This window comes from Salvia hispanica, chromosome 1 (assembly GCF_023119035.1).
Source record: "Salvia hispanica cultivar TCC Black 2014 chromosome 1, UniMelb_Shisp_WGS_1.0, whole genome shotgun sequence".
NCBI lineage: Eukaryota > Viridiplantae > Streptophyta > Magnoliopsida > Lamiales > Lamiaceae > Salvia > Salvia hispanica.
This window is the reverse complement of record NC_062965.1, coordinates 13,954,365-14,059,961: the sequence shown is the minus strand read 5'-3', so window position 1 is coordinate 14,059,961 and position 105,597 is coordinate 13,954,365. Positions and strand designations below refer to the sequence as shown.

The window sequence follows — 105,597 nt, the reverse complement described above, 5'->3', positions numbered from 1 at the left end:
GACTTGAACATAAGAGCATCAACAATGGGTACGACGAGACAAGACAGACAAGGGTTGCGGTGCAACTCGTTGTCGATATTCATGAATAATATTGAAGTAGTTAAATAATGGCTAAGGAATGAGGTTGCTAATGGCATCAACAAGTGCCAAGGTGGGTTCCATCCCATGGAACGCGTTGCAGAGACATTGCACGGGACATGTACTCCTCACGCCCCACCCTCTACAACCAATAACAAGCGAGTGTGATGCCCACTAGCCGAACATGCGAGTAGGAATCATTTTGCCCGATTTTAAAATTTTATTTGAATTTATATAAATAGAATTTTGATAATAAAAATTGAATTTTATTTATTTATATCTATATTTTAAATATTATTAATGCTTAGATTTCATAATAACCAATACTTAAAGTTGAATCCTTGAATTAGGAAAATATTATAACTTCACAATAGCTAAGTAAATTTTGAATTACTTGATGGAGTTCCTTTTATTGATAGTTTTTCCACTCCAACTTATTGCTCTCTATATTAATATGCTGGGTATAAAAATAAAATTAATGTTGATCAGTATAGTGAAAATTTAACTTTTGTGTATCCTAATCCAATTCATATATTTAAAACACATACTGAAAAATAAACAAATTAATCATTAATTTTTTAATAAATAGTGGTAACTAACACCACAGTACGTACTGATCAATAAATAACCAAATACTAATGCATAAGTGAGAGTGTCACAAACAATGGTTTCAGTGAGAGATTGATTCAATACCTCAAGCCTATGAGATGAGAGAGAGCCTCTTAATGCTTTGTGTGTCGACTACTGCAGCCCATAAATCCCCAACAATTGCTGATAGAGAGACAGAAAGAGAGGTTCAATTTGTGTCTTGAAAAAATTTCTGTTCAATTTTATAGGTCTTGACACGCAAGCCGCACGGGAGAGCACACATACATACATATATTTGTTAAGGAGATTTCATGCTCTTTCTGTCATACTAAAAATATCGATTTCTTGCTCTTTCAGTCATAACTTGCAAAAGGAAATTGCCTATGAATATATTATATCTATTTCCGGCAATCATTCCCTTTTTTCATCTCCTCTCACTCTCTCATTTCTTTCCTATTTCTCTCTAGCTTGCACATAATATACTAGTAGTAGTACTTTTTTGTCTTGGTGGAGGGAGGATTTTCTTTAAATTATCGATTGAAACTCTTGATATTTAAGGTTGTATTCGTTCAATTGTTAGATCAGAAGCCATGGTGGAGACACGGCGGAGCTGTTCTGGTTCCAAGCACACACTGACTGATCCCTCACCTGAAGCAAGCTTCTGACACTTGAAATGTATGCATGACGAAGCAATAAGGACATTCTTTGTGGTCTCGTTGTCAGCTAACGTGATATAGGAGCTCGTGCTTGACAGATAAAATGTAGTGCTGCCACAAGTCACCAACTAGGCACATGGGTGAGATATATTTCTCATATTTATTGATCCAGACACATACGTCGCACGGACACTACACGTGTACATATTTATAACAATGTAGCAATATTGAAAGCTTTAGCATATAGAGTGAGTTATAATAGAATTATACCCTAAATTAAGACTCTCCAAAAGCATTAACTCAAAGAAATCAAATGTATTACAAATACAACATTTCTCTTCTCTTCGCCTCGCCCACAAATCACATCTTTCTTCTATGTGCTCCTTGTAATGCTAACCTTAAAATTGTACCAATGACAAGGAAAAACCCCAACTTAGCTTCTCTTCTCTGTCTTTGGGGATGCACTGCACCACCTCAGGCAGCGCTATGAGCATTCAACGCCATAAGCTCGAGCTCCTCTATGGCGTTAACTGCAGCTTTTCTGGTCAAGGATGGTTTTATCAAAGTTGCTGCTTGCTTTAAGATTTTCTATATTGGTATATTATTGTATATACGTACCGTGTACGCGTGCTCATCCGTGCGAAGCACATAATCGTGCAAGTGAAATGCGAAGATAGTGCTAATGCGGGAGAGTACGTAAACCCTCCCTTGTACCAACATAGAAAAGTTTCCCCATTTTAAAAAATAAAGATGAGAAAAATATATCCCACATGTGCGTGAGTTGTGGCCGCATGACTTGTAACAGATGCTGTCAAAATCATACTTAAATATTCCCAAGTATGGAGATATATTACCTCTTGGACCTGACAACAAAACTCTGGAGCATATACTGTCGAGCTCGAGCTCCTTTATCGCGTTTGCATTACTTTAATATATTCGATTCAATCTGCGTGTCTTGCTTTATTAAAGTCAGTGTCATCCAATTGCGTTTGCATTACTCAATTCAATATTTCTCATCTTTACTTTTTTTAATTGAGAAAAAATTATACCTAGGGTTATGATAGCTAGTACAATGAAGAACCAGTATATATAATATCAATTTATTGGTCAGGGCATGCACGTTGCACGGATGCTACACGTGTACATATATAGAACAATATAGTAATATTGAAAGCATTAGCATGTAGAGTTATTTAAGATAGCATTATACCTCAAATTAAAGACTCTCCAAAAGCAGTAACTCAAAGAAACCAATGTATTACAAATCTGAAAGTTGCATTAATTGTGGGATATGTGAAGAAGCTAATAGATCTAGAGTTATATATGTCTGCTTAGTCGAAGCATGATTTCCTACATCTTACACAAATACTACAAATCTATTTGTCTGGTGAAGACACCTTACAAGAAGCTTGATTCCATGCTCTATCATCCATAATTCACAATTTTCTTGTCTATGCTCCTTATAATGCTAATCTTAAAAATTGTACCAATGACAAGACAAAACCCCAACTTAGCTTCTCTTCTCTATCTTTGGGGCTGCACTGCACCACCTCAGGCAGCGCTATGAGCATTCAACGCCACAAGCTCGAGCTCCTCTATTGCGTTAACTGCAGCTTCGCTAGTCAAGGATGGTCTTGTCAAAATTGCTGCTTGCTTTGAGATCAAGATATGCCACAAGGAGATGCTAGTCTGGAGTCCTTGCACGCCACACACGTTGCACGGACGCTACACATGTACATATTTATAATAACATATCAATATAGAAAAGCAGTAACATATAGAGAAAATTATGATAGTAATAGTCAGATCAGCACTACATTTTAGCTGTCAACGGTTTGACGTCACAAGCTCGAGTTCATCTATCGCGTTAACTGCAGCTTCACTAGCCAGGGATGGTCTTACAAAGTTGCTTTGAAATCAAAAATTATTTTTTATCCATTTTTATCTGGTTTGTAAGGTTTTTTCACTGGGTAGTAAGTGGTCAAGTATGGCCAATACGGCAATGCAGTGCTGATCATCTGCATCATTTCCGGCTTCTTTTCTTCCTCCTCCTTTTTAGGCTCTTCCTTTTTTTGCTTCTTCCTTGACTTCCTCCTTCTTAGCCTCTTTCTTCTTCCTTCTTTGGTTCCTCTTTCTGAGATTATGTGCGCCATGATACAGACTCACTCAACTGTTCCAATCACAGTTAAAATCTTTCCCCTTAGGTCGATGGAGATTTAATCCATTCCTACAAACCATCGCTTCAAGATTACGCGATAGCGATTTCCTACCCTCTAATTTTATGGAATTTCATAACATAAATGTACAAGTAGGTGTAGCGTCCGTGCAACGTGCGTGACCGGACCAATAAATAACCAAATCCTAATGCATAACTAGATCAAATTATCATGTTGGAGAAAACCTCACTCAGGAATTGTTGGGGAAATAATATTCTATTGCGTTAACTAACAGTGAGACTGTAACACCCCGCTTTTTCGAGCCCTAATTTTGATGACGTGGGAGACGTGAATTAAACGATGAATGAATTTATTGCATGAGTTTCTATGACCGAGTTGTGTCTAGGGCTGCGTTGGAGTTTGAAAAGTCAAACTTGTTGAATATATGACGTGGCATGTAAATTTTGAATTAAAGGAATTATGAGGTGAATTATTTGTTTAAGGGTGTGTGAGAATATTAGGGAAAATTTCCATAAATACTAGCCACCTAATTCTTGAGATTTTCGAACCCCTTCACTCTTTGAAGAGAGAATTCTATTTTTCCGGATTTAATTTAATTCTTGGGATATTTATCCAAATTAAATCCAAAACCCAATTATTCCTTATTTTGTTGAGAAAAATCGAGCCCCTTATTTCCTAGGTGATTTTCGAAAATCACCCATGTAGGGAAGGAAATATTATTTTGCTTGTTTAATTGATTCCTTATGGATTTCCTTCCATACCTAAAATCAAATATTCTAGTAAATCTTACCATACCTCAAAAAGATCTTGTCATATCTTATTTTAGTTAATATTCAAAATCCCTTCCTTATTTAAAAGGCTAAATACACGTCTATTTCAATCCCTAGTTGGGAGAATTCTTATTTTTATTTTGCTCCGTAATATTTTATTATACTCCGTAAAATATACCAAACGAAATCTTGGCTAATTAGAAGCCACAATTTTCGAAACCTACATGCCTTGAAACCCTAGATCTTATTTTTATTTCTTTTTCCCTACTCCACAATATTTTATTGTGTAGAATAAGATCTTTCCAAATATCCTATTTAATTACCTAAAGATCTTATTGAACTCTATAAATAAGGAGCCAAAAACCTAACCCTAGCCATCACATAATTTTCGCCCCCTACTCCATAATTTTCGCCTCTCTCTCTCTTCTCCACACTCTCTCAATTTTCTTCTACTTTTCTCCAATAATCCTCCATCCTTTGAGAAGAAATAGAGTTTGAGCCTCAAGATTTTTGAAGAACAAAGTCTTTACTTCGTTTCTACCGTTCGTTTTTCTCAAAAAGGTATCCTCATATTAATCTTCTTCTTTCTACTCGATTCCTCTTCTTTCTAACCGATTAATCGGTATTCTTGAACCCTCATGCATCTTGTTTGAGTGAAAGTGGGATAAAGGGGATATGGAAATATGTATGCATATGTGTGTGTTGCGTGTGTGTGTGCGTGTTGCGTGTGTGTTGTGTGTATGTTGGCAAAATACTCTTGTGTGACATATATTGATGTTAGATCTAGAGTTGAGATGTGAATGGAACTTATGTGATGAACATGGCCTTGATTGATGATGTTAAGATAAATCGATGGGAAAAGGGAAAGCGTTGAGACATGCATGAGTTAGGAGTTCGTGTTAAATCTGATTTGTGATATATGCCTATGTGATTAAAAGGTGAAACCTCGGTTGCGAAGCAGGATAACAAAGGAAAGAACATACGTGAAATCTAAGCAATCGAGGTGGGCTTTATTCTCAAACTCTTTTATGTTGCAAATTTATGAAAGTGGAGAGATAAGGGTGGTTTAACTGTTATGCCATGCCTATGTCTGTTTTGTTGTGATGATGTGTGCCTGATGCCTAGTTTGTGAGTACGCTCCATTAGGCTACAATGGCTATGGATACGTATAAACGAATTCGGGTCTGAGTACGGACCGCAAACCCTACCAGGCTGTGTACACGGTGGGATCGGGAGCCGTCCTTGCTAGTCGGCCGATCTCGTGGGCGAAAAGTGTGGCCACACTTTCGTCGCACTATGGAAAGATTGTGATTGTGATTGAGATTGTGATTGTGGATATTGATGAGAAAGCGGGGAGATGTTTGACTGGCCAGTCTAAGAAAATATTTGTGTGATACTCGTTGAATATTTATTTTGATAATTGTAAAACCTCGAGTTCACTATGGTTAGGGTGGCATAACTTATAAAATGTTTTGGCAACGAGCTCACTGAGTATTTCAAAATACTCAGCCCTGCATGTGTTTTCCTTATGTGCAGGTTGAATGGCGACGAGCGGTGGCGAGTGTTGAGCATGTTAACTAATTAAGATGGATGTTTTAAACTTCAAGCGTAGTTGTGTCTTCATACATAGCTGCACTTTCTCTTGGCCGTTTTCTGCTGAATTTTCTTTGAAACACTTTAGTATTTTTTGGATATTTTGCACTTGTTCCTTTCGTTTTAGAATATTGAGACATCTTTTGATATCATTGGGATTAATTGAACCCTTCAGTTTTGATCATACTTTATAGTATTTATCCTTCATTTATTTCTCTTGATTAAACCTTTGACTTGCGACTCTGATAGCTCGTTTAATACTTAGGTCAAGCCTCTTTAAATGAAACCCTAGCCTATGTTAAATTCTTTTAAGTCCGTTTTGGTAGCAGTCGCCGCATTTATTGTACCCTAGGAGGGCGGGCTGTTACAGAGACCACCAAGAATGTCCTTATTGCTTCATCATACATACATTCTAAGTGAGGGATCAGTCAGTGTGTGCTTGGAGCCAGAAGAGCTTCGCCGCGTCTCCACCATGGCTTCTGATATAAAATTGAACGAATCAAGAATATATACATATTCACAATTACTAAATATACTAATAATTTTTAATAAAAGTTTTATTTTTCAGTTATTCACAATTTACTAAGAATATATAAATATTCACAATTACTAAAATATAAAATAAAATAAAATAAACTTTTAAAATTTAATCCATATATAATGTTAAGTGAAGTGTAGAAATGATGCATGCAGTTGTAATTGTTAAGTTATGAAAGTATATAATTATGTGTAAAGCACATAATCGTGCAAGTGAAATGCGAAGATAGTGCTAACGTAGGAGAGCAAGCCCTCTCTTGTACCAACATAACTCCAGATATAATTTTTTCTCAATTTAAAAAAGTTAAAGATGAAAAATTTATATTCTACACATCGCCTTGACCCTAGTTGGTGAGTTGCGGCTGCACGACTTTTCATTCACTGTAAAAGTATCATAAGGCGTGAATCTCTAGAATGATTGAATTAATTAATAAATTGATTATGTGTATTTTCTAGGTGTGTTGTTGTTTGACAGTGAATGCTCAATCCGCTGCCCGAGATCATCTATCATTTTCTTTGTTTCTTAGGTTTATATTGTGGAAGACAAGGATGAACTGGAAGAATTTGGCACATCCCCCAAAGTGAATGTGTATTAATATTATAGTTGGGAGGATGGCTCGTCTTTGCCTCACCATTTTTACACTAGAAAACTTGAGGAGATAAAGAATCAGGTGTTTCAAGATCACGATTTAATTTGTAAATATTTATTCCATAAACACTACTTCTTAAACTTATATTATTTGTCATAACAAAGTATTCACATGAGCACCAAAAAGCAGCTTCAGAAGCTGCATATGGGGAGCATATGGTTATTTATTAATCACTACTTAATATATATGAAGTTATTTTATAGGTCTTGACTATCTACCTGTATATAGCAATGCTTTCAATATTTCTATATATATGTACACGTGTAGCATCCGTGCGATGTGTGTGCCACATGTAATTGATTGTTTCTAATTTTAAACTTATTTCAATTATTTTTTCTGAGTGAATGTTTGATTCAGTTACTATAAGAAACAAATTAAGTTAAATATTTGATAGCATATGCTTATTAGTAAATGAGTATATGACGTCGAAAACACTTTCTAACAAGGCTCACATCCGTTTATCCCCTCATCGATGTGAGCCTTGTTAGTGGCATGGCAGCTTGATAGTTCAGTGAAATAGGATTGCTTTTGTGAAGGTAGAATGTGCTTACGTTCTTTGACAAAACATTCCACCATTCAGCAAAAACCCTCCAAAGAAGAGAACCCAAAAGCCAGATGAGTGAGTAGATTTTTTCAACATGCTTAAGCAAGCTCTATTGGTTATTTTAACTTGGAAAGATGCTACCTATTTATTTTCCATACATATTACGGAGTATTTAATTATTATTGTGATTTGTAAGTGTATAGTAAATTATTTATAGGTTTTGAATATTGCAGTATGAATATTGGAGATGCAACTCATACAGCTGAGGATGTGATTGAGTCCTATATAATTGACATCATTCAGCAACTGATATTGGTGTTGATGAACAAATCAGTTGCATTCACTTCTATCAAGATCCGCGGACTTTGATTGACGAAATTGATTTGATCAAGAAAGAGGTGGATGGGATTACTCGTGAGAAGGTAGTTCACCATAGAAACTCAGGTTCTGATGATGCGGGTTTAAAATTCAATTCCACTGAGAATTACCATCTCATGGTAAAAAATATGTGTACAAACAAATAAAAAAAATAGGAGAGTTAATATGTCTGCCTTGTCCAAGCATGCTTTCCTACATCTTATACAAATACTACAAATCTATTTGTCCGGTGAAGACACCTTACAAGAAGCTTGATTCCATGCTCGGTCTTTGATTCGCTCATAAATCACAATTCGCTTCTCTAAGCACCTTATAATGTTAATCTTAAAATTGTGCCAATGACTAGAAAAACCCCAACTTAGCTTCTTTTCTCTAACTTTGAAGCTGCAGTTGCTCGGGCATGAGATTGACTAATCAACTCCTCAAGCCCATGAGATACAGAGACAGATGTAATTGGAATTTTTTCAATTGACAAGCAAATATACTAATCTACCAAATGTATTACAAATCACATTTTATAGGTCTTGACACAACAAGTTGCACGGACGAGCACGTGTACACACACACATATATATATATATATATATATATATATAGATATATATATATATATACTGATATAGCAAGTTATGCTGGCCTATTAATGCCATCACATTATGCAATTTCTTGGCTTCTTCCTTAGCTTCCTTCTTTGGTCCCTCCTTCTTCGGCTTCTCAGGGTCTTTGGCTTGCCCGACTGAGATTATGTGGCCACGGCTAGTTCCTTTTTTTGAAGTTCCTTATAGGAGAGTTATGTCTGCCTAGTCAATGCATGCTTACAAATACAAGTCTATTTGTCCACCTTACAAGAAGCTCGATTCCATGCTAATCTTAAAATTGTAACAATGACAAGAAAAACCTAACTTAGCTTCTCTTCTCTAACTTTGGGGCTGCATTGCACCTGCTCGGGCAGCTGTTTGAGCATTAAATATCACAAGCTCGAGCTCCTCTATCGCGTTAACTGCAGCTTTGCTGGTCAAGGATGGTCTTATCAAAGTTGTTGCTTGCTTTAAGATTTTCTATATATATTGGTATATTATTGTATATATGTACCGTGTACACGTGCTCGTCCGTGCGAAGCACATAATCGTGCAAGTGAAATGCGAAGATAGTGATAATGCAAGAGAGAAAACCCCTTTTTATCACACTTATAAAGCCAGAAGAGATCCGTCTCAGTGTGATAAAAAAAAGGGGTTTTCATTAATTTTCTTTGGTGAATATTCCTAATTATTTGGAAAAGGTGGTGAGGGATGAGAAATTGCTATTTTGTGAGAGATGAAAGCGGTGAGAATTTATGGTTAGGGGTTCTCCTTTTATAGACCTTCTAGCTAATTCAATTTTACAAATATACTTGGTTTTTTGAGAATTGGAGATATGGCTAAATTAAATATAATATGACGATATGGTGCTGAGATTTGACCAGTATCGATATGACGATATGGTGCTGAGATTTGACCAGTATCGATACTTTTTTGTTGCAGAATTTTGTCTGGATGACTTACTAAGATTGGCGATTGGCCATTGTAGTATCTTTACATGTCATGAGATAATAGTGGGACATCTTAATACATGTTTTTTTTCTTTTTTAAGTAAATTTATATTGATTTAAACGTTTTTTAAAATAAAAATATATATAATGCACTATATTACATTTTCATTTTTTGTAAACAACATTTATATATATATCATCATCAAACTATGGATACAACACCTTTAGGCTGTGCTTTCTTCTAAATAATAGGTTGTGGCGAGTCCACAAAAATTGTGTATGCGGGTTATTTTTCTTTCTTCATTATAGCCTCTTCTTTCTTGGGTTCTTCCTTAGCTTCCTCCTCCTTCGCCTCTTCCTTCTTTGGTTCCTCCTTCTGAGATTATTTGGGCCATGGATACAGGGTCAATTGATTCACAGTTAACTTCTGGTCGATGCAGATTTCATTCATTCCTACATATTATCAAAATAGAAATATATAAACAACTGTCACATATTTTAGTCTTGGTCACCTAAACTCTAAACCATCAAAGAGGAGGCTTCAAGATTACGCGATACCGATTTCCTACCCTCTGTTGTGTAGCGTCCGTGCGACGTGCGTGCCCCCCAGACCAATAAATTGACATTATATATAGTATAGTGATCAATAAATAACCAAATCCTAATCCATAACTAGATCAGATTATCATGTTGGAGAAAACATATTCTATCAAGTTACTTGACATTGAGACCACCAAGAATGTCCTTATTGCTTTGTCATACATACATTCTAGGTGAGGGATGATCTCAGTGTGTGGTTGGAGCCAGAAGAGCTTCGCCGCGTCTCCACTCATGGCTTCTGATCTAATAATTCAACGAACACAAACCTCAAAAATGAAGAATTTCAATCGAGAATTCAAGAAATCCTCCCTCCACCAAGACAAAAAATACTACTACATACTAGTATACATGAACTACGCCTAAAGTAACGTCATGTATTGAATAATCTTAGCATCATCTGTCATTAACGACCAATCTTGAGGAAATCCACTTCCCATTCACATACAAATGAAATTGCATAATGTGATGCCATAGCTTGCTATATATGTACACGTGCTGTGCTCGTCCGTGCGACTTGCTTGCGTGTCAGGTTCTATAAAATGGACATTAAGTGTTGCACAAATAATGTTGAATTCTTTCTAATTTTGAATTTATGTTATAATTTCATTGATCTTTGTTAGTAATTTATTAATGTAGTCGTATTTGATCGTCACTAGTTTGAATTATTTTCTGTGAAATTGCAATCCCATAACCAAATAGTTTTTTTAAAAAAATAAGGATCTGAAATCGGGAGATTTGAACCCGACGTGAATCGAACACGCAACCTTCTGATCTGGAGTCAGACGCGCTACCATTGCGCCACGGATCCTTGGTATGCATCTTCGACTCCTAGTTATTTATAACATATAGGTAACAAATTTCTCGCGAGTACTACTATTTGAGTAAGTATAATATTTTATGGGCACATAAACTGAAATCGACAATTAAGAGTTTTAACAAAGACTGAAAATACATGTTCATACATATCCATGTTGAATGAAATACAGATTCATTTTGAAATAATATACACTTCCATGTTGAACTAATATAGATCCACGCAAGATCGGACCTAGAAAAAAAAATCGATAGAAATTCTGTTCAAAATTTTATTACAAATTGTATTTGCTTTAGGTAAATTAGAATAATAAAAAAATGCTATTACATAACAATTTACATCAAATTTGATTGCATTTGACATCATAATAAAAATAAAAAAAATAAAAAAAATAACATGGTTGGGGCTTAAACCCCTATAACCCACTAGATAAAGTGGTTCGGTTTAAGCCCTCATACCCCCATTACTTCATTGTGCTGAAGCAAGGGAAGGTGCAATGTGTTTTTACCTAATATTTGAGAGGGGAAGAAAAAAGAGAAGAGTGGCGTGGAAAGGGTAGAGAGGGAAGGTCCAATGTTTACTTCTTTAACAATTTTATTAAAAAGAAATTAATATTTTAGTTGCCACGTCATTTTTGAAATTGAAATCCATTGGAAATCTAGAAAATTAAAAACTATGATTTTTTAATAAAATTTTGAAAGGTAAGACGAACAAAGAATTGCTACAAACTTTGTGGTCTTGGAGGCAATTATTTCTAAATTAAATGCTATGATGAAGTGTCTGTTGGAATTTGTAATAATGATAATGGTTGTTTTCAACCACCTATAATTATTGCGGACGAATATAACTTTAAACGATTAATACCCATATAATAATTTTGCACTAAAATTATAATGACACTTCTTTTCTTTAAATATCGGACTTTTATATTTTCGGCCAATTAATAAGATGCGGTCAAATAAATAAGAAACTTGATAAATGCTAAAAGTGAAAACATTTTTTCATTTCTTTATCTTCTAGTTTATAATACCTATGATTTTGAATATGCACATGTTTTGAACATATGAAAGGCGTGTAGCTAATATATTACTCCCTTGGTCTATCAAATATTATTCATATTTGTTATTTTGGTCTGTTCATATTTGTTTATTTGTTTTCCATTTTTATAAGTGGATATCACTAATTCGTTACACTTCCATTTTATTATAAAACTAATATATAAAATTCACATGTTTTCTTCACATTTCTTAAATTTTGCATCGAATCAAATATGGACAACATTTGGTGGACGGAGGGAGTATTTTATAAGCATAAATAATTTAAACTAGTCTTATGTAGTGCTCCAATCAAAACTAAAATTAAAGTCGACATCTCTTGTTAGACTTGCGTCGAATTTATCAATCCAAGTTTCTTTATATTCCTTCCGTCCCATAAAAATATGGACATTCGAAATAACACGAGAATTAATGCACAATGGATAGAGTAAGAGAGAAATGAGAAGGATGGTTAAAGTAGTGTAAATGGATAGTGGGACCCACATACACTATCATTAATGTTTAATGAGTTGTAATAATGAGTCATAATGGTATAAATTGTAAATAAATTAATGTATATTGAAATGAGTTAGGGACAACTTTCCATAAATGAAAATCGCTCATATTTTTATGGGACCGGTGGAAATGAAAAGTGTACATACTTTTATGGTATGGTGAGAGTAATAGACTGCATTTACGAAGATGAGTCTTGTCAAGAAAGAGACTAAATTTCATGGGAGTATTTCTTTGATGAGGCCATTTGATTCCTTTTCACACCACGCATTAACTTATTGTCTACATTTTTCTTTTGTTAGACTTAGCGTCAAATTTATCAATCCAAGTTTCTTTATATTCTCTTCGTCCCATAATAATATGGACGTTTAAAATTACACGTGAATTAATGCATAATGGGTAAAGTAAGAGAGAGATGAGAAGGATAAATAAAGTAGTGTAAACACATACACTATCATTAATGTTTAATGAGTTGTAATGATAGACCATAATGGTATAAATTGTAAATATATTAATGTATATTGGTAATGAGTTAAGGACAACTTTCCATAAATGGAAACGCTCATATTTTTATGGGACCGACGGAAATGAAAAGTGTACATACTTTTATGGAACGGGGGAGTAATAGACTGCATTTACAAAGATGAGTCTTGTCAAGAAGGAGACTAAATTTCATGGGAGTACTTCTTTGATGAGGCCATTGGATTCCTTTTCACACCATGCATTCACTGTCCAGCTAGTGAATATTGCCAATTTGGACTGATTTTATGTTCTATAGATGAGGATATTACTCGTTTATCTAGTCAAGAGCCAGATAGGTCTATATCTGAGAACAAGTCACCGTAAACCACTTTCCTGCATTCCTTTGGACTACCGATGTTGCTGGTGACTTGACGACTTTGTATCACTTGTCTTATTATCTTTATCTTAACATCGTATGATTTTGGTGTGCAGTTTGCCTGCTAATCGTTGGAAGAAAGCTTTGAATCTAGTTAAACACAACGATCATGCTGTTTTTGTCTATACATAATGATGATGATGATGATGTTTTTGTTTCGGTTGCCGGTGGCAATCACTTGCTTGGCAAGAAAAAAAGTAACATTATGTTACTCTCTTTACTAGTGGCTTCGTAATGAGAGATGTTGTCTCCAGCCACTGTTACAGTCGCAACCACCGGACTCGCCAGATTCGTGTGACAAGATAATTTTTAGAGTCATTATTATTTATGAGAGACTAGGGTTTTCGGTTATAAGTATATACCGATTTTCGGCAAAATTACCGAAGATTTTCGGCAAAAATCCATATTGTTACCATATCGAATACTCCAATGAAATTTAGTCTCCTTCTTGACAAGACTCATCTTCGTAAATGCAGTCTATTACTCACACCACGCATTCACTTATTGTCTACTCTTTTCTCTTGTTAGACTTGCGTTAAATTTATAAATCCAAGCTTCTTTATATTCCCTCCGTCCCATAGATGATGATGATAATGTTTTTGTTTCGATTGCCGGTGACAATCACAGCAAGAAAAAAGTAACCTTCTGTTGCTTTTTTACTAGTGGCTTCGTAATGAGAGATGTTGTCTCCAGCCATTGTTACAGTCGCAACGGAAAGAAACGTCTCTACTGCTACGGAATAGAGGGAGTAGTAATAATTTCTTGAGAGTGGTGTATGTGAAGATAAATTAATAAAAAACTGATTTTTGTTTAGCAAGTAATAGTTGAAATCATTTGACAAACAAGAAAAAATTATTTGTTTTATGCATAAAGTGATCTTATGAAAAGTATTTACTCTAATAATTAAATTGATGGTGTCAAAAGTAATTGTTATTAAAATAAATCATTTTAATGAATGTTCCAAATACCACTGTCACTTTATTAATGTTCAATATTTTGCTAGTTTTGTGAATAAGTTCTGGTAGTATTGATGTTATAAAGTAATGATTAAAGATCTTATTTTACAATGTATAAATGAATTTACGTAAACAAACATGAACCTCAATATTGTTCAATACTCTTTAACCTAATGGTAATTTCAGTGTTGATTTGTTTGTTGGTGAGTTTTGCTTCTGCTTACTTGTTTCTACAATGCGACAAATACATAGAGAACTAACTTATAGCACAAGTGAGCATATGTGACACAGGAAGGTTCTAAACTTAAAATCCTAATCTAAAGCGAATTTTATTTAGCAATTAGAAATTCAAATCCTAATTCATAGCGAATTTTATTTGGCAGCATTGGACAAGAGTAGTTGAATCCATTTTGAGAAGCTTGTGCCTAAATAGGATAAAGAATGCATGATCTTGTTTCATTTACATAATTGGATGATCAGCCCACCAAGAACAGTATAACAAACTGAATTGTTGAGTTCTATTGCACACTTGTATCAACATTGGTTGCTAAAATGTGGTCCAGTTTTAGGACTCTTGAAAATTAGTTATACGCATTCCATCTATTCACAAAATTGCAATTCCGTTCCTTATCTCTAACTCCGCAGCAGAAACCCTGCTAAAACCTCCATCAATGGCTTCCCCAATCCACTTCAATTTCTCATAGAAATCCAATTCCATCATCCATCCATCTAAACCAATGGATTTATCTTCATCTTTCACACCGCACACCAAAATAGACCTCTCTTTCTCCTCCTCACTCACTCTCTTCCCCTTCCAAACCCACTTCAAAATCCCCAAAACCCAACCTAATCTCCACATTTCAGCCGTCGCCTCCGCCGAGCTCCCTCAAAACAGCCCCCAACGCCTCCTCAAAGAGTTGGCCGAGCGCAAGAAAGTAGTCTCCCCCAAGAAAAGGGCGCCCCCAAAAAGATTCATCCTCAAACCGCCATTAGATGACAAGAGATTAGCCGAGAGATTCCTCAACAGCCCCCAATTATCGCTAAAGTCCTTCCCTTTGCTCAGCTCTTGCCTCCCTTCGCAGCGATTGAACAATGCCGACAGAACGTGGATGGACGAGTATTTGCTGGAGGCCAAGCAGGCGCTGGGTTATCCCTTGGAGCCCTCGGATAGCTACGGAGACGATAATCCGGCTAAGCAGTTTGATTCCTTGCTGTATTTGGCGTTTCAGCATCCGCACTGTGAGAGGACTAATGTGAGGCATGTGAGGTCGGGGCATTCGAGGTTGTTGTTTTTGGGACAGTATGTGCTGGAGCTGGCGCTGTGTGAGTTCTTCTTGCAGCGCTATCCGAGGGAGTCTCCGGGGCCGATGAGGGAGAGGGTGTATGCTTTGATTGGGAAGAGGTTTTTGCCTAAGTGGATTAAAGCTGCTAGCTTGCAGAATTTGGTTTTCCAGTATGATGATATGGACAGGCTCCTTCGCAAAGACCGGGAGCCTCCAGTGAAGTATGTCACTTTTCCTGGTTAAATTGTATGTTTTTGGGAAAGAATGAATGTGATTTGTTGATTGAGTTCTTCAAATAATAAGTTGTCAGTACTACATTTCTGTGATGGTTTTTAACTGAATAACGTGAGAGGGGAATGGATTGCTTTAAGTTGCTGCTGAGTGAATCATTAGTGTGCCGTCTGCATCTTGTGATCCCTTATAGAATTCGTAGAGTTGATGTTGGCAGCATTCTGTGCAATGCAATTGCTCATATTAAAAGGTTTAAGTTCATCATTGTTTATTTAGTATGCAAGGTTTCATTGCACTGATATCGTTAAGTGATCAAGTTGGTATTGTTCGATGAAGTCACGTTTGGTTTTCAATTCTAGGGAAAGAAACTCATACTATAGCCCTTTGCCCTATTGCTTGTAGTATAGAATTAGAAGTGGACAATCTAGTTGCTTGTGGTCTTGCTAAACTCTTTATTCACATTGTATCCTGCGTATGATTTTTCTTCTGCCTGAGTGTTCTGGTATTTTGTATTGGAACTATGATATTCTGCTTGCACTCTGATGTTCATGACCTTGACAATTTCAATAGTATCATCTCTCATTAATCAACTTCGTGTATTGTATAAAGTATGGACCTGTTATTGTAGTTTGTATTAAAGCACCGCTTCTTGTGAGTAGTAGGGTTATTAATTTAGTTAACTAGTTATTTTAAGTTCTGACGGGGTTGGTGATATTCGTTTGGTAGATCTGTGTTCTGGGCGTTGTTTGGAGCAATATATCTGTGTTTTGGAATGCCAGAAGTATATCGTGTTCTCTTTGAAGTGTTTGGGCTTGACCCGGAGGCTGAAGACTGCCAGCCTAAATTGAGGAGACAGCTTGAAGATATAGACTATGTATCTGTTGAGTTTGATAACCGAAAACTCAGTTGGCAAGATGTTGCTGCTTATAGGGTAATTGCTTCTTCCCTTCTTATTTGTTTAACTTTTTACTGATCTTCTAGTGAGGAACTATTAAGATTTTCATGAAGAATTACAATAATTGATTCTTCCTCTATCTTCAAAGAGAGTTCCACTACATTGTCCTGTGCAATTTTCCTGATCTATTCACACCATTACTTTACATACAACACTCCTACTTGCAAATGAAAAATGTCATTCCTATGAGACACGAACTACTCGATACTGTCAAAAGCAAAAAGTTTACATTCATGGCCTGTAGTCAATAGTGGGAAATGAGTTTTGAGTTCTGAAGGTATGATAGTAAGTGCCAGAAGTAAATGTCGATTTGATCGCAAATTTCATGTCATTTGACATTTCACCAATTACCATAACAAGATGTGTAAAATAAACAAATTACTTGAATATGTTGATTTTTTTTTATGTGGTTTAAATCTGGAGGTGGCATGACCATATCTACTATGGCAGGGCATGAGTTTAAGTTAGTTATTAACATCTTTGTTAATCATATATACCTTTTAATGCAACAACTATTTTCAGCCACCAGAAGATGCCCTTTTTGCTCATCCTAGGCTTTTCAGAGCATGCGTGCCACCTGGTATGCACCGATTCCGTGGAAACATATGGGATTTTGAATGTAGACCTCAAGTGATGAGAACACTTGGATATCCCTTGGCTATGGTGGATCGGATACCTGAGATAACAGAAGCAAGGAATATTGAGCTTGGCTTAGGATTGCAGGTATTTCTTACAACTTTGTTGTAGCATCGCTGCTCTCTGGACTGATTTTATGTGCAACTATCGATAAGGCGTGTGACGTTATTACAAAACACAAGCTCGGTTTGAAATGAATTACACCTAACATCATTGTACTTGAAATGCAACCCAGCTCTGTTTCATGCATCCATCAAAACACAAGTTTGAACACCCACGGTTCTGCTTTGAGCGCTTGGAATATGTTGGTCAGAAGATCCAGGTAACGCGAGTTTCAGAACTAAGACATGTTATCCCTTCCTCTGCCAATGTTGCTTCATTTTAACAAGATTTTCTGGCAGGATCTTGTGATGGCCGAGAGGTTGCTTATGAAGCATATCGATGCTCCGGGGAAATGGCTGCAGGAGAAGCACCGTTGTCTTCTGATGAACAAGTTCTGTGGAAAGTTCTTGAGGGAGAAGTATCTACACCGTTTCATCATCTACAGCGATCAGGTCCAGGACTCGTATGAGCACAACCGGAGGCTCAGAAATCCAGCTACAACCTCGGTTCAGCAAGCCATCCATGGGCTTGCATACGCTGTTTATGGGAAGCCAGACGTTAGACGACTCATGTTCGAGGTTTTCGACTTTGAGCAGATACAGCCAAAGGCCGTGTGAACAAGATGGACATGGTTTAAATCAGTAGTGATATGTATTCATTAGCAAAAATAGATCGTGTACAGATAACATTTTGACCATGTTATAGATGATGAATTATAATTTGCCACAACTATCTACACTTCGGAAAATTGAACAGATTTGAACAAAAAAATTTATCTAATCCATTTTTATACCTTCATAATTTTTGTCTTAATTCTCTAGATATAATTGATGATACTAATCAAACAACACATTAATGGCATTGCACTTTTGCTTTAATTGTTTGCTCAAATATACAAATGTGTCATAGAGCAACTACAAATGGTTCGAGAAAGATTTGTTTGGTGGAAATTTTGATATCGACTTTATATCCAACAAAATCATTGAAAACGATATTCAATGAGAGCAATGTATTTTAATTTTTAAATCGAACATATACTAACAATCAATGGTGTATTATTAAATGTACTTTTAAAGTACTTCCTTAGATCTGAAGTCTAACAGAATTAATGCTGATTAACATAAAGCGTTTATAAATAATTAAACTGATGCTAATGGATCCATCAATTTACATGCAATATACTTTTATTTCGAATATAATAATAAAGTAAATTGTGCTTATGTGTTGCTTAGTATACTAATTATGGTCCATTGTGGCCCACACTCCTCACGATATTGTAGGCCCATTATATAAACCAAAAACATTAAGAAGATCATCACATCTTACAATACAATTATTCGAATGCCCAAATTTCCAGCTGTAATATTGAACGCTCTTTGTTAGTCTATTTATATTTATTATTTTAACATCATGTTCTTTATATATCATGCACAACATGGACACTCGTTAAAATACTTCGAAGAGAAGTTTCGTTGAACAAGTATACATGCATAAAATGGACATTCATACCTCCACGTTGGATTATACTTTGATATGGCATTTTTTGGGAAAAATAGTTGGAAAAATTATTAATTTTGATCAAGTTCTGTTTAGTTGTAAAATTACTACGAAATTTAATATTTTGCTAAGTTTTTCCATGATAAAATATTCTAATTTTCTATTTTTATATTGTTGATTTGGTATATGTGTGTTTTTAAATTAATGACATGATTGAATTATTAATATGATTTTTTAAGAAAAATGATAAAATCCATGTATTTTACAGTTGATTTTCAAAGTTGTGGAAGAAATCAGAATTTGTTCAAAATTTAAGATTTTTCAAGTAAGTTTCCATTATTATTAGCGTACTATATTCTGTTAAAACTTCATACATATCCTCCTCTAATGCACATTTTTTCATCTTTTCTTACAAATCATCATTCAACTACGAACATAAGAGTCCAGTACGTCTTTTATATATACGTGCGTATTTTAATTTGAATATCTTTTTGTAAACAAACGAATAGAAACTTAAAAATCAGCTCACAATGAATTCGAATCCAAAACTCATAAATCACTCAACCCCTATGCCAAGTTACATGCATAATTTGATTCTCTTTAAATTTAACATTGGATCACGCTTGTGTCTCTATAATTTTCACCCATTTGTTGATTTATTCGCTTCGAAACATTCAACATGGTGACTAGACTAATTGGTGAGTATAATTTTTTTTTTCCATGAAGTTATAGCCGACCCCCCATGTGACATTTACTTATCCTTCACGTGCTGCCTTAAACTATCTTTCAATTTCACACTATAAACATGTGCGCTAAAAGAATGCTAGTGGCTCAAATTTCATTTCTTATTCACTCTAATTTTATATTGAGAATATTAAGCGTTCATAGAGAGAAAGATGCATGCAAGTAAGGATAATTCCTAGAGATTAAGCTCATTTCTTTATTTTATATTTGGGCCGCCTAGAAATTGGAACTGAATAAATTAAATTATTGGACTTGGTGTTCTTTCAATTACATGGCTACATTGGGAATTACTACTATTTAATTATCTATCCACATTTGGATAATCTGGCTACAATGAGTCAATGACTATATATGGGTTTGTATTAAATATAACTAGGTCTCTAGATTAAATTAAAAAATTGACGATTTAATTTAATTTCATAAATTGAACCTATATAATTTCCTTATTTGATTCTGTAAAATAAATTTCTAAATTATTATTATAGTAAAAAGAGGGGACCACATTCCGAAAATGAGGTAAGGAATTGGGTAGCAGTCATATTTCCAAGTGGGGTGGCAATGAACATATATAGACATATATAGAAAGTAGATATTCAATTTTTCCATATATAGATTCATCACCTTTCCACGTGGCTAATTCTCCTCAATTCAGTTTGGTATTTGTTTCCCGCATGATTCAATTCACTCATAATTTCATAATGCATTTCATTAGCATTCCACTTTATGAGGATAAGATCGACAACAAAAGGTCAGCTTTCAAAATTGATTAAGACAACACGTTAAGATGAGTGAGTTCATAATAAAAGTAAATTCTTAAGTGTAAAGCTAATTCCAAAAGAGACATAATACATAGTTTCAAAAAATTAAACCAAAGAAAGAAACAATCAGCCATCAATCATTATAACAGTAGGATTAATCATTGTTTGAAGAAGACTAAGTAGTACCAAAAGTACTAATTGTCCTAATCTCAACACTTGTTTATAATAGTATGTGTATATATAAATGTGAGAAAAAAATAAAAAAGAAAAGGAAAACCCTTTACTCACCAAAGCTCATCATACTTTAATGTACAATATTTCCTCATCCTTTAGTATATTATATTTATATAGTATTATTATAAATGCACCTAACTTCATATTTCATCACATCATATTACACGTCGCCCCTTAATTCAAGAACTATATAAAATGGAAGAAGGAAGTAGTACTAGGGAGGAAATTTAACTACTTTATATACGGAGGTGATAGTCCATTGAGTCAACGAGGTCTGACTCAGTATCCGTTGAGTAACTGCAAAGACCACAGATCGTCCACACTCCAGAGGTTTTCGTTTTGTTCGGTCGGAAAATGACCCTGTGGTGGTTCCACATTATTGCCATTAAAAGAAGGTGGCGAGTAGGATTCAACTGTATGGTCCGGAGGGCATGAGCTCGAGACATGGCTAGTGCTAGCTTGATCGTTGGAGTTCTCCGCGTGCTTGATATGCTTCTGAATTCGAGTCCTCCAATAATTCTTTATCTCGTTGTCCGTTCTTCCGGGTAAATGCTTTGCAATCTTTGACCACCTATATTCACAAAAATATTTAATCACTACCCAAATTAGCTACCACTTGATAATATCTCTTTGTTTTCAAGTATTGTACATAATGGAGTATATAAAGTACAAAGCCACGTGAAATATCACAAATAATTTACCGTGAAACTAGAGAAGTAAATAAGTACTACTAAGATTGGTCAAATTGATATCAATCGTGGGCCACTTTTGCTCTTTTTTTTCTACTTGCAATTTTCTTTTCTAAGATCACGCATATGTACGTGTATAGATATAGCTATATAGCCATAGAAACCATGCACAAAAAATATAGTTTTTCTTGTAATATCTTATGATATATGGTTTTTTTATAAAGTTGATGGGACAGCTACCACTTCCATAGATTACACCTTTGAACATTTTATTGTGTGAAAACATAGTAACACGTGTAAAACGAGCTAAAATAGTTTCCACCATGGGCCACTATATTCATAGGAAATATTTCAAAAAAATTGCATCAACACATGATTTTTTTTATCGGCAAGCCATGTTCTACGGTTGACATCAAAGTTTTTTGCCATTCCCTATATATTTAAAGCAATTGTTAAGGGAAGTCTCTCCAAATTGAAAAACATTTGTTAGGAAAAACTAATATATTCCACTACCAAGTATTAGGAGTGCATGAGTATTAACAACCCTCGCATGTGTATTAAAAATGTGTTTTATTTTTCAATTAGACAACAACGTAGAAAGTGTGGCATCTCATCTTTGATTCTCTCCCTCACAGGTTGGTAAATCTTTGCATTCACTCACCATCTCTAAATTGGAAACTTTTTACATAAAAAAGTATAATTCTTTAAAGCGGCTCGAAAATTCTTTTTTTTTTCCCTCAATGAAAAAACACTTTAAGAATTTCCCATTTTCCAATATTACAAAACCTCTCAATAAGCTTCGTTTATGGAAAATATTGCAAAACTTCTCATTCAGGGCTAAAAGACATCTCTCTCTCTCTCGGTTCACCTTATTATCAAATGGATATTAAAAAGTAGGAAGTACCCATTTCACCTAAGATGCAATTTTTACAATAAAAAGGTTAAAATGAAAAATAATATAAAATTTTTGAGGGGGGCTTTTGTTGAAAACGGGCAAAACATTATGGGCAGATGTCAATTTCAAGATAATAAATAAGCAAATGGGAGCATCTCATCCAATTGGTTGAAGGTGTAAACATGTGATTTATTAAAAATGGTTCTCCTATATATGAAAAAACTTCCATACCCCAATCTCTTTGGCTTCTCCTCTCACAACCTTCCTTTTTAGCACTAACTTACCAAATACTTATCTTCTTCTTTTTTTTTCAAATTAAGACACTATATAAAAAAAATAAAAGAATGATAACCAAGAAAATGAATTGCTAAAAATAACTAAAATAGATCATATTTAAACCTCTATAATTATCGGACTAACAAGGCTATTTAAACCTATTGGATAATAATTGTTCAAGAAAGGTATGGGTTAGATTGCCATAAACTACAAAATCGCATGTTTCTTAAAACAAATTTGCGGCTGAGTACTTAAATTCCTCACATTTAGAACTTGATGATTTCTTCCTCTCTCTCTCTAAAATCTAATCATAATAAGCCCAAATTGTAACACAATAAAGTGATAAAAAAAAGTAGACGGTTAATGATCAAATTCATACACGAAAAAACTAACAACCTACCATTTTTTTTCCATTTCAAATTTATAAACGATTATTAATTTATTTAAAAAAAATTAAAACACCGCCATTTTAAAATAAAAACCCTACCGGAAAAAGAAATAGGACATACCTATTTCCCCACTTAGCATGCAGCTCCATAATCAGAAGCTGCTCCTCCGGCGTTATGTTTCCACGTCGAACATCCGGCCTGAGGTAGTTAAGCCACCGCAGACGACAGCTTTTTCCAGTCCGCTTGAGCCCTTTAAATATAGCATAAAAAAATAAATCAAAGTATTTCCATCAAATATCAAAGTAAAAAAAAAAAAAAATCATTAGGGTTTTGTTGTATATAAATATGTGTGTGTGTGTTTAATTTACCTGCGGATCGAGCTAAAGAGTTCCAAACGCCTTCGCCATGATTCGCAATGTAGTTCATGAGAATGAGATCCTCTTCCATAGTCCATGGCCCTTTCCTCACTTCAACATCTATAGATTTGCATGCTTTCTTATCCATCTTTAGAGAGATATAGTGAGAAAAGAAGAAGAGAAGAAGGTATGGAGAGAGAGAGAGAGAGAGAAAGAGAAGGATTATGAATTGTAGAGAAGGATAAAATTAATAATAGAGGCGGTGCTCAATTTATAGATGGTGTTTAAGAAAAAAAAATCCAGTTAAATGAGCTATTAATTGACAACATAGTGGACATCTTTTAACCTAACTTTGTTTCACCATTCGTAATGCTAATTAGGGTCTAAAACATATTATAATAATGTATATTAATAGTAGATTAATTTCAAATTTTTTCTCATATTTCACACTTCTATATATTTTAAAAAATTTCACCTATTTTTTTTTCGTTTAATAAATATGTCTCCATATGTGTACGTTGAAATGTTCCTTTTTTATTATTTTCTTTCCAAATAGTAGTTAGTAGAAGCTTGCAACTGTGACAAGAAATGTACTCCATTAATTATAGTACTATTTTTGTGATCATCATGAGAAATATTACTGTTTTATTTTTGTTTGAGTAATAAAAATAAGGGTCTCACATAGTCACATATATAGATATGACTACATTGAGATGGTATCTAATTTAATCCCTATGGCATAACATGAGTGGTCGATTAAACTATGAGATCATTCATTATAGTGTGTGGGATCGGATTCCATTTAAGGATTCAATATTCATAATAACACATGATTGCATGTTATGAAATTTGATATTGTATGGTGTGATTTACATCATTGGTGAAATCTCATTTCTATATTAAAAAGTGAACACTACCCTCTCCAAAACTTTTTTACATGGTGCAATCAATTAAATGGTACGAGGATACGTTCTCGCATCTGCACGTGTGACAATTGACATATACAAATCAAATAATTTATTATATGCAAGTTAATGGGTTGAAGTCTAGCTACCAAGTAAAATATCTCGATCGAGCGTTCAATTATAGAACAAATGTAGCCCTTTCGAAAATACTATAAATACCCTTTCATTTCTAAATTTATGTTTATATCTTGTTTTATATATCATCCCTATTTTATGTTTTTTAAAGTTTTAAATACCATAGCAATTTATTGCAAACATGTGGCAATGGCACGTACAATAGTTTTGGCAGTATTGAAGAAGTCAATAATATTCTGGATAAGTTCAACTACTTCTTAGTAAAATTTTAACACTTGGTTAATTTAGACTTATTAATTGTGTTATATGGTTTGTCATTGTTTGCGCGCGCACCACCCGTATAATACATAAGAAATGATCAAATATGCCGGCACGGGCAGCACAGTTAATTCCGGAGGGATATGGTTGCAAGAAGAAATGATCAAATAAGAATTTTTCTCTTTTAAAAGTTAGAAGAAAAAAACTCTTTCAACCAGTAGCGGCTAAAAGAAAGTATTCTTCATTGTAGGATAAATGATGATCGTGTCATCAGTGTAGTATTTCTTACCCAATTTCTTGCAGAAATAAAACAGTAGTATTCACATTAACTGACATTAGTTTTGTATTGCACTGAAATTAAAGGGTGACATTGAGATAAATCTTTATTGCTAATTACATAAAGATGAGATATAAGAAATTATTATTTCTAATTAATACTCCATATAATATAACATTGAGAATACATATTTGTTTATTTTGTCAATATTTCAGTTACCGCATATTATTAATTTAATTCCTATATATTAATAGGCAATATGTTAATATGTGCATCAACATAAGGATTTTTTATTATTAGTCTAGTTTTCAATAAGTTTAATGACTTTATATTATTAATTTGATGACGATAACCTTGAAATAACACTAATGTTAGTACTAGTTTAGCATAGCACTAAAAGGGCTACATCGAGATTAGTCTTTATTGCTAATTAGAAAGACGAGATCTACGAAATTGCTCTTTCTTAATTACTCATATGGAGTGGAGTATAAAACTAGTATCGTCCCAAATATGTCTAATTTTATCAAACGGAGCTAGGGAGTATAATGGAGTAGAGTAGACACAATACTCTATTTTTTAACTTTAAAATAGAGAGCGTGCTATCTCTTTCTTGTCTAGTTATCATAAATGGCGGTTTAATGTTTATAGCTTAAATATTTCCTTGCATAATTTAGCTACTAGGAGTAGCTATATTAAAGTTAATTAAGTATTTTTCTATTAAATGATTTCTCATTATATTTAAAATATTAATTTAATTATATTAAAAAAATCTTATTACTTAAACAATGTGAGTAACATGGAATGGAGGCGGGTAGTATAACCAAAGATTATTAATTACTTGTATAAGAAATTTGGAAGGCTAAATTATGGATGTCAAATCAAATCGAGCGCACGATGATTTGACTAACTTATATGTATAATATAGCAACCTATCTTACCTTAATCCCACTTGCGACGCCATTCATATACAGTGATTTTCCACACATTAAGAAATTAAATAATTAATATAGTGGTCACTACTCACGAGAGGCTATCTGTTCACCCGGAATAGATCTCCTATTCCACGTTTCCTAATCCATTCATACTCCGCCTCTCACAATTTAATAAAATAAGAGTAAAACATGCAAGTGATAGTTAATTGATGGTGGTATTATTTTATTAAGTTGTGAGTGTGAAGTAGGAATGAATTAGGAAAGTTAGAGTAGGAGATCCGCACCGCCAATCACCTAGTATTTATTTTCCTATATATATATATCAATATCAATTCAAGTAGTATTTATTTTCCTATATATATATCAATATCAATTCAAGATGCATGATACAACGATTGGTAGCCCTATTAAAAGTATGCATATAAATGTTATATGTATACACTAATAATCATATTAATGGTATGCATTTAAATGTTATATGTATACTACTAAATACGAGGATGCGTTATATTGCTAATTTTTTAAGTTGTTAACTCTGCTAGCTCATCATCGCAATGTATTGAAAATGTCAATCCGAGATATTAAAATGGCAATAAAATTATATTGATATTCTAACAAAATTATTTGTTAATATTTTAATATCATCGTATTGACATTTTTAATACAATGTGTTGATAAGTTAACAGAATCAGCAACTTAAGAAAATTAGTAATCGCTCACCTCTCACTAAATATTGTGTCTAATACTTATTGTGCGTAACTGCGTATTACTTATTGTGCGTAACTGCGTATTATATTCTTGGATGGTAAAACTTTATTACTACTACAAATTAAGAGAAAAACTTATAAGAAAATTAGTAAATGATAAACATTAAAGCATACCTAATCGTGGCAAATCACTATTATAAATATATATACACGCTCTCTCACTCTGACCATATTTGGAATCAAAAGATTAATGCAAAGCCGCGTAATGAAAAAGCCACATAATTACTTAGAAATACAAGGAAAAAAAATAAATTGAGTGCACGCTGGAAAGACTTGAAAACAAGGAAAGCATAATTATCTTTCGACAACCATTTTAATTATCCCTAATTTATCAGTTAATATGTCCTATTTGTTTAAATCAATCATCAATCCAGTTCAATTGCTACAAATAATACAACGGTTACCTTAAATTGCATTTTCACACTATTTTTAGAATTAGGAGTAAAAGACTAAGTTAGTTTGTCCTTATTTCGGAAACAGTTTCTTTTGCGTCTTAAACTGTACAGCGCAAGTATTTGGGTAATTGAGTCTCGATTTTTTGTGTTCCTAAAAGATAGTAAGTTTTTTATAGTGATATTACTAACTGGCTAACTGCACTGTATTTTGTTCTTATATATATGTCTTTCATAAAACAACACTATATAAAATCATGTGTCGAAAAACAAATGTTTCATTTTTAATACGACAGAAGAAGTACTAAAAAAAGAAAATTGTTTTATTTTTCATTAATTATCTTTATTAGAAGTTAATTAAGTCACAAATAATTATTTTGTGATTAGTTCGTGTATTGCAGAGGTGTAACATTATGAATAAGTTTTCCCCATATATATTCTCGCTTGTAAAAGTGGGGATGCTCTGCATTTGTTGTTTAAAGTCAACTTACAAGTTTTATATACTCCTACTATTTAGATACAGTGTATTTTGACTATTTAAACAATTTAGTGATCTAATAAACTATAAACTCGATTTAATTTACACTATTACTCCCTCCGTCCATGAATAAGAGTCTCGTTTTTTTATCTTGGTCCTTCCACAAATAAGAGTCTCAGTTCATAATTACCATAAATGGTAAAGAGACCACACATTCAACTAACTCATTCCACTCACATATCATTTAAAATTAATATATACTAGTGGGACCCCTATTCTACTAACTTTCTTCCGCCTACTTTTCTGAACATTTCTTAAAACTCGCGCCATTAAAAATGGAACTCTTAATCATGACGGAGGGAATAGTAAAGAAAGTAAAGGACAAACAAGTTGTAGTAGCAAATTAATTTCACTCGAACTCGACAAATTGGTGGGCAAAGAGAGTTTTGACAACTGATTTGTATCTGTACAGGGAGAGTGATAGCCTGTTCAATATTTTCTTTTTGTGACGTGGATATGTCAACTAGTCGACAAATGCTGATTACGACTAATAAGCATTTGCCATATTTCTCAATTTAGAAAGTGGAAGCCAGTTAAATTAATGCGATGGGCCCACTGTACGGATATGGGTACAAAATTTTCTTAAGCGAAGTTGATATATAAATGTACACAGATTCTAAAACCATCTAGTACAAATAGTTTTGATATGCTAATTACTAATAGTCTCATGTAGTTTAAATTATGATAATTGATTTTAATGTTTGCATTCATACAAATGTTGATTTTATACAATAATGTAATACCCAATAATTTTTTAGAAATTACACCATTCACCAATGAACTTCATATTTTGTCATTTTACTATTTTTATATTGGATCACGCATTCTACTAACTTTATCTTAATCACACGTCCTTATAATATTAATATATAAATATATGATTCGCTTTCCACTAACTTGTTAATTTCAACCAACTTTGTATTACTCCATCTGTTCAAACTAAGTTGAGTCAAAACCTTTGGGCATAGAGATTAAGAAATTGTGTTGAAAAATAGAATAAATAAATAAAGTAGGAAAGATAAAGAGAGGGTAAAGTAGATGACTGAATAAAGTAAGAGTAATTGAATGTTTTATTTTTTGTTAAAAAAAAAATGACTCAACTTAGTTGAGATATCACAAAAAGGAATACGACTCAACTTAGTTGAGACGGATGGAGTATATTTCTAAAAATCTGTGTCTGATTAAATGTGCCCTTATATTTCTAAAGATCCGTGTCTAAAAATCCATACATACATTAATTACTGAATTCGTAATGTGTGTATACATGTCTCTAGTAATATTCAGCTCTTACTTAAAAAATGGATATGTATTTGTATTGTCTCCTATGGACCTTTGTTATCTTCTTTGATCTGCAATATTCCTAAATTAAGCATTATTGTATATGTACAAGCATTATGTTTTTTATTACTACTTTTTATATGTGAAGTAATGCTTCTTCAAAATAAAATAATTGGAGTGATGCTTAATTATTAGTTTGTACACAAGGAAATGTTAGTATATGATGCATTTCCTTATACATATATTTGTCATAGTCAAGTTAAGTTAGGCGTTTAAATCTTAAAATCAAAACTATCAACGCTTTCGAAAATATTTGTTTATTCCGATTCAATCAATAATGTCCAAGTAAAATTAAATCAATCTGTGAATGAGAGGGAAAGTATCTTTAATTCTTAGCTGTTTATTCAAAGATTTATAATAGAAAGTGAGAGAGTGTAGACAAGATTTCATGAATAGCATGTAGAAATTAGGTATTGAAAGCCACTTCTTATTCACACACACACACACACAAAGAGTCTTATGGAATGGAAAGACAGGAAGGGACAAATTCAAATGCTATAGATTATGATCTCTTGTCTACACATAAGCTATTAAGAAATTAATAAATCAAGGGCTTGGAATGATTGATTCCTAACATGCCATGGTCCCTAGCTCTTTAAATAATTCGCCAACCCTCTATATATTAATTAGTGTAGGCATGTATTAGTTACGTAGGATTATAAAACAAATTAAATAGGATTAATTATATGTATTAATCGTGTGAAAGCAAACTCACTCTATATGAAAGTTTGCTAGAAATGTTTCACGGTAAGAACCCTATTTTGAGAAAATTGAAAAGTTGATGATATTAGTGTGGATCGTACTGGCCACTAGATTTAATCTTGTACTTTTGTCCTCGGAATTAAGGCCCCTAATGAATATAAATTAAAGAAGATAATGTGCACTAACTCAAGGTTGATTATCTCTAATTTAAGCATGTAAATGGATTTATCGTGTGACTATATAGAAGTGAAGTTGATAGGGTTTATTTATATTTTTTATTTTTATAAAAAAGTGGGATTCATATATAGCATAATTGTTTACTATAATAATTTGTTATTACAAATGAAATGATGAACTTGTGATATAAGCAATACCTATTTAAGTTTTATCTATTATTACAAGGAGTATCTTTTAGGAACAAAAAAAATAGAGACCCAGTTATTTGGGTTGAATTCTTTTTGAAAAATACTCACTATTTAGGATCCAAAAGTAGGCGTCCATAAATTGAAGATAAATTATTTTGATTTTTTATTTTTTTAAATCACTCTTATTTGTGATCCCTAATTTTAGTCTAATCATGACACTAAAAAATAAGGATGTTTCTAGAAGTGTTTGTATTATATTTAAAAATATTTTTAGCCGTTTTCTAGTGAAATAGGATCTCCTCCTTGTCAATGTCACATAAAAAAGGATCCACATAATAATTAATAGACTTCAAAAGTCATTAAAGTTTGCCATAAAACAATGGAAAAAATCAAGCTCCAACAATGGTTTCCTAGACGTCGAAGTGTCAACAACAAGAACCACTTAATAATAATCAACTTAATCAATACAGCTTTTGTCCATAACTCATAGCTTTCCCAATAGAGGAAACCACTTTGATGACTAATCCATTCACAAATTTCTCAAAATGAAGAAAAAATCAAAAGAGATTATTAAATGGGCTTTTAGCATTTTCAATAAATCGAAAAGTGAAGATAAAGAGGCCCCAATAAACAAAAGTATTTTTATTTCTTAATTTAATTCCTGACCACAAGTCATTTTTATGGCCAATAGGATTACGTGGGCCTTGATTATGACAGGTAAATCACAGCCACAACTCTTTGGAAAACAAAAATAATTAATTATGGTTTTATGGAAGTTGTTTAACATTTAACTAATTATCACTATTTTGGTAAAGATCTTCACGAGGCTTTCGTTTCTAAATAGATTCTTGTTAGCTTATTAATGGGGTTTTGAGTGTGACCGATAACTGTTTTTTTTTGGGATTAATTCGTCTTCTTGTTTTTTTGTCGAATATCAGTGCTTATAATTAAGCTAATACGACAATAATTTCCAGCATTATCCACTCATTTCTTGTACACAAATATTTATTTCGGACCATCTAAGTATGGGTTAGTATTCATTGGTGTTCATATTTAGTAAAATATCCATATAATTCGAAAAGGAAATTATAACTAAAGAGGATGTGGTTGATAGTGCTTGATACGTGTAGTTAGTTTATTACTTATTCGAATTTCATCAACATTTACATAATTCATTAATTTGCTTATTCGGCTTGCAAGAATTTTAACAATATATTTTTGCATATTCTACTGAAGAAAAAATTGCGACTCAAGACATACCGATATTTTCAAGGTTCGATCGAGATATTTAGAAAGAATTGTGTAACTGAAAAAAAATCACCAAGAACTACGTAGATCTACCTTACTTTGATGTAAATGAGTTTCCTACTAGCCACAGTGTGCACAATCATGATTATAATGACTCTTCCCATTTAGAATGAAAACGTCAGTCATGAGCCCCTCATAGCTATTTGCCCATTGACGAGGAGGTTGCTGATACGCATTCTCCACGAAGTTCAATCAATTGAGATGGTGAGAAGAAAAAAATCAGACCACAAAATAACATAGCTAACTTGAATCTTCAATTTGTAAGAAGTTATGTATTGTTGATCTCATGGATGAGTTGTTTAAAGATTGAAAAGATGAAGACTATTACTTGGTACAAAGAAAGTAAGATTTTAAAGTTATTGTCATAATTACATATATATTTTATAAGTAAATTCCTGAACTAACATATAATTAGACATAAGAGAAGTATTTTTACTCTATTTTAATAACACTACATAAATAATAAGCAAAATATGTTTTGCATTATACTATTAAAATTGAAAATTCAACCAAACAATATTGTTTTAAACAAGATTCAATCTTAGCTTATCCTATAACTTACCAGCTTCACCATGAATGATTAGTTTATTCAATTAAACAATGTGCTCACCCCTCTTGCCACAAAACTCAAATTATCAATGGCCCACAGCAAGATGGATCCAACTGCTGGCCTTTTCATATCCAATTTTCTCTCTTGAAAATATATCCATAAGCAACCCACAATTCTTAACCCAACAACCTTTGCCTATCACCAAGCGGAAAACCTAACCTCTAAAGTTCATCCCACTCATCCTCTGAATTCGTGTTAAGGCATATTGAGCCCAGAAGAAATGATTGGGCTCTTTAATAATTGATTTAGCGGTTCGAAAGTAAAAACAAAATAAAACATACTCAACCTATTGGGCCTACAATCTGGACCTTGAAAAAATTACTACTTGGCTAGAAAAAAGGAAAATATTTGTGTTTTTTAAATAGCGATCCCCTTCCAAAGAATTTTAAAAAAATACTCCACTAATGATAATTGTTAGGATTCTTGTTAGGATTCAACTACTCACTCTAGCTTCTCCCATGCACCAGAGTCTTCCTTGGAAACTTTCCTAAGCACTCTGTCAGTAAGATTCAAGATCAAGGTGCTATATGCCTTGTATTGCATATCTTGCATCCTTGCCTTCTCCTTCTTATCTGTTCCAGACTTCTTCTCTTCATCTTCACTGGCACTTAGTATTTCCCATAGGCCTTGCTACATCAAGATGGCCTTCATCTTCAGCCTCCACAATCCAAAATCGTTTCGGCTAGTGAACTTCTCAACTTCAATCTTTGTTGTAGACATTTCCACAAACAACTGGTCTACTACTCGATGAGATCAGTTCCAACACAGAAAACACACCCTCAATTGCCCAAAATCGGCTGCAATCAAATCCAATCGCCCAAGATCAGCTGGGATCGACTTCCCACCGGACGGCGCCACTTGTTAGGATTCAACTACTGACTCTAAGCACTCAATCAAGCAAGAAATTAAAGCACACCGAGGGATGCCTACGTCCACAAAGAAGTATTATGGAGTTTATTGAACGAGTGTGAAAGAAGATGGTGTCACTCTACAAGAAGATGCATGCGCTCTCAACCTCTCTCTCTAAGCAAGAACTTTCCTATCTATCTTGAATGTGTGTTTGTGCATGTTACAACTCAAAGCAAAACCGAATCATCTACCTATATATGAGAAGTTACAACCGAGCTAAACATAACTCCCTTCTAGCTGTTATAATCAGTTATAACTAATTCTTCCAACGACTAGTTTTTTGGCCTTGAGGTCTAGCTCACTCCAAATTTCTCTTTCCCGAGCCAACTGCTCCCAGCCAGATGGGCATAACACAAAAATAATAATAGGTCGACCTAGCTAAAAAGTAAAATACACAAATGTATATTTCATCGAAAATGTTAAGTGTTATTTTCTGGGATCAAACTAAGAGCATCTCCAACCATTTCACTAAACTCAAACCTATTTTAGTGTAAATGTTACACTAAATATTGATTTTACTCCAACCATTTACACTAAACTCAAACCCAAAAGAATATTCCTCACCCACTAATTTTTTATACTTTTCAATCATGCCTATATAGTTTACCTAAATTACATAATAACCCATGAAACTTTGTCAACATCTTAAATTAAATTAAATAATACAAGATAAGATTTATTAAATGAAATCCATAGTATCATTTTAATTACTAATATTTAACTATTTTTTGTTATATTTAATAGCATATTTGGTTTGAATAATATTAATTAATTAATAAATAATTGGTTCCATATATTTAATTAGTAATGTACGTATAATATTTAACTACCTAATAAAATAATTGATTCCATAAATTTATATATAACATCAGTCATTTAATCTATCTAATAAGTATCTAAAAAGATTTGATTTTCTATTGAAACAAATTACGGCTCGTTAGTAAAATAACTAAAAATAAATTAATTATGTCGAATAATCTAATTCTAATATGGGCCAACCCACTATTTAATAACTAATCAAATATTAATAAGATAACATTAGGTTATTATTTCACATCTTCTTCTTCACGCCGCTGCATCGCCTCTGTAAGTTTTTCGATCTCTGTATTTTAATTTCTCTTCCTTCTCTTCTTCAATTTTGATAAATATGAATTGATTTGGATTTAAATGCAATAACTCAAACTATAAAAAGTGTTTTTGGTATACTTTTAGTGGAAACCTAAAGATAGGTATTTTTTCTTCAAAAACCTATTATAGGATTGGTTTTGCAGTACTGTTGGAGGTAATATTCTACTGCATTTTAGGTTTTGTAGTACTGTTGGAGATGATCTAACTACTCTTGTCCCATAATAGGAGTCACATTTAGTGTGAATAAGAATTTTAAAAAATGTAAAGAATAATAAGTAGGAAAAAGTTAGAGAAATTTGAGGTCCATTTTTTCTATCATTTTATAATAAAATATGAGTGATTGGGAGTTAATACTACTTATTATTTCTGTTAAAAATAAAATAAAAATAAAATATGATTCTAATTCTGCAAAACGGATAAAGTATATTTATTTTACTAATATGTTTATTAGCAGTAATCTTTTCGGCCACCTATAGGCTAAATACTTAAAAAAATAAAAATAAAAATGAGAGAAATAAAAAATGATAACTCGAAAAGTCAAAAATAAAAAAAGCGGAAACAAGTAGAGCTATAAAGTAACTTGTGTCCTCCATTTCTCGACTCACCTACGCTTCTGGTTTATCGGAGGCGTAGATCCCTCACGCGCACACACCTATTTGTAAATCACAAATCAAATCACCCAGAAGATATAGATAGAGAGAAAAAGGTGCGGTGAGGAGCAGAATCGCTTTTCTGCTTCGTTTATTCTGTAAAAAATAGCCCGCGGTAACGTTCTCTACTTTTGCCCTAAATTTAGCCTCTTAATTTTGATCATTTCAGCTGCGAATTTGCGTTTAATTAATATGTATATTTCGGTGGTTTGGAATTGCTTGTAATTTTGGTGGAATTGTACCACTAATTTGATTAGGGTTTCCTATCAAGATATTAGGGGTGAATTATGTAAATGTCTCGTTCCCACGCTGCGCCGTTTACCCTCTTGTTAATGCTAATTTGCTTTCGTAATGTTTGATGATGCCTGTTCATAGCTGTTATGGAAGTTCCATGTTGGTTTATGCTTTACTGAAATATGTATTTGGAAATGGACAAGTTTGAGACATTTGGCATGGTTTCAACACAAATCATGTATGGATTAGATCCTTTTTTTGAGTACCCACAGTATGGAGTTTTGTTTTGGTAGTATCTTGCAGTTTTGGTTTAATAATGAACCCTAACTAACATGTCTGATAAAGTTATTTTTTTTGTTTTTCTGATTTCTCTGCAATTTATGTTACAGATACTCCATAGGGAAGGTTTGTCATGGCAGCTGCTGCAGCTGGTATAAGATATGCACCTGAGGACCCCGGTCTACCAAAACCATGGAAGGGTCTGGTTGATGACAAGACTGGATATGTGTACTATTGGAATCCAGAGACCAATATAACTCAATATGAAAAACCTGTTGCCCCTGGTCACTCAAGCTATGCGCCAGCTCATAAATCTTTGATTTCATCAGTTCAGAAGTCCCCCCAAGGACATTATAATGCGAATGATAATGACGACAGATATTCCAAAGCTAGCAATGGATTGACAAAGGCTGTTGTACCAGTATCTTATCAGGTAGCCCAAGTGGTGTTCTTATAGATATATGCAGACTTGTTAATTCATGTGTATGGATTTGTTAAAACTTTGACTGGTTCTTTTATCTGTGTTTATTGGCATCTTAGCTATTTCGGTGATGAACAAACTAAGTTGTTACTTGCTAGATGTACTCAATTGGTATTTTTTCACTACTTTGTACAGGCTACCAGAAGCAGACCAGATTATTCACACAGTGATGTAGAGGTGAAAGCCAATGTTGGATATGGACCTCTTGCTCCCACTGGTGCAGAAAGTATTGTGTCCGCTGAAGCTTATCGGCGGCGTCATGAAATATCTGTGACAGTAAGTTTCTATTTCATTAGTGCAGCCATGCTATTCTTTTTCTGCATCAGTTATTTTCTCCAAATTCTTTAGAAGAAATAACATCATGCAGTTGGCTTTTTTGTCTGTCTGCTAAAGTTAAACATTCAATTTTGTAGAAGAGTAAAGGACTAAAAGGAAGAGTTGAAAAATTTGTAGAAAAGGAGTTTACAGTGATTAAGTCTGTGTGGTGTTAAAGTAAAAATTGAATGAGATATCTGAATGAAAATAAAGATATGTACTCTAGTCTTTGATATTTCAAAATATTATCAAAACATTTATGTCCCTGTTGTGGTATATTCAGTATTAATTGTTTTTTACCTATGTTTTTATTCCTTTGTTTGCTGTGTATGTGTTTCTGATCTTTTAGTTTCTATACTAATCTTTTGTTGATTCTAACTGGTTTCATTCTCTTCATAATTTGTCAAGGGAGACAATGTCCCTCCACCATTCACCTCGTTTGAAGCCACTGGATTTGCTTCAGAGATTCTTAGGGAGGTATCAATTATATTTAATGTGTTGAATGTAAAAGTGTTAAAGATCACCTTGAGTCTAAAGTTTGAGTGAATTAACTTTCTGCAACATTGAATTACTACTGGAGGCTCATTGTGGAGATTAAGAAACTTTTTGTCCCTCTCTACTTTTGTCTCAGGTGCGATATTTGCTCCAGGAGGAGTCAAATGTCGTACGCTGTGCGCCCCTGGGCTTGCATGTATTTGGAGCACCCTTATTGATGGACCAATCTATGTGAGGGGCTTTCCGAATCATCCAAGCTTGGCTGGGACTTCTATTGGTAGCAAATCTGTCTGCCCCTTGGTCTGATTAAAAGAAGAGGTGTCCTCCTAATTTACTTGCTTCTGCAAGCAGGCCTGACTTTAGGGCGGGATGATGCTTCTTATTTCCTTGGCCAATTGCTTAATTTGAAAAGAAACCCATCTGAAGCACCACATATGCTTATGAGGCTGCTGGTGTTTTGTTTCATTTTACAGGTGCAGCATGCTGGTTTTTCTGCTCCTACTCCAATACAGGCACAGTCATGGCCTATTGCTGTAAAAGGTCTTGATATTGTAGCAATCGCCAAGACAGGATCCGGGAAGACCTTGGGTTACCTGATTCCTGGATTTATTCATCTGAAACAAAGGCGTAATATCCCAAAATTAGGTCCAACAGTTTTGGTGTTGTCACCAACAAGGGAGTTGGCTACTCAGATTCAAGATGAAGCCGTCAAGTTTGGAAGGTCGTCTAGGATATCTTGCACGGTATAGTTTCAGCAGTGCCTCTCTTATAGCAGTCTCCATAGCCTATAACCTCTTTTCTGGATAACCTTGGAGTGAAAGTAGATTAATCTAATTGTGGTTATGTGGTGTTGGCTTTAAATGGACGCCATTTAAATGGTTTTGTTTCTGTGTTCCATTTCTTTTATGTCTCCCTTGTCATCTTTCTGATTTCAATTTTGATCTGTCTGCTGAAGTGTTTATATGGAGGTGCACCTAAGGGTCCGCAATTGAAAGACATAGACAGAGGTGTTGATGTGGTGGTGGCTACTCCTGGTCGATTGAATGACATTCTGGAGATGAGAAGGATAAGCCTCCATCAGGTCTCATATTTGGTTTTAGATGAGGCGGACAGGATGCTGGACATGGGTTTTGAACCTCAGATAAGAAAGATAGTGAAGGAGGTCCCTGCTCGTAGACAAACCTTGATGTACACAGCAACGTGGCCAAAGGAGGTGCGCAGAATTGCTGCTGAGTTACTAGTTAACCCTGTTCAGGTTAATATTGGAAATGTTAATGAGCTTGTTGCCAACAAGGCAATAACGCAGGTACATATAACATTGATCTCCTGGTTTTTCTTTTAGTACTGTCTCATTATCTCATGTGAAGACAGGAAATGCTTGTCAGCACTTGTCTGTTTTGACATTTATTAATGTAGAGCTTTGTATTTTTCACAGTATGTTGAAGTTTTGTCGCCAATGGACAAACGTAGGCGCCTGGAACAGATATTGAGATCTCAAGAACCTGGTTCTAAGATAATAATTTTCTGTTCTACAAAGAAAATGTGTGACCAGCTGGCAGGTAATCTGACCCGGCAATTTGGAGCAGCTGCTATTCATGGCGATAAGTCTCAGGGTGAGAGGGATTACGTGTTGAATCAGTTTCGAAATGGAAGATCCCCGGTGCTTGTGGCCACTGATGTAGCTGCCCGTGGTCTGGACATTAAGGATATAAGGTTGGTGTTTGAATTGACTTTATAATTTATGGAACGTGCGTGGTTCACCTCCGTTTGGATTAGTTATGCCTTGAGTGTTAATCAAATATTGTTTTCAGGAGGGCTTTTTTTGTGATCTAGCAATTGTCCTCTGCCTATCAATCTTACATAAATTAATGCAGCTATAATATGATTACTAGAAATTTGGTGTTAGCTGCAGCAGCTCTTGTTCTCTACAACTGCCCTTTGTGTGTCGTATAACCATCTATGCATCTTGGCTATTGCTAATATTTTATGGGAACAAAGCAACAATTTCTTTTGCAATAATATACATTTTAGTTTTACATGTATTTTTTTTGGTAATAATTTTACATGTATTTTGGCTGTTGTGATTGGTCTCATATGTTTATGTTGTCTGTCTCAGGGTGGTTTTAAACTACGACTTCCCTACAGGAGTAGAGGATTACGTTCACAGAATTGGAAGAACTGGCCGGGCTGGTGCCACTGGTGTGGCATACACTTTCTTTTGTGAGCAGGATGCAAAGCATGCTTCAGAGCTTATCAAACTCCTGGAAGGTGCTAGTCAGCATGTGCCCACCGAACTCCGTGACATGGCTTCACGTGGTGGTGGAATGGGGAGAGCAAGACGTCAGTGGGGATCAGGCCCTGGGGGGCGTGATGGAGGAGGTCGTGGTGGCGGACGTTTCAGTTCTTCTCAAACTGGAAGGGATGGCGGAAGAGGTGTTTGGGGAATGCCATCATCCACAGATAGGGCTGGTGGTCGTGATAGGTATATGATATTTCCTTAGTTATACCATATGGGTCGTTTATTCCCTTTGCTTTAATTTCTGTAGTCCTAAGATTGTATTTCTATACTTTCAGACATGTCTCTGGTTTCTCTAACGGATACGAGACAAATGGCACTGGAAGCTTCCATCAGAGGAGCTTCCACGAGAACGGGGTGACTGCTCCAAAGATTAGAGGTAGAAGTCGCAGTCGTAGCAGAAGCCCCATAAGGATTTCAGGATGGGGGGAAAGGCCTCGAAGCCGTAGTCGTAGCATGGAGAGATTTCCATCCAAGAGCACAAGGCCCTCTTCTTATGGAAACAAGGATTATAGATATTGAGTCATGAGAAATCACATTCATCTCCTAACGTTAACAGGATGCTACCCGTTGAGTAAACTCCAATCATCAAGAGCAAGAGGACGACGATAAGAAGGGCAAGGTACCCCGAGGTTAGAGGCACCTTAAAATGTCCGAATTCAAGGATCGATGTAGACAAGGTGCAGCTTTCATTCATGCCTTGAATGCCTTTGGTAGTTGTGTTGTCCCTTGAAATATGTCAAGTAAAGAGAACAATGTAGGGTGGCCAATTTTGCCATGGAATTTGTGTTGTGTACTGTTAAGTGTTGAACAGTTAGTATTTTTTTGGACTGCAAATCTAATGCAATGGATACGAATATTGGATATATTTCATATTGAAAGAAATTTTCTATGGAAATATACCTCCATATTTCTATTGCACTTGTAATTTTAAAAATCTATATCTATTTTGGTATGTCTGGTAATTAATTTTATCTTAAATCTGAATTTCAGAAAATAAATTATTCTCTCTGTATTAATCTGAGTATTACAAATAGAACAAAAAAAATATTTAAGTCATGTTACTGTACTAATTGGAGCATAAAAAAGATGAACACTTGAGTTACTGTATATGTGGAGGAGGGAAAAAAAGTTAAATACTAGTTTTAATTGATTTATGGGATAAAATTATGTACTTTACTTAAGGTAGAATGTAATTTTACTATATTAAATCTTTTAATGAAAAGTGTCTACACCATTTAAACTATTATTATTCCAAAGAAAAAAAAAATAATAAGAGCAATTTTAATATTTAACATTTTTTTCCATCATTTTTTATATATATAAAAGGTGAGATAGATGTGGATAAAAAATGTGACTCCCACTTTAACTAATAAATTCATTTTTAATTATACTTTCTCATTGTTTAAGAGAATAAAAATGAAAACACCCTAAGGTTAAAGACCAACTTGATAAATTTTCACAATCCGAGACAATTTTTAGAAGTTAAAAGGAAATTTTATTTAGAGGTATAGCAAGAGTTTGAGACGGAAATTAATTGAATTGATCAAGAAATTAAGATCGTGCTTAAGATGTAGTAATAATTATTAGGATATGATTTTAGATCTTGTAAATCCGTGTCTATGAAATTCAGATGCTCATTGACGTCGTGTTTATGTAAATATGGACTTGGTATTTTTGTATTTTAATTTCAATTATAAATAATATTAGAACTATTACATCAATGGACAATGAGTCATAGAATTCAATCCAAATTACTCTCTCCGTTCTTTAAAAATTGACCACATTTGACATTTTGGGATATCCCTTAAAAATATATCAATTCTGTTTAAGTAATCTTTTTTCACTCTAATAAGATGGTCTCATTCTTCACTAACGTTACTTCAATTACTTTTTCTTTTTATCTTTCTCTTACCAATAGTATACATTAAAATCCGTGTCGTTTAAAATATTGTCTATTTTTTAAGGAAGGAGGGAGTATATTTTATGACCCATTGTATCCTTATTATGAATATAAGTATGACTACTCGTTATTTTGCATAAAAGTATGAAAATAAATTAATTAGTTGACTGTGTTTATTGTTAGGTTAAATCCAGGGAGCTCCGACTCATTAGGGATTTAGGGTGTCAATCGCACCATGCTATCCGAATTACTATAATCTTGAGAAATATTTAGTGGCAAACAAATACAAATTTTTGAATGATGCTTGCGATCGTTTAGTTCGTCAAATTATTATATATATCATGAATACTCGTAGCAATTAACATATGTAGTATGGTGGGATAATTTCACTATATATGCATACAATAAGTTGAATCATGAATAACAAATAATTACTCAAATTAATCTTTCAATTAACAATTTTTGGAATCATAAATCACAAAGCAAATGGAGCACTAAAATTGAAATAGCTCAACTTCATAAAAAAATAATCTGTATGTCGTTTATGTATAGTAGTATAATATTTTTGTTATCTATGTAATCCTCAACAATTTTATGCTATTGTTAATGATGTTATCAAAACACAACATTCTTTACTAAAAAAACAAAAGCAACAACGATTTCGACAATTTTCCAATTTCAGAAATTTATAGAATACTTTTAATAAATAAAAATTTTCCTAGGAGAAAAGGGTCAAAGAAAAAAGATTAGATTTTAATGTCAATTATTACTATGATTAATGCTATCATTTGAAGAGTCAATAGCTCAATTTAAGCTCTCCCAATATAAATGCCGAATAATTATGTTAAGACATAAATAGAATTTATCTACCCATCAATTACAAATTAAATCTCCACCTCATCGTTTTAAGGACTTAATATAACTAATGTTGCAGTAAATAAAAATGGCCTTTCTTGTTTCATGGGAGTAATATAAAACAACTGTCACAATAATATACTTATATCAGTACATCTTAATGTAAAAAATAATACTAACATATATCTTCAAGTAACATTTTAATCTGGTACGTATAACAAATCTGTCAAATTATATATCACATGTAACAATATTCCAATTTGTGAGTTGCAACATAGAGAGTATTTTTTTCTTTTTAATTATCATTACCAAAAATCACAATAGCACTAACTTGCTTGCAATGATTCGATCACACAACCTATTGTTTAGAGAAAAACACAATTATACATAATTATTTGATAAACTTGCCACATAGAGAGTGCTTTTTCTTTAATTATACAGCCTAAAGGAGTTGTATCAATAATTTGATAATGATATATATGTGATTGTATAAAAAGGAAATGTAATATCAGTGCATTATATTTTATTTTATTTATTTTATTTTATTTAGACGTTTACACTCAATATATATTTACTTAAAAAAGAAAAAAAAATATTTATTTTAGATGTAAAGATACTGCAGTGGCCAATCGCCGGTCTTAGCCAAGTTTCGATACTAGTCAAATCTTAGTATCTTAATATCATTTTATACTCCCTCTGTCCCATTAGAAATGCAACGTTTTCTTTTTTGGGTTGTCCCATTAAAAATGAAATATTTCCTAAAATGAAAACATCACTCTTTCTACTTTTCCCTCTCTCTTACTTTACTCTCTCTTCATTAACGCAGAAAACAATACTGTATAAAATCCCGTGCCAAAAACCAAATGTTTCATATTTATTAGGATGAAGAGAGTATTTAATTTAGCCATATCTCCATTTCTCAAAAAATTGAATTAGCTAGAAGATCTATAAAAGGAGAACCCCTAACCATAAATTCTCACAGCTTTCATCTCTCACAAAATAGCAATTTCTCATCCCTCACCACCTTTTCCAATTAGGAATATTCACCAAAAAAATTAATGAAAACCCCTTTTTTATCACACTGATAAAGCCACATTCATCTCTCTTGCAATTTCCATGGACTTTGACACGATCAATGGAGTAAATTTTGCAATGTATTCAAATAAAAGCTTCGAAAACAATCCCTACATTCCACAAATGGATGAGGGCAGTAGCTTCACCACTGGTGGCGCTGCTTCCTCGTCTTCATCTTCTTCAAATCGATTCTTCACTAACAATACTCTCGATTACTTCCCGGTTGAGGGATCTAATTTCAACGCGCTTTGTAATTTCCCGACGTTTCAAGATCCCTTCGATCCCTTTCAAGCCTCTTTCATCAGATTGAACCAAGATTCTTCCAAGAATTCTTACATGCATGGTTCGTTTCAGACAGCGGTTGATCATCATCAGTGTCAAACAACCCACCATTTTGAAGAGTATTATTTGCAGAGCAAGAATTTTTTGGAGGAAGATGACGATCACAACAAAGGAGGGATTAATGTTGGAAAAAATCCAAATAAAAGAAAAAGAGTTGTAGATACAAAGTCAGAAATCATCAAAGGCCAATGGACTCCAGAAGAAGATGGGTAATTTTTTATTTTTTATTTTTGTAATTATATTCTTGATCTTTAATTTTGTTGATTTTTAATTTTTTATTTTAATTTTTGTAATTATATCCTTGATCTTTAATTTTGTTGATTTTTAATTTTTTTTGTAGGATGCTGGTGGAGTTGGTGGAGAAGCATGGTGTGAGAAAATGGTCTACAATTGCTCAATTGCTTCGTGGGAGAATTGGGAAGCAATGTAGGGAAAGATGGCACAACCATTTAAAACCTGATATTAAGGTTTTTCTTTGCTTCTATTTATGCATTATTTTCTTCCTTTTTAATTCATTTTGTGCCTTTTTTGTTTGATATTGTATTAGTATTACATACTAGGCTGATTAGGAATGAAAATGAGGTGGATTTGCATACCAAAATTGGTTTTCTAGGCGTGCTTAAAAAAATAAAAATAGAGTTGCAATTGACGCACTTGAGTTTTAAACAGAGTTGAAATTGACGCACTTGACCACAAATAGAGTTGAAATATGCGCACTTGAGTTTTCAGCATTTCCAAAGCGCAATGACGGCTTACCATAGTACTTTTTACATGACTTATATGTGTGCGTGTATACATATTTATATTTTGTTATGTAGGTTATCAGTGTTAATACTTAATAGTTTAAGAAGCATATGTTATGCAATTATATAAGGTGTGATATGTGCAAAAATAAAATGATTAGAATTGTATGTTAGATCTTGCAACTGACATTCTTGTAATTTTAGTTGAAGGAATGATTTTATAGGGTTGAATATGATATGTTTCATTTCAAATTCAAGATTCTTCTCTTAAGAGTGTACATTTAATATTTGAGTACATGTATTATTAGTGCATAAACATATACAGTATGTGATATTTTTATATGGAGTTATTTTTTAAGGAGTGTTGGTCACTAAATATACCTATACATATGAACATATATAGTTTAACTAAACCAACATTTTATGCTAAAAATCTCACGAATTAATTTAAATTTTGTTCTTTGGTCACATATATAGTTAAGACGAATATATGTGAAATTTTGAGAGTAACTACTTTGGTCGAATTTTTTTTTTGGTTGTTCATTTTTTTATTCTAATTATTTTTATATTTAATTTAATATTTTTATTGATACCTGGCCATAACATCACAATATTGCCACTATTTTGAATATGCACAATGCAACACTAACAAAGCACACTAATTTCCATCATATACACTACATGTACATGTTGCAGAAAGATCGATGGTCGGAGGAGGAAGACCAGGCTCTGATCGAAGCCCATCGAAAACTAGGTAATCGATGGGCAGAGATTGCACGGAGCTTGCCCGGGAGGAGTGAGAACACAATAAAAAACCATTGGAATGCAACAAAGAGGAGACAACTTTCCTCACGCACCAATGCTAACTCCACCTCAACCCCTCTCCAAAACTACATCCGAACCATCATTGTCGACGCCAAGGCCCCTTCCCCGGCCCCCACCCCAGCACCTGCCCATGACGACACCTTTTGCACGCATCAAATCGCGTCGTTGGAGACGCAGATGAACGTGCAATTTGACATCCAAAAGGAGATGGACTTCATGGAGATGCTCTCCTATGGCTATATTTGAGTTGAGGGCCTTTTTTTTAAAAAATAGAATTTATGTTGGGATTTAATTTGGTTTCTTGAATGATGAGGTGATTCATTGGTTTATAGTTTGTCAATATTTTGTTGGAATGTTATAGATTATTTATCTTATCATAATAATTGGGTCGAACACGATTGTACTTGTTGGTTTTAATATGAGTACATTTCCACTTCTATGTATTTTAATATATTGAATGAATGTTTACAAACATGATGTTATTTTATAGGCCATGGCAATTTACCAAATTATGTAGGTTCAAGTGGCAATTTACTAATACTAGTGTTAACCCACGTGCGATGTACGACAGAATATTTTTATGTTATACAATTTTAAATTGTTAATCGATTGATTAAAATAAGAAATAATATAACTATATAATATTTAAAAATGGAAAAATATGGAGTACTATATAATAATAATAATTCAATAAATATATGCTCCTCAATTTATTTTACACCTAAAGACATAAAATTAAACATATTTGAAATGGAATCAAGACAAACACAATTATTTGGACAACGATAAAGAGACTTTATCAAGTGTTGACATTTTTGAAAAATATGTTTAAAACAATCCTTCATATTTCTCTACTAAAAATAATGTAAATCACACTTTTAACAAAATAATAAATCGATAACTCATAATATTCAAAACGTCAAAATTATGACCATAAAAAATTTCAAATGATAAACTACACAAAAAACATTACATATTAATTGGTTGCATTAACACTATTATATTAATGAATAATGATAGCCCTTTTGAATATTGGAACGTTTATTTTTATTTATTGCACTTTTAAACGTGGTTTGTTGGAACATGAAACATCTATACTACTCCCTCCGTCACACTTTAAGAGTCCCGTTTGAGTTCGGCACGAGTATTAAGAAATATAAAGGAAAGTTGGTGAAAAAAGATAGTGAAATGTAGGTCCTACTTTTATATATTAGTTTTATAATAAAATGTGAGTTGGAAAAGGTGAGTGGAATGTGGGGCCTATTACCAATAATGGAGTATTCCAACCGGGACTCCTAAAGTGGGATACCCAAAAGTAGTAAACCGGGACTCCTAAAGTGGGACGGATGGAGTATTTTTTTATGCTACTTTGCAATTCTTAATACTGCAAATTTTCTTTTTGTAAAACTATACTTAATATAATATATTTTTACTCAGCATGATCACCTATAGATAAGATAATTACATTTTCTATATAAAATCAGTTGTACCCCTGAATAATTAAGTGCTAAATCCTAATTTCAACAATAGTATTATTAGTAAAGCAAAATTTGGTAGCAACCTATTTTATTTTGTTTGAACAACTAATTGTTTGATCAACTTGATTTTGATAGGTTTAATTATCTCATTGCAAATATACATATTATGCCCCACTTATTAATTCATCATAAGTGATAAAATATTATTTTTTGTGTGACACCACTTAATATAATTATAGGGCCAGTGACAATATAAATACACAAAAATAATAAATTGCGTAAAGATGAAGATAAATATTATGCATGTTTCAAGTTTAGAATGTTACAATTCATCCATCTCTAAGAATGGTTAGAAATATTAGGATAAAATTCTTGAACCATATACACGCGGTACTCTAACTATTGTAATAATAATAAAAAAAAAACAACCCACCGAACTATAAATCTAGTCGAGAAAAACCCTCTTTCCGTAAGACAAATTGTATCGTGGTTAGTGGTCTCGAATTGACGTATTATCCCCAAAGATGAAACGACTTCCTCCTAACGTATATAACATCAAACCCGCTAGACACCGATAAACTTGTTGGAGCTACAAAAATTGAGCAATACAATGTTCCTAAAATATACTCCCTCCGTCCCAGTTTTATAGTCACATTTTGCCATAAAAGTCCGTCCCACATTTATAGTCACATTTAGAATTTTCCATATTTGGACATTATTCACTAAAATTACACCCAAATGCCATTATCAACACAAAAATAAACCAAAACAAAAATAAAAAACCAAAAAGTCAAAAAGGGACCCACCTTCAACCAACTCACTTCATTTATTACACACTCCACCATCTCACTTCATTAATTACACACTCCACCAATTCCTTAAAACCCGTGCCATAACTAAATGTGACTATAAATCTGGGACGGAGGGAGTACAATAAAATGTTTAGAGCTTGAGAGAGAATGAAGAATGTTTTTGTTAGTGTGTAATACATCCACAACTCTATGCCTTTTATATAAACAAAATTAGAATATGAGAGATCATAAAATCAAAACATCATAAATTATAAAATTAAGAGAATAGAGGTTACAAATTTTGAAATGCTCCTTATCCTATTTAAAGATTTGTAACCGCCTACTCACAGTACTTTAAAAATTAGTCAAAGGGCCTATTAAAATATTTAAATAAATATTCATACTTATAAATGTTCAAATTCATGCCTAAAACTTAAAAATAAATTTGAGATGCATCATTGTTGACCATGTATTTGAAAATATGCATACTTAAATTATTAGATGCAAAATTCAGGTAATTTAGATGCAAAATTAAGGTGAGATGCATAATCAACTTACACGATGTAGCTAAATAAATGAGTATGAAGGTTAATTAATATTGATGGAAATGAAAGGTTAATTAATATTAGTCTGGTCATATTTATTCATTATGTAACTGCAGTTTAGGGTCTAAATTTAATATTTCAAAGAAAAAAATTATTCATGGCAGTTATTGCAAATATTTTAATTTATTAAACATTATGTTCAAAACATATAAATATTTCAAATTCTGCCCAAAACTAATTAATATTTCAAATTCTTTAATAGTTTTTATTTATTGCATTTACCTCCCTTTCACAAAATAATTATTAATTATATATGTATAGACATAGATTAAGGTTTTCTCTTTGTTTCTATCTTTGCATTATTTTCTTTTTCATTTAGGCCATTTTTCTGGTTTTTTTAAAAAAATATTATATTAGTATTACATTCTCCATATACTAGGCTGATTAGGGATGATGATGAAGACGAGGAGGTAATGATTTGCTTTCCAAAATCAGTTTCCAAAGGCGTGTTTTAAAAGATGAAGTACACCCTCCGTTCCATCAAAGATGACTCACTTTCTTTTTTGGTTTGTCCCAACAAAGATGATTCATTATCATAAATAGAAACACCTTTATTTTTACTTTATCCACTCTCTCTTACTTTACTCTCTTAACTTAATAGACAAACTAAAGTTGCATAAAATCTCGTGCCGCTCAAAGAATGAGTCATCTTCCTAGAGACGGAGGAATTACTAAAAAGACAGAGTTTGATATTGACGTATTCGAGTTTTCGGCAATTTTAAAAGTGCAATTCCGGTTTACCATGTTACTCAATATTTATGATGAATATATAACATTTTATATTTAGATAATTTACTTAGGGCATCCACAATGGGGCGCTCTGTAGTCCGCCTATGCACTGCCACATCAGCATTTTATTCTCCTACCCTTCCACCTGCAGTGGGACGTCCTAAAGTCCCCCCTAAGCATTTTATTTATTTGAATATTTAAAACACTACATAAATTGGAAAAAACAACTTCATTTCATTGAAAGTTCAAATTGCAGTACGAAAAAAAAACTACAAATTCTCAATGGCGGTTATGCTTCCAAACTTCTTCAATCATGTCGTTCATGAGCTGAGCATGGTCTTATTGGCTGCGCATTGAGGTCTGTCTAGATAGAACCTCATTGAAGCCCATCGGTAATCCTCGAACGTGAGGTGGGGTTGCCGTGCTGGAGCTAGATCCACCTTCATCATCGCCCCAATCAGTCACACTTCCACCTTCTTGTTTGACTATCATGTTATGCAAGATGATGCACGCATACATGACATCGGCGATGACTTCCTTGAACCAGAAACGCGTCGGACCTTTCACTATTTCCCACTGCGATTGTAGCACACCAAAAGCCCGCTCCATATCCTTCCGCGCACCCTTCTGCTTTGCCACAAATAACACGTTCCTGTCACCCACTGGGCAGCTGGACATCTTCACAAAAACGGACCACCTTGGGTATATGTCATTGGCCAAGTAGTACCCCATGTAATATTGACGTCTATTGGAGTGAACTTGATGGCCGGGCTGCGACCCCTGCATTGATCGGCGAAGAGGTTAGAGGAGTTAAGGACGTTGATCTCATTGTTCGACCCCGCTACACCGAAGTAAGCATGCTAGATCCAGAGCCGATAGTCAGCGACGACTTCGAGGATCATCGTCGGGTGGCTGTCCTTGTATCCACTAGTAAATTGGCTCTCCACGCCGTCGGGCAATTATTCCACTCCCAGTGCATAAAGTCGATGCTCCCTAGTATTCCTAGAAAGTCGTGGGTCGTCTCGTGCATATTCTTCAGGGCCTGACAATCCTCAGCAGTCGGCCTTTGCAAATATGTGTTGCTATAAGCCTCCACAACTCCCTAACAAAAATTCTTCAGGCAATTGCGGCCGGTTGTCTCCCCGACGTGAAGGTACTCGTCAAACATATCCGCCATGGTGTCGTAGGCCAACTGCCGGAGCGCAACCGTGCACTTATGCAACGGCGCAAGTCCCGGGTCTGCCGATGCCATCTTCCCGATATTGGAAGTATTCATCACGTGCCTCTTAACATGTGGACAATGCTGACAAAAAGATCTCACCGCATTCTAAAACGGCGGTGAAAAACCGTCGGGCCCACCGTGGTTGCTCGGAAAAATAGTCTGCGAGCTGACGTTGGTGAGCTACGTCGTGCTCCCGGCGGACAAACGTCCGACGACGAATCGGCCGAGGGATCTGCGCCGCCGCCGCCTGCTCGGCCGCTTCACGCTCACACACCATGTCCATCAAGCATTCCGCCGCAGCCTCATGAATGCAATCGAATAAGGCCCGAGTAATGCCTTCCGATGTACTCCAGTCGTTGCCGGGGTTCATTTTTCTAGTGAGAAAGTTGGAAAGTTTTGAGAGATGGGAGAGAATAAATTGGGAGATGGAATAAATTGGTATGAGAATTGAGTGTTTAAATAGAATAAAAATTCAAAAAAAATAAAATAAAAATTTGTACACGCGTTGCATCGTCCGCGTCACCCACAGTGGGGCGGACGATGCGACGTCGACGCGTATCGTCCGCGGACGATCTATCAAGCATGGATGATGGATTACCCATCGTCCGCATAGCTACAGTGGCAAATTAATACGGACTAGGATACAATTTCCTTGGGCGCAAGGTCCTTCATCAATTTGCATAAAAAATTATCTCCACTTGGCATTGAAGAAGTTGCAGAATCTGGAGAGAATCCCTTTTCACACATTTCTTCCATAAATGATCTTGCCTTGTCAACCTCATTTTGCTCTATCTATTTCACCTTGCATACAAAATCCATCAACAAGTGTATTATATGTGGCCACATCGGGACAAATGTTTTGTTGCGTCATAATATCTAATACATTTACAGCCTCTTCCATCTTCCCTGCCTTACAATATGCATTGATCAATATACTAAAAGTAATCGCATTAAAAGATATCTTGGAATTGATCATTTCGTACAACAACTCTCTAGGATCTTTATGTCTATCACTGTCACACAGTCCCTTAATCATGGTACTATATGTGACAAAATTAGGTAAAATACCCTTGCTGATCATCTTCCCAACGGTGAATTGTTGCCCAAAGGAAGTCTGAATAAATTCAGAGCTCATTGTTCCGGTCCACAACATGGCCTTGGTTGAACGAGCCTAGCCCGAATTCTTAAAAAACAAGGACCAAACGGCAAGAGGACACATGAATGTTTTCTGCTTAAAAAACAAGTTCCAAAACAAATCAACGGGTTGGTCTAGTTATGGTTGATGGAGAAATTTTCGAAAACAGAACTAAAGGGCCATGATTAGATGCAACGTATGAATAGATATGCATTGAGCAGTTGCACCATTGGACTAATAAGCGCTAAGGCCATACACAATAGGGTCGAGTTTAGATGCAGCTGGTGTGCGGCGCAGTTGCAGCAATGTTGCAGCTCCTGTGACGAGGCGGCCGCCAGATTATCGAACGCAGCCTAGGCTGAACACTGCCCCGAGCAGTCATTTCCCGGCCCTGTAGCAGGCATTGCTAATGTATCAGAAGAAAAATGAGGCCATGACTAAAAATGAGTCTTATAATGAATGAGACTAATTTAACATCAACAAGCGATTCAACATCAATCATAGCTAGTTTCCCATCTTTCGAAATAGAATGAGACACTGTGTGATCAATCTCCACAATCAAACCATCAAAGTACAATTTCAAGCATTTAATATGAATATATAAACAAAGAGATTCAACAGCCAAATTAGAACTTGTGCACTCTAAAGTATCTGTTAAAATAGTAATAAGGAGTGCCACCCAAACTAGATTAGCCTACACCTTCTTTGGTAAAAGTTTCAGAATCAAATCAAATAGAACACCATCATTATCTTCCCTTCGCAGAGGTTCACTCAACATCGAAATAGTGGGGTCACCAATTGTGCATCCCCCTCTTGCAATCATCTCTTTCAAGACAAGAATCGCATCGTCCAACTTATTCCATTTGAGAAGACCTTGAACAAAAACATTGTATGTCACACTATTGGGCAAGCACCCCTTGTTCACCATTTGCACCATCAAATCCTTAGCCTCTTCTATCTGCCCTCCTTTGCAAAGTGCACCAATAAGGCTTGTATATGTTATAACATCAGGCTGCAAATTTTGTGAAGGAAGCTCGTCAAACACATTTTTTGCTTGTCTGAGTTTACCATTTTTGCACAATCCTTCAATGAAGATGTTATAAGAAACTATATCTGGAATGATGCCTTTGTTTTCCATGGTATGCAACATGGAAAATGCTTCATCAATACGATGAGCACTGCACAAACCATGTAACAAGATCCTGTAAGTTATTACATCAGGATACAATTGTAGAGCTTCCATCTCTTTGAACAGCAAGCCCTCTTCGCACCGGCCTTCACCAAATAAGGCTTCTAGCATTATGCTATAAGAAACCACATCGCGCTCTAACCCTTTGGTACGAATCATGGTAAAAATACAACTTACTTCATCAATTTGTCCCAACTTGCAGTACCCGTTCATCAAACTACTGTAGCTTGTAACATCAGGCTTGATGCCGGATTTCACCGCTAGTTGGAAAATGTTTCTAGCTTTATCCATTTCTCCTTGCAAACAATATCCATTCATCAATGCATTGTATGTAACAATGTCAGGTTGAACATCAATTTGCCTCATCTTTAAAAGCATATGCTCGGCCTCTTCCATCCTTCCCTCTCGGCAAAGGGCATGTACAAAAATACTACAAGTAACCACATTTGGGAAGACCTTATGCGATATCATCTTCCTTAACATGTCCTCAGCCTCTTTTCCTCTACTATGATTGCATAACCCCTCAATTATTGAATTATAGGTCACAACTAGGGTGAAATCCCCTTCTCACCCAAGGTGGAGAAGAGTTGAAGAGCATCGTCGACCTTTCTATCTTTGCACAAGCCATCAATAACTATGCAATAAGCATAAACATTAGTTGTAGCTTCCCTTTTCCAATTGACTAAGCAATTCAAGTGCCTTAAGAGTGCCTCCAGCCTTGCATAACCCATTAAGCATAGTAGTGTACGTATATTCATTGGGATTGCACAGTTGCTCTGCAGACAACTTGTACATCAGCTTGGCTGCCTCTGGGATCCTTCGGACCAATAAAAGCCCTTTGATGAGAGTGGTAAAAGTGACCACATTAGGCTTGAAGCCACGCTTGAAGAAACTGCCTAAAATCGCAAACCCAAAATCAGGTCTTTTCAGTCGGCAGAAGCAATCGATCGCAATACTCAGGGTATAGTGATTTACAGGAGCACCCCTTTGAAGCATTTCGTCGAACAGGTGAAGTGCAAGTGAGTATTGCTTTATCTTGACCACGGCACTCAGTAACTTGGTGAAATCGATAACAGAAGGGTGCGGATTCATTCTCAACATATTCTGGAATTGATCGATGGCATCATCGGGCTCACGTATACAGTTGAAATCAAATCTGGGATAAGCAGAAAAGCATCGAATTTGTTGGCTTGGAATTGAGAAGTGAGTGATAATGTAGAAGTTTATATCAACAATTTGGCAGAAATCTTCTGAAGATTATCGTTGGTTTTGAAGACATAATTTAGAATTTCAGAATGTGGATTTGGTAAGTTATAGCTTTTATGGATTTTAATTTTCTGTTTTGGGGTAAATATAGTAATTTGTGGAGTCCTATTATATATAGTTATTTTAAATCATTAGGAAATATATTCATTGAAGGTAAATCATTCATTTTGAAGAATATAGTTGAGAGGCGCACTCAATTAGGCCAAATCAATCGGCCCAGATTTCAAACACATGGTCTTGAAGTTGAGCCTGTTCTTAATTTGTTAATTAGGATAAATTTTAATTTATTAAACAGTCCAATATAAATTTTTCGTATTAAAGAATTTAACAAATTTATTTATTGAAATTAGTGTTTTTTTTATAAAATCAGTAAATTTTGAATATGATAATAATTTTATAAAAACATGTTATTGCTAGAGATCCAAATTTCGTAGGAATTTGTAAATTAATTTTACCGCATGAACAAAATTTACATTTAATTGTATATTTGTGATGATAGAGAAAATAATCACTAGAGAGGTATTAATGGTAGAAGTAATTCAAAATAAAAGAAAGAGTTGTGGATAAATAGTTCTAACTCATCAAAGGCACATTTATACAGAAAAAATGGATTTTTTTCTATTTTTAATTATATTCTTGATATTTCACTTATGTTTTTTTTATTTTGTTTATTTTTATAGTGTTATTTTGTAGGCATGCTGTGAGAAATGTTCTAGATCTGCTTTCTTTATTCATTCACTTTTATATTTTATTTTGTGAGAGCACAATACGTGCTCAAAATAGCACATAATAGCACAATATTGATGCTACTTTGCACACAATATGCACAATGCATGTGTCATCATATTATCCTATATTTCCAATACTTTTCATCTGATTATTCACTACATGTATGATAACATAATTAAATTCCCAAGATTTGAAGAGCTTCCCATTTAACACTATAACAAAAGAAAATTTCAATGAATGGGACAAACTAGAATACACTCTGAAGTAAATTGCAAGTCCCAAAGGATTCGAGCGTATCATAAACTTTAAAAGTAACACATTTTATTCTAAACTCCACAATAATTCCTGGTTTAATTGGTTACTAAAATATGATATTGTTAATAATTAATTGCACCTATACATATATATTACTCCATAAAACAGATTAAACAAATATCATTAGGAAACAATATATATGTATATACCGCAATATTGCCACTTCTTTGCACACAATATGCACTATGGCACTATGCACTATGCACTATGCACTATGCACTATGCACACAATAGTATAAAATATTAGGGGTACATTGCAATAAAACCCCACATCTTATAGTATGTTATTTGCTAACTATGATCGAATTTGGATTGTGCGATTTCATGATCTAACTCATATAAAATGAGCACGTGACATCCTGTGTTTTCTAAAGTAATTACATTAATGTGTATATATAGCTTATTGACTATGTATTTATTGAGAAAAAAGTATTTTACACATATTAAAAAAGAAAAATCTGTATATTATCCAAACATAGATATATATAGTGTCGGTCACAAGGCAATGGAATCATGCTATTTTTTAATTTATTTTTCTTTTATAATATTGCTAAATTCATTCAAATTTGATGCAAATTATTACTTCATCCGTCTACCAATAAACGTCATATTTTGCCATTTTCATCCGTCCACCAACAATGTGATGGGGTTTGGTGCCCCTTGCACAGCGGAAGACTTGTACAAAACAAATAAATCAGATACAGATCTATTTGACCGATTATGCGATTAAACAATTCACATGTTAAACAGATAATTGCATGCTAGAACGCAAATAATTCATGCTTATAGAAAGTAAATCCTAAAACATGAATTCTACGGTTTAGAGTTACCGATTTGATTCTCCAAAGTACCGTCGATTGCTCGCGCCATCTCCACGTGATGATCTTCAATACTAGACCACAGATCTTCTCTCTGGTTCCCGAACTGTATCTCGATATCAGGGTGGGCTGATCTTATCAAAATACTAGGACTCGAATAAAGAAGACAGAAAATTCCTCACGGAGAAGAGCTGGAGAATTTTTGGACTCCTCGGGGGGCGAAAATTTCCTCTACTAATAATTGTGTAATTGTCTTTCCTTTATTCTCCTATTTATATTAAGTTCATATTGGACCCAGTCAGGGATCTATGGAAGGTTTTGGATATGGGCTCCTCCAATTAACTTTTTACTAATTAAATTGAACCCCAATTTAATATAAGTTTTTAATTGGAATATTACGAACAGCCACTACAGAAGTAATATTGCACTCCCCATCTAAATCCGAAATTACAAGTAATCCGGGTTTCCATTATTTATATTATTTATTTCCCGCGCTTAAGATATAAATGTCCATTAATTAATTAATGTCTCCTATGGACTTAATTAATTAATATATTATTAATTCAAAGAGTGGACTTAACAAGAAACACTTATTTATTATTCATAGAGTAGTAAAACTCCAACTGGCCAGTTTCCGACTAATAAAACCTTGTTCGAGCTCCTCTTGAGGACATTATCAAACGAGACTCACCTCGTGCGCGATTCAACATAATAGCAATCCTAGCACCGCTAGATATTAATCACCACTACCCAATATATCGGGATTATTGAGTTGCGAAAAACCCGCACCATTTGATAAGTCAAAGTAGTGCATAATCAATACCGTATACTCAATGCTAACGTACACTAACGGAACCAGGTGGGGTCGGGTAGGGTCGGCCGACCCCACAGCCGGTCAGTGAGTGCCTCTGAGATTCTCCCAAAATCAGCTGGCGAGCCATGGCTGCTCCGGCTCCGACCCCACGCTATGTCTTTTTTGTTGCCAAAGAAGAGAATTTGGAAGAGAATAGAGGGTAGAGATGGGGAAATAGGTTAACGGAAGATGAAAATTTCTTGAAAAATTTGGAGAATGAGATGAAGAGGGCGCTGCGGCGCTGTTGTTTACTGTATTTTAGAAAACCTAGGGAGCCTTTTTTGGGAGAGTATTGATAAATGTGTTTTATATTTTCTTATTTTTCTACTAATTTTTAGTATTTCTAATATTATAGTGTATGTGAATTGAAAATATGTACAGTAAAATATTAGAAAAAAGTTTTAATTAGTACTATGACTCATTATAGATTTTATTTTAAGTTATATTAATATTTGTAGTTAAATATAGCATTAATATTTGTCGAATCACAAATCAAATTAAATGATACAATATTACACTCACACTTTATTATAAAACTAATACTCCATTAAAAGTAAGACTATAAGACCCACCTTCCACTAACATTTATTCAATCATTTTTTTACTACATTTCTTAAAACTCGTGTCATGCCAAATGTGGACTTGTAATCGTGGACGGAGGGAGCATGTAACAACCCTAATTAATAATCTAATTTACCAAATATAATTTGCAATAAAATTTTGAACATAATTTTTATCAATTTTTTTTCTACGTCCACTCCTACCGACATGGATCTAAATTTGATCAACATGGATGTGTATATTGTATCAAAATGAATCAGTATATCATTTAACATGGACATGTTTATTGTTTCAAAATGAACCTATACATACATGGATATGTAATTTAAGATTCATATTGAATATTATACAAATCACGAATATTTTAATCGTAGCCATCAAACAGAACGGACGCTCAATTTTTCAGTTTTGGTTAAAATTTAAAGTGACGATTTCAGCTTAACGGGCGCAATTATACTAAAAAAAAGTACGAGTATGTTTTGCCTTTTTATGAGGCGTGAAATTAGTTTACCTGTATGTATGGTTTTAATAGGCAATTAATTTCACCGAGGATCCGTGGCGCAATGGTAGCGCGTCTGACTCCAGATCAGAAGGTTGCGTGTTCGATTCACGTCGGGTTCAAATCCCCCGATTTCAGGTCCTATATTTTTTCATACTGTTTTTTGAAAAAAACTATTTGGTTATGGGATTGCAATTTCACAGAAAATGATTCAAACTAATGAAGATTAAATACGACTACATTAATAAATTAACAAAGATGAATGAAATTACAAAATAAATTAAAAATTGGAAAGAATTCTGACCTTCACGGCAACATTATTTCTGCAACACTTAATGTCCATTTTATAGAACCTGACACGCAAGTCGCACGGACGAGCACAACACGTGTACATATATAGCAAGCTATGCCATCACATTGTGCAATTTCATTTATATGTGAATGGGAAGTGGATTTCCTAAAGATTGGTCGTTAATGACAGATGATGCTAAGATTTGTCAATACGTGACGTTACTTTAGGTGTAGTTCATGTATACTAGTATGTAGTAGTATTTTGTGTCTAGGTGGAGGGAGGATTTTCTTGAATTCTCTATTGAAATTCTTCATTTTTGAGGTTTGTGTTCGTTGAATTTTTAGATCAGAAGCCATGGTGGAGACGCGGCGAAGCTCTTCTGGCTCCAAGCACACACTGACTCATCCCTCACCTGAAGTAAGATTTCGTATGACAAAGCAATAAGGACACTCTTGGTGGTCTCACTGTCAGTTAACGCGATAAAGGAGCTCAAGCTCGACAGTAAGTGCTCAAGTGTTTTGTTGTCAGGTCCGGGAGGTAATATATATTTATACTCGGAATATTTAAGTATGATTTTGACAGCATCTGTTACAAGTCGTGCAGCCACAACTCACCAACTAGGCACATGTGGGAACTATGTTGGTACAAGGGAGGGTTTGCTCTCTTGCATTAGCACTATCTTCGCATTTATTCACTCGCACGATTATGTGCTTTGCACATACGAGCACGCATACTAGTACATATATATACCAATATAAAAAGTATTAACATATACAACTAGTTATGATAAATCTACCAAATGGATTACAACTCTTAAACTTAGCTTCAGCACAAGATAAGCTAAACTTTAAAATCTTAAAGCAAGCAGCAACTTTGATAAGACCATCCTTGACCAGCGAAGCTGCAGTTAACTGTCAAGACCTATAAAATATGATTCTTAATACATTTGGTAGATCTAGTATATTTGCTTGTCAATAGAAAAAATTCCAATTACATCTATGTCTATCATGTCATGGGCTTGAGGAGTTGAATACTCAATCTCATGCCCGAGCAACTGCAGCTTCAAAGTTAGAAAAAAGATGCTAAGTTGGGGTTTTTCTTGTCATTGGCACAATTTTAAGATTTACTCTATAAGGTGCTTAGAGAAGAGAATTGTGATTTATTAGCGAATCGAAGACCGAGCATGGAATCATGCTTCTTGTAAGGTGTCATCACCGGAGAAATAGATATATAGTATTTGTGTAAGATGTAGGAAAGCATGCTTGGACAAGGCAGACATATTAACTCTCCTATTTTTTTTATTTGTTTGTACACATATTTTTTACCATGAGATGGTAATTCTCAGTGGAATTGAATTTTAACCCCGCATCATCAGAACCTGAGTTTCTATGGTGAACTACCTTCTCACGAGTAATCCCATCCACCTCTTTCTTGATCAAATCAATTTCTTCAATCAAAGTCCGCGGATCTTGATAGAAGTGAATGCAACTGATTTGTTCATCAACACCAATATCAGTTGCTGAATGATGTCAATTATATAGGACTCAATCACATCCTCAGCTGTATGAGTTGCATCTCCAATATTCATATTGAAATATTCAAAACCTATAAATAATTTACTATACACTTACAAATCACAATAATAAATACTCCGTAATATGTGTGGAAAATAAATAGGTAGCATCTTTCCTAGTTAAAATAAACAATAGAGCTTGCTTAAGCATGTTGAAAAAATCTACTCACCCATCTGGCTTTTGGGTTCTCTTCTTTGGAGGGTTTTTGCTGAATGGTGGAATGTTTTGTCAAAGAACGTAAACACACTGTACCTTCACAAAGGCAATCCTATTTCACTGAACTATCAGGCTGCCATGCCACTAACAAGGCTCACATCGATGAGGGGATAAACGGATGCGAGCCTTGTTAGAAAGTGTTTTCGACGTCATATACTTATTTACTAATAAGCATATGCTATCAAATATTTAACTCAAAATTGTTTCGTATAGTAACTGAATCAAACATTAACTCAGAAAAAATAATTGAAATAAGTTTAAAATTAGAAACAATCAATTACACGTGACACACACATCGCACGGATGCTACACGTGTACATATACATAGAAATATTGAAAGCATTACTATATACAGGTAGGTAGTCAAGACTTAAAAAATAACATATATATTAAGTAGTGATTAATTAAAAACCATATGCTCCCCATATGCAGCTTCTGAAGCTGCTTTTTGGTGCTCATGAGAGTACTTTGTTATGATAAATAATAAAAGTATAAGAAGTAGTGTTTATTGAATAAATATTTACAAATTAAATCGTGACCTTGCAACAAGTGATTCTTTATCTCCTCAAGTTTTCTAGTGTAAAAAATGTGAGGCAAAGACGAGCCATCCTCCCAACTATAATATTAATAGACATTCACTTTGGGGGATGTGACAAATTCTTCCAGTTCATCCTTGTCTTCCACAGTATAAACCTAAGAAACAAAGAAAATGAAAGATGATCTCGGGCAGCGGTTTGAGCATTCACCGTCAAACAGCACCACACCTAGAAAATACGTAGAATCAATTTATTAATTAATTCAATCATTCTAGAGATTCGCGCCTTATGATACTTTTACAATGAATAAAAAGTCATTCAGCCGCAACTCACCAACTAAGGTCAAGGTGAGGTGTCTTCACCGAACAAATAGATTTGTAGTATCTGTGTAACATATAGGAAAGCATGCTTCAACTAGGCAGACATATTACTCTCCTATTAGCTTCTTCACATATCCCACAATTAATGCAACTTTCAGATTTGTAATACATTGGTTTCTTAGAGTTAATGCTTTTGGAGAGTCTTTTTAATTTGAGGTATAATGCTATCTTAAATAACTCTATATGCTAATGCTTTCAATATTGCTACATTGTTCTATATATTAACACGTGTAGCGTCCGTGCAACGTGCATGCCCTGACCAATAAATTGATATTATATATACCGGTTCTTCATTGTACTAGCTAGCATAACCCTAGGTATAATTTTTTCTCAATTAAAAAAAGTAAAGATGAGAAATATATGTCACCTATATGTGCCTAGTTGGTGAGTTGAGGCCGCACGACATGTTAGCTGTCAGTGGCTCTACCTTTGGGGCTGCACCTGCTCGGGCAGCGGCCTGAGCATTAACTGACAGTAAAATGACATTGTAACCTTTTTGGGAACACCTTTTAAGTGCTGGTTTTCATACCACAGGGAACATGATAAATGGTGCTTCCTATATTGATAAGGGAATAAACAAATATTGAATTGAGTAATGCAAACGCAATTGGATGAAAAGGACTTTAATAAAGTAAGACACACAGATTGAATCGAATATATTAAAGTAATGCAAACGCGATAAAGGAGCTCGAGCTCGACAGTAAATGCTCCAGAGTTTTGTTGTCAGGTCCAAGAAGTAATATATCTCCATACTTGGAATATTTAAGTATGATTTTGACAGCATCGGTTACAAGTCATGCGGCCAAAACTCACGCACATGTGGGATATATTTCTCAACTTTATTTTTCTTTAAATGGGGAAACTTTTCTATGTTGGTACAAGGGAGGGTTTGCTCTCCTGCATTAGCACTATCTTCGTATTTCACTTGCACGATTATGTGCTTCGCACGGACGAGCACGCTTACACGGTACATATGTACAATAATATACCAATATAGAAAATCTTAAAGCAAGCAGCAACTTTGATAAGACCATCCTTGACCAGCGAAGCTGCAGTTAACGCAATAGAGGAGCTCGAGCTTATGGCATTGAATGCTCAAACAGCTGCCCGAGCTAAGTTAGAGAAGAGAAGCTAAGTTGGGGTTTTTCTTGTCATTGTTACAATTTTAAGATTAGCATGGAATCGAGCTTCTTGTAAGGAGTCTTCAAGGGACAAATAGGTTTGTATTTGTGTAAGATGTAGGAAAGCACACTTTGATTTGTCATATCTTGCTCCATTATTACAAAAAGGAGATTGAATTGATTATATATATATATAATCCATTCCCTACAATCATTCACTTTTTCTTCTCCTCTCACTCTCTCATTTCTTTCCTATTTCTCCCTCTAGCTTGCACATAATATACTAGTAATAGTATTTGTTGTCATGGTGGAGGGAGTATTTTCTTGAACTCTCAGATTGAAATTCTTCATTTTTGAGGTTTGTGTTTGTTGAATTATTAGATCAGAAGCCATGGTGGAGACGCGGCGAAGCTCTTCTGGCTCCAACCACACACTGACTCATCCCTCACCTGAAGTAAGCTTTCGTATGACAAAGCAATAAGGACATTCTTGGTGGTCTCACTATCAGTTAACGCGATAAAGAAGCTCTAGCTCAACAGTAAATGCTCAAGAGTTTTGTGTTCAGGTCCAGGAGGTAATATATCTCCATACTAGGAATATTACAAGTCGTGCAGCCACAACTAACCAACTAGGCACATGTGGGAACTATGTTGGTACAAGGGAGGGTCTTCTCTCTTGCATTAGCACTATCTTCGCATTTATTCACTCGCACGATTAGGTGCTTCGCACGGACGAGCACGCATACACGTACATATATACACCAATATAGAATGAATTAACATATCCAACTAGTTAAGATAGATCTACCAAATGAATTACAACTCTCAAACTTAAAGCATTAACTAAAACAAATGAATGAAGCCGTAATGATGTAAAAGCAGTATATCTGCCAAATGAATTGCGAAATGTGTTTGATCCTAGTAGCATATCTTGATTAGCTAAACTCGAAATTCTTAAAGCAAGCAGCAACTTTGATAAGACCATGCATCCTTGACCAGCGAAGCTGCAGATAACGCAATAGAGGAGCTCGAGCTTGTGGCATTGAATGCTCAAACAGCTGCCCGAGCTAAGTTAGAGAAGTGAAGCTAAGTTGGGGTTTTTCTTGTCATTGGTACAATTTTAAGATTAGCATGGAATCGAGCTTCTTGTAAGGTGGACAGATCGACTTGAATTTGTATAAGATGTAGGAAAGCATGCTTTGACTAGGCAGAAATAACTCTCCTATTAGGAACTTCGAAAAAAGGAACTTTCCGTGGCCACATAATCTCAGTCGGGCCAGCCAAAGTTCCTGAGAAGCCGAAAAAGGAGGGACCAAAGAAGGAAAAGCTAAGGAAGAAGCCAAGAAATTGCATAATGTGATGGCATTAATATTAGAGATAGGCCAGCATAACTTGCTATATCAGTATATATATATATTTATGTACACGTGCAACGGCACTCCTATTTCACTGCCATGCCACTAACAAGGCTCACATCGATGAGGGGATAAACGGATGTGAGCCTTGTTAGAAAGTGTTTTCGACGTCATATACTCATTTACTAATAAGCATATGCTATCGAATATTTAACTTAAATTGTTTCATATAGTAACTGAATAAAACATTAACTTAGAAAAAATAATTGAAATAAGTTTAAAATTAGTAACAATCAATTACACGTGACACACACATCGCACGGATGCTACACGTGTACATATACATAGAAATATTGAAAGCATTACTATATACAGGTAGGTAGTCACGACTTATAAAATAACTTCATACTACCTCCGTCCCCCAAAATTTTCTACACTTTGACCCGACACAGATTTTAAGAAATGTAATGGAGAGTGAGTTGAAAAAGTTGGTGGGATGTGGGTCCTACTTTTAAAGTATTAGTTTTATAATAAAATGTGAGTAGGAATGAGTTAGTGGAATATGAGGTCCACTGCCAAAAATGGTAAAAGTGAAGTGTATCAAATTTTCAGGGACAAAGGTAGTATATATTAAGTAGTGATTAATAAATAACCATATGCTCCCCATATGCAGCTTCTGAAGCTGCTTTTTGGTGCTCATGAGAGTACTTCGTTATGATAAATAATATAAGTCTAAGAAGTAGTGTTTATGGAATAAATATTTACAAATTAAATCGTGACCTTGCAACAAGTGGTTCTTTATCTCCTCAAGTTTTCTAGTGTAAAAAATGTGAGGCAAAGACGAGCCATCCTCCCAACTATAATATTAATAGACATTCACTTTGGGGGATGTGACAAATTCTACCATTTCATCCTTGTCTTCCATTAGTATAAACCTAAGAAACAAAGAAAATGATAGATGATATCGGGCAGCGGTTTGAGCATTCAGTGTCAAACAGCACCACACCTAGAAAATACGCAGAATCAATTTATTAATTAATTCAATCATTCTAGAGATTCGCGCCATATGATACTTTTACAATGAGTAAAAAGTCACGCAGCCGCAACTCACCAACTAGGGTCAAGGCGTATGTGTAGAATATAAAATTTTCATCTTTAACATTTTTTAATTGAGAAAAAATTATACATGGAGTTATGTTGGTACAAGAGAGGGCTTGCTCTCCTACTTTAGCACTATCTTCACATTTCACTTGCACGATTACGTGCTTTACACATAATTATTTACTTTCATAACTTAACACTTACAACTGCATGCATCATTTCTACACTTCACTTAACATTATATATGGATTATATTTACAAATACACACTACTCAACACACACATACACGACACACACACATACACGTCACACACACACACGCACACCACACACGCACTCACGCCACACACACACTCACGCCACACACACACACACACACTCACGCCACACACACACACACATGAACGTATTCCCACATCCCTTTTATCCCTCTTTCACTCAACCAAGATGCATGAGGGTTCAAGAAGACCGATTAATCGGTTAGAAGAAGAAAAAGAAAGAAGAAGAAGAAGAAGAAGAAGAACTCATAAACAAAATACCTTTTTAGAGAAAAACAATCGGTAGAAACAAAGTAGAGACTTGGTTCTTCAAGAATCTTGGCGTTCAAACTCTAAATTCTTCTCAAAGGATGACAAAATATTGGTGTGTGGAAGAAGAAAATTTGAGAGGGTGAGGGGAGGGGGTTTTCGAAAATGTGGGGGCTAGGGTTAGGGGTTTTGGTTCTTATTTATAGAGTCCAATGAGATCTTTAGAATATTTGGTAAGATGTTATTCTCCATAATTAAATAATCAATATTATAGAGTAGGGAAGAAGAAATACCAAAAATAAACTCTAGGGTTCCAAGGCATGCAGGTTTCAAAAATTAGGCTATTTATTTAGCCAAGGTTTTGTTTTGGTATATTTTACGGAGTAGAATAAAATATCACGGAGCAAAATAAAAAAATAAGGATTCTCCCAACTTGGGATGGAAATAGGCGTCCCTATGCTTATTTAAATAAGACATTGATTTTTAATATTGCCTAGAATAAGGTAAGGCAAGATCTCTTGAAGTATGGAAAGATTTGGTAGAATAATTTAATTCTAGGTATGGAAGGAAATCAAATAAGGGATTAACTAAAATAAAATAATTCCTTCCTTCCCACAATAGGTGATTTTCGAAAATCACCAAGAAACAAAGGGGCTCGATTTTTCTCTCTTCAAAAGGAAAATAATTGGGTCTTGGATTTAATTTGAATAAATATCCCAAGAATTAAATTAAATCCGAAAAAAATAGAATTCCTCCTCTAAAAACCAAGGGGGTCGAAAATCACAAGAATTTGGGTGGCAAGTATTTTTGAAAATTTTCTCTAATATTCTCACTCACCCTTAAACAAATAATTCACCCCATAAATTAATTAATCACATATGCCACATCACTAAATCAATAAGTTTGACTTTTCAAACTTTCAACGCAAACCCTAGACTCAACTCGACCATATCATCACATGAAATAAATGCATTCTCGATTCCACGTCATCAACAATTAATTCTAGGGCTCTAAAATTAGGGTTCTAAATTCCGAGATGTTACATCCCCAGCTTCCTTCATTCACAAGTGGATTTGTCGAACGCATTTCGACCATCTCTTCTGATCAGATCGAGTCCAAGTCACTGTCACTAACTTCATCCTAGTAGAATGGAGATCTACACTGCTTCATAAAGTGCTTCATAGCCATGCTGATCGCTGTTTGAAAGTCATGGTTGTAAAGTAACTGATCAAAGTGGAAATATGGTTTAATCATGGCTGAAGACTATTAATGGGCCTAAGATATCCTCGAGAGGTTCAGATTATTCTTTCAGATCGGCTCCATCGGATCGCTGGTGAAAAGCTGGCATAAAGTTTATGCGTTGTTCCGAAGCTCACACAGAACTAATCCAAAATTTCAGAAATCTTTCGTCACAATCGATTTCATCACATCGAACTCCATGTAATCGCACGATCTGACGTAGATCCGAGCTAGCCTATCCGATCCACGGGTTACGCGGAATTGTTACGTAAATGCGCACTTCGTAAGTCGATCTATGATCACCTAGATCGCGCAGCACCCTTTGAGGTCTTCTAATGCCGTCACGAAATCCATGCCGATGTGCTCCCATTTCCACTTCCGAGGTATCGTGCTGCCAGCTTCCGCGTACGTCGTTGGTGCAAGTGCTTTCACCCGTTGGCAGTTAAGCAACGCTCCACAAAAAAGCCGCGACATCTTTCTTCATGTTGTTCCACCAAAAGGACTTCTTCGCATCCCCGGTACATTGGTGTCTCCAAGCAAAGAAAGGTACTTGCTCAAGGGCTTCGCTCTTCATGATCTCGCTCTGAGTCCTTCGTCATTCCGGGCACGCATGCGCTTCCTTCAAAGGTGAGAGCGTTCACTTCCGACTGACCCTCTAGTCTCACATCTATTCGTTGTGCCGCAACGATCCTCGTTCTTAGATCAGGTTCTACTACTAACGCGGCGATTCGACCCTTCACTTCTGCCGCAGAAACAACTACTTCTATCCGTTGCCTTACTCAACTCTCGCATCAGGCTTCCTCTCACGTCGTGAAAGACGAGTTGCTTAATGGTCTCTACTTCGGCCCAAAGCATCTGGCTACCACGCTTCGCTTTGCCAGGGCGGTAGTTGATAACACAATCGAAGTCCTTCACCAAATACCTATCATTGCCGATGTTCAGTCCTTCGTCAAGAAGTACTTCAAACTCTTGTGATCCGTAAAGATTTCACACCTAACTCCGCAGAGATGGTGCCTCCAAATCTTTAGGTACGCATCTAGCAATGCGCTTAACTCTAAATCGGGCGTAGCTCAACTCGCCGCTGTTTCAATCGGCCGTGGACGCTGCAAGCTTATCACCTTATCGTTTCGCATCAACACACATTCTAATCCCACCTTCGCCGCCTAAGTGTAAACCACGCAATTCACTCCAAGCCTCGCACAACGCAATCGGGTGCGGTGGCCGGCTCCTTCAAAAGTCGAAAGCTCCGCTTCACACTCCGGCGTCCAATTCACCTTGATTCCTTTCTTGAGCTGATGGGTCATCGGCCTCGCTATCTTGGAGAACCCTTCTATGAACCTTCGGTAGCATCCTCGCCAAGTCCAGGAAACTCCGAATCTCGTTCGGCGTTGATGGCGACTTCCACCGCGTGCACCGCCTCAACCTTGGCAAGGGTCCACTCGGATTCCTTCTGCTGACACGATGTGGCCTAAAAAGTTGACTTCCTTCAGCCAGAATTCACACTTGCTGAATTTGGGCGTACAACTTCTCCTTCCTCAACGTCTCCAGCGCGATCCGTAGGTGTTCCGCGTGCTCCTTCTCGTCTTTCGAGTAGACTAAGATATCATCTATAAATACTAAGACGAATGTATCTAGGTACGGGTGGAAAACTCGGTTCATCAAGTCCATAAACACGGCTGGGGCATTCGTCAGACCGAACGGCATCACAACGAACTCATAGTGACCATATCTGGTACGGAATGCAGTTTTGGGGATATCCTCCTTCCGCACTTTCACCGGGTGGTATCCTGACTCCAGATCCATCTTCGGTCCTGGTAACGCTTCTTGTAGGTAAAATTCCTCTTGGCGTCATTCGGAACAAAAATCTCGTACGGTAGCGACGTCTTCGATCCTTCTTTCCTCCTTCTCCTCTCCGTGGAGATAGACAAGGTAGGTGGGGCGTCCTTTCTTTATCATCGCGGTGGCTTGTAGCGCAGTGATTATGGCGGTTCGCCGGTTCATCGAGATTCTGTGGTATACGATGGGTTCCTTATTCGGGGCGTGTAGGGATATTTGCCTCTCGTCAAAACGAATCGTCGCAAAGTTCGCGGTCAACCAGTCCATTCCTAAGATTACGTCGACATCTCTCATCGCCATAACTCGCAGATCGTAAGCGACTAACTTAAGTTCTCCTAGTACGATTTCTACATTCGAGCAAGTTCGGGAAATTTCTATAACACGACATTCGATTTCCTAGCTGCTCGATATAAGCAGTTCGTAAATGCGAAATATTTCTCGTCTCGTTCTATTGGTCATGTCTACACCTCTTGTTGGTGTATCATTTCAGCGCGTGTCTGTCTGTAGAATTTATTTCCCACGTGTATCTTAAAAGGTTTAAGCTTTCACCTTCCCTTGTCGTGTCGCATCAAGAACTCAGAGTATGTATTAAGAATTCAACTTTTAATCAAACAGTCTTAACTTGGATATGGGCCGATTTCAATTCGAAGAAGCACCACAAAATGTCTTTCATCGGAAAGGCTCCAAACTTTATCAAGGAAACAAGAATAACATCTCTAGCTCGACACTTTCAAATCTCATCATTGACAATTGGTTTGAAACTGAGCGAGGACTAAGTTCCATTGAACATAACTCGTCCATTCTGAGAATTAAAAGTTTAGAGGTATCAAGAAAACCCATAGAGCTTGAGAATTTAATTCTGATGAGAGCTCGAAAGAACATGGGATGGGTCATGAAAACAGGGTGAAACCTATTCTGATGTACTTGTAAAATTATGATTCTTCCTATAAGTAGGTTTCAAGGAATGATCACACAGTAGCATTGAAAGAGGGCAGTTGCGCAAGAAAGGACATGGGACAGTTGCACAGCAAGATGAAAGATACTTAGAAGAAAATAGAACGGACAAGTAGGTTCACGCAATAAGGTAGAAAAGATTAGAAGTGGCTCAGTGCAAGATAAAATAATAAAAGGTGCGAATTCCCCATAGAATCTCAAAATGTGGTCTCAAAGGGGTCTCAGTACAACGAACGAAAAGGAGTAACGCAAATGCGAAAGTAAAATGGTAAGGTGAATAAAAGCTTTAGAAATCTCAAATCCCATACCAGACTGCCCGATCAAAATTTGCAAAAATTTCGGACAGCGGTTATTGATCAAACATGTCAATGCCTAAAACAACCAGTCGCGTCAGAACCTAGAAATATAGACAAATGTCATGAAGTTGCACTAATAATGGTTTAACGGGTTTGTTGAGGGCAACTCAAAGTGATTGGAACCTTTCAGAACCGTTAAGGAAGAAGAGAACATGATAGCCTTAACTTGGTGCTGAAGAAAGAAAAATCATTGAGTGTGAAACAATATATGTAGTGAAACCGAGCTAAAAAGAATTTCACTTCTGCCAAAAAGAGCTTGCCACAAACATGGTTACAAAATAAAGGGGTGAACCAAAGTTCCAAGAAGAATATTCCATCCTTTGAAGAAAAACAAGTCTGGAGATGTGATCATACTGAAGGTCATAACTACAAACAACTTTAGGAATGAAGTTCAATGACGGAAGCTCACAAAACCAAATATCGTTCTTACGAATTTGAAGAATACTACTCAAGCAAGAGGTCCAAGGTTACAAGGGCAAACACAAATTTCACGCCAAGTGAGTCATGACTCGATATAGGAAAAGAAATAATGGGTATCACTTGCAAATTGTGAGTCAAACGAGGTGTTTAAATAGATAAGGGTTCATGGTTATTCAAAACGTCCCGAAAAGAACTTAGGATCCAAGTAAGTACTGTTGATTTAAAAATCGGTCATTCTAACTACGAAGGTCGCACTCCCTCGCACATCTCTCCCGAGCCTGATCATGGTAACGTCGTTCTATGAAACCGTGGATTCCAAGTCGGGATTCATCGTATCGTCGAAAATAACTATTTTTGATGGTCGCATCTTCAAAGTCTTCTTCTTGCCGTGTCACATAGTCTTTTCGATTGCCATTATACACGTGGTCTTAATGTGTCGTAAACATCGTCGTATTTGTGTCGCGTCGCCACTTTGGCATGGCATGCAAGACTGCATAGTTTTATTAGATCTTGGGTATGATCTCGCCATTGTAAGGGTACACCAAGGCTCGAAGTATCCTTATTTTTGTTGGTTCTATCACTCAGGAAAGTGATACTGCAGTTGTCAACCTACAACTAAGTTCTAGCACGTTCAGTCTGGCCTACTTCTTAGGCACTCTATAATTTCAAGCATAGCTTGGAGTCTTATACTAGTCATCCCGCGTTTCTACTGTTGATATAAGCGTTGTGATCGTATAACTAAGTCATGCTAGGTTCCAAGTAGTCCAGATCTAAGCATCGCAACATTTCAACATAAATCTCACGTAATCACATTCGCAACAAAGTTCAAAAGTTCCCCATTACCACACAAACTTCATCCATATATTGCACAATTAACAAGTTTATTTGAATAGCATATTTCACCACATAAATCATTTGATGTTCCATAGCATATCAAGCATCGTATATTAATATATGTAAAGATTAGCACTTAATCAATGCATCATCCACCAAAATCGCATTTCCAACTTCATTTCATGTCCATCTATTTCACAATCACATAATTGCAACTACACATGCGTCATACTTCGCCTTCACAATTTCAAAATCATGTATTTTTCAACCAAATATGCATTAAAATTTTGCCTTCCAAGTAATCAACATGTACGTCCTTCAAGTTAAACTTGCAGTTTGTATATGTAATAACAAATCTCAACATCAAGCAACACGTGTTCACAATCATACCTCAATATGTGATACATCATGCCTCATTATTAAACAAAAGCAATTACACATTTGCATAGTGTCTCCCGTTTCATATCTTCACCACATTTTCCAAAATCCATAGTATTTACTTCATATTTCACATAGGAGTTGCTTCGTAGCAGCCAAGTAATCACATTTCACATTTCACAATTTCACAAACTCGCATACAATACTTGACAGATCACCATTCGGGAAGCATCGCTTCACAATCACACCATATATCCAATTTCTAAGGCATGCTTTTCACAAAGAAATACATTTTCCACCGAAATTTTCAAGAGCATAAAGTTTCAATCATAAATCATAGTCATACATTGTACCTCTTTCTTCGTGGTTGAACGGGACGAGTTGCGGTGTTGAGCCTTCCATATTTAGTTCATTAGTATAAGAGTACAAGGATAAATTTCTCAACTTTGAACAAAGACTCTTGGGTCTAGAGCGGAAAGAAACTGAGGCTCTGATACCAACTGTAACAGCCCGCCCTCCTAGGGTACAATAAATGCGGCGGCTGCTACCCAAACCGACTCTAAAGAAGTAAACATAGGCTAGGGTTTCATTTAAAGAGTATTGACCAAAAGAATTGAAAGAATTATCAGAGTATTTAAAGCAACAACTTAACCTAGAAGTTTAAAAGAAAAAGAAAGGTATCATAAATGACGATCAAAATATCTTAAGAGTACGACATAACATCCAAGACAAGGTCACAAGAAAAGGCTAAGGCCTCAAACCGAAGGCAAGATGCAAAGGTTCCAAAAACGAATTCCAAAGTGTATCAAAATTCAGCGGAAGACGACCAAGAGAAAGAATAGCTATGTATGAAGACACAACTATGCTTGAAGTTCATAACCACCATCTTAATTAATTAATCAAGCTCAACACCCGCCACCACTCGCCATCGTTCAACCTGCACATAAGGAAAACACATGCAGGGCCGAGTATTTTGAAATACTCAGTGAGCTCATTGCCAAAACATTTTATGAGTTATGCCACCCTTACCAAGTGAACTCGAGTTTTAAGCAGTTAAGAGAAACATCACGAGTATCACAAAATATATTTTCATAGACTGGCCAGTCAAAATAATCTCCCATTTTCTCATCAAAATAACAATCACAACATTCGATGGTGCGACAAAAGTGTGGCAAACTTTTCGCCCACGAGACCGGCCGACTAGCAAGGACGGCTTCCGATCCCCTCGTGTACACAACCTGGTAGGGCTTGCGGCCCATACTCAGACCCGAATTCGTATAAGCATATCCAATATCACATTAAAATAAACTATCACATTAAAATAAACATAGGCATGGCATAACAGTTAAACCACCCTTATAACACCAAACAACATTTTGATAAAATAAAAGTGAGTTTTTAGAGTAAAGCCCACCTCGACTGCTTAGTTTTCAAGTAGTTTCGCTTTTCCGTTATCCGGCTTCGCAACCAAAGTTTCACCTTTTAATCACATAGGCACATATCACAAATTAGGTTCAATACTACTCTTACTCATGCATGTCTCAATACTTCTTTTCCCTTTTCCATTGATTTATCTTATCATTACTAATTAATCAAGATCATGTTTATCTCACAAGATTATTTAGCCATCAAATACACACTACTCAACACACACATACACGACACACACACACACATACACGTCACACACACGCACGCACGCCACACACGCACTCACGCCACACACACTCTCACGCCACACACACACACACATGAACGTATTCCCACATCCCTTTTATCCCTCTTTCACTCAACCAAGATGCATGAGAGTTCAAGAAGACCGATTAATCGGTTAGAAGAAGAAGAAGAAGAAGAAGAAGAAGAAGAAGAAGAAGAAGAAGAAGAAGAAAGAAGAAGAAGAACTCATAAACAAAATACCTTTTTAGAGAAAAACAATCGGTAGAAACAAAGTAGAGACTTGGTTCTTCAAGAATCTTGGCGTTCAAACTCTAAATTCTTCTCAAAGGATGACAAAATATTGGTGTGTGGAAGAAGAAAATTTGAGAGGGTGAGGGGAGGGGGTTTTCGAAAATGTGGGGGCTAGGGTTAGGGGTTTTGGTTCTTATTTATAGAGTCTAATGAGATCTTTAGAATATTTTGTAAGATGTTATTCTCCATAATTAAATAATCAATATTATAGAGTAGGGAAGAAGAAATACCAAAAATAAACTCTAGGGTTCCAAGGCATGTAGGTTTCGAAAATTAGGCTATTTATTTAGCCAAGGTTTTGTTTTGGTATATTTTACGGAGTAGAATAAAATATCACGGAGCAAAATAAAAATAAGAATTCTCCCAACTTGGGATGGAAATAGGCGTCCCTATGCCTATTTAAATAAGGCATGGATTTTTAATATTGCCTAGAATAAGGTAAGGCAAGATCTCTTGAAGTATGGAAAGATTTGGTAGAATAATTTAATTCTAGGTATGGAAGGAAATCAAATAAGGGATTAACTAAAATAAAATAATTCCTTCCTTCCCACAATAGGTGATTTTCGAAAATCACCAAGAAACAAAGGGGCTCGATTTTTCTCTCTTTCAAAAGGAAAATAATTGGGTCTTGGATTTAATTTGAATAAATATCCCAAGAATTAAATTAAATCCGAAAAAAATAGAATTCCCCCTCTAAAAACCAAGGGGGTCGAAAATCACAAGAATTTGGGTGACAAGTATTTATGGAAATTTTCTCTAATATTCTCACTCACCCTTAAACCAATAATTCACCCCATAAATTAATTAATCACATATGCCACATCACTAAATCAATAAGTTTGACTTTTCAAACTTTCAACGCAAACCCTTGACTCAACTCGACCATATCATCACATGAAATAAATGCATTCTCGATTCCACGTCATCAACAATTAATTCTAGGGCTCTAAAATTAGGGTTCTAAATTCCGAGATGTTACAGATGGTTTGTAGGAATGGATGAAATCTCCATCGACCTAAGGGGAAAGATTTTAACTGTGATTGGAACAGTTGAGTCTGTATCCATGGCCCACATAATCTCAGAAAGAGGAACCAAAGAAGGAAGAAGAAAGAGGCTAAGAAGGAGGAAGTCAAGGAAGAAGCAAAAAAAGGAAGAGCCTAAAAAGAGGAGGAAGAAAAGAAGCCGGAAATGATGCAGATGATCAGCACTGCATTGCCGTATTGGCCATACTTGACCACTTACTACCCAGTGAAGAAACCTAACAAAAATATCTACAACATGTATTATATTTCTTTAAAATGGATAAAAATTAATTTTTGATTTCAAAGCAACTTTGTAAGACCATCCTTGACCAGTGAAGTGAAGCTGCAGTTAACGCGATAGAGGAACTCGAGCTTGTGACATCAAACCACTGACAGCTAAAATGTAGTGCTGACCCGACTATTGCTGTCTTAATTAACTCTATATGTTACTGCTTTTCTATATATATATTGCTATGTTATTATAAATATGTACATGTGTAGCGTCTGTGCAACGTGCGTGGCGTGCAAGGAACTATAAAATGATAAGTTACACTATAAACTTACTAGTAGTTGATATTTACTCTCTTCATCTCAATTCTCAAAGCAAGTGTGAATCAGACTCCAGACTCGCATCTCCTAGTGGCATATCTTAATCTCAAAGCCAAACTCGAAAATCTCAAAGCAAGCAGCAACTTGATAAGACCATCCTTGACTAGCAAAGCTGCAGTTAACGCGATGGAGGAGCTCGAGCTTGTGGCGTTGAATGCTCATAGCGCTGCCCGAGGTGGTGCAGTGCATCCCCAAAGACAGAGAAGAGAAGCTAAGTTGGGGTTTTTCCTTGTCATTGGTACAATTTTAAGATTAGCATTACAAGGAGCACAGAGAAGAAAGATGTGATTTATGGGCGAGGCGTAGAGAAGAGAAATGTTGTATTTGTAATACATTTGATTTCTTTGAGTTAATGCTTTTGGAGAGTCTTAATTTAGGGTATAATTCTATTATAACTCACTCTATATGCTAAAGCTTTCAATATTGCTACATTGTTATAAATATGTACACGTGTAGTGTCCGTGCGACGTATGTGTCTGGATCAATAAATATGAGAAATATATCTCACCCATGTGCCTAGTTGGTGACTTGTGGCAGCACTACATTTTATCTGTCAAGCACGAGCTCCTATATCGCGTTAGCTGACAACGAGACCACTAAGAATGTCCTTATTGCTTCGTCATACATACATTTCAAGTGTCAGAAGCTTACTTCAGGTGAGGGATCAGTCAGTGTGTGCTTGGAACCAGAACAGCTTCGCCGTGTCTCCACCATGGCTTCTGTCTAACAATTGAACGCATACAACCTTAAATATCAAGAATTTCAATCGACAATTTAAAGAAAATCCTCCCTCCACCAAGATAAAAAAATAATACTACTAGTATATTAAGTGCAAGCTAGAGAGAAATAGGAAAGAAATGAGAGAGTGAGAGGAGATGAAAAAAGGGAATGATTGCCGGAAATAGATAATATATTCATAGGCAATTTCCTTTTGCAAGTTATGACTAAAAGAGTAAGAAATCGATTATTTTTAGTATGATAGAAAGAGCAAGAAATCTCCTTAACAAATATATGTATGCGTGCTCTCCCGTGCGGCTTGAGTGTCAAGACCTATAAAATTGAACATAAATTTTTTCAAGACACAAATTGAACCTCTCTTTCTGTCTCTCTATCAGCAATTGTTGGGGATTTATGGGCTGCAGTAGTCGACAACAAAGCATTAATTAAGAGGCTCTCTCTCATCTCATGGGCTTGAGGTATTGAATCAATCTGTCAATGAAACCATTGTTTGTGAATTGTTATGCATTAGTATAGGGTTATTTATTGATCACTACGTACTGTGGTGTTAGTTACCATTATTTATTAAAAAATTAATGATTAATTTGTTTATTTTTCAGTATGTGTTTTAAATATATGAATTGGATTAGGATACACAAAAGTTAAATTTTCACTATACTGATCAACACATTTTTATTTTTATACCCAGCATATTAATATAGAGAGCAATAAGTTGGAGTGGAAAAACTATCAATAAAAGGCGCCATCAAGTAATGCAAAATTTACTTAGCTATTGTGAAGTTATAATATTTTCCTAATTCAAGGATTCAACTTTAAGTATGGGTTATTATGAAATCTAAGCATTAATTTATTTTAAAATATACATAGAAATAAATAAAATCCAATTTTTGTTATTAAAAATCTATTTATATAAATTCAAATAAAATTTTAAAATTGGGCAAAATGATTCCTACTCGCATGTTCGGCTAGTGGGCATCACACTCGCTTGTCATTGGTTGTAGAGGGTGGGGCGTGAGCAGTGATGTCCCGTGCAATGTCTCTGCAACGCGTTCCGTGATATCTCATACCATGGGATGGAACCCACCATGGCCCTTGTTGATGATGCCATTAGCAACCTCATTCCTTGGCCATTCTTTAACTACACCACAACCCACTTGTCTCGTCGTGACGAGCTTATACAATTATACGTACCCGCTGACCGCTATTGACGCTCTTATGTTCAAGTCACAATTCACCTCAGTTTAGCCATATGTTTGGGGTGGTAAGCATGTTATATTCCAGAGTAGTACAGAATAACTTCATCAATTTAATCATAAAATTTCCTCATAAATAACATCACAAACATGGAGATCAATAAGTTTATAGTTTTGAATCAATTTGTTGACTATATAAGAATATCAATAAGTAGGATACTATATAAAAAAACATTTTAATTGCAAATCAATACATTTACTAGTACACCCTTATAAGGAAAATAAATCTTTATTATTAATACACCTTGCATGAATAACAATACAAACATTATTGTTAGAAAATAATGTAACAGAATAATCAAACAACCATCATATATCAAACAAGTTGGCAGTTACAGCAGAATACATCTCAATTCCCTTTCTTAGTCCACTTGGCTTGCAACGGCGGAATGCTCTGTTCATTCTTGAAGAAATTCGTTGGATCAACAACTGTTTTCACCCGAACAAGACGATCAAAATTATCCTTGTAATATGACTTCCCCCAAATGCTTGCGCGTGCGTAACTTGTCTTCCCATTAGGTTTATTCACTCCAATATCGAGATCTCTGTAGTTGTAGTAGGCTTCCCTGGGCGAGCTCGAGACATAAGGAGTCATGTATTGATAATACCTGCGGCTCCAGCTTATGTATCTGTCCGCGTCCGCAGCCTCAGAGTTTTGCCAGTAAGTCAAGCCGGCAAGTTTGTAGAGTGCACCGGCTCTGTGAGGAAATGGAGTTTCCGATTCTGATATTGCATCCATTCTTCCACCATACGGCACCATGTAGTATGTCGTCTCGTCTGCTTCTGGTTCACGCAACATAGTCACCATGCCTTCAATCGCGTTCAGAGGAATGGGTGTCCTTATATAATCCGACTTGGCTTTGAGCTGCCTCAGACCGGCCTGAGTCCGGTTGAGCAAAGTATCAAGTGGAGTTATTGGCATTTGGTTGCTAAATAAGGTGGATTCGATCCAGCTCATTTCTGTGCAGTCTTCTCTCACTAGCCCTAACTCGGGAAAGATTTCTTGCATGTATGAAACTAATCTGTCGGCACCGCCAAGGAAAACTGAGAAGAAATTAACTTGGACCGTGGAGTTCACCCTGAATACGATAACTCCTACGAACAAATCTTTGTCCGCTCGAGGAGCCACATATTGCCAGCGATGCCACAACGCAGAGCCGTTCTGTTTTTCCACATTCCTCGTGATTGAGAAAACAGTGACTGTTTCTGGAACATCCACCAGTTGGACCTTCCAGGCAGTGATCACACCAAAGCTGGCACCTCCGCCGCCTCTGATGGCCCAGAATAGATCCTCTCCCATTGATTTTCTGTCGAGGATTCTGCCATTGGCGTCGATTATTCTTGCATCTATGACGTTATCTCCAGCGAGGCCGTATTTTCTCAGCATTGTGCCGTAGCCTCCTCCACTGTAGTGGCCACCGACACCAACTGTAGTGCAAATAGCCCCGGGAAACCCTAAAGTGGAGCTCTTTTCCGCAATCTTGTAGTATACGATTCCCGTCGTCGCACCGGTCTCAATCCATGCCGTTTTCTCATCCACGTCGACAGTAACTTCGCTGAGATTGATCAAATCGATGACCACGAACGGGACATGGGAGACATAAGACAGTCCCTCCATGTCATGGCCGCCGCTTCTTGTTCTGATTTCCAGACCACTTTTCCTGGCGCAGCGTACGACTGGCGGGATCTGGGATTCGTGTTCTGGGGTTATGATCACTTGCGGTTTAGGAGTGGATTCCGACGCAAATCTAGGGTTTCGGATGGAGAATTGGAGGATGGAAGTGTAAGATGAGTTTGCATGAGTGTAGACATCATTTGAAATGGAGGAGTAGTTTGTTGTTTTGGAGAGACATTGAAGAAAGTTGTCTTGCTTATCAGCAATAGCTACTGATGAGCATGACAAGATGAGGAGAATAAGATGAGAGAAAAATAGATGAGATGAATTTGAAGGAGTTTTCATGGTTTATGATTATGAAAATATGAGTTTGTGATTGTGTTGTTTGAGAAGCATGCATTGTAACCTATTTATAGGAACATTAAGGTTTGACATAATCCTCATATCATAGCATATTAAAAGTCAACCGTCTCAATGGCTGCTTTATTTGAAATTCTTCTTCAATAGTAAAAGTATTTTTTATATATATTAATGTGCCATTCTTTAGATTCTATTGTCTGTTTTATTCTGAGAGGAAATATAAAAGTATTTTGATCAATTATAAATAAATTCCTTGTAATTGAGAGTTCAATTCTGAGTCCCTTGCCAATGAATTAAGGTGCTCTCTTCTTGGTATGCTTAATTAATTAAGCAAATTGAATGGCCAAATTCAAGTTGCTGAATACTTTTAGATAAGTTTAATACCAATTCCAAGTCATGCATGCTGATTATGTGGATTCAGTAATAGGTTTGACTTTCAATCGGCCAACAATTTGAATGGCTGAGACGCGGCGTCATTTGAGAGCGTTTACAATATTCACATATACCGTGTTCGGCTATTCGAGATTGAATTTATTTGAGATTAATTTTTTCATAGAGATTACATCAATTAAGGTTGTGACTAGCGTGGAGTGGATTCCTTCGACAAACTCTAATTAGCTCAGTTCAGTATCATGGAATTGAGTTTGTGAAATTGGAATTTCAGCTTTCAATTCAAAATTCAAAATTGGTATTACAAATATTTGAATTTGGTTATGATATTCAATCTCGTAAATTTAATTATTAAATTTAATCTTTCAAATTAAACGGATCAAAACAAATTCTACTTGCTGTCCATAAAAATAAAAATGTTTTCACTAATTGAAGAAACAGAAATATTGTCAACTTGACCGATGTTAAAATGTCAGAGGACCTAGATAATTATGACTTGACTTGGTTCATGAAATAGCAAAGAGCAACCATGACTTCGTCATAAATTTAATACTAGTATATCCAAATAAGTGGAGTAAGAATGAAAAAGGTATCTCTTTATTTACACATTTAAAAGTCAATTACACTTCTGTTTCCTCTTTGATCGTGTTATTTATAAGTATTTTGTAATTGTCAAATGTCAATGGTTAAGTATGCATGTTTGATAAGTTAGTAATATCAAGATAGAGAATTATATATGGACATTTTTAATTGTTTGATATCATAGTTAAGCTTAACTCAAAGCCCAATATAAGACCATGGCCCTATTTAATCTTATCAAAATTATAACATTAACCTTGTTTATGTATCTCACCAATTTGTCAAGTTAAGCCATATTATTTAATATACAATACAAATTTAGATAATTTCTTTTTTATCAAACAACAACGGAAAAAAAATCATATCTTTGCATATCTTGACATGAAGTCCGTATTTATTATCTTGTTTTACATATCTTCTCATATCTCATCTTTTGTATCAAACGACATATAATACCTTTTAGAACTTACATTTTATATTTTGTTAATTACTAGGTAGTACTAAATATACATTAGTAGAATGTAAAGCTTTTTTAATCTTCAATTTTCAATAATGAATATTACTTTGAGTTTATTGTCTAATAAAAAAGGGTTTAAATTTGAAATTATTAATGGGAATAAATTAATAAAATAGTGAAACTAACAAATATTTGTCAAAATAGTTTAAGGAGAGAGATCAAAAACTGCAACCTCCTGCACTTAAGAAAGAGATTTGAGGTTATCCACACTCCTTTATTTTTTATGGCCTTATGGGTCTCATTTCTACATAAAAAAACACACCCCCACCCATTTCTTTCCTTAAATATTCATGTGATCCACTTTTTGTATTTTTAAATATTTCTCATTTCAATTATTTATTATGTATTCTATTTAAATTATTATTTTTATTTATATGGGATTTATTTAAAATAAAATATTCACAAGAATATGAGAGCCAACTATCCCACACAAGACACAACATAATATTACCTCATATTTTTATTAGTTAATTAACAAAGAACCATATAATGGACTCATTAACAATGTTTCCGTCCTACTTCATGGTACAAGCCTCGACCTGCTCCGCTCAAACGACAAGCAATGGGAACTCTGTTTTAAGCTTCGACATTTGAAATGTATGTATGACAAAGCCATTAGGACATCCGCTGCCCGAGCAGGTGCAATGCAGCCCCAAAGTTAGACTCAATGACAGCTAAAATGTAGTGCGGCCACAACTCACCAACTAGGCACATGGTGAGATATATCTCTCATCTTTACTTTTTTTAATTGAGAAAAAATATACCTAGGGTTATGGTAGTAGTACAATGAATGACCAGTATATACAATATCAATTCATTGGTCAGGGCATGCACGCTGCACGGACGCTACACGTGTGACGCGTACATATATATAGAAAAATGTAGCAATATAGAAAAGCATTAGCATATACAGTTGGTTAAGATAGCATTATAGCTCAAATTAAAGACTCTCCAAATGTATTACAAATATCAAAGTTGCATTAATTCGGGGATATGTGAACCTAATAGGAGAGTTATGTATTACTAATCAAAGTATGTTTTCCTACATCTTACACAAATACAAACCTATTTGTCCGGTGAAGACACCTTACAAGAAGCTTGATTCCATGCTCGGTCTTTGATTCTCTCATAAATCACAATTCTCTTCTCTATAATGCTAATCTTAAATTTGTACCAATGACAAGAAAAACCCCAACTTAGCTTCTCTTCTCTATCTTTGGGGATGCACAACACCAGCTCGAGCTCCTCCATCGCATAAACTGCAGCTTCGTTAGTGAAGGATGGTCTTATCAAAGTTGGTGCTTGCTTTGAGATTATCGAGTTTAGCTTTGAGATCAAGATATGCCACTAGGAGATGCGAGTCTGGAGTCTGATTCACACTTGCTATGAGAATTGAGGTGAAGAGAGTAAATATCAACTATTAGTAAGTTTAATAGTGTCTATCATTTTATAGGTCCTTGCACACCACGCACGTTGCACGGACGCTACACATGTACATATTTATAATCACATAGCAATATATATATATATATATATATATATATATATATAGATAGATAGATAGGGAGATGATCAAAACAAGTATGTGTTTAAATCCAAAAATGCAGCCCAAATCTTGGCCCTAGGATTAGATGATCTAATGGTCAATAATTAACCCAAAACACGGAAGGTCATAATTAAGTAGTTTTAGGTCATATTATAAGATTTGGATTTATGTCATGTTAAGATCATTTTAGGTCATGCTATGCTTTGTTAGCATGACCTAAAAATAAACTAACTATGACCTAAAAATGTCTTACGTATGACCGTGTTCTGCATTTCTGTATTTAAATCTGGTCTTCATAGATCAAAACCCTATATATATATATATATATATATATATAGAAAAGCAGTAACATATAGAGTTAACGGTTTAAATGTTAACATATAGAGTTAACGGTTTAAAGGTAGCAACAGTCAGGTCAGCACTACATTTTAGCTGTCAGCAGTTAACGGTTTGATGTCACAAGCTCGAGTTCCTCTATCATGTTAACTGCAGCTTCGCTGGTCATGGTCTTACAAATTTCCTTTGAAATCAAAAATTAATTTTTTTTCCATTTTAAAGAAATAATACATGTTGTAGATTTTTTTTGTGAGGTGTCTTGACTGGGTAGTATGTGGTCAAGTATGGCCTATACGGCAATGCAGTGCTGATCATCTGCATCATTTCCAGCTTCTTTTCTTCTTCCTTGACTTCACCTTTTTCTTTGCCTCTTCCTTCTTTGGTTCCTCCTTCTGAGATTATGTGGGCCATGGATACAGGCTCAACTGTTCCAATCACAGTTAAAATCTTTCCCTTTATGTCGATGGATATTTCATCCATTCCTACAAACCATCGCTTAAAGCTTACGAGATAGCGATTTCCTAGCCTCTGATTTGATGGCAATGCATTACATAAATGTACAAGTGTAGCTAGCGTCCGTGCAACGTGCGTGTCTAGACCAATAAATTGACCTTGAGACCACCAAGAATGTCCTTATTGCTTCACCATACATATATTTCAAGTGTCGGAAGCTTACTTCAGGTGAGGGATCAGTCAATGTATGCTAGGAGCCAGAAGAGCTTCGCCGCGTCTTCACCATGGCTTCTCTAACATTTGAATGAATACAAATCTTAAAAATCTAGAATTTCACTCGAGAATTTAAAGAATATACTCCCTCCACCAAGACAAAAAATAATACTATATTATGTGCAACCCAGAGAGGGAAATAGGAAAGAAATGAGAGAGTGAGAGGAGATGAAAAAGTGAATGATTGTAGGAAATGGATTATATATATAGTCAAGTCTATCTCCTTTTGTAATAACGGAGCAAAGTTATGACAGAAAGAGCAAGAAATTGATTATTTTAGTATGACAGAGAGAGCAAGAAATGTGCTTAACAAATATATGTATGTGTGCTTGTCCGTGCAACTTGCATACCTATAAAATGACTTTTAATATATAGGGTAGTGAGAACCATTGCCTGACGGTAGAGCTGAGGGGCGTCTGACCTCTTCCACATCTCAAGAATGTGGTAGTCAAGTCTGTCATCTTCCACGTCTTCTCTGCAATGTGGAAGACTTCGGCTGAGATGAGAAATATATCCCACCCATGTGCCTAGTTGGTGAGTTGCCACTGCGCCACTTTTTCTTCACCAAAAAAGTCTCACAAGACGTGAATCTCGAGGGTGATTGAATCACTAGCCTATATATATGATGTCAATTTATTAGTCCAGGCATGCACATTGCACGAACGTTACACGTGTACATATTTATAGTATAATATAGCAATATAGAAAAGCATTAGCATATACAATTGGTTAAGATAGCATAATATCTCGAATTAAAGACTCTCCAAATGTATTACAAATCTCAAAGGCATTAATTCTGGGATATGTAAACCTAATAGAAGAGTTATGTCTTCCTAGTCAAAGCATGCTTTCCTACATCTTACATAAACATACAAGAAGCTCGATTCCATGCTAATCTTAAAATTGTACCAATGACTATAGAGAAACCCCAACTTAGCTTCTCTTCTCTATCTTTGGGGCTGCACTGCACCACCTTGGGTAGGGGTTTGAGCATTCAATGCCACAAGCTCGAGCTCCTCTATCGCATTAATCACAGAAGGAGCTGTAGGATAAGACACCATTCAGTGTAGAAGAAAAGCGTAGGCTCCTTCTGCTTTACAAGTGAAGAAGCACTACCATATACTGGCAGGGACTAGGAAATCCACAGAATCAGAGCATATCAATGGTTGGTTCACAGTTTTCTGATGTTACAGTTGAGGAACGAGTCCTTCATTCAACATATATATATAACTCTCCCGTTAGCTTCACATATCCCACAATTAATTAAAGCAACTTTGATCACTTGTAGTACATTTGGTTTCTTTGAGTTAATGCTTTAGGGGAATCTTAATTTGGTATAATGCTATCTTGACTAACTGTACATTATTATATATATGTATACGTGTAGCCTCCGTGCGACGTGCGTGCCCTGCTTGGACCAATAAATTGAGATTATATATACGGTTTCTCCAGTGTACCAACATAACTCTAAGCATAATTTTTTATCAATTAAAAAAAATAAAGACAACAAATATATATCATCCATGTGCCTAGTTGGTGAGTTGTGGCAGCAAGACATTTTAGCTGTCATACATACATTTTAAGTGTTGGAAGCTTACTTCGGGTGAGGGATCAGTCAGTGTGTGCTTGGAGCCAGAAGAGCTTCGCCATGTCTCCACCATGGCTTCTGATCTAATAATTCAACGAACACAATGTTGGAAAATATAAGATATATGTTGGAGGAGAAATTTAGTTTGGAGGAAATATTTGAGAGGAGAATGGGTGGAATATGTAGAAATGGTTTTAGGAGATGTTTTGATGTGGGGAAGAAAGGAACACTCAATTTCTCAAACTTTCTCAACTTCACCACTTCTCCAAAATGTTACAACTCTCCCCTATTTATAGCGATTCACTTCATATTCTAGAATTCTCTATAATATTTTATATCTAGATTTTTTCTCCATAAAATCTAGATATTTTCCTAACATTCTAGGAAATTCTACTAATATATCTAAATATTTTAATACTCCTAATTCTAGAGAATTCTACAAAATATCTATAATCTAGAGAATTCTCTTAAAATATCTAGATATTTTAATACCTACTAATATCTAGATAATTCTACTACAAAATCAAGTTTAATTATTTATTCCAACACCCTCCCCCCCCCCTTTAAACTTGATTTGTCATTCCGAGCAACATCCTGATCTTGATAAAGTCTTCGTACTTGAGGGGCTTTCCACCCGAGCCCGATAATAAACTTCGAGCACACGCATGACAAACATCGGGGCGCGGCTGCCATATTCAGCTTCCGCATGTCGATAATGTGACAATGAGCCGTTTCTTGCATATCTTAAGTGAAGGTCAGGTCTCCCATGTAAAACACATATCCACTTCAGACCTTTCTGCACCGTTCCGCCCCCCAATCACTATCACCGTAGCCAACAAGCTCCGCAATCGTTAGTGCCTCGAATATAATAAAGCCATGGGCCGATCGTACCTTGGAGATATCTATGGGAGTATTCCTCTTGCCGCTCATGGTGAAGGGCTGGATTCTCCATGAATGACTTGCGAGTCCCGTAGTCAGCATTAACATATCTCGTCTTCAGGTAAGCAGTGACCGCAGTTTCCAACCAAGCTCTTTTATATTTGATCCACCTTATCTTCTTTATCGTTCTTCGATAGCTTTCTGATCCCGCATTCCACCGTGATATCGATCGGGTTTGCAATCCTCCATTTTGAACTTCTTCAGATCTCCTTGCGTAGTTGTTCTCAGGTGATGAATATTCCATCTTCTCGTCGCTTACCTCCACTCCGAGGTAAATATGCCATCGCCCCTATGTCCGCTATCTCAAATTCTTTACTACGGGCTCTCTTGAATTCTTCGAACATTTTTGGATAGTTTCCGTAAAAATGAGATCATCCACATACAAGCACACTATTAGCGTATCATTTCTTTACTTTTCACATGAGCGCGTGCTCATGTGGGCATTTGGTGAAGCCGTTATCTTCGCATATTTTGCCGATCCCGGTATTCCACGTTCTCGGTGCTTCGCCACTCGCATGCGTTTTCTTCAACCTCAACACTTCTCAGTTTCGCCTTTCACCACATAACCATCAAAGTCAGCTGCTGCATGTGTACTTTATCAAGAAATCCATTCAAGAAAGCCTCTAATTTTACATCCATTTGATAAATCTTCCATCTATTCTCGGGCTGCAAGAGATAAGATAGTCTAATAGTTTCTAAGCGAGCTGACAGAGTTAAATACCTCACAAGGCCATTCCAGCTCTCTTTTCGCTATATCCTTTCGTACCCAGTCTAGCTTTATATCTTTCAACTTCACCATCGGGAATTTCGATTTTATACACTCATTTAACTCCAAATTCGACTCACAGGTCCCTTCGCAGTGACACCGCCTCCCACGTGTCATTCTTCTCGATGGCTTGACCATCCACACTCGCCACTGGTGACTGTTGTAGCTTCTTCAAAGCTAATCAAGTTCAATCAAGAACAGTAAAGTAAGGTGAGATCTTCTAACCTTTCTAAGTGTCTTCATACACTCCATCCAAACTTCGTGTGCTTCAAGGTTTTTTCATTCGCAAAGATGGTGGTGAGCTTCGACGGCTGACGTAGAGACGCAGCGGAGTTTCGTTTTGTTCGTGCCCTCCTCGCCATCTCGTCATCAGGTTTTCGATCTCCGAACGAAGGTATGAAGGTGTCATTTTCTAAGCCAAAATCCCATACTCCTTCTTCATCGAAATCCACATCTCGCTTAATCATGGTTTTCGCTAAGTCAATCATATAACTTATACCGCCTTTTAAAGGTTGTTTCGCACCCTACGAAGATGAATGGCTCGTCACATCGAGTTTGCTCCTCGCCCGATCTCGGGCACACGCATGTGCTTTGCTCCCGAACACTTTTAAGTGGGAAATCCCTGGCTTTCACGCCTCCAAGCTTCTGAGGAGTCATTCCCACACACTTTTTGTCGGCACTGCTAGACAGTACCTGGCCAAGACGCTTCATCGCCGCCCAAAGCTTCTTTCGGGGTAAATTCTTCGTCTTTAAGATACTCCGAGTCATCTCAACGATGGTCATGTTTTTTCGTTCGGCCCACTCCATTCTCGATTGGGATCTCGAACTATTAAGAGCCGCCGAATTCCGCTTTCGCAAAATTCCGAAACTCCCCGACGTGAATCTCCACCTCTAAGCTTCTGGCCCTCATCGCTTTGATTCGTATCGCTTTCTCGATCATAAATTTCAACTTCTTGAAGGCGTCAAATGCTTCCTTCGATTTCTCGCTTTAAGAAGTATACCCACGTTTTTCTTGAAAAATCATCAATGAAAAAAACTAGAGAGGAAATAATTATTTTTACCGAGGAGGTCAGCTCTTTGACGGGTCCACACACGCTCCGCACGGATTAACCTCAATGGGCCGAGCTCTCGGGAACTCGACTCCTTCTGGGAACTGGGTCAAGTGCTTCCCAATCCAAGACTTCATATAGTTGATCGTGGTGCTCGATGTGGCGAATCCCGTACCATTTCTTTATTTGATAGCAATTTCAAGCTACCAAAATTCAAAAAGCCCAAATCGAAGATGCCACAAAGGCCAAATACTTATCTTTATAACATGCTTGAAGGCACTTCACCACATCATTTTGAACATTTAATAAAAACACTCATTCTTGGACATCGGGCACTGCAATTAAATTATTTTTTTATTTTCTTATTTAAAGGCTATAATCTTTCATGCCAGAAAGATAAATCTTCAAGAGTTGTCCAAGACTCAATATATCAAGCTCATATCGGGCACGTGATAATGCTTCAAATAAAATCATGAGCTCCGATTTTTAAAACTAATTAATCTTGTATTTTCCTTCTTTAACTGAATTTTAGATTCATCACCAAAGAGACGCCGCTACCACGATTCATCAAGCCCACGAATACGCTTCTCCGTTCTCGCACATATGGTCGCCGCTCCCCGTGTTTGTAAGTACTACATATCATCTTTTCTTCCAAATTTTTCTCCTTTATATATGGGACATCCATTTTCTTCATTCGTATTCTCCACATAATTGGCCTTCTTCTTCAACTCTTTGATTTTTTCTCTCTCGCACTCTAAAGATAAGGCCTATATCTATGACAACAACACTTATCAAGATTTATCGTACCTCGATCGGGTGGATTGCTCTTCCTTCGGGCCCCATATTTCCGGGAACTCCTTTCTTCATTGTCAGAGAAATATCCCGCTCCACGTCCACGAGCACATCTCGACCACGACCACGACCACGATCTTGTCGCTGTCCGCGACCCTTCCTTGTGGGCCACCACCATTGCTCGAGCTTTCTTCTTCTCCTTTCGGGCTTACTTGCAACTTCAAAAGTTGCTCCACAATTTCTTGTTTCTTCGTTTCTCCTCATACGCTTGTAGCGAACCCACAAGTTGATCGATCAGCCATTTCCTCCAAATCTTTGTTTCTTCTATCGTAACTACTATGTGCTCAAAATTGTGGGTTAGAGAGCGCAATATTTTCTCCATGATTCTTACATCCTCCAATTTTTCACCATTTCTTTTCATTTCGATTTGACACCGCTAAGACTCTTGAAAATAATCCGAAATTGGATTTGACTCTTTCATCTCAGAAGATTCAAATTCCCTCCTTAAAGTTTGAGGCGTACTTTCTTACTCGCTCCGCACCAACACACGAGATTTGGAGCTTCTTCCACGCTCTTCAAGGTAAGCCGTACTCGAGATCTTCGAAATCGTCGTCTCGAGCTGGGTAGACGAGATAGAGAGCCTTCTTTGCCTTCTCTTTCGCATCTCGCATCTATCCTTTGTTGGATAGATCGGCCCGCTCTGCGCTCCGTAGCCATTCTCCACGACTTCCCAAACGTCATGGGCTCCTAATAACGCTTTTATCTTGATACCCAATTATCGAAACCGGCCTTATCGAGCATGGGGATTGAACGACTCAAGTAAAGTTACCCATACTACAGTAAATGAACTTTGGCTCGGGTACCACTTTACGTAATATATAAGCATATCGAGAGAGTAATTTAGTTTGTAGGAAATATTTTAGAGGAGAATGGGTGGAATATGTAGAAATGGTTTTAGGAGATGTTTTGATGTGGGGAAGAAAGGAACACTCAATTTCTCAAACTTTCTCAACTTCACAACTTATCCAAAATGTTACAACTCTCTATTCTACAAAATATTTATAATCTAGAGAATTCTTAAAATATCTAGATATTTTAATACCAACTAATATCTAGATAATTCTACTACAAAATCAAGTTTAATTATTTATTCCAACACACAAACCTCAAAAATGAAGAATTTCAATCAAGAATTAAAAGAAAATCCTCCCTCCACCGAGACAAAAAATACTACTACTGGTATATTATGAGCAAGCTAGAGAGAGAAATAGAAAGAAATGAGAGAGCGAGAGGAGATGAAAAAAGTGAATGATTGCAATTTGCAGGAAAACGGATTATATACATATAGTCAATCTCCTTTTGTAATCTCGTTAGTAGTATTTGGTTGTTTATTGAGCACTATTATATACTACTAGTATATATAATGTGTCGAGACACCGAGGCATGCACGTTGCACGAACACTACACATATACTCCCTCCATCCACTATTAAGAGTTTTAACTTGACAGGAGTTTTAACAAATGATAATAAAAATGAGTGGAAATAAATTAGTGGATATGAGCTTCATTTGTATATATTAATTTTAAATTAAATGTGAGAATGAGTTAGAGGAATGTGGGGCACTATTTTTATTATGGTAAAAAGGAATCGAAACTCCTATTCAACGGATAGAATAAATGAAAAATGAGATCATGTTCACAAAAATGGTACTATTGCGAAAATGGAGAGCAATATAGAAAATTGTTACATATAGAGTTAGTTAAGATATCAAAAGTAGGGGCAACACGGGCAGCTGTTTAATAAATAGTACTATATGTAAACTACGAAAAAGTTTCAATTTCATAGACTAGTTTAATGATTTAATTTGGTAATAAGATGGAAAGAAAATGAATTGATGAAATAAATGAAGAAAGACTGGATAAAGAAAAGACAATAACATATCCCCATTCAAAGTTGAACCATAGATATCTTAATTAAAAGATTAATTAATCATTAAGCTACTAAAATTTATATGAATAGGAGTCTCGGTTCACTTTTATCCTAAATGGGAATAGGGTCTCACCTTCCACTAACTTATTCCACTCACAATTCATTTAAAACTAATATAAACAAATGGATCTTTATTTCATTAACTTTTTTTCCCCCCACTTTTTTACATTTCTTTAAAAATTCGACGCTCTAATGAAACTCCTAATAAGACGGAAAAAGTACTACAATTTTATGCTCGATTGGATGTCATGTTATTTTCCGGCTCGACTTTAAAGGACTCTCTACAAGGCCTAGTGGGGGCGGCAGCCTCCTATATCCCCCTAGCTAGTATGGGGCGGCAGCCTCCTATATTCTAGCTTGAATCTTATTTCCAACACACTCAATTCTTTCTTATCTTTTTATGAAATATTTAAGTTATTTTTTATTATTTATGGTATATTTAATATTCCCTTTTAAAGATATGGTGAAGGTTTTTTTAAAAAATAATAAATTTAAAATTTTAATTATGTATTTTTAAAAATTCATTGTAATATATTTTAAATTTTTAATGATATTTTTCCTTTTGCACTCAATATCCACAACACTATTTATGAGCCTTTTTTATATTTTAATTCATTCTTAATTTATATAAATTGTATGTTTTATATTTTCCTATCCTTTTATATACTCTCTACGAAAATAGAATAAATTACCAAAAAACCCCTGTAACACAAATTGCTCTTTTTTTTGTGGATGGAGGGAGTAATGAATATTAAAGGGAAAAAATGAAAGTGAGTCTTTTTAATTATTCTTTTTCTTAATTTACCATTTCCCCATTTTAACTATTTATCATTTTTAAAAAACGAGGAAAAAATATCAAAGTTACCCCTAATTGGAGGGGGTTTTTAAAAACACATATTGAAAAAAAAACAAATCACAAATTTTTTTAAAAAATAACCAACACCGCATCATTAAAAATAATAATACATAATATGAAATTCATAAATCAAAAGTAATGTAAGGCAAGTACAAAAATAATATTATGTTTTTAGATGACCTTATTAGTTTTGACATAATCTTCATCATTATGACATGTTGTGATTTTTTTTTTCTTCTTTATATTTTAAAGATTCTTGTTTTAGTTTTTTATAGTATGTTTTGAATATTCTTATCTGTTGAACAAGGTATTTTTTAAAAAAGAAATATATAATTTTAATTTTAATTATGCATTCGGTTCTTTAATTTGTACGTTTTTAAAAAAGTTTTTTTTTTCAGTTATTCACAATTTACTAAGAATAAAAAAAATTCAAAATTACTTACAAAATAAAAAAAAATTTTTAAAGTAAAATATAATCCATATATAATGTTAAGGGAAGTGTGTAGAAATGGTAAGGTTGTAAGTTTTAAGTGATTAAAAGTAAAAAAGATTTATGATGAAGCAAATAATGGGCAAGTGATATGCGAAGATCGGTCTGGAGGCAAGCCCTCTCGTACCAACGTAACTCGGTATAATGTTTTTTTAAATTTAAAAAAAAAATGAAAATGTGAAATATATATTCCACACAATGCCTAGTTGGGTTGGGGGACACTTTTTCTTCCCGTAAAAGTGTCAAAAGCGTGAAACTCGAGTGATTGAATTTAAATTTTTAAAATGATTTTACGTATTTTTTTAGGTGATGTGTTGTTTGACACTAAATCTCAAACGCCGACTAAGATCATTATTTTTCTTTTCTTAGGTTTATCGTTTAAGACGAGGAGAACGGAAAAAAAATTTTTCATCCCCCCAAAATGAAGGATTCTATTATAGTTGGGGGGGTGGCTGCTTTCCTCACATTATTTGACTAGAAAACTTGAGGAGATAAAGATTGGTAATGCAAAGGGCACAAAATTTAAATTTTTAAACATTTTTCTATAAAGACTACTTATTAAACATATTATTTGTCAAAAAAAAAGATCTCATGGGCACCAAAAAGTAGCTTAGAAGCTGCATATGGTTATTTTTTAATCATTACCTAAATATGATGTCATTTTATAGGTCATGACACCAAGTCCGGGTGTAAGTATTTTTTTCCCACTTTATGGGTTGGTTTTGACCATGTATTCGTGTTTTTTTCCAGGGTTGAAATAAGGGCGGATTGAACTTTAATTTTTTTTGCGTAGGCTCCTTTTAGTCAAAAATATTATGTTATCGTGTAAGTTTCCATTGTAGATGTTTAAAGACATTGACATATGATGTCATTTATAGGTTTTGACCGCAAAATCCCCGGGGTTAAGTATGTTTTTCCCCTTTTATAGGCGTCTTGATCATTGCATTTGTTTTTTTGGGGTTGAAAAATTCGACGTTATAAAACATTTAATATTTTGGCGTGAGACTCCTTTTAGTCAACAAGATTATGTTTTCTGGTGTAAGTTTTCACTTTGATGTTCAAAACATTGACTAAGGACCTAAAGCAACTTTGATATTTGTAATACATTGGGGTTTTTTTGTTAATCTTGTGGGTAGTCTTTAATTTGGGGTATAATCCATCTTAACTAATTGTATATAGTAATGCTTTCAATATTTATATACATATGTACACGTGTAGCATCGTGCGACGTGTGTGCTACGTGTAATTGATTGTTTCTAATTTTAAACTTATTTATTCTCCCTCCGTCCCATTCAACATAACCACCTTTCCTTTTTGTTTGAGTTAATGTTCGATTCAATTACTATACAAATAAAGTAAAATATGCGACAACATATGCTTATTAGTAAATGAACATATGGCGTCAAAACATATTCTAACAAGGCTCTCATCCGTTTATCCCCTCATCGACGTGAGCCTTGTTAGTGGCATGGCCGCATGATTGTTAAGTAAAATAAGATTGCCTTTGTGAAGGTAAAATGTGTTTATGTTCTTTCACAAAACATTCCACCATTCAGCAATAACCCTCTCGAGAGGAGAACCCAAAAAGCCAGATGGATGGAGTAGCCGGTGATGTTGGCGAAGCAAGCGGGGGGGAAGGGTGGGGAGCCGATGAAGAAGAGTGAGATCAAGGAGAAGATTGGAAAATGTTGGACTTGACGACCACGTTCTTGAGGTCGATGATCCGGTCGTAGTGGGACAGCCAGTTGACGATGGGGACATCGAGCTTGTTTTAATCTTTTTAGTGTGTCTTGAATATTCTTTTCGTTGATGAGGTGTATATAATTTTTTTTTTAAATAACTTTAATTACGTAGTCGATTACGTTATTTTTATGCTATTAATTTTTGTAAAAAAATTTCAGTTATTCACCGTTGGATTATATAAAATAAAAAAATTTTAAAAAATTTATAATCCATATATAATGTTGAGTATAGAATGCATAAAGTGGATAGCGATAAAATGCAAACTCATATATTGCACAAACTCTAAATTTTTCAACACAATTCAAGGATTCAAGTTTAACTATGGGTTATTATGAAATCCATTTTTATTGCTCTCACAACTATAAATTTATAAGGAACGGAGGGATTCATCTACTTTTAATGCTAATTTGACTATGAAAGGATAGAGTCAATAAGTAGGATATATTATAAAAAAACAACATTTTAAAGGAAATCAATACATTTATTAGTACACCCTTATGGAAACAAATCTTTTATTGATACACCTTGCATGAATAACAATAAAAACATTATTGTTAGAAAATAATGAAAAGAATAATCAAACAACCATCATATATCAAACAAGAATTTAAACCACAGAATACATCTCAATTCCCTTTTTAGTCCACTTAGCTTGCAACGGGAATGCCTGTCATTCTTGAAGAAATTGTTGGATCAACAACTGCCACCCGAACAAGACGATCAAAATTATCCTTGTAATATGATTTCCCCAAATGCTTGCGCGGCAACTTGCCTTCCCATTAGGTTTATTCACTCCAATATCAAAAGATCTCTGTAGTTGTAGTGGTTTCCCCGGGGCGAGCCCCGAGACATAAGGAGTCATGTATTGATAATACCGCGGCTCCAGTTTTGTATTTTGTCCCGCCCCAAGCCTCAGAGTTTTGCCGAAGCGCCGGCAAGTTTGTAGAGGCACCGGCTTTTGTGAGGAAATGGAGTTTCCGGATTCTGATATTGCATCCATTCTTCCACCATACGGCACCATGTAGTATGTCGTCTCGCCTGTTTCCCCTGGTTCACGCAAAATAGTCACCATGCCTTCAATCGCGTTCAGAGGAATGGGTGCCCTTTATATAATCCGATTTGGCTTTGAGTCCCCCCCAGCCCGGGCCTGAGTCCGGTTGAGCAAAGATCAAGTGGAGTTATTGGCATTTGGTTGCTAAATAAGGTGGTTTCGATCCAGCTCATTTCTGTGCAGTCTTCTCTCACTGGGCCCAACTCGGGAAAGATTTCTGCATGTATGAAACTAATCTGTCGGCACCGAAAGGGAAAAAACGGGAGAAGAAATTAACTTGGCCCGTGGAGTTCACCCTGAATACGATAACTCCTACGAACAAATTTTTGTCCGCTGGGAGGAGCCACATATTGCCAGCGATGCCACAACGCAGAGCCGTTCTTTTTTTCCCAAATTTCCCTTCGTGATTGAGAAAACAGTGACTGTTTCTGGAACATCCACCATTTGGGCCCTTCCGGGCAGTGATCACACCAAAGTTGGCACCTCCGCCCCCCGGATGGCCCAGAATAGATCCTCTCCCATTGATTTTCTGTCGAGGATTCTGCCATTGGCGTCGATTATTCTTGCATCTATGACGTTATCTCCAGCGAGGCCGTTTTTTCCCAGCATTGTGCCGTAGCCCTCCTCCACTGAAAACCCACTGACACCAACTGTAGTGCAAATACCCCCGGGAAACCCTAAAGTGGAGCTTTTTTTTGCAATTTTGTAGTATACGTTTCCCCGGGCTGCCGCACCGTCTCAATCCATGCCGTTTTCTCATCCACGTCACAGTAATTTTCCGGGGAGATTGATCAAATCGATGACCAGAACGGGACATGGGAGACATAAGACAGTCCCTCCATGTCATGGCCCCCGCTTCTTGTTTCTGATTTCCAGACCACTTTTCCTGGCGCAGCGTACGATCGGGATCTGGGATTCGGGGGTTCTGGGGAATGGGTCACTTGGGGGTTTTGGAGTGGATTTCCAACCCAAAATTTGGGGGTTTGGATGGGAATTAGGGGATGGAAGGGGTAAGATGAGTTTGCATGAGGTAGACATCATTTGAAATGGAGGAGTAGTTGGTTGTTTTGGAGAGACATTGAAGAAAAAAGGGCTTGCTTATCAGCAATAGCTACTGATGAGCATGACAAGATGAGGAGAATAAGATGAGAGAAAAATAGATGAGATGAATTTGGGAAAGGGGTTTTCATGGTTTTATGATTATGAAAATATGAGCTTTTGGGTTGTGTTGTTTGAGAACCATGATTGTAACCTATTTATAGGAACATTAAGGTTTGAAATAATTTATATCATAATTTTTAAAAGTCAACCGTCTCAATGGCTGCTTTATTTTAAATTCTTCTTCAATAGTAAAAGTATTTTTTTTATATATTAATGTGCCATTCTTTAGATTCTATTGTCTGTTTTATTCTGAGAGGAAATATAAAAATATTTTTTATCAATTATAAAAAAAATTCCTTGTAATTGAGAGTTCAATTCCCCGAGTCCCTTGCCAATGAATTAAGGTGCTCTCTTCTTTGGGATGCTTAATTAATTAAGAAATTGAATGGCCAAATTCAAGTTGCTGAATACTTTTTGATAAGTTTAATACCAATTCCCAAGTCATGCATGCTGATTATGTGGATTCAGTAATAGGTTTGACTTTCAATCGGGCCCAAAAATTTGAATGGCTGAGACGGCCGGCCATTTGGGGAGCGTTTACAATATTCACATATACCGTGTTCGGCTATTCGAGATTGAATTTATTTGAGATTAATTTTGTCATAGAGATTACATCAATTAAGGTTGTGACTAGCGTGGGGTGGATTCCTTCGACAAAATCAAATAGCCCGTTTAGGGATAATGAATTGAGTTTGTAAAAATTAAATTGCGGCTTTAAATTCAAAAACAAAAATGGTATTACAAATATTTGGGTTTGGATGAGATTCAATCTCGAATTTAATTATTAAATTTAATCTTTTTAAAAAGAATGGATCCATAAGGTATAAGATTTTTTAGTCCTACATGCTGTTTATAAAAATAAAAAAAGTTTTCCTAATTGAAGAAACAAAAAAATTTTCAACTTGACCGATGTTAAAATGTCAGAGAACCTAGATAGTTATGACTTGACTTGGTTCTTGAAATAGAAAAGATCGAAACCCCCCCTTCGTCATAAATTTAATACTTATATCCAAATAAGTGGGGTAAGAATGAAAAAGGTATCTCTTTATTTCCCCAATTTTAAAAATCAATTGCACTTTTATCGTGTTCATTAAAAAAAATGCTGTTTCCCTTTTATCGTGTTATTTATGAGTATTTTGTAATTGTCAAATGTCAATTCTAATAGGACATATAATACCTTTTAAAACTTACATTTATATTTTGAATTTCTATTAGGTAGTACTAAATATACATTAGTAGAATGTAAAGCTTTTTGCTCCTATTTAATTCACACTCATCCCTTAGGAAAATAATTCACCCACAATTATATTTCTCCGCATCATACATTCACACCCAATTCCCATCTTTGACTATTCATTAGCCACGTCAACATTTCAATAAGTTGACTATTCAACTCAATCTTAATTCTCATACGCAATTAGGTCACAAAGACACCATGCAATTAATCACTCATCAATTATTCCACATATCATAGCATTTAAGGCATTTAATGCAAAAATTTTATAACCCGGAAATTAGGGTTTGAAAAAGTGGGGCGTTACATTACAAGAAGCTCGATTCCATGCTAATCTTAAAATTGTAACAATGACAAGAAAAACCTAACTTAGCTTCTCTTCTCTAACTTTGGGGCTGCAGTGCACCTGCTGGGACAGCGGTATGAGCATTCAATGCCAGAAGCTCTAGCTCCTCTATCGCGTTAACTGAAGCTTCACCAGTCAAGGATGGTCTTATCAAAGTTGCTGCTTGCTTTGAGATTTCTCTGATATGATAATTTCTCTTGCATATTTAGAAATAATCAGAAGCGAAATAATCCAGACGGCGTGCTCCTTCACAATATTATTTCTCCAACATTTCCCAATTGCACTTTTCTCTGGCATGATAAATTCTGGTTATGCATTAGAATTAACTTATTTGTTGATCACGATCCTATACATATATAATGTCCTTTTATAGGTCCTGACATGCAAGTTGCACGGATGTGCACGTGTATACATATAATAATATACCAATATATATAGTAGAAAGTATTAACATATAGAGTTAGTTAAGATAGCATAATACCCCAAACTTAGCTTCCTCCAATAATCATCAATCCATATAATATTATATACCAATGATGTTTGGTATGTTTGTTGATAGGGAAGAGGTGTAGGATAAGGTGGAGCTTAATAAGACACCATTCAGTGTAGAAGAAAAGCCAAGGCTCCTTCTCCTTCTTCTTCTTCTTCCAAGTGAAGAACCACTACCATATATATATGATATACTGGCAGGGACTAGGAAATCCACACCCTCATTTTCCACCAATGGATCTACAAAATCAGAGCATATCAATGGTTGGTTCACAGTATTCTCATGTTACATATCAATGGCAGGTACGAGGCCTTCATTCAATTACATATATAACTCTCCCATTAGCTTCACATATCCCACAATTGATTTAAGCAACTTTGATCATTTGTAATACATGTGGTTTCTTTGAGTTAATGCTTTTGGGGAATCTTGATTTGGGGTATAATGCTATCTTAGTTAACTGTACATTACTATATATATATATATATATATATATATATACACGTGTAGCCTCTGTGCGACGTTGACAAACACGGATTTTGCATGTTTTTAAGGGCTAGATTTGACTCGTTTTAAATGTTAATCATGCAAATTATATTCTTAAATTGCATATGTTATACATTTGGTATTTTGATGTGTTTGTTGATAAATGATAGAAAAAGATAGAAAAAAAGGTGCAAAAAGGCCAAGGTGCAGCAGCCTCTGTTCGAGCCCATTCTGCCATCAGATTTGGAGTCCAATCAGTGATTTATACATACCATTCTCTTCCTCTTCGAAAGAGCTTCGCTTGGATATCTCGCATGTCTCAATCGGAGTTATGTGAAGAAAGTTATGTCTACTCTACGAACGTTGCGCAGTGCAGTCAAAGCTGACGGAAATTCACGGAAGAAAAAAAATTATTATATTGGGAAGCCAAATCTCTCCTATTTCTTGTAGGCCACGAAAATTATCAAAATAAACCTTTTTCCATCCTATAAATACTTCTAACCTAATTCATAATCCTCATATCAGAGCCTTCAATCCTTCTCCCCTCTACACATTCTTCCATTCCATAATCCACACATAATCATCCATCTTCCATTGGAGCGGAGCTCTGCAGATCCAGGCAAGAGAAGATTGAAGATTCAACCTTGGGTTTTATATATTTATTTCATGTCTCGTACTTTATTTGTAGTTTTTACTTGTCTATGAGTAGAACAACTTTTGTGGATTTTTTGGTGAAGATATTAAATTGATTTTCCTTGTTAGCTCTTGCAGTTATTTGATTTATCCTTGTGCCTTCTATATTCAATTGATTAGCTACCTCTTAAATACATGTTAGAGTTGATTAGAGTACTTGGGAGACGAAATAATTGACTTGGACGAGGGATAATTCACACTTTAATTCAATAGAACTCGGGAGAATTGAGGTTTCACGTAGAGATCATTGGTCTTAAGATCTTTTAGGAGTTAGGTCTAAGAATTAGAAGGGGACTTCAATTATTACACCTAATCTACGGATTTCTCACCGAGCACCTCGGGAGGGGGTTTAATCTAGTTAAGTGACCGACTTAATAACTCTAGAGACCATAATTCAAGGAAGTCAAATGTGTTTTGAATCCTTAAATTCTACTTTCTTACGCCTGCTTTGTATCATAGTTTTTATGTTTTTTGTTATTTGTTTATTTTATTTTCTATCTAGTTTAATTAATCCAAAACTAAAAACTCCGTGTCTCTAGATAGTATGTGATGCTTAGTATATGGTAGTCAGTTGCAATCTTATTCCCGTGTTCGATATCCGTCTGACCTTTAGCTATACTAGATCTACCATGTATGCTTGCAGTATTTTTAGTGCTAATAAATAGTGCATTAGACGTGCGTGCCCTGCTTTCGACCAATAAATTGATATTATACGGTTCCTCCATTGTACCAACATAATTCTAGTACTTCCTCTGTTCCACAGAAATTGGCCATATTTCCTTTTTCTTGCGTCTCATACAAATAGTCACATATTCATTTATGGCAACCTTTTTCTCCTTCTTTTTACTTTTTTCATTTATGGGCCCACCATCCACTACACAATTTTCAACTAGATTTTCTCCTTCTCTTATACTTTACCAAATTACACATTAAAATCCGTGACAACCCTAAGGGCCAATTTCCATGGGACCGAGAGAGTATAATTTTTTATCAATTAAAAAAATTAAGATGATAAATATATCTCACCCATGTGCCTAGTTGGTGAGTTGTGGCAGCAAGCCGTTTTAGCTGTCATACATACATTTCAAGTGTCGGAAGCTTACTTCAGGTGAGGGATCAGTCAGTGTGTGCTTGGAGCCGAAGAGCTTCGCTCGCTCCACTATGGCTTCTGATCTAATAATTTAACGAATACAATCCTCAAAAATGAAGAATTTCTATCGAGAATTCAAGAAAATCCTCCTTCCACCAAGAGAAAAAAATACTACTACTAGTATATTATGTGCAAGCCAGAGAGAAATAGGAAAGAAATGAGAGCGAGAGGAGATGAAAAAGTGAGTGATTGCCGGAAACGGATTATATATATATATATAGTCAATCTCCTTGTAATCTCGTTAGTAGTATTTGGTTGTTTATTGAGCACTAGTATATGTATAGATATAATGTGTCGTGGCAATGTGACACGCATGTCGCACGGACGCTACACATGTACTCCTTCTTCCACTATTAAGTGTCTCAATTCTTGCGCACAAGTTTTAAGAAATAATAAGAAAAATAGATGGAAAAAAGTTTGTAGAATATGAGTCTCGCTTGTATATATTAGATTAAAATTAAACGTGAGTAGAATGAGTTATGAATGTGGGACCTATTACCATTTATGGAACTATTATTCGTGGACAGAGGAGTACCTCGCTCCATTCAAGATGGTCATCTTTCCTTTTTTTTGTCTCAATCAGATGGTCACTTTCCAATTTTGAAATAACATCCTCTCTCATCGCCCCCTCATTAAAATATTTAACTACTTTTTACTCTCAGTTTTATTCCACCTAACAACTCTTCCTAAACCGGTGCTACTCAAGAATGTGATCATCTTGAATGGGACGGAGAGAGTATTTATATTAACATAGCAATATAAATAGAAAACGGTAACACATACAGTAAGTTAAGATAGCAATAGTCAGCGGAGCTGCATGGCCAGCTGTTCAATAAATATATGTAAACTATGAAAAAGTTTCAATTTCATAGAATAGTTTAATGATTTAATTTGGTAATAAGATGGAAAGAATATGAGATGAAACAAATGAAGAAAGAATGGATAAAGAAACGACAATAACATATTCCCATTAAAAGTTGAATCATAGATATCTTATTTTAAAAGATTAATGACTTAAATCATTAAGCTACTAAAATTTATATAACATGTACTGAAAATAAGTACTACAGTTTTACGCTCAAATTGTGATATCATGCTATTTTCCGGATCGAATTTAAAGGATATTTAGGCTCTCCACAAGGCCTAGAAGGGGAGGCGCCTCCTATATCCACCACTGTCCACTAGTATGGGTCGACATAGCCTGAGTCCGCCCGACTTAGTTTACAATTCTAGCTTGAAGCTTATTTCCAGCACCCTCAGTTCTTTCTTATCTTTTTATGAAATATTTAAGTTATGTTGTACTCCTCCGTTTCTTCATAGTTGAATCAATTTTCCATTTTAGAAAGTTTCTTCATAGTTGAGTCATTTCTATATAAAGTAACTTTTTATCTTTCTTACTTTACTCTCTCTTACTTTATTCTCTCTATTTTATTCACTTTATATTCCATCCTCTCTACTTTTTCATCTCTCTTACTTTTTTATCTATTTATTTAACACACCCAATATTTCTTTCTAAAACTCCGTGCCGAAAAGTGTCGCCAACTATGGCGAAATGGAGGGAGTATTATTTATGGTATATTTAATATTCCTTTAATGATATGGTAAAGGTTTTTTGAAAAATTAATAAGTTTTAAATTTCAATTATGTATTTTTTAAATTTTACTGTAATAATATTTTAAATTTTAATGATATTTTTCCTTTTGTCACTCAATATCCACAACACTATTTATGAGCCTTATTTTTATATTTTAATTCATTCTTAATTTATATAATTTGTAATTGTGTATATTTTCTATCCTTTTATATACTCCTTTCGTCCCAATTAGTAGTCACTTTGACTTTTTTGCACTCGTTTTATTAAAATGATAATAAATAGTTAAAGTGGAGTTTTCCTAAATTATTTTTTCTTACTTTAACATTTCGTACTTTAATAATTTATTACTATTAATTTTATAAAACGAGTGCGAAATATAATTCATATATAATGTTAAGTGAAGTGCGTAGAAATGATACATACGGCTGTAAGTTTGAAGTGATGAAAGTAAAAAAAATATGTGTGAAGCAAATAATCGTGCATGTGAAATGCGAAGATCGTGCTAATGTAGGAGAGCAAGCCCTCTCTCGTACCAACATAACTCCAGCTATAATTTTTTTTTGATTAAAAAAATAAAAATGAGAAATATATATTCCACACATGTGCCTTGTTAGTGAGTCGCGGCTGCACGACTCTTTCTACAATGTAAAAGTGTCATAAGGCATGAAACTCGAGAGTGATTGAATTCATTATTAAAATCATTCTGCGTTTTTTCTAGGTGCAGCGTTGTTTGATAGTGAATGCTCAAACCGCTGCCTGAGATCATCTATCATTTCATTTGCTTCTTAGGTTTATACTGTTGAAGACAAGGATGAACTAGAAAATTTGTCACATCCCCCAAAGTGAATGTGTATTATTATAGTTGGGAGGATGGCTCGTCTTTGCCTCACATTATTTACACTAGAAAACTTGAGGAAATAAAGAATCAAGTAATGCAAGGTCACAATTTAATTTGTAAATATTTATTCCGTGCAGACTACTTATTGAACTTATATTATTTGTCATAACAGAGTACTCTCATGAGCACCAAAAAGCAGCTTCAGAATCTGCATATGGTTATTTATTAATCACTACCTAATATATGATGTTATTTTATAGGTCATGACACGCAATTCGCACGGACGTGTAAGTATGTTTTTCCTACTTTATGAATTGATCTTGACCATCGCATTACGTGTTTTCTGCGAGGTTCGAAATATTACCGAAACATTGACTAAGGCACTAGCTAATTTTTTGGCGCAAGACTCCTTAGAGTTAACAAGATTACGTTATATATTGTAAGTTTTCATGTAAATGTTTAGAGACATTGACTAAGGCACTTGCTAAATGCAACTTTGATATTTGTAATACCTTTCGTTTTTTTGAGTTAATGCTTTTGTGAAGTCTTTAATTTGAGTTATAGTAATCCTACCTTAACTACCTGTATATAGTATTGCTTTCAATATTTCTATATATGTGTACACGTGTAACATCCGTGCGATGTGTGTGCCACGTGTAATTGATTGTTTCTAATTTTAAACTTATTTCAATTATTTTTTCTGAGTTAATGTTCGATTCAGTTACTATAAGAAACAAATTAAGTAAAATATTCGATCGATAGCATATGCTTATTAGTAAATGAGTATATGACGTCGAAAACACATTCTAACAAGGCTCACAATAGAGTCAGTTAAGATAGCATATTACACCAAACTTTGCTTCCTCCAATAGTCAGCACTCCATATAAAATTACTCCCCCCGTCATGGAATCAGAGTCCCATTTTTCCATTTTAGTCATCCGCATCAGAGTCCCAGCTCACTTTACGATAAATGGTATAGGTCTCACATTCCACTAACTCATTCCACTCACATTTCATTTAAAACTAATATATACAAGTGGACCCATATTCCCCGACTTATTTTCACCCACTTTTCTTAACATTTCTTAGAACCCATGCCGCTAACAAATGGGACTCCTAATGACGGACGGAGGGAGTATATACCAATGATATTTGGTATGTTTGTTGATAGGGAGGAGCTGTAGGAAAAGGTGGAGCATCAGGACTTGATAAGACACCATTCAGTGTAGAAGAAACCGAAGGCTCCTTCTCCTGCTTCTTCTTCTTCTTCCAAGAGGAGAACATATATAACTCTCCCATTAGCTTCTTCACATATCCCAGAATTAATGCAACTTTCAGATTTGTAATACATTTTTTAGTTAATGCATTTGGGTATAATGCTATCTTAACTAATTGTACATTATTATTAAGAAAAAAAAAACTAATTGAACATTATTATACCGACAAGTGAAAAAATTAGTGAGTTGCGGCTGCACAACTCTTTCTTCACTATAAAAGTGTCATAAGGCATGAATCTCAAGAGTGATTGAATTAATTATTAAAATGATTCTGCATTTTTTCTAGATGCGGCGCTGTTTGACAATGAATGCTCAAACCGCTGCCTGAGATCATCTATCATTTTCTTTGCTTCTTAGGTTTATACTGTTGAAGACAAGGATAGAACTGAAAAATTTGTCACATCCCCCAAAGTGAATGTGTATTACTATTATAGTTGGGAGGATGGCTTGTCTTTGCTCACATTATTTACACTAGAAAACTTGAGGAGATTAAGAATCAGGTAATGCAAGGTCACGATTTAATTTATAAATATTTATTTCATAAAGACTACTTACTAAACTTATATTATCTATACAATATATAAAAGGGGAGTTTTTGGGGTATTTAGGGAAATAAGTAGAATTTTGGGGGTATTTAGGTAAATCAATTATAATTTAATTGTAATCATTTTAAATTTTATATTAAATTAAATATATATAATTTAAAAGCCAAAACATATGATTTAGTGGTGTGAGCTGGAGGTTGTGATTAAATGGAGTGAAACGGTTTTAAACGGGACTCGCTCATATTATTACATGGGCTATAAATATGTGATACCTGAAGTATTTGGTAGCAAACATTCAATCATACACTCGATATATTTTTTGCGTAATGGAGAATTGGTGTTTTTATTCTTACTATTGGAAGAAGCTTCATACTATATGAGCATATGACGATTCTTCACATTAATCAAGATTTGCATCATTCAAAAAATATGTGTTTCAACCTTAATCTCTTCAACAAAGATTAATGGGAAAGAAGAAGTAAGGAAAAACGAATTACGTGAGGTAAAGGGGAGTCTGCAATGACAATGGCTAGGTAGAATTCAAAAAATAAAATATTTTTTTGTCCTTTCATCAAATGCATGTGGTGTGAATTGTTGGTTTGTGATATTCACGGTCTCATCTTATGCTTTCCTCTATGATACGTTTTAAAACATATTCATTATTGATTTTGTGCATTGCAAATTGATTTATTTTTGCATTGCAATTGATTTTGTTCCTTATTTTATTGTAGTTTTAGGTGAGGTGGGCGGCTTTAAAGATGACAAACGAGTTATTTTACCTATAGTTCTGTTGAAGAGTGACGAATTATGAAGAATTGAAGGTTTTAGTTTATAATGATGAGATTGATTTTATTTTAAAGTTAATGTAGTTTATAAAGAAGTTTTAAAAATGATGAGTAATTATCCATTGTGTTTAATTCTTTATTGTGAAAGATTTATCTTTTACTCCAGATTTAATGTTTAAACATTATATTATGCGATTTGTTTTAAATTTAGTCTGTTTAATGTTGATTTGTATAGATTTTTAATTCTCATATAACTAAAATTGTTACTAATATTGTTCATTGTCAATATTGATTCTAATTTTATTTAATTAATTTACAATTGAAAATTAATATTTTAAAAATATATTAATGCGTGCATAGCACAGCGTGATACTAGTTTGTCATAACACGGAATCTCATGAGCACCAAAAGCACTTGTAAGTTGCATATGGTTATTTATTAATCACTACCCAATATATGATTACATTTTATAGGTCATGACGCACAAGTCGCACGGACGGACGTGTAAGTATGTTTTTCCTCTTTATGGGTTGATCTTGACCATCGCATTACGTGTTTTCTTCGAGGGTTTAGAAATATTACGAAACGTTGTATCGCTAATTTTTTGGCGTGAGACTCTTTTATAGTCAACAAGATTACGTTATCCGGTGTAAGTTTCCACCGTGGATGTTCGAGACATTGACATATGAGGTCATTTAATAGGTCCCGACACGTAATCGCAGGACGATAAGTATGTTTTTCTTACTTTATGGGCTGATCTTGACCATCGCATTACGTGTTTTCTTCAGGAAACGTTGACTAAGACACTTGCTAAATTTTGGCTGAGACCCTTATAGTCAACAAGATTACGTTATCTAGTGTAAGCTTCCACTGTGGATGTTAAAAGACATTGACATATGATGTGATTTAATAGGTCTTCTTCGTAGGTTCGAAATAATTAGAAAAGTATTAGGCACTTGCTAATTTTTGGCGAGACTTTATAGTCAATAAGATTACATTATCTGGTGTAAGTTTCCACTTCGAGACATTGACATATGATGTCATTTAATAGGTCCGACACGCAAGTCCACGGACGTATAAGTATGTTTTTCCACCTTTATGGGCTAATCTTGACCATTGCATTACGTGTTTTGCAGTTCGAAATACACAGGGGACGGACTAAGGCACTTGCTAATTTTTTAGCGTGAGACTCCCTTTTAGTCAACAAGATACGTTATCTCGGTGTAAGTTTCACTATAGATGTTCATATTGACTAAGGCACTTGCTAAATGCAACTTTGATATTTGTAATACGTTTTTTAAGTTAATGCTTGTGGGGAGTCTTTAATTTGGGGTTATATATAATCATACCTTAACTAACTGTATATAGTAATGCTAGCTTACAATATTTCTTTCAATATATATGTACATGTGTAGCATCTGTGCGATGTGTGTGCCACGTGTAATTGATTGTTTCTAAGTTTAAACTTATTTCAATTATTTTTTTTGAGTCAATGTTTGATTCAGCTACTATTAGAAACAAATTAGTAAAATATTCAACAACATATGCTTATTAGTAAATTAGTATATGACGTAAAACACATTCTAACAAAGCTCACATCCGTTTTTTCCCCTCATCAATGTGAGCCTTGTTAGTAGCATGGGGCCCCTGATAGTTCAAGGAAATGGGATTGCTTTCGAGGTTAAAAAGTGTTTATGTTCTTTCACAAAACATTCCACCATTCAACAATAACCCTCTCAAGAGGAGAACCCAAAAACTTGATGGGATGGAGTAGTGGTGATGTTGGCGAAAACAGCAGGGGGGAGAGCCGAGAGGGTGGGAGCCGAGGGGGAAGAGGAAGATCAAGGAGAAGATTGGAAAATGTTGGACTTGACGACACGTTGTGAGGTCTATGATCTGGTCTAAATGGGACAAACTGACAATGGGGACACCGAGCTCGTTTTAATCTTTTTTAGTGTCTTGAATATTCCAGAAGTTTTATGTCTCACATATGTGACATGTGATAGAATCCTAAATAAATTGGATTTTAGTATAATACATATATTTGTATAAGACACGTTTTCCCATTAACTATCAATTAATTATCGTATTAATTGGAATGAAAAGGGACGGTCAATTAGCTACAATATGCTTCTTTAAAATTTTTAGTTGATCACTAATATATACAATACATTTCCTTTTCTATAGTAATTCCAATATGGAAAAGGGTGTATATTGTAGTTGTTCAAATTAGACACATATATAAATGGCAATGATTACAATTAATATTATAACCAATTAGTAATACGATTGATTTAGGAATTATATTCCTATAATTATGGTCAATATATTACAATATTAATGTAAAAGA

General features: G+C 35.2%; 7 protein-coding genes, 2 non-coding genes and 1 pseudogene across 9 annotated transcripts; 4 read left to right on the top strand and 6 right to left on the bottom strand.

The window, feature by feature from the left end:
• Nucleotides 1-10,835: 10,835 nt before the first annotated feature.
• Nucleotides 10,836-10,907, bottom strand: TRNAW-CCA. The gene has a single exon. It is a non-coding gene; the product is annotated as a tRNA-Trp (tRNA).
• A 3,988-nt stretch (nucleotides 10,908-14,895) lies between these two features.
• On the top strand, nucleotides 14,896-18,251 carry LOC125202650 (ribonuclease III domain-containing protein RNC1, chloroplastic-like). The gene is made up of 5 exons (XM_048101099.1): nucleotides 14,896-15,818; nucleotides 16,555-16,759; nucleotides 17,306-17,506; nucleotides 17,655-17,741; nucleotides 17,821-18,251. The coding sequence occupies exons 1-5, from the start codon at nucleotides 15,052-15,054 to the stop codon at nucleotides 18,136-18,138; spliced, it is 1,578 nt and encodes a 525-aa protein (XP_047957056.1). The 5' UTR covers nucleotides 14,896-15,051; the 3' UTR covers nucleotides 18,139-18,251.
• Nucleotides 18,252-20,778: 2,527 nt separating this feature from the next.
• Nucleotides 20,779-23,588, bottom strand: LOC125202324 (myb-related protein 340-like). Its single transcript, XM_048100700.1, has 3 exons — nucleotides 23,372-23,588; nucleotides 23,124-23,253; nucleotides 20,779-21,325 (listed from the first exon to the last, which is right to left on the bottom strand). Exons 1-3 carry the CDS (start codon nucleotides 23,505-23,507, stop codon nucleotides 21,034-21,036), a joined length of 558 nt encoding a protein of 185 aa, XP_047956657.1. The 5' UTR covers nucleotides 23,508-23,588; the 3' UTR covers nucleotides 20,779-21,033.
• Nucleotides 23,589-34,529: 10,941 nt separating this feature from the next.
• Nucleotides 34,530-39,541, top strand: LOC125223197 (ATP-dependent RNA helicase-like protein DB10). Its single transcript, XM_048126222.1, has 9 exons — nucleotides 34,530-34,688; nucleotides 35,197-35,519; nucleotides 35,703-35,843; nucleotides 36,291-36,359; nucleotides 36,851-37,120; nucleotides 37,333-37,683; nucleotides 37,813-38,090; nucleotides 38,494-38,859; nucleotides 38,952-39,541. The coding sequence occupies exons 2-9, from the start codon at nucleotides 35,220-35,222 to the stop codon at nucleotides 39,193-39,195; spliced, it is 2,019 nt and encodes a 672-aa protein (XP_047982179.1). The 5' UTR covers nucleotides 34,530-34,688; nucleotides 35,197-35,219; the 3' UTR covers nucleotides 39,196-39,541.
• Nucleotides 39,542-42,547: 3,006 nt separating this feature from the next.
• Nucleotides 42,548-44,661, top strand: LOC125213776 (transcription factor MYB117-like). Its single transcript, XM_048114513.1, has 3 exons — nucleotides 42,548-43,056; nucleotides 43,188-43,314; nucleotides 44,287-44,661. The coding sequence occupies exons 1-3, from the start codon at nucleotides 42,548-42,550 to the stop codon at nucleotides 44,659-44,661; spliced, it is 1,011 nt and encodes a 336-aa protein (XP_047970470.1).
• A 3,696-nt stretch (nucleotides 44,662-48,357) lies between these two features.
• Nucleotides 48,358-48,750, bottom strand: LOC125187696. Its single transcript, XM_048084329.1, has one exon. The coding sequence runs from the start codon at nucleotides 48,748-48,750 to the stop codon at nucleotides 48,358-48,360; it is 393 nt and encodes a 130-aa protein (XP_047940286.1).
• Nucleotides 48,751-50,862: 2,112 nt separating this feature from the next.
• LOC125215570 lies at nucleotides 50,863-52,882 on the bottom strand (annotated as a pseudogene).
• Nucleotides 52,883-56,655: 3,773 nt separating this feature from the next.
• TRNAW-CCA lies at nucleotides 56,656-56,727 on the top strand. Its single transcript has one exon. It is a non-coding gene; the product is annotated as a tRNA-Trp (tRNA).
• Nucleotides 56,728-65,648: 8,921 nt separating this feature from the next.
• On the bottom strand, nucleotides 65,649-66,749 carry LOC125187686. Its single transcript, XM_048084318.1, has 3 exons — nucleotides 66,450-66,749; nucleotides 66,285-66,399; nucleotides 65,649-65,914 (listed from the first exon to the last, which is right to left on the bottom strand). The coding sequence occupies exons 1-3, from the start codon at nucleotides 66,747-66,749 to the stop codon at nucleotides 65,649-65,651; spliced, it is 681 nt and encodes a 226-aa protein (XP_047940275.1).
• Nucleotides 66,750-75,576: 8,827 nt separating this feature from the next.
• LOC125224090 (berberine bridge enzyme-like 18) lies at nucleotides 75,577-77,287 on the bottom strand. The gene has a single exon (XM_048127472.1). It carries the CDS (start codon nucleotides 77,272-77,274, stop codon nucleotides 75,664-75,666), a length of 1,611 nt encoding a protein of 536 aa, XP_047983429.1. The 5' UTR covers nucleotides 77,275-77,287; the 3' UTR covers nucleotides 75,577-75,663.
• Between the last annotated feature and the right edge of the window lie 28,310 nt (nucleotides 77,288-105,597).

What these genes read in the sequence shown, in the direction of transcription:
- LOC125187686 (XM_048084318.1), bottom strand. Translation starts at nt 66,749, where the DNA reads ATGGATCTGGAGTCAGGATACCACCCGGTGAAAGTGCGGAAGGAGGAT. An exon ending in TGTACGCCCAAATTCAGCAA is followed by an intron (nt 66,400 to 66,449) that starts GTGTGAATTCTG and finishes ACATCGTGTCAG; the next exon opens with CAGAAGGAATCCGAGTGGAC. An exon ending in TGGCGAGGATGCTACCGAAG is followed by an intron (nt 65,915 to 66,284) that starts GTTCATAGAAGG and finishes ACGGATCACAAG; the next exon opens with AGTTTGAAGTACTTCTTGAC.
- LOC125202650 (XM_048101099.1), top strand. Translation starts at nt 15,052, where the DNA reads ATGGATTTATCTTCATCTTTCACACCGCACACCAAAATAGACCTCTCT. An exon ending in AGCTTGGCTTAGGATTGCAG is followed by an intron (nt 17,507 to 17,654) that starts GTATTTCTTACA and finishes AATGCAACCCAG; the next exon opens with CTCTGTTTCATGCATCCATC. An exon ending in ATGTTGGTCAGAAGATCCAG is followed by an intron (nt 17,742 to 17,820) that starts GTAACGCGAGTT and finishes ATTTTCTGGCAG; the next exon opens with GATCTTGTGATGGCCGAGAG.
- LOC125223197 (XM_048126222.1), top strand. Translation starts at nt 35,220, where the DNA reads ATGGCAGCTGCTGCAGCTGGTATAAGATATGCACCTGAGGACCCCGGT. An exon ending in TTGTACCAGTATCTTATCAG is followed by an intron (nt 35,520 to 35,702) that starts GTAGCCCAAGTG and finishes TACTTTGTACAG; the next exon opens with GCTACCAGAAGCAGACCAGA. An exon ending in CTTCAGAGATTCTTAGGGAG is followed by an intron (nt 36,360 to 36,850) that starts GTATCAATTATA and finishes TTCATTTTACAG; the next exon opens with GTGCAGCATGCTGGTTTTTC.
- LOC125224090 (XM_048127472.1), bottom strand. Translation starts at nt 77,274, where the DNA reads ATGAAAACTCCTTCAAATTCATCTCATCTATTTTTCTCTCATCTTATT.
- LOC125187696 (XM_048084329.1), bottom strand. Translation starts at nt 48,750, where the DNA reads ATGGGGTACTACTTGGCCAATGACATATACCCAAGGTGGTCCGTTTTT.
- LOC125213776 (XM_048114513.1), top strand. Translation starts at nt 42,548, where the DNA reads ATGGACTTTGACACGATCAATGGAGTAAATTTTGCAATGTATTCAAAT. An exon ending in TGGACTCCAGAAGAAGATGG is followed by an intron (nt 43,057 to 43,187) that starts GTAATTTTTTAT and finishes TTTTTTTTGTAG; the next exon opens with GATGCTGGTGGAGTTGGTGG. An exon ending in ATTTAAAACCTGATATTAAG is followed by an intron (nt 43,315 to 44,286) that starts GTTTTTCTTTGC and finishes TACATGTTGCAG; the next exon opens with AAAGATCGATGGTCGGAGGA.
- LOC125202324 (XM_048100700.1), bottom strand. Translation starts at nt 23,507, where the DNA reads ATGGATAAGAAAGCATGCAAATCTATAGATGTTGAAGTGAGGAAAGGG. An exon ending in CTCTTTAGCTCGATCCGCAG is followed by an intron (nt 23,254 to 23,371) that starts GTAAATTAAACA and finishes CTATATTTAAAG; the next exon opens with GGCTCAAGCGGACTGGAAAA. An exon ending in CATGCTAAGTGGGGAAATAG is followed by an intron (nt 21,326 to 23,123) that starts GTATGTCCTATT and finishes TTGTGAATATAG; the next exon opens with GTGGTCAAAGATTGCAAAGC.